The sequence below is a fragment of the Balaenoptera ricei genome, chromosome 3 (genome assembly GCF_028023285.1).
Source record: "Balaenoptera ricei isolate mBalRic1 chromosome 3, mBalRic1.hap2, whole genome shotgun sequence".
In the NCBI taxonomy this organism is placed as follows: domain Eukaryota; kingdom Metazoa; phylum Chordata; class Mammalia; order Artiodactyla; family Balaenopteridae; genus Balaenoptera; species Balaenoptera ricei.
Window position 1 is genome coordinate 117,339,182 of NC_082641.1, and position 141,684 is coordinate 117,480,865.

General features: G+C 48.9%; 2 protein-coding genes and 1 long non-coding RNA gene across 7 annotated transcripts; 2 read left to right on the top strand and 1 right to left on the bottom strand.

The window, feature by feature from the left end:
• The first annotated feature begins 1,596 nt into the window (after positions 1-1,596).
• Positions 1,597-60,273, top strand: UBE2D2 (ubiquitin conjugating enzyme E2 D2). Of its 2 annotated transcripts, XM_059917237.1 has the most exons (8): positions 1,757-2,076; positions 43,036-43,099; positions 49,284-49,315; positions 49,395-49,472; positions 49,557-49,662; positions 57,086-57,179; positions 57,408-57,471; positions 58,602-60,273. In XM_059917237.1, the coding sequence occupies exons 1-7, from the start codon at positions 2,053-2,055 to the stop codon at positions 57,469-57,471; spliced, it is 462 nt and encodes a 153-aa protein (XP_059773220.1). In that variant the 5' UTR covers positions 1,757-2,052; the 3' UTR covers positions 58,602-60,273. The 2 variants fall into 2 exon arrangements, with proteins under 2 accessions (XP_059773219.1, XP_059773220.1); XM_059917236.1 differs by lacking the exon at positions 57,408-57,471 and having other exon boundaries at positions 1,597-2,076.
• A 2,458-nt stretch (positions 60,274-62,731) lies between these two features.
• Positions 62,732-83,552, bottom strand: LOC132362551 (uncharacterized). 2 transcript variants are annotated; one of them, XR_009502399.1, is made up of 3 exons: positions 83,349-83,552; positions 81,145-81,412; positions 62,732-62,940 (listed from the first exon to the last, which is right to left on the bottom strand). It is a non-coding gene; the product is annotated as an uncharacterized LOC132362551 (long non-coding RNA). The 2 variants fall into 2 exon arrangements; XR_009502398.1 differs by lacking the exon at positions 83,349-83,552 and adding an exon at positions 81,562-82,004.
• CXXC5 (CXXC finger protein 5) lies at positions 80,544-114,501 on the top strand. Of its 3 annotated transcripts, none has more exons than XM_059917238.1 (3): positions 80,544-81,072; positions 110,918-111,996; positions 113,455-114,501. In XM_059917238.1, the coding sequence occupies exons 2-3, from the start codon at positions 111,079-111,081 to the stop codon at positions 113,497-113,499; spliced, it is 963 nt and encodes a 320-aa protein (XP_059773221.1). In that variant the 5' UTR covers positions 80,544-81,072; positions 110,918-111,078; the 3' UTR covers positions 113,500-114,501. The 3 variants fall into 3 exon arrangements, with proteins under 3 accessions (XP_059773221.1, XP_059773223.1, XP_059773222.1); XM_059917240.1 differs by having other exon boundaries at positions 80,544-80,803; XM_059917239.1 differs by lacking the exon at positions 80,544-81,072 and adding an exon at positions 81,147-81,240.
• The last annotated feature ends 27,183 nt before the right edge of the window (positions 114,502-141,684 follow it).

The window sequence follows — 141,684 nt, forward strand, 5'->3', positions numbered from 1 at the left end:
TTTTTGGCTATGTTGGGTCTTCGTTTGTGTGCGAGGGCTTTCTCTAGTTGTGGCGAGCGGGGGCCACTTTTCATCGCGGTGCGCGGGCCTCTCACTATCGCGGCCTCTCTTGTTGCGGAGCACAAGCTCCAGACGCGCGGGCTCAGTAGTTGTGGCTCACGGGCCTAGTTGCTCCGTGGCATGTGGGATCTTCCCAGACCAGGGCTCGAACCCGTGTCCCCTGCATTAGCAGGCAGATTCTCAACCACTGCGCCACCAGGGAAGCCCAGCTGAAGAAAAATTTTTAAAAATCTGACCAATGGGCATTTTTGTACCTCTCCCATCACAGTTCTCAGGAAGAAAAGATTTAGGACTTTGGACTCTTCCTCTTCACCTTCAACCTAAAACCTATGCATCTTGGGCGACTGGACACAGCTTTTCCCTCCTTTGACTCACTGGGTCCATGGTGGCCCTGCCCTATGGGTCCAGCCTCTACTCAGTAGATGAGGCAGTACAAGTTTTGCTGATGATCTATTGTGTGACTTTTGGCAAGATCCTTTTCCTTAGGGGCTCCAGTTTCTCCTCTGTTAATCGATGATCTTCAAGGTCCCTTCCAGACAGAGGAAAGAACAGATTTAGAATCAGAAAACCTTGGGGGAGACTTGAGAATGTGGGCATCACCTCCCAGGAAAATATTCCTTATTATTCTTCCGTGTTTCCAGTGTCTCCAGACAGGTAAAAAGCACCTCCCAGCCCAGGCCTTATAAAACCAGTGAGCCTTATATTTCACTGGTCCTGGTGCAGGGCTCAACACAGAGTAGTTGCTCACTGAACTAGCTTTTTGCCTCCATCTTCTAAAAACAACCCCAGAATAGGTTTTCTAAGCTTGCTTTTGATGGTGATTTGAACGCAAGGTTGGTTTTAATTACTGGAGCACACGTTTTGCAAGTTTTTTTTTTTTTTTCCCTGAGGTAACAGCTACAGTGCTTATTTGTAACAATTTACCAAGCAGAGCACTTCTCCTGACGTGCCAGTGGCTGAGACATTCAAACTGTCTCTCAGCTGGGGCCTTCGTCGGAAACACCATCTCAGGGCTGCCTGCGGCGTGCTTGTACAACCACATTCCCGCAGGTGCCCAGGCTGTTGCCACGCGGCTTCCAGAGAGGGATTTGACGAACCTCTCGACTTAAGGGAAGTCCCAGCTTTTCCACTGTGGAGCCGTGTGACCTTGGACAAGTCCCTTCCTCCTTCAGGAACATTGCAATGGACCTAAGTGCTCTTCTCGGGTCCGTCTATGCTCTGGGGATGGTTGAGTGATCTGAAAAACATTCGCTTTTAACTTTTATTGATCTCAGATGTCACGCGAATGAGGGACCACAGGTAAAGGACTCAAGGGTCGTAGCGAGGGAGCTTCTGCGACCCTCACCACAGGTCTCGCGAGATCTCCTCCTTGCGCTTCGCGGCGTCATCGTCTCGGCGGCCGTGGCGGCGACGGCGACAGCACGTAAGGTACTCACAGGGGCGGCCCGTATCCCTCCGCCGCCGGCGCGGCCCAGCCCTCCCTCCCCGGCCCGCCAATCCCCGCTCTCCCGACCTGCCCCTCGGCCTGGGCCCACCCCGCGCTCCGCCTGCCCCACCCCGGCGGCGCCGCCCGCCCGCGCGTCCATCGGTCCACCTGCAGCAAGCAGTCCCTCCGACCGTCCGACCCAGAGGCGCCGGCCGAGCCCGAGGCCTGGGCTCTTGCTCCCTGGCGGAGGGATCCGCGGCGGCTGAGGAGGCGGCGCTGAGCCTAGAAGGAAGAGGCAGCTACCGCGGTGGCGGCGGCGGCGGCGGCGGCTCGGGCGGCAGCGCATAAAGGGGCCGCCGCCGGGTGATGCGGTGACCCCTGCGGCAGGCTCAGGAGCCGAGTGGGCCACGGCCCCAAGTCCGTCCCGCCGGACCCGCGCTCCGGAACTCCCCATCTTCTCCGGCCGACCCGCGATCACCGAGGCGGCCTCGCGCCCCCTCGCCCCTTCCCCGTCCCTCCCCTGCCCCTGTTCCCGCCCCGGGGGCCGCCTCCACCCGCCTCCCACGATGGCTCTGAAGAGAATCCACAAGGTAAGCGGCCAGAGGTCGGCTGTGGCGGGTCGGGCTGCCGGGCGGGTCGGCTGAGCAGGCTGCGGCCTGCACTTCCCGCCGTCGCCTCCGCCGGGCTCGCAGCTTCTTTGGACCCGGCTGCCGGCGATGCCCCGGCCGGGCTGCCTTCACACCCCACTCCCAGTGATGGCGCCCACGGAGGCCCGGGCGCGCTGCCCGCGCTTAGGCCGGAGGTATGTTCGCCGGCTCAGCGTTCCTTCCCGGTCTCCTCTCTAGGCCTCGCGTGGTATGGAGTCCCAGGGCCTCTCCCCGGCCTGGGACTGCTGTGCCAGAGGGCCATTGTCCGGCCGTGCCGGGAGGGGGTGCTGGGACTGGGGCGTTGGGCGGCCGCATCGACGGAGGTCGAAAAGGCTCTATGCAAAGGCTCTATGAGAGCTCTATGCTCTCTGCCCATAAACCCCCTACCCCCACCTGCCTAGGCTCCCTCCACAGAACCGCTTGAGCTTGGGGCCCTTACCTCAGGCCGACTGAGGAAGCCTTTTTGTCCGATCCACAAATATTTCTGGAGTTCACTTGCCTCTTAGCGGCCGCACGCTTCGGTCCGCTTAACTCGTCCTGAAACTGTTAAGAGTAAGAAGTTCAGGAGGAAATAAACATGACTTTTATGAGGCAGGAGGGAAGTAGAGGGAGAAGCGCTTTATTCCTTGAGGTTGCCAAATGTAGTCAGAAACTGACACTTCAGTTTGCAAGAATGGATTTAATAGAAAAGCTGTTAAATTGTCAAGGGTAGAGGTAGAAACCTGAACATTGAAAACCACTGGAGAGAATTTCATAAAGTTTCCTTTTACATTCTCTTCGCAAAATGGATTTTAACGCTTAAATTAGGTGATATGTTCAGGGATATCCTTTTAATGTAGAAGGTATTTTGCTAGCTTTTTTCATTAGAAAGGATTTCTTTGCCCTTTAAGATGAAGGGTTATTTATTTGTAGTTGCCTCTACGGAGGTTTTTCTAATATTGCTTCTGGAGTATGGGTTTAGCTTAAAGTTTAGGGTTTTTTTCCTTCCCTCTAATATTGTAACCTCCTATTACCTCTCACTATCTTTTTTTTCTTCTTCTTCTCAGAAGTGGGGAAGCGGCACTGGTGATTTTTGTTTGGTGTTTCACTTGGCTACTTGGAGAGGCTGTATTAAACCTCTAGCCAGTAAGAAGTAGATCCTGGGATTATCCATCCTAAAGGATGGGATAGAGATGCAAGGGGAAGAGAACCAATTTTCACCTTGCCTTAAACTCAGTGAAAATGCAGGTTTGGTCAATTTAAACACCTCAGGTCAGCAGCTTGTCTTCGTTGCATTCTTGATCAAAGACCTTTAATGTGGAATTAATCCCAGTGGTTACTGTAAATTAGGTTAGATCCTCACCAACTTCTTTTGACTTTGATTTCTATCAAATGAAAAAGGGCAGACTTTAGACAGAGTAAGTCTACTAAAATGAAGCAGGTTATTTGTTAAAAGAAGCTTGAACTTTAAGCAAAGATCTCTTAACCATTTAAGGGGCAGGAGCACACTGAGGACAGGTCTTCCAAGTAAATAATACATATGCATTTTTAAGGCTTTAAGGAGTTATGAGATTTTAAAGACTAATTGAGAAGTTATCAATTTGAGGTTATACGTGTAGAAGATTGTGGCCTTAATTTTAAAACCTGAAGAAGAGTGAGTATAATGTGTTACCACTTACAGATCAAGAAATGTAGCCTTTAATCTCTACTCTGGTATGTATGTTATGGAGGTTTTTTCAGAGAAGGAAATAGCACTTAAAACATGCATTTTAATCTTCTAATATCCTTGCCTCCAATAATATGATTTCTTTTGAATACTACATGTTCTCTAGATTTTCTCTGAAAGATGCCCTTATTAAAATTTTAATAAGGAAAATCAAGTGTAGACAATGATAATTTGAACTTTTAAAACTCAGTATTAACCTTTTTTCACCTGATTTATAACCTAGAGCCATCCTCAAAGTATGGCTCAACTTCTGAGACTGCCAGGGATTAGAAATATAAAATTTATTTTTGGTGTACATACTAGTCATAGTCAATAAGATTGTGAAAACAAAATGGAGATTTTTTTTCCCCTAACTTTTTGTATGACACCAATTTTAAATTGAATGCAGACTTGGGTAAGACCAGTCCTATCTCACCCTCAGCCCTAGTAATGTATCTGCGATGGAATCCCCTAATTGGCTTACATAATTCATCTTGGTCTTGAACCTTCCCAGTTACTATTCTCTGAGAAGATAGTTCTGCTTAGATACCTCTCAACTTCAGATATCATGAACTACTGCATCTGGGTTCTAATAAAATTTTGTTAAGAACAAATACTTTTGACATGTGGCATCTTTAGGAATTCAGTATCTTGTGTTTCATTGACAGAGGGAAATAGTGTTCGGTGAATCTGACAGTCCTTTAAATGCCATGACGTTTTTGGAAAAAGCTTTTGATGGACTTTATTTTGATATATACTTTAAGGTCAACTGACCTATGCTTTAACAGAGTTTGCCAAAGAGGTTTCATTTTGAACATCCATTGTAGTTCTGTGCAGGGATTGGGACTCTTTGGGATTGTTCGTATCTACACCAAATGGCCCCAGCCTGCTACGTTTAGAGGTTTTCTGCTGACATTATCGGTCTTCAGCTTTGATTTTGATGCTTTGAGTGTCTGCCTCTAGCAGCACCACCCCCAGCCCTTTTCCAGTTGGCTGCGTCTCATCTGTTGTGGGCTGGGAAACCAGATCACTGAGCTTATTAAAATTATGTCTAAAATAAGATCCAGTAGGCTCTGAGTGAAGAGGGCTTCATGTGTTCTGTGAACTGTGTGGTCTGACTGATCAGAGACCTTTTTTTACTTGCTTCCTGTTTTTCTTCTTTACCTTTGTTATACAGATGCAGGAAGCTTTTTGTTGCTCTTAGCGTGCCATAATATTGAAATACAAGGTTAATTTCTTTATTTTGAGGAAGAGTAAAAGGCTGAATATCATGATTCTGTGAAGAATTGAAGACAGACCAAAGTTAAGATACTAAAAAGCTCTTAACAATGATAGTGCCTTGTTCATTTTAATGGTGTCGTGCTAGTTATAGATAACATTTGGAATACATAGCTTTAATGCCAGGACTATCACTTGATTTACTGTATTTCTGTGATTAAAGGTCTTAAGGCCCCTGAAAAGCCCAGTCAGTCAGTTAATTTTCCAATAAAATAAAGATTTCAAACTCTGATGGCTAGGCAGGTAACCAAAGTGAGCAAAGAGAATTGGAGGGAGCTAGAAATTGCATGTGCTATTAGAAGAGGGCAGCTGCTATTCAGCTCCCTCCAAATGTTGCTATTGCCAGGATCTGTGCCCAAAGTTGCCAGATTTTTTTTTTTTTAAGGGAGGCCACAAATCCAGATTTTTGGCAGCCAGTTCAAATTAAAAACAACAACAAAACGAAAAGACACCACCACACTTTTTTGTAGATTGGTAGGCACCAGTTTAATATATGAATTAAAAATAACCGAAGATTGAGGTTCAGCAAGTAACCAGGAGTGTAAGTATTAAATCATTTAAACCATACTTTATCTTTTTAAAAGTGTCAGAGTATTGTTTTATGTAAATGGGTACAATTAAGTATCAGTAGTTTTTTGTAAACTTCTAATTAACTTCTTTGGTGAAGTTTTGTATGGTTATAGTCATAGGAAAAGCCAATTGAGTAGATGCATTGATCCCATGGTAGAAGTTTACATCTTAACTCTTAACTTCATGGTGATCCTGTTTCATGTTATGAATCATCTTTCTGTAGACTACATACTTTCAAAATGTCTAAGATTGCCAGTTACCAAAGGGTGATTTTTAAGGATATGGGAAAGGAGTTGTAACATTGTAACAGTACTAATTTTAATTTAAGATTATTTTAAAATACTGTACTAGAAGTGTGATATCATACATTGCATTAATCTTATCAGAGGTAAGGATTCAGTGAATTCCAGTCAAAATGATGAAACAAATTAGCAAACAGTCTTGAGTATTTGGAACTTCAGTATAATAAATGGTTGACAGAAGATGACTGTTTGAATTAGTTTTATCTTGGAAAGCGGACATCCATTCTTTTATTTATTTATTTATTTATTTACTTACTTATTTACTTATTTGGCTGTGTTGGGTCTTCGTTGCTGTGCATGGGCTTTTCTCTAGTTGCGGCGAGTGGCGTCTGCTCTTCGTTGTGGTGTGTGGTGGCTTCTCTTGTTGCAGAGCACGGGCTCTAGGCGTGCGGGCTTCAGTAGTTGTGGTACATGGGCTTAGTTGCTCCACGACATGTGGGATCTTCCCAGACCAGGGGTCGAATCCGTGTCCCCTGCATTGGCAGGCGGATTCTCAACCACTGCGCCACCAGGGAAGCCCCAGACATACTGTCTTACTCCAAAAGATAAGCTTCTTGAAATCTCAGGGAAGATTTTTTTTTTTCCTTTAGAAAAGGATTCTTTGTTTCACAAAGGTTCATTGAATTGAGAAGCTTTCTTTGGCTCTTCTGGGTTGCTATTTAAATGTAATTTAAACAGCTGTCATTAACTTAATAAATCTAGGGTTTTTTTTTTTTAAAGTCTCCCAGTGTGTATTACTGTACTGCTGACTGACAAGGAGGAAGTTTTGACAAAGTCCAATTCTGGATATTTTAGTCCAGAGAGAGAGGGCTGCTAAAATATCCTAGGCAGTTCCCAGGATAGGAATACCTGACTCATGCCTGATGCTGCCAGCAACCTCTGCAGCCTCATCCCAGAAATGAAGGCGCACACTTGTTTTTTTCTGTAGAAATAAAAGTTTGGTGGTTAGGTTCCCAGACTAACCTTCAAAATCATGTTAAACTATGACATAGGAAATAAAGTACCATTTGTTCTTTTGTCTGCACAGTCAAGTGAGATTTTAAGTAATAGAACCATAAAATTTTAGCATTGCATCACCTCTCAGAGCTACTGTCTGAAAAGACCATGTGACTTAGTAGGGCTGGATAAAGAACCTAGGTTTTTTGACTGTGCCCAGTGTCTTTTCTGGCAGGCCCTATACTTGTACCTAGTTGTTAGGTATGTAAATCCAGAGGATGCAATCTTTTTCTTTTGTTTGAACAATTGGATATTTAAACTATGCCCTGGAACCAGAAGATCTTTTTCCTCAACATCTCTTCTTATTGTTGGAGAGGTGTCTATGAATTCCCTTAAAACTATGTAGATTTTTTGGGGGGAGGGGGCGGGTTTCAATGTTTTAATTCCAAAACGCAGAAAAATAAGAAACTATGCAAATTTTGGATGTTCTGTCCTCCATATATCTTTCATCACAGTCAAATGGGTTTTTTAATCTCTCCAAAAGACTAAGAATCACTGTCCCGTCTCCTTAAACATTCTGTTTTAATCTCAGTAGGTGACCCAATTACCTATTCTGTAGAGGAAATAGAAATCTGTGTGAATTCTTTCAAATTTCCTTTGAGGCCTTTAAAAAGAAAAAGAAAAACCAAACCCCACAGCTACCATCTTTAGAGTACCCACTCTGTATCAGAATGACTGAATCTTCTGAACAACCCTATGAAAATTCTGTTCTCCCCAGGTTAGAAGAGAAAATGGAGATTTGGAGAAGTAAACAAACTTGCCTATGATTATATGGCTATGATCGGAAAAGCCAGGATTCAAGCGCATTCGATCTTGACTACGGAGCCAGCCATTGCTCCAAGTATACCTTAGTCATTGCTCTTCTTCCCTTTTGTCTCTGAAGAAGCTATACTTTACCCATTGCAAGCTAACTTTTACTTTTCATCCTATTCTTTTTGCCAGGTCCTTGCTCTCTAGTAATTGTCCCTGCTCTCCTAGTTCTAATCTCTTCTCTGACTCTCCTAAGCATCCAAACTTATCTAAGACTTTCCTCATCCTAAAAAAAAAAACAAACAAAAAACAAAAAAACTTTTAAACTCCCCTTTCCCCTAGAGCTGATTCCTTTCCTTCCTCCTCTTTATCCCTTCCATCTCTGGCATTTCCAGTGCCAAAATTCTTGACAGAATAGTGTCTATTCACTGTTCTGGGACTGTTCAGTAAGGACACTGATGATTACTTAATTGCCAAATTCAATGGATACCTCAGTTTTGTAACACTTTGTGTGATTATTGCTCACATTATTACTCATTTCCCTTAACTTTTGATAAACTTTCTCCTCCTATCTCGTATCTAGTGTTCTAATAAAGTTAGTATTTCCTAATGTTATTAGAACACTTTTCAAACTAATATTTATGGATACAAACAAAAGTTCATGAACTAATGCATACTTGGATTAAAATTGACAGTACAAATGGCTGTCAATTAGGTAAGCTAATTAACATAATCAATATATAATATCACAAGCACAAAAATAGGTAAATTACTTAAAAACAAAATATATTAAGATGAAACATTATTCATTGTCATTTTGCTATAAAGTAACAAACACCTAAAGAATAGTATTTTAAGAAAATGAAAGGGATCCTCATCAGGTGCTGCATTAAATGTGTTACTCTTGGGAATTCCCTGGCAGTCCAGTGGTTAGGACTCCACACTTTACTGCTGAGGGCCTGGGTTTGATCTCTGTTTAGGGAACTAAGATCCCACAAGCCCTGCGGCATGGCCAAAAGAAAAAAACAATGTGTTGCTCTGTATTGTTTTCATTATAGTATAATGTGAAAATTTGTTTCAGGCAGGTGCACTGCAACAAAAGAAAGAATTAAAACTGCATGTTTTGCAATATTCATGCAATTAGGCTGCTACCAACATTATTAATTGTCTCATGGACAGACAGATCACCTAATTAAAAAAAAAAAGTATATGCTTTGCTCATGTTTATTTTAAAATAATCTGGTTTCTCGGGCTTAAGAATCAAAGGACTCTGCTTTTCATTTAAAACTTCCATATTCTAGCTATAAGTCCATGGGGAATGTAGAAATATTTAGTATTCAATAAGCTTTGATTAAATAACTTCTCAAATATATATTGAATTATGATAATAAACAGGATAGATCACTGAAGTCAGGTAATACCCATGGTTAAATGCTGTTTATGCATCGGAACACAGATATAATTTGCTTTGTGGTGTGCAAGTTTCTTGAGGCAAATTACTACTTTAAATTCGTGGAAATATGTAGTATTTCTTAAAGACGTATTAAAAGTAGATAAAATTTAGGACAAAAATATTGCCATCTTTATTCCTATAATACATGTTAGTGTCTCATGAGAAATATTAGTATCATTGAAACAGTTCTAATTGATCTTTCTCAGAATTATTTTCCTTTAGTCTTTTTGCTTTTCCTTATGCCTTCTCAACCCACCCCCTCCTCCTGAATTCTTTCTTCATCCTTGGAAATCCAACAGACCGCTTCTCTGTGAAACATGCCCCAGGCATGCAGGCAGTAGGGTTCTGCTGTAGAACTGTTTCTTAGTATGTAGACATGATTGATTATTACCCCCTCTAGACTGAGCTCTTCTGGGCAAAGTCCCTGTCTTACTCATTATATTCCCAGTACCTGATGCATAGTAGGCATTCAGTTTTTGCCAGCAACATTTAATGAATGTCAACAGCAAGTGGTATGGTGGAAAAAAATAGTAGGATTTTGGAGCAACATGCCTACTGAGTCATGTTCTAACCCTGTGGCCTTAGGCAAGTTACTTCACTGATTTTTTTTTGGCCTCAGCTTCCTTGCCTATAGAATGAGGATAGTGTCACATACCCTGCAAGCCTGTGGGGGATGAATAGAAAGAAAATATGGACCACATAAAAGATAGTTTGTTTTTTTTTTTTTTTTAATTTTTTTATTTTTATTTATTTATTTATGGCTGTGTTGGGTCTTCGTTTCTGTGCGAGGGCTTTCTCTAGCTGCGGCAAGCGGGGGCCACTCTTCATCGCGATGCGCGTGCCTCTCACTATTGCGGCCTCTCTTGTTGCGAAGCACAGGCTCAGACGCGCAGGCTCAGTAATTGTGGCTCACGGGCCTAGTTGCTCCGCGGCATGTGGGATCTTCCCAGACCAGGGCTCGAACCCGTGTCCCCTGCATTGGCAGGCAGATTCTCAACCACTGCACCACCAGGGAAGCCCTAAAAGATAGTTTTTAATATTAATTACCACTGGCTTAACTGCCCAGTAATGTTGACCCATGAAATTGGTAGAATCTTGAAATCTTAGGTGTCAGTGTTAAGTGTTTAGCATTTCACTTCATTGGTACCCCAACCAAAAAAGAAAAGGGAAAAAAATATACCCTGATGTTGTAAAGTGATGTTTTATATTTCTAAATGGAAAAAGGGACTGAGTTCCAAATATTTTCTTCAACAAAGTTCTAACTATTGTTATCTTAATACGTTTCCAATAAATGTGATATTTTTGTAAGCCTAGACGTGAAAACAATTCTCTTAGCATAATCTTGTAATAGAAGTATCTGCCGCTGTCCTTTGAGCATGTCCCTGCACCACTTGTAGAACATCAGTGCCTCTATAAGTGATAGCACTCCTTTGCCAACTCTTTAAGGGCGTATAGCAGATAAAACATTTGAAATCAAAGCTGAATTTTACAGAAGCTGCAGTGGTAACAGTTTAGAAATAGGTTTCTTAAAATAATAGTATGCTAATGGGAGTGAGTGATTTTCTTTAGATTAAATGTCCTCATTTATACCATCTGTATTAGTTTCGTAAGGCTGCTGTAATAAATTACAAAAAACTGAGTGGCTTAAAACAACAGAAATCTATTCTCTCACAGTTTTGGAGGCCAAATGTCCAAAATCAGCATACCTGCAGGGCACACTCCCTCTGGAAGCTCTGTGGGAGGATCCTTCCTTGCCTCTTCCAGCTTCTGGTGACTGTAAGCATTCCTTGGTTTGTGGCCGCATCACTTCAGTCTCTGCCTTCATCTTCACCCTACCTTCTCTGTGTGTGGTCTTCTCTTTTATCTCTTATAAGTACACTTGATCTTACACTTAGGGCCCACCCACGTAATCCAAGATAATCTTATCTCAAGATCCTTAATTTAATTATGTTTACAAAGACCCTTTTTCCAAATAAGGGAACATTTATAGGTCCAAGGAATTAAGATGTGCCACATACCATTTTAGGGACCATCCAATGCAGTATACCGTCTAATCCACAAATTCTAATAAAGTGACTGCTGTAATTACGTTTGGGCTTTTCTGATTTTGTTTTTATCTTTCTGAAATTTTGAAACAATCTCAAACCTACAGGGAAGTTGCAAATACAATACCTAGAACATCTTTTTCTTTAACCATTTCAGAATAAGGTGCCAACATGATGACTCATCAACCCCAAATACTTTAATGTGTATTTCTTACAAAATGGACATTCTGCTACATAATCACAGTATAACCATCAAAATTAGGAAATTTCCATTGAGATACTACTGCTATCTAATCGTCAGACCCCATTTAAGTTTTGCCAGTTGTTCCAATAATGTCCTTTATAGGAAAGAATCCAGTCCATAGTTACTTGTTGCATTTAGTTATCTATCTCTAGTTTTCTTTAATTCCTTAGTCTTTCCTTTGCTTCATGACCTCAGCACTTTTTTAAAATTAAAGTATAGTTGCTTTATGACCTTGACACTTTTAAAGATAAGGGTCCAGTTATTTTGCAGAATGTCTCTCAGTTTGTGTTTTTCTGATATTTCCTTGTGATTAGATTTAGGTCATGCATCTTTGGTAGGAATGTCACAGAAGCATTGCTGTGTCTCTCTCTACATCCTATCAAGTGGTACATGATTTTGGTTGGATTCTTTTCATTCCATCCTGTCAGGTGGTATACAATTTCAGTTTGACCCATTACTGAGAATTTTCACTTCCATCACTTGATTAAAGTGATGTCTACCAGGTTTCATACTGTAAAGTTACTCTTTTTCCTTTTATAATGAGTAAATAATTTGTCTGGAGATGCTTTGAATATATGTACTTCTTCTGTTTTTACTCGTTATCTATTGCTGCATAAGAAAATACCCTAAAACTTAGCTGCTTAGAACAATAAACATTTATTATCACATAGATTCTGAAGATTGGGAATCTAAGAATGTCTTAAAGCTGGGTGGTTCTGGCTCAGGGTCTTTTTTGAGGTTGCAGCCAAGCCGTTGCCGAGGGTTGCAGTACTCTGAAGGCTAGAGGATCTCCTTCCAAGCTCACTCCGTGGTTGTTGGCAGATCTCAGTTCCTTGTGGGTTGCTGGACTTACAGACTCATTTCCTCCCCACGTGGGTTTCTCCCACTCAGAGCTGCCTGAGTGTGCTTAAGACATAGCAGCTGGGTTCCCTCAGAGTGATCTAAGAGAGATAGAGCATCCAAGTGAAAGCCTGTAGTATCTTTTATAACCTAATCTCAGAATCGACAGGCGTACCATCACTTCTGCCATGTTCTGTTGGCCTCACAGATTACCCCTGGTACAGTGTGGGAGGGAAGACTGCACAAGGGTGTGAATACTAGGAGTTCAGGATCGTTGGGAGCCAACCTGGAGTCTGGGTGCCACACTGTTACTCAAAAATTTTAACTTACTCATTTTAAAGTTTATTTGTATGGACTCATGATTTCCTATTTTATTCATGTGGGTTATAATAATTTATTATCATTTACTTTAATCCTCAAATTGTCCCCAATTTGCTTTTTTCCCCATCATTTGAAAACTTCTTTAAGTTCTGGCACAAAAAGATGTTTCCTGCATTTTCTTCTACTTTCCCTGCTCTAGCTCTGTAATCATCTATTTTTCCAAGGATCCCTTGGTCTTTTTAGTGGTGAATGGTATTTAGAAACCAAGATCTGGATGCTAGGTATGCTCATTGCTTTTGGAATCTCACTGTTTCCAGACTTTCTCAGTGTAATCAGTGGATGTAGCTAGGGGAATATGTGTATGTATAGATTTACTTTTCTCTCTATATGTCAAAAACCATGAGTTCACACCGGTCCCTCTAATTCCAGTCCAGTACCAAAGGGTTCACCCCGTATTTTTTCCTTTCAATATTGGTATTCCTTTTCTTACAGTGAAAAACCTGGCTTCTGTTAATGTATTTACTCATTTGATCAATTCCCCTGTGTATAATCAACTTCCCATTGCTGTGGCCCACCTGCATAGATACAATTCTTTGTCCCCCTCTCTCCTAGGGGTGCCCTTCTTAACTCTGTCCTATCTTGGACATCCTGCACTGGGTCATGCCCATTCCCCTGTGGATAGCCTCACTATTTTTAAAAAACAAATTAAAATATAGGACTTGTTTGACATAAATATTTAGATTAAAAACTGTTTAAAATAATAATGCTAGTTGTTACTTAAAACACATATGGAAAAATCAATCTAGTGATTGTGACCACATAGCACTTTTCCCAGTTAGGGAATATGGCATTTTCTATAGCCCATTTTTGGAAAAAACTAAAACCATAATTTTAGTTTAGTGTTATTCTTATGAGACAATTTTGATAATTCTAGTAACCTGTATAAACTAGTCTCCATTCTTAGAAATAGTTGGAAAGAACCATAATTTAAAGCCCCGAAACTTAATCTTTTATTATGAAGTATTTTTATGTCTACAGAAAGTTTTAGATACTGATGTGACCAACACCTAGGTACTTACTATCCAGTTTAAGATTCAGACCTACCTAATTTAGCTTCAGTGTTAAAGTTTAGTCAGGAGCCATGGCTTCTCTTGGTAATTTATGAGCTTGGGATCTTTGCATATATTTAGAAATATTCATGTTTTGATAAGGGTACATTTTTATAAGTAATGGGGAATTACTTGTGAAATCTCCCCTACTTTACCTATTGCATCAAGGCAATACTATATCATCACTGAGTTTAGTAGTAGGCTAGATTCCTGTCCATTGAAAGGTTATTTATACTTTAAGCATTGTGTTTCACTTTTATTGACTAGAAATAATAAAATCCACTTTGAAGTAATTGAGCTTACCAGGAGTATATCATACATGCTTGTGAGCTCTTTTTAAAATTGTGGATTGCCATGATATTTATATCCATTTCAAGGTTGACTTGAAATCATTTCCCACATATTTAAAACACTGATTAAATTGGTTTAAAACAGAAATTTGAATTCCTTTCAAAGAGAAATAGTTATACCATTTATTTTTATCACTACAGGGCAAATCTCTAATGAATAAAAATTTGTTTAACTTACAGTGACAATCGCAAAACATGCTTATGCAGTGTTTTTTTTCAGTATATGTAAGTCTTATTTCAGTTCCTCTATTGTTGAACCTATAACTTGATATGAAAATTAAATTGTATGAGGTCACATGCAACATTAATACAAGGTTAAGAAGATTGTTCAGACTTTGAGGAACAACTTGAAGGTAACAATGTATTGTCATTTGGATCATGAACATGACTTGATCTAATCTGGGAGTGTGAGGTAGGACCACCAGTGTGGCACTCCTTTTACTTTTATAGTAAGTATTTTCATTGTCTTCTGGCTTCCAGTATTGCTGTTAAGTCCAAAACTATTCTGATTCCTGATCCTATATATGTGACCACCTTCCTTTCTGGAAGCTTATAGATTTTCTTTGTCCCCATTGTTGTGAAATTTCATGATGTTTGGTGGTGTAGGTCAGTTTTCACTTATTTTGCTCAACATTCAGTTGGTCTTTTTGAGTCTTTTTTTTTTAAATATTTATTTATTTATTTATTGGCTGCGTCGGGTCTTAGTTGCAGCACGCGGGATCTTTCATTGCGGCACACGGGTTCTTTGTTGCAGCGCGTGGGCTTCTCTCTAGTAGTGGCATGCAGGCTCATTAGTTGTGGCACGTGGGCTCTCTAGTTGCAGCACGCAGACTCCAGAGCGCGCAGGCTTTGTAGTTGCAGCACATGGGCTCTCTAGTTGTGGCGTGCCAGCTCCAGAGCGCGTCGGCTCTGTAGTTGTGGAACGTGGGCTCTCTAGTTGTGGCGTGCAGGCTCAGTAGTTGCGGTGCACAGGCTTAGTTGCCCCTCGGCATGTGGGATCTTAGTTCCCTGACCAGGAATTGAACTGGCGTCCCCTGCATTGCAAGACCGATTCTTAACCACTGGACCACCAGGGAAGTCCCTGAGTCTATCTATATGGATTTGCTTATTCTGGACATTTCATATAAATAGAATCATACAATATGTGACCTTTTGCTTCTTTCATTTAAGCATAGAGTTTTCAAGGTTTAGCCAAGTTGTATGTATCAGTAGTTAATTCCTTTTTATGGCTGAATAATATTCCATTGTATGAATTTACCACACTTTCTTTTTCCATTCATCAGTTGATGGACATTTGGGTTGTTTTCATTTTTTAACTATTAAGAATGATACTGCTATGAACATTTATTTTAAAATTTTTGTGTGAACATGTTTTCATTCCTCTTGGATATATACCCCAGAGTGGAATTGCTGGATCATATGGTAAATTTATTTTTAATATTTTTAATTGTTTCCTTCTAAGAATTTTATAGTTTTAACTCTTACATTTAGGTCTTTGATCTATTTTTTCCAATTTTTTAATTGTTGTGAGATACATATAAGATTTACCATTTTCACCATTTTTAAATATACAGTTCATTGGTATTAAGTATATTTGTATTGTTGTACAACCGTTACTACTCCATCTCCAGAACTCTTTGTTTTTCAAAACTGAAAGTCTGTACCCATTAGACAGTGACTCCTCATTTCTCCCTAGCCTTTAAGCACCCACCATTGTACTTTCTCTCTCTCTGATTTTGACTGGGTTCCTCATAGAAGTGGAATCATACAGTATTTCTCTTTTTGTGACTGATTTATTTCACTTAGCACAGTGTCCTCAGGGTTCATCTATGTTGTCAGAGTTTCCTTCCTTTTTGAAGGCTATTTACTATTCCATTGTATATATATACCGTATTTGCCTATCCATTCATCTGCTGTTGGACACTTGGGTTGTTTACACATTTTAGCTATTCTGAATAATTCTGCAGTCAGCATTGGTGTATCTTTTCAAGACCCTGATTTCAGTTATTTTGGGTATATACCTAGAAGTGGAATTGCTGGATCATATGGTAATTTTATTTATTTATTTATTTTTTATTTAATTAATTAATTAATTTATTGGCTGCGTTGGGTCTTTGTTGCTGCCTGTGGGCTTCTTCTCTCTAGTTGCCATGAGTGGGGGCTACTCTTCATTGCGGTGCACGGGCTTCTCATTGCGGTGGCTTCTCTTGTTGCAGAGCACCAGCTCTAGGCACGTGGGCTTCAGTAGTTTCAGCACGTGGGCTCAGTAGTTGTGGCACGTGGGCTCTAGAGTGCGCGGGCTTCAGTGGTTGTGGCTCGTGGGCTCTAGAACGCAGGCTCAGTAGTTGTGGCGCACGGGCTTAGCTGCTCTGCGGCATGTGGGATCTTCCCAGACCAGGGCTTGAATCCATGTCCCCTGCATTGGCAGGTGGATTCTTAACCGCTGCGCAACCAGGGAAGTCCCCGGTAGTTTTATTTTTAGTTTTTGAGCAGCTACCATATTGTTTTCCACAGTGGCTACACCATTTTACATTCCCCCTCCCCCACCACCGTGACGCATAAGGGTTCCAACTTCTCTACATCCTCACCAACATTTACTATTTTCTGTTTTTGTTTTTGGTTTGTTGGTTGGTTGGTTGGTTGGTTGTTTTAATAGTAACCATCCTGATGGAATGAGATAGTGGCCTTTGATCCATTTTTAAGTTAATTTTGTATATAGTGTAAGGTAGAAGTCTAAGTTCATCTTTTTCATGTGAGTATCCAGTTGTCCTCGCACCATTTGTTGAAAAGACTGTTCTTTCCCACACTGAATTGTTTTGGCAGCTGTGTCAAAAACCAGTTGGCCATAGATGTATGGGTTTATTTCTGGACTCTCAATTCTGTTCCATTGACCTATGTCTGTTCTTACGCCAGTACCATACTGTCTTGAATACTGTCGCTTTGTGTTGTTTTGAAATCAGAAAGTGTGAATCCTCCAACTTTGTTCTTTTCCAGGATTGTTTTGGTTTTTTGGATCCCTTGCATTCCCATATGAATTTTAGGTTCTGCTTGTTGTTTCTTTTTTTAAGAAAAAGGCATTTGGAATTTTGATGGAGATTTCGTGGGATCTGTAGATAAATTTGGGAAGTGTCTGTACTAGTTTTCCTATATTTTCTTTTCTTTTATCCACTTTTTGAAAGACTTTCTCATTCTCAGAATGTTTGCTTACTTGTTTGTTTTAAGGATTCTGCTCTTGTTTCATAGAAGTAGTAGCTTTTCTTAGCTTTAAGCATATCCATGATAGTTTTTCTTTTGTTTTGACTTTTTCTTCTTCCTTCATGGTCTTTGTCTTCTCCTGCTTCTTTTTTTCTTCACATTATTTTGGTCTTTATCTTTCATGTTGAAGATGAATCATGTTGAAGATGGCCAGTATCCTTCATTGTCAGTTGTTTATCCTTATTTTAGAGTAAAACACTGATTAAAGGGTCTGAGCATGTAGGGGTGAGGTTTGGCAACTCTGGGACTTAATTTATGGTTTGCTGGCAGGGCTGTTTCTCCAGATGAACCACTGGTGTCCGTGAATTGTATAGATCTTTATCTTGTGCTGGTCAGTTTTTCTCGAGAAGAATCTTTTAATCTCCTGCCTGGAAGGTACAGGCAAAGCTTCCAGTGTTCTCAGGACCGTTTGGAACAAAGTGTGTGTGTAAACATTCGCTTAACCTTCCTGATTTCCATACGTCATCCATGCCATTGACTGTGCTTAGTGTCCCTCAGTCCTGAGAACTTATGTTGTATCCTTTCTGGAGAACAGACCTCTGGTTTGCGTGGATGCGAAGGACATTCACTGGTGGAATCAAGGAAGTGATCTAGATATCACTTTTAGTTTTAAGTTTTAAAGTTTTATTTTTATTAGTTTTAAGATTTGTACCCATAAACAACATATAATACTGTTTTGGATGTTGTCAAAATTTACATAGACGTCTTAGAAATGTATACATTTTAAATAACATGCATTTTCAATGAATACAAATATGCCAACAATATATTTTAAAATTGATTCCCCCTATAATAGACATTTGTTTCCAAGTTTTTGCTACTACAGATACCAAAGCATCAATATCCCCATACAAATCTCTTGGTGCACATAGGTGAGAGTTTCTCTTAATAGTCAGTAGAATGGTTTGGTTATAGAGTCTGAGGCTTTTTATTTTTGTAAGGTAATGCCAAATTGTGTGGCAAAGTTTTTAGACACCCAACTATAGGATATGAGAGTTTTTAATTACCTTTTTTTCTTTAAAATTTTTCATTGTTATAAATATAACACACTATATAAAAGTACACAAAACAGATGTCTGATAAACTTCAGTGAAATTTTCAAACATATCCAGACATTGAGTATTCTATAACATATCACCATGTGACCCATCACCCATCATTTTGTGTTTATTCTTGATTACCTCTTCCACCCTTACTGGATTATTTTAAACCCAATCCCAAATGTCATATCATTTTATCTGTAAATAATTCAGAATGTATTACTGAGAGAGAATGCAGTGGTTCTCAATGGGGGTGGTTTTGCCCACCAGGTGATGTTTGGCCTTGTAAACATTGTTAATTGTCACAGCTGGGAGGCTACTGGCTGCTACTGGCATCTAATAGATAGAGGCCAGGGAGCTACTGAACATCCTACGATGCAAAGGACAGCCCCCCACAGCAAAGAATTATCCTGCCCCAAATGTCAGTCGTTTCCCAGATTGAGAAACCCTGAGATAAGGAAGTCTGAGGTACTTTCAATGGTTCTTCTGGAACACATGCTACTGTATTACACCAAAATTTATATTTCTAGGAATTGTAACTCTGAAAGAACAAGCACTTGAAAAGTCATAAAATGCAAAACCCCTGTGGATCTTACTATCTTTATGTAGCTGATAAAAGTATCAGACATTTACATATGTTTTATTTTTATTATTTTTAAAATTTTATTTTATTTATTTATTTTTGGCTGTGTTGGGTCTTTGTAGCTGTGCGTGGGCTTCCTCTAGTTGTGGTGAGTGGGGGCTACTCTTCGTTGCCATGCGCAGGCTTCTCATTGCAGTGGCCTCTCTTGTTGTGGAGCACGGGCTCTAGGCACATGGGCTTCAGTAGTTGTGGCACGTGGGCTCAGTAGTTGTGGCTCGCGGGCTCTAGAGCACAGACTCAGTAGTTGTGGCGCATGGGCTTCATTGCTCCGCGGCTTGTGGGATCTTTCTGGACCAGGGCTTGAACCCATGTCCCCTGCATTGGCAGGCGGATTCTTAACCACTGCGCCACCAGGGAAGTCCCTACGTGTTTTTTAAATAGTTCGTGATTTTCTCCTAGATCAATATGTAACGTTTAAAAATGGCTGCTCTCTTTAAATTTAGCTAAGATGGGTAGGTGATTATTTACCTTATTATTGAGGTTTTAGGTAAATATTTATACCTGCTAAGATTAAATATTATTTGGTGTTATAAAGGACCTTGGGCAAAATGCTGGGATGCCAAATCTGAAGGGATATGGATCACTTGAAATAAACTACTTTTATCATGACTTTACCCCTTGACAGTATTTTAAAATATTAAAAATATTTCTCTTGGGCCAGTAGCTTTCAGTAGCAGGGTAGTTTGGGGGGGAGGTTGTGTGTGTGTGTGTTTGTTTGTTTGTTTTAGTATTTAGCAAAATTAGAAATTTGGTATTGTTTTGCTGAGAAACTGGTATGGTGATAATTGTTGGAAGGATCTATTATTGAGCCTATTATCTTTAGAGACTACATAGGGGTATTTATCAGTCAGCTTTGCTGTATAACAAATGACTCCAAAACTTAAAACAACAGTGATTTATTATTTCTCAGGATTCTGGATTGACTTGGCGGTTGTGTTTCATGTGTTATCAGCCAGGGTTATCCCTGTGGCTGTGTTCAGCTGGCATCAGCGTTAGAAGATCCAAGAAGACCTCTCTCACATGTCTGGGGCCTTGTTGCTGACTATTGGCTGGAATGTGCTCCACTGCCCCCCAAATGGCCTTTCCAGCAAGATAGCCTGGACCTCCTATGTGGTGGCTTAGAGCTATGAAAGAGCAGGAAGAAAAGCTGTCAAGCCTCTTAAACACTAGACTTGTAACTGACATGGTGTCATGTTTATTTAATTTTTTTTGGTCAAGCAAGATCCAGGCCAGCTGGGATTCAAGGGGAAGGCAAGTAGACTACTTCTTGATAAGAGGAGTGGTATGTTCTTACAGGGAGGGGAGAAATTGTTGGCATCCATCTTTGGAGATTACTTACTGCAGGGGAAGTTGTAGTAAGTTTTGTCTTAGTACTAACATACTTCTTGGATAAGGTCACCTGTTAAAAATTTAATTCTGTAGTAGAATTTTGCTTCTTTGGATTCATTAAAAACAGTTCTAAATGGTTGGGTAATATTAAGTTAACATTTTTTCCAAATGTTAATTCAAAGAAATTTTTTATGAAGATTTGTTTGGCCAGTCAACAGGAGGAGGGAAGAAGGGAAGAGTGGAGGGTAAGGGAAAGGCTTGTTGGATGTGAAATCTAAAAATGTGATTGTTTTGAGGAGAAGTATAACCATTTACTTGGAGCTTTGCCTTTTCCCGTCAAAATAAACTTCATAAGCTGCTTTGTTTATTTTTTTCTTTTTTTCCCCCAAATTTATTGAGATATAATTGACACATAACATTGTGTAAGTTTGTTACACAGTGTGGATTTGACACTTACATATTGCAAAACGTTTACCACCATAGTGTCAGGTAACACCTCCATCATGTCCCATAATTATTTTATTTTATTTTATTTTTTATTTATTTTTTGGCTGCATCAGGTCTTAGTTGTGGCATGTGAGATCTTCATTGAGGCACGCAGGATCTTTCATTGTGGCGTGTGGGCTTCTCTCTAGTTATGGCGTGTGGGTGTTTTTTCTCTCTCTAGTTGTGGCACACAGGGTCCAGAGCGTGTGGGCTCTAATTTGCAGCACGCAGGCTCGCTAGTTGAGGCGCATGAGTTCAGTAGTTGTGGCAAGCCGGCTTAGTTGCCCCGTGGCATGTGGGATCTTAGTTCCTTGACCAGGGATCGAACCCGCATCCCCTGCATTGTAAGGCGGATTCTTTACCACTGGACCACCAGGGAAGTCCCTATGTCCCATAATTATTATTTCTTTTTTTGTGGTGGCAACATTTTAAGATCTCTCTTAGCAAGTTTTAAGTATATAATACAGTATTATTAACTATAATTACCATGTTGTACATTAGATCCCCAGAACTTCTTTGTCAAATAACTGGAAGTTCATACTCTTTGGCCAACATCTCGCCATTTCCACCATCTCCCCCCCACCCACAAGCTGCTTTGTTTAGCTTAGTGCTGGAGACTAAGGAAAAGGAATTAAAAAGATAGGATGTAAGTGTTCTAAAAATCCATATATGTCCTGGGCTTAAACTATTTCTTTCTCATAGCATTAAAATGTAATCACTAGGCTCTTTTTGAGTTTTTACTTGGTATTCTTTAAGTTTTTCCTATAATATAAGATTTAAAAGTATAAAGAGGGGCTTCCCTGGTGGCACAGTGGTTGAGAGTCTGCCTGCTAATGCAGGGGACACGGGTTCGAGCTCTGGTCTGGGAGGATCCCACATGCCGCGGAGCAACTAGGCCCGTGAGCCACAACTACTGAGCCTGCGCGTCTGGAGCCTGTGCTCCGCAACAAGAGAGGACACGATAGTGAGAGGCCCGCACACCGCGATGAAGAGTGGCCCCCGCTTGCCACAACTAGAGAAAGCCCTCGCACAGAAATGAAGGCCCAACACAGCCAAAAATAAATAAATAAATAAATAAATTTAAAAAAAAAAGAAAAGAAAACTTAAAAAAAAAAAAAAGTCTAAAGACCGCGGAGGTGGCTGCCTTCTTGGTTGCCTGTCTATTCTGGAAAGTGTTGGATAAAATTGAGTCATGGGAAGGAATAATTTTATATTACCAGCCTTGTTCTTCCCGAGACACATAACTCATGATCTTGATAACTAACACACATGAGGCCAACTAGGCTGGGGATTTTTTTTTTTACTTGATTCGTAATGTTTTCATGCTTTTTCTATTGCCATACCAAAGAACAGCTTCTGCCTGCCATCTCTTCTTTGTTAATCTCAAAAGTGCTCTCAGAATCCTCAGGTAGCACCACTGTAATGATTATATGGGTTAAACATTCCCTGTAGGTTCATTGGTCAGATCTGCCATATCAAAAACTGCTTACGAGAACTATGCTTTGTTCTTAATATCAGGAATATAAAATGTTTTTGAAACAGGTAACAGTACCAAACCTTTCTCCAGCCTGACTACAGACTTGAAATTTCTGTTTGGCCTTTCCCCAACCTTTGCTGCAGACAAAATGGAAATCCTTTTAGGCTGTGAACTTCATCATAGCAAAACAGAAACTGTTCATTTGTCTTATTGTCATGGTGCTGTAATATATTCCCCCAAGACAGTAGTAAATGTTTCTATTACTGTGTAGAAGATACTTGATTAAATGGCATCTCAAGTGATTTTAGTGTGGACAGAGAGCTCCTGTCTCTAGGCTTACCTAAAATGTAACTTTGAAAAGACATTTCTTCAGATGTACCTATTCACACTTTTGTTAATACTGTTTAGTGTCTTGTTTTGGAGGTTGGACTGTTCCAGGGAGATGCAAAAATCTGTTGGTGTTTGAATAGTTGTTCTAAGATGTAATCCCAGGCTTAAGAATTGGTTCTGTGTGTGTGGTTTTTTTTTTTAAACTTGAATTGTGTTTTCTATGCTTTGATTCATCACATGAGACAGTTTTGCAAGTATGTAGCAAGTCTTTTAGCATAATAAAATTTAACAGCTTGCTTGACGATTGGTCACCTGTCTTATAGAGATTGTCAGTATATAGGAAGACTGATTTAACTGTGGGTAGATTCATCATCTTGAGCTCCTTAGGTTAGTGTTGGAGAACTTGTGAAACAGAAACTGACTGTGCTTTAGAAGAGTGAAGAGTAAAGTCTGTGAGAAGTGTTATTTTTAAATTTCAAGGATTTACAGTTCTAGGTGAATAGTTTTTATATATTTCAAAACATCAGAGTATTAGAACTTAACCATATGCTACTTACTAAAAATAGTGCATGTGAGTTATTTGGGAGGGGGGGGAGCACATAGTTTACAGGGTATAATGAGAAAAGGGATGTCTTTTTTACCTCTTTTTAAGGTCTTCATTGTCCTGCCACTTTAAGTAGCCCAGAAGCACACCAAGATGATAATATCACCGTTTGTTTATATCCCCATTTTCTCAAGTTTGGGACTATGGTACATGGTGATTAGGCCTATAGAAGAGTTCTTTAGGTTTCTAGTTTGGTATGTAGTTGTTAACTGAGGTGGAATTGGCTGGTGTAGATCCTGGTTATTCAAATGCCAGGAAGGGAGCTCTTTTCTTAGCATTCCAGTATTTTCTTTGGAGCTTAGTGAGTGCTGGAATCTTTTGGCATAGATGCTCCACCATCTATCTATTAGCGCATAGACTCTTCCCATCTACCTGGCTATGTGCCACACTTGTTTTGGAAACAGTATTGAAGAGCACTGACCACTGCTTCAGTAACTAAAAGGAGAGGTAATTTCAGATCCTGACAGAGACCCTGCATGGAGTCTAACCTGTCCTGACAACTTAGCTACCAGTGATCATCAGTTCCAGAAGCAAGAAACAGCTATTTGCCTGTTTTGCTTTTGGTACCATGTGTACCATGCTAATATTTTTGTCCCCTTACTTTCTACAGAAGTAGTCTTCTGGAAGAATTGTGATTTTCCTATCTTAACTCTCATTTACTCAACTATCTTCTACTTTGGCCTGACTGCTGAAATTTTAAACTTGTTCCTTGTTAGGTATATGATCCCGTGGCTGCAATATCAGTATATTACTGCCTTTCCAAGTGCCTTACTTCATTGAATCTAAGACGCTGTTGGTTGAAAGACATACTACTAAGAAAGAAAAGGTATTGCCAGTTAAGCTGACATACCATTGATTGTAGTATGCAGTTTGATTTCAAGTATATTAAAAAAAAAATCTTACAATTAATGAAAGATGGTATTATCTTTCTCTACGTACTTAAAATTACTGTGTGTAATTGTAACAGTCTGTTCTTCGACAGATATTTACTGGGACTCCCCCTGGACCAGGGACTGTGCTGGAGGTCAGGTCCGTATCTGTCATTGGGTCGAGAGACGTTAATAATCACACATATAATATAAACCATCCTGAGTTGCGAAGGTAACTTGCACTTTTCCATCGTAGTATTTAACAGGAAATGGAATGGAAATAGGGGAGAAGGGCTTCTAGGAGACCTGTCTCTAAGCACAACATTTACGTGAAGACTAAAGGTGCATGGAGTTGGGGTGGGGCGTGCAGAGTATTCTGGGCAAACTGTTCCTAGAGTCTTGGACTAGTTAAATTAAAAATTTAACTTTTAAAAATTAAAAGCTAATTGATTAAGAAAAAAAGTTTTGAAATGAGTAAATGGTAGTTCATATAGGTAAAATGAGGTGTAGGAAAGGTTCTTGATCTTCAATAATGAACAAAGAATATTGTCTTTAATTATAACAGAACGTTTCCACCTAAGTGGTTGCTGCTGAAGTGCTCAAAAAAACGAACTCCTTGTTATCTGGTGTTATCCAGTCTCACTCAAAAACACCTATTCCATTCATGTTCAGTAATTAAATCTTAATATACTGTTTGTCACTATAGACTTTCTCTTTCCTGACACTATAGGTGATTAGGCTGAATTGGACTGGACTTCCCTTGCAAGTTGTTCATGTGCTTTTGTTTATCATCTCATTTGCAAGTGTTTGAGCACCAATTCTGCTTGATACGTACTGTGCCACGCATGCTAGGCATTCATTCATCCACCCATTTAGACATTAGAGTGTCTCTTGTGTTCCAGTCTAGGAAATGCAGTAAAGAATATGATATACCTTGTCTCTATAACTGAAGGGATTTAGAATTAAGCATTCAAGGGGTAGATGCAAGGGTACACAGAAGTTTGGTAGTTGTGGATAAAATATTGATTGCAAGATATTACTATACCATACCATATATGATACTAGATTTGTATAGTATAGTTAATAAACAAAAAGCTGCTTGGAGAAAGAAGGAAGTCCCTGGGGAATAAAAAAGATTTTCTTTTTTTTTTCCCCATCCTAAAACTGTGAGAACAGTAATCTTTTTTTTTTTTTTTTAACATCTTTATTGGAGTATAATTGCTTTACAATGGTGTGTTAGCAGTAATCTTTTTAATTGGAAGTGTTTAGTGTTGATTTTTTTTTTAATTTTATTTTATTTTTAATATACAGTTTTGCCATTTATCTAAGGAGTAAGATACCATTCTCTCCATTTTGTACGTAAACACCTTTTTTTTTTTAAAGCCTTTAAAATTTTTATTTATTTATTTATTTATTTATGGCTGTGTTGGGTCTTCGTTGCTGCCCGCGGGCCCCCTCCTGCTGCGACAAGCGAGGGCCACGCCTCATCGCAGCGCGCGGGCCTCCCACCGCCGCGGCCCCTCCCGCTGTGAAGCACAAGCTCCAGACGGGCAGGCTCAGTAGTTGTGGCCCACGGGCCCAGCCGCTGCGCGGCATGTGGGATCCCCCCAGACCAGGGCCCGAACCCGTGTCCCCCGCATCGGCAGGTGGACCCTCAACCACTGCGCCACCAGGGAAGCCCCTGTTGATGTGTTTTAAAACCATAACTGTGCTATTGTGAAGATAGATAGCAGTGAACTGGGGTCTAGCCTTTTTAAGACATTTTTTTTAATAGATCTTTATTGGAGTATAATTGCTTCACAATACTGTGTTATTTTCTGTTGCACAACAAAGCGAATCAGCCATATGGATACACATGTCCCCATATCCCCTCCCTCTTGAGCCTCCCTCCCATCCTCCCTATCCTACCCCTCTAGGTCATCGCAAAGCACCGAACTGATCTCCCTGTGCCATGCTGCTGCTTCCCACCAGCCAACATTTTATATTCGGTAGTGTATATATGTTGATGCTACTCTCACTTCGCCCCAGCTTTGCCCTCCCACCCCATGTCATCAAGTCCATTCTCTATGTCTGCCTCTTTATTCCTGCCATGCAACTAGGTTCATCAGTACCTTTTTTTTTTTTTTTTTTTTTTTTTAGATTCCATATATACATGCATTAGCATGCAGTATTTGTTTTTCTGTTTCTGACTTACTTCACTCTGTATGACAGACTCTAGGTCCATCCACCTCACTACAAATAACTCAATTTCGTTTCTTTTTATGGCTGAGTAATACTCCATTGTATATATGTGCCACATCTTCTTTATACATTCATCTGTCGATGGACACTTAGGTTGCTTCCATGTCCTGGCTATTGTAAATAGAGCTGCAGTGAACATTGTGGTACATGACTCTTTTTGAATTATGGTTTTCTCAGGGTGTATACCCAGCAGTGGGATTGCTGGGTCATATGGTAGTTCTATTTTTAGTTTTTTAAGGAACCTCCATACTGTTTTCCATAGTGGTTGTATCAATTTACATTCCCACCAACAGTGTAGGAGGGTTCCCATTTCACCACACCCTTTCCAGCATTTATTGTTTCTAGCTTTTTTGATAATGGCCATTCTGACCAGCATGAGGTGATACCTCATTGTAGTTTTGATTTGCATTTCTCTAATAATTAGTGATGTTGAGCATCTTTTCATGTGCCTCTTGGCCATCTGTATGTCTTCCATGGTGAAATGTCTATTTAGGTCTTCTGCCCATTTTTTAACTGGGTTGTTTGTTTTTTTGATATTGAGTTCCATGAGCTGTTTGTATATTTTGGAGATTAATCCTTTGTCTCTTTCATTTGCAAATATTTTCTCCCATTCTGAGGGTTGTCTTTTTGTCTTATTTATGGTTTCGTTTGTTGTGCAAAAGCTTTTAAGTTTAATTAAGTCCCGTTTATTTTTGTTTTTATTTGTTACTCTAGGAGATGGGTCAAAAAAGACCTTGCTGTGGTTTATGTCAAAGAGTGTTTTTCCTATGTTTTCCTCTAAAGGTTTTATAGTGTCTGGTCTTACATTTAAGCGTTTAATCCATTTGGAGTTTATTTTTGTATATGGTGTTAGGTAGTGTTCTAATTTCATTCTTTTACATGTAGCTGTCTAGTTTTCCCAACACCACTTATTGAAGAGGCTGTCTTTCTCCATTGTATGTTCTTGCCTCCTTTGTCGTAAATTAGGTGCCCATATGTGCGTGGGTTTATCTCTGGGCATTCTATCCTGTACCATTGATCTATATTTCTGTTTTTGTGCCAGTACCACACTGTAGCTGATTACTGTAGCTTTGTGGTATAGTTTGAAGTTGGGGAGCCTGATTCCTCCAACTCTGTTTTTCTTTCTCAGTATTGCTTTGGCTGTTCAGGGTCTTTTGTGTTTCCATACAAATTGTAAGATTTTGTTCTAATTCTGTGAAGAATGCCATTGGTAGTTTGCTAGGGATTGCACTGAATCCATAGGTTGCTTTAGGTAGTATAGTCATTTGCACAATATTGATTCTTCCATTCCAAGAACATGGTATATTTCTCCATCTGTTTATGTCATCTTTCATTTTTTTCATCAGTGTTTTATAGTTTTCTGAGTACAAGTCTTTTGAGGCAGGTTTATTCCTAGGTATTTTATTCTTTTTGTTGCAGTGGTAAATGGGAGTGTTTCCTTAATTTCTCTTTCTGATTTTTCGTTGTTGGTGTATAGGAATGCCAGAGATTTCTGTGCATTAATTTTGTATCCTGCAACCTTACCAAATTCATTGATTAGTTCTAGTAGTTTTCTGGTGGCATCTTTAGGATTTTCTATGTATAGTATCATGTCATCGGCATATAGTAACAGTTTTACTTCTTCTTTTCCAATTTGTATCCCTTTTATTTCTTTTTCTTCTCTGATTGCCATGGCTAGGACTTCCAAAACTGTGTTGAGTAAGAGTGGTGAGAGTGGACATCCTTGTCTTGTTCCTGATCCTAGTGGAAATGCTTTCAGTTTTTCACCATTGAGTATGATGCTCACTGTGGGTTTGTCATATATGGCCTTTATTATGTTAAGGTAGGTTCCTGCTATGCCCATTTTCTGGAGAGTTTTTATCATAAATGGGTTTTGAATTTTGTCAAAAGCTTTTTCTGCATCTATTGAGATGATCATATGATTTTTATTCTTCAATTTGTTAATATGGTGTATCACATTGATTGATTTGCATATACTGAAGAATCCTTGCATCCCTGGGATAAATCCCACTTGATCGTGGTGTATGATCCTTTTAATGTGTTGTTGGATTCTGTTTGCTAGTATTTTGTCGAGGATTTTTGCATCTATATTCATCAGTGATATTGGTCTATAATTTTCTTTTTTTGTGGTATCTTTGTCTGGTTTTGGTATCAGTGTGACGGTGGCTTCGTAGAATGAATTTGGGAGTGTTTCTCCCTCTGCAGTTTTTTGGAAGAGTTTGAGAAGAATAGGTGTTAAGCTCTTCTCTAAACGTTTGATAGAATTCGCCTGGGAAGCCATCTGGTCCTGGACTTTCATTTGTTGTAAGATTTTTAATTACGGTTTTAATTTCATTACTTGTGATAGGTCTGTTTATATTTCCTAATTCTTCCTGGTTCAGTCTTGGAAAATTGTACCTTTCCAAGAATTTGTCCATTTCTTTGTGGTTGTCCATTTTATTGGCATATAGTTGTTTGTAGTAGTCTCTTATAATCCTTTGTATTTCTGTAGTGTCAGTTGTGATTTCTCCTTTTTCATTTCTAATTTTATTGATTTGTATCCTCTCCCTTTTTTTCTTGATGAGTCTGGGTAAGGGTTTATCAATTTTGTTTATCTTCTCAAAGAACCAGCTTTTAGTTTTATTGATCTTTGCTATTAGTTTTATTGATCTTTGCTATTGTTTTCTTTGTTTCTATTTCATTTATTTCTGCTCTGATCTTGATTTCTTTCCTTCTACTGACTTTGGGTTTTCTTTGTTCTTCTTTCTCTAGTTGTTTTAAGTGTAGGGTTAGATTGTTTATTTGAGATTTTTCTTGTTTCTTTTTTTATTTTATTTTAATTTTATTTATTTATTTTTGGCTGTGTTGGGTCTTCGTTTCTCTGTGAGGGCTTTCTCTAGTTGCGGCAAGCAGGGGCCACTCTTCATCGCGGTGCACGGGCCTCTCACTATTGCGGCCTCTCTTGTTGCGGAGCACAGGCTCCAGACGCGCAGGCTCAGTAGTTATGGCTCACGGGCCTAGTTGCTCTGTGGCATGTGGGATCTTCCCAGACCAGGGCTCGAACCCGTGTCCCCTGCATTGGCAGGCAGATTCTCAACCACTGCGCCACCAGGGAAGCCTGAGATTTTTCTTGTTTCTTGAGGTGAGATTGAATTGCTATAAACTTCCCTCTTAAACTGCTTTTGCTGTGTCCCATAGGTTTTGGGTCATCATGTTTTTGTTGTCATTTGTTTCTATGTATTTTTTTATTTCTTCTTTGATTTCTTCAGTAATCTTTTGGTTATTTTGTAGCACACTGTTTAACCTCCATGTATTTGTGTTTTTTACAGTTTTTTTCCTGTAATTGATTTCCAATCTCATAGCGTTGTGGTCAGAAAAGATGCTTGATATGATTTCAATTTTCTTAAAGTTTCTGAGGCTTGATTTGTGACCCAAAATGTGATCTATCTTGGAGAATGTTGCATGTGCACTTGAGAAGAAAGTGTATTCTTCCACTTTTGGGTGGAATGTTCTATAAATATCTATTAGATCTATCTGGTCTATTGTATCATTTAAAGCTTGTGTTTCCTTATTTATTTTCTGTTTGGATGATCTGTCCATTGGTGTAAGTGGGGTGTTACAGTCCCCTACTATTATTGTGTTACTGTCGATTTTTCCTTTCATGGTTGTTAGCGTTTGCCTCATGTATTGCGGTGCTCCTATGTTGGGTGCATAAACATTTATAATTGTTATATCTTCTTCTTGCATTGATCCTTTGATCGTTATGTAGTGTCCCTCCCTATCCCTTGTAGCAGTCTTTATTTTAAAGTCTATTTTATTTGATACGAGTATTGCTACTCCAGCTTTCTTTTGATTTCCATTTGCGTGGAATATCTTTTTCCATCCCTTCACTTTCAGTCTGTATGTGTCCCTAGGTCTGAAGTGGGTCTCTGTAGACAGCATATATATGGGTGTTTTTTTTGTATCCTTTCAGCCAGTCTGTGTCTTTTCGTTGGGGCATTTAATCCATTTACATTCAAGGTGATTATTGATATGTATGTTCCTATTACCATTTTCTAATTGTTTTGGGTTTGTTTTTGTGGGTCTTTTTCTTCTCTTTTGTTTCCCGCTTAGAGAAATTTCTTTAGCATTTGTTGTAAAGCTGGTTTGGTGATGCTGAATTCTCTTAGCTTTTGTTTGTCTGAAAAGCTTTTGACTTCTCCATCAAATCTGCATGAGATCCTTGTTGGGTAGAGTAATCTTGGTTGTAGATTTTTCTGTTTCATCACTTTAAGTATATCCTGCCACTCCCTTCTGGCCTGCAGAGTTTCCACTGAAAAATCAGCTGATAACCTTATGGGGATTCCTTTGTATGTTATTTTTTTGTTTTTCCCTTGCTGCTTTTAATATTTTTTCTTTGAATTTAATTTTTGTTAGTTTGATTAATATGTGTCTTGGTGTGGTTTTCCTGTATGGGACTCTCAGTGCTTCCTGGACTTGGGTGACTATTTCCTTTCCCATGTTAGGGAAGTTTTCCACTTTAATCTCTTCAAATATCTTCTCAGACCCTTTCATTTTCTCTTCTTCTTCTGGGACCCCTATAATTGGAATGTTGGTGCGTTTAATGTTGTCCCAGAGGTCTCTTAGATTGTCTTCAATTCTTCTCATTCTTTTTTTTTAATTTTGCTCCTTGGAAGTTATTTCCACCATTTTGTCTTCCAGCTCACTTATTCGTTTTTCTGCCTCAGTTATTCTGTTATTGATTCCTTCTAGTGTGTTTTTCATTTGTTATTGTGTTGTTCATCTCTGTTTGTTTGTTCTTTAGTTCTTCTAGATCTTTGTTAAACATTTCTTGTATTTTCTCAATCTGTGCTTCCATTCTATTTCTGAGATTCTGGATCATCTTTACTATCATTACTCTGAATTCTTTTTCAGGTAGATTTCCTATTTTCTTTTCATTTATTTGGTCTTGAAGGTTTTTGCCTTGCTCTTTCATCTGTGACATATTTTTTTTGCCGTCTCTTTTTTTTTTTTTTAATGAGTGGGATTGTGTTCCTGTTTTACTGGTTGTTTGACCTGAGGCTTCCAGCACTGGAGTTTGTAGGCTATTGGGTAGGGCTGGGTCTTGGTGCTGAGATGAGGAACTCTGTGAGACCTCACTCCAGTGAATATTCCCTGGGGTCTGAGGTTCTCTGTTAGTCCAGTGGTTCGGACTCGGAGCTCCCACCACAGGAGCTTTCCCCCGAACCCAGGGTCGCGAATCAAGATCCCACAAGGCAGGTGGGGTGGCAAAAAAAGAGAGAGAGAGAGAGAGACACTTCCCTAGTGGTGCAGTGGTTAAGAATCCACTTGCCAAAGCAGGGGACATGGGTTTGAGCCCCGGTCTGGGAAGATCCCACATGCCGTGGAGCCACAAAGCCCATGCACCACAGCTACTGAGCCTGCGCTCTAGAGCCCATGAGCCACAAATAGTGAAACCCGCGGGCCTAGAGCCCATGCTCTGCAACAAGAGAAGCCACGACAATGAGAAGCCCGCGCACCACAACGAAGAGCAGCCCCCGCTCCCGCAGCTAGAGAAAGCCTGCATGCAGCAACAAAGACCCAATGCAGCCAAAAATAAATTTAAAAAAGAGAAAGAGATAGAAAAATAACAAAGTAAAAAATAAAATTAGACTAGGAAACTAACAGATATGTTAGAAAGAATGTGAAAATAAAAATATAGATGAATCAACAACCGGAAGTTACATCAGTACCACAATAGTAAGAAAGAGGAGGAAGGAAAGGAAAAAAAAGCGGGGGGGGGGGGCCTTAGCTGTGGAGAGTGGGGCTTAAGCAAGGGCAAGGTTTGTGTGGTGGGCGGGGCCAATGCTCAGGACCCACAGGGCTGGAAAAGGTGCTGGGGGCTGTGGGGGATGGGGCTTAGGCTCAAGGAACAGAAGGGGCCCAGGCCTGCCCCCCAGCCCAGTCTCAGAGGGCAGGGGACCTCACCTGGGAGCTAGCAGGCTTCCTGGGCTCGAGAGGGCAGGGCAAACGCCTTCCTCTCCTCTTCTGCTTCTCCAGTCTGGGGGTCTGGGAGGGCCCCTCCCACCTGCCTCCACTGATCTCCCCAGCCTCCCTCCTATGCCCCCAAGGACCCACGTGGCCTGGAGGGCAGGGGATCGGCCTGGGAGCTCAGCAGGCTCCCCTGGCCCGAGTGGGTGGGGCAATTGCCCTCCGTTCCTCTCCCGCTCCTCCTGGATGGCCCCTCCCGCCTGCCACTCCTGATCTCCCCGGCCTCCTTCCTATGCCCCCAGGACCCACGTGGCCTAGGTGGGGCTTTAGATAGGGAAGGAAGCAGCTTGGGAGCTCAGTAGGCTCCCCTGCCCGAGTGGGCCAGGTAATCGCCCTCTGCTCCTCTCCTGCTCTTCCCAGAGAGTCCCTCCCACCTGCCTCTCCTGATCTCCCTGGCCTCAGGGGCGCTGATCTTGTCTGACCTCCACTTCTCCTCCCCGCTGGGTCCCCCTAGTCCTACCCGTTCACTTCAGGGTTCCTCCCATCTCCTTGGGGGTCAGAGTTCCCCACCAGCGGCCAGTAGATGCCCTAGTTGTGGGGAGACGCTAACTGCACATCTTCCCACACTGCCATCTTGACTTCTTCCTTGACAATTTTTAACTTCAGGTTCATAATTAGGTTGATTATATCCATTGTCAGAATTTCATATTGGTTTCTGCTTTGTGAAACTTTAAATGTGCCAAAACAAATATGAATCCCTTATAACTCAGCTGTAATTTATTTTATAGAAATATCAGGGAATTCGCTGGCGGTACAGTGGTTAGGACGCAGTGCTTTCACTGCCAGGCTGGGGTTCATCCCCTGGTCGGGGAACTAAGATCCCGCAAGCGTGCCCGGCCAAAAAAAAGAAAGAAAGAAAGAAATACCATATAAGTCTCAACTCACAGCTTCTTTCCTATAGCTGAGTTTTCCCACTTGCAGAATAGTGATAGACCTCATTATACTCTGACTTCCTGACTCCAGCCTTCTTTTCTCCCCTACCCCTGCCCCTTTCCCTTTATTCAAGTGTAGCCCTGGTTGCGTAATTAAAGTCAATAATGAGTCTAAAGAAAGAATTTTCTTTAAAATTTTGTAATTCTTTTAATTCCTTGTTTTACCTTAGGGTAATCAGGATCTCCTTTGTTACATAGAATTTTAGATCATATTGACTTTATATGTATAAGTACAATAAGGTTACCTTGCTTAGCTTTCCTTTCTAGGTTGTGATATGAGTAGTATAAGCTTTCAGTATTTGAACATTTTGTAGTGCAACAGATAGGATTATATAAATGACAAATATTGCTAATATCTTTATGTAGCATATCATTTCCCTTTTAAAAGATATGTTCTTTGTGAGAAAAGTGCTTTTCCCCCTTTTTATCTAGAAAAAATGTTTTAAGCCAGAGACACATCAGCTATCTATTTGATCACTACGAAGCTATCAAGCTGTCGATATTGTCACACAAATAGCACTTGTAAGGATTTCCTGGAACTTGGCAAAAGTAACTTAAAAAAACAACAGAAAAAACCCTTCTCCAGAAATTAATAGAATCATGTAATCGCCTTAGAAAGGGCATTTATGTTGTATTAACCATATCTGAAAAGCTACTCATAATGAGCTTTCTCTTGCTATAAGCATTCTCTTAAAACATTTTGAACAGGGCTTCCCTGGTGGCGCAGTGGTTGAGAACCTCCTGCTAATGCAGGGGACACGGGTTCAAGCCCTGGTCTGGGAAAGATCCCACATGCCGTAGAGCAACTAGGCCCGTGAGCCATAACTACTGAGCCTGCGCGTCTGGAGCCTGTGCTCTGCAACAAGAGAGGCCGCGATAGTGAAGAGGCCCGCGCACCGCGATGAAGAGTGGCCCCCACTTGCTGCAACTAGAGAAAGCCCTCGCACAGAAACGAAGACCCAACACTGCCAAAAAATAAATAAATAAATATAAATAAATAAATAAATAAAAGATTACTATTAAAAAAAACATTTTGAACAGAACATTATGAATGTATTTAAAACCACTGAACTATATGCTTTAAAATGGGTAAGATGGTAAATTTTATGTTTGTGTATTTTACCACACACAAAAAAAAACCACACTGAAGTAATTTATAATCCAGATGTGAGAGACAAGGTGTAGATAACTTTAGGACAGTATTAGCCGTGTTGTGTAGATTCCTCTATGTCATGCTTAAAATTCTTTTATTCTACAACAATAATATTTCTTTGGGATAAAAAGTGTTCTTGATTCCTTCAAACTTATGTCGGACTTTCCCACGGGCGTTAGGCATTTTGTGAGAATAAAATCTTGGGCAGGGAACGGGGCATTGGAAGAATGGGCCAAGGAAGGAAGCAAAGCCTGCTTCTGTGTCCAAACAATAGTGTTTTCTTTATGCAGGACTTCTTTAGAACCTTGAATATTCTTATAAGTATGTGGATTATAACATTTCCCAAACTTATTTGACCCCTAAATCTATAACCAAACCATGCTATTTTAGTTTAACTTCCTTGTTTTATAGATGTGAAAGTTCTGATCTGGAGAAGTTGAATGACTTGCTTAAAGTTACCTAAGAGCAGAATAATGAGAAAACGTCAAAGGAGATATATATATATATATATATATATATTCTAAACATAAATACAAGTTTTCTTTTTGTTGTTGTTTTGTTTTGTTTAATATTTATTTATTTATTTGGCTGCACCGGATCTTAATTGCAGCACGTGGGATCTTTAGTTGTGGAGTGTGAACTCTTAATGCGGCACATGGGATCTATTTCCCTGACCGGGAATAGGACCCAGGCCGCCCCCCCCACCCTGCATTGGGAGCATGGAGTCTTAGCCACTGGACTACCAGGGAAGTCCCATCAAAGGATATTAAGACTTGGAAAAACTGAATTCTGCCTGTTGCCCCTGCTAATGTCAGCAAGAACATAAACAGGTTGTAGAATAACCATTATAATCCTTATGGAAACTTATTTTCATTAACATAATTACACATGAAATGGTTAGTTTCCAATATTTATAGAAAGGTTGTCAAATGGTGGTGAATGAAGGTTTAGATGGAAGATAGTGTCTATCACGTTCATTTCTATGTTCTTGGATGTTGGCAGATGAATTGGCCTCCTGGTTAAGCATGTTCTAGGGATAATTTTCCCTTCTCTAGGCAATGATCAGGTTTGCCTGTGTGTATGGATTGAGGAAATAATTTTTTAAAACCCATACATAATAAAAGGCATCGGTGCATGGTTAAAAAGGGGGAGGGGTACTTGTTATTTAAGTCAAAGAAGTGTTTAGCTTGAAAAACTCATGTGTATACAAGAATGTGTGTACAAATATTTACCAAAACATTGTAATAGTGAAAAATAGGAAACAAATGTCCATCACCTAAAGAAAGGAAACATTATGGTTTAGACACCCACTAGCAAAATGAGCAGCAGTAAAAAGGAATAAACTATAAACTAGATCCTCATGGAAAAATATCTTACTATGTTGAGGGAAAAGCAAAGTATAGAAGAATACATGCCATGTAACACGTTTTAAATAAAAGTTTAAAAACATGATAACAAAGCTACGTTGTTTATGGACACATTGAAAAGTATAGAAGTATGCAAGAGAATGGTAAACACTAAATTCAGGGTAATCATTACTTTGGAGAGGAAGACAAAGGGGACTTCTTAAAGATCCAGAGTTGATACAACAATGTTTAGATTGGGCAAAGCTGGGTCATAGGTTTGTGCTGGGTATTTTCTATACTTTTAGTTGACTTGAATTTTTTAAAAAGAGTACAGACTTTAATCTCAAATAAGGTTACCACTTCTGCTTATACTGAGTTCAGGGAAAGATTGGTATTAATACATGTTTCCATCAGTTTGTCTGTCTTTAAAATAGAAGGTAACATTATTAAGAGGGAAATAGAAAATATTAGAGTGCCAGATTCTATAATTTGATATTTTCAGAAATTAATTATAATGATTTTCTTTCAAACTCATCTAGGATAACTGAGTTACTACTAATATTTCCTAAGTTTTAAAATTTTGTAATTTTAAATACTCGAGCAGTTAATTTTTAAATACTAGCTTCAAGTATTATGCTGGACACATAAGTTAACTTTTCTGTTGCAACCCTGGTAAGATAGGAGTGCGGCAGGGAGAATGCAGTACTATCGTAATGACAGACTGCTTCCCTTCAGTGTGTCTTGAAAACGTGGAACACACCTTATCTTTCTAAGTCTCACCCCCCCCCCCTTTTTTTAATTAATTAATTTTTGAATTTTTGGCTGTGTTGGGTCTTCGTTGCTGTGTGCCGGCTTTCTCTAGTTGCAGTGAGCGGGGGCTACTCTTCGTTGCGGTGCGCGGGCTTCTCATTGTTGTGGCTTCTCTTGTTGTGGAGCACGGGCTCTAGGCGCGCAGGCTTCAGTAGTTGTGGCACGCGTCTCACCCCTTTCTTGATTTCTTCATTTTGTGCTATCATGTTGTCCTTCACCTTCCCTTCACTTTCAGTTTTGCTGGTAGTGAGTTTTCTAGCGTTGTCTTCTGTCTCTGATGCTTAATTTGTCAAACATAAAGGCAGTCAGGATTTAGTGTACATCATAATTTCCTGGGGGACTTGTTAAAATGCACATTGTTAGGCTACACTGCAGAGTTTCTGATTCAGTAGTTCTGGTTGGAGCCTGAGAATTTGCATTTCTAATAAGTTTTCTTGTGATAATGGTGCTGCTGTGCCAGGACCTCATTTTTGAGAACTACTGCTTATCTAGCTGTTCTTTCTTTGCAGTTCATTCATCTTAAAGGAGGTTCAGCTTGATTTCCTGGGCAACATAGTTTCTCAGACATTCTAACTTGTACATTTCTAGTATTTTTAGATTCAGACTAAAAAGGCATGATATGGTAGAACATGTACAGTAGAACACCATGTCCTTACTCTAATTACTAATTACATGTTTTCCTTGGGTTGGATACTTTGTATCTTTTTTAAAAAATAAAATTGGGGATTGGTCTAGATGATCTCTTCTGGTGTTGAATCATAATTTCTGCTTAAATCTTCTCATATCCTGATTATCACCACCAAAGATCCTTGATTTGTACAGCAAAATTTAGAACTATTAAAAATTGACTTTGAAGCCAATTTTCTGTGAAAGTAACTATAACCTCTCATTTTCCCATCTTGTTTCTCTCACCATATGCCATAGGGTAAAGACCAAAATGGTGAAACAAATCTGTATTCCATGCAATCTGTATTTTGCTTCATAATTGTTAAGACTGGGGAAAGAGGTTTTTTTAAAAATAGCTAATAATAGCATTAATTTTTACCAACTAATGACCTATTTGAGTACTTAAGGATACAGTGAAAGGAAACTCTACATATCCCTTGCAGGACCCCCTCCCCACAGAGCTAGGAAGTTTCCTTTCTTTTTGCTATAGTGCTATGATACAGAAATATCTGAGGCTCAGAGGCTTTAGTGTTCTGTTTTCTTTAATAGTGGTCCCTTTTAAAGAAGGGGTAATCCTTTGGAAAGTAGGTATTCTTAAGGAGTCATATAAGGCATTATAATCATTCCTGTGTATCTCTTCATTGGATTTCATATTCCTGAGCCAAAAAAGGTAGTAGTAGGAAATATATTTAAAAGTTTGGCTAGAGAATGGACTTGAGGATACGGGGAGGGGGAAGGGTAAGCTGGGACAAAATGAGACAGTGGCATGGACATACATACACTACCAAACGTAAAATAGATAGCTAGTGGGAAGCAGCCGCATAGCACAGGGAGATCAGCTCGGTGCTTTGTGACCACCTAGAGGGGTGGGAAAGGGAGGGTGGGAAGGAGGGAGATGCAAGAGGGAAGAGATATGGGGACATATGTGTATGTATAACTGATTCACTTTGTTATAAAGCAGAAACTAACACACCATTGTAAAGCAATTATACTCCAATAAAGATGTTTTTAAAAAAGTTAAAAAAAATAATAAATAAAATATAAAAGTTTGGGGACTTCCCTAGTGGTCCAGTGGTTAAGACTCCACACTTCCACTGCAGGGGGCATGGGTTCATTTGATCTCTGGTCAGGGAACTAATATCCCGCATGCCGTGGGGCACGGCCAAAAAAAAAAAGTTTGTAGTGAATTAAACCTTACTTGAAAATAATTAAATTAGTTGGTATAAGGTTTTGGGGCTGTTTGAAGTAAGATAAGAAACACTTGGGAAAGTTGCAGAGAATCAAAATTGTTTATAACCCTTAATCTTTAAAAATAACAGTTCTGCTGTATACCTATAAACAAGGGGAGTGTACACTGTCAAAGAAAAAAATTTTAATTGAGAACTATTTAGTAATATCCAGTTTATTCCCAAAATAAGACCTTTATTTTAATTTTTTTTAGATTTCAAAGAAAGATTATAAAATCTTTTTAGAAATTTAGGATTCTGTCAAAGTTCCCTCCCTGTTTTTTTCTAAATTTAATTATATATACTTTATTTCTCTATTGTTCTTTCTATAGAAAAGTTTTTCAATAAACGGGAAAATTCCTTGGTTTTGGGTTTTGTCTTAGCCCTACTCTCAATCCCAGTAATGTATAATTTGCTATATGATATACAAGACAAATCTGAATACTATTTCTTTTGGAATAAGTCAAGGAAATTAATGTATAGGTATAAAGGCATAAGATAAAGCCAGCTGTTAAACAAAAAATAGCGTGATGTGTTAGGGTATTTCTTTCTGCCCAAGTGATCTGTCTAGATCAGTGCCTTTATTTAATTTCAGGATTCATCTTTGTTTTGTTTTTGGCCACGCCGCTCGGCTTGCAGGATCTCAGTTCCTTGGGCCACGGCAGTGAAAGTCTGGAATCCTAATCACTAGGCCACCAGGGAACTCCCTTCAGTTTTCATCTTAATGCAGGCACATCAAATTTTGTAGCTTCTGTGTTTATTCAGTCTAACTGGCTTTTCACTATTTTGAAATGAGATGGTCACAGCTTTTAATAGCTATTTTATTTTAATCCAAATTTATAGTCAGAACTGGTAAGTTATTTTATTTATTTTTATAGATTTATTTAATTTTTTAATTTTTTGGCTGCATTGGTTCTTCCGTTGCTGTGCGCGGGCTTTCTCTGGTTGCAGCGAGTGGGGGCTACTCTGTTGCGGTGCGAGGGCTTCTCATTGCAGTGCCTTCTCTTGTGGAGGAGCACAGACTCCAGGCACACAGTCTTCAGTAGTTGTGATGCACAGGCTTAGTTGCTCCGCAGCATGTGGGATCTTCCCGGACCAGGGCTCGAACCTGTATCCCCTGCATTGGAAGGTGGATTCTTAACCACTGCGCCACCAGGGAAGCCCTTGGTAATTTATTTTTCAAATAGGCAATAAATACACTTGTTAAAAGGTATAAAAGGAATACATATAGTTCCTATTCTCACCCCCAAAACAGGCTTTCCTTCTGAAGGCAAATACTGTGAACTAATTTCTTATGTATTCTTCAGAGATATTTTATGCATATACAAAGATGAATGGATATACACTTTTTTAGTAAACAACTTTGATATATATTATATACAATAAAATTTGACAATTTTAAGTATACAGTTTGAGTTTTAATAAATATATACACAGGGCTTCCCTGGTGGCGCAGTGGTTGAGAGTCTGCCTGCCAATGCAGGGGACACGGGTTCGAGCCCTGGTCTGGGAAGATCCCACATGCCGCGGAGCAGCTAGGCCCGTGAGCCACAATTACTGAGCCTGCGCGTCTGGAGCCTGTGCTCCGCAACAAGAGAGGCCGCGATAGTGAGAGGCCCGCGCACCGCGATGAAGAGTGGCCCCCACTTGCCGCAACTAGAGAAAGCCCTCGCACAGAAACGAAGACCCAACACAGCCATAAATAAATAAATAAATAAATAAATAAACCCAAAGTTTAAAAAAAAAAAAAAGACAGAACTTTAAAAAAAAAAAAATATATATATATATATATATACACACACACAGTTTTGTGGTCCCTATGAAAATCATGATATAGAGTATTTCCATAACCCCCCAAATTTTCCTCATGTCCCTTTGCAGTTCAGTCCCCTCCAGCTCTCTCTAGCCCCTGAAACTATTGGTCTGCTTTCTGTCACTATAAATTTACCTTTTCTAGAATGCATATCAATCGAATCATACAGAATATAGTCTTTTTATGTCTGACTGATTTCACTTAACATTATGCCTTTGAGATTCATCCATATGAGTGCCTTGAACCAAGGAAGTGTTGAATGAGTATGTTAATTGTTTATTAGCTTAAGTTTGGGTTAAGGTTTTTTTAATTAATTATATCATACTGGCTCATGAAGTGGACTGATGGATTTTTAATGGCTCAAATTTTTTTCCTTTCAGTTTTGTTGAGATGTAATTGACATACTATATAAGTTTAAGATGTTCAGCATAATGATTTGACTTACATATATCATGAAATGATCACCATGGTAAGTTTAGTGAATATCCATCATCTCACAGATACAAAATAAAAGGTAAAGAAAAAAATTTTTTTCCTTGTAATGAGAACTCTTAGGACTTATTCTCTTAAGAACTTTCATGTATAACATACAGCAGTGTTGGGACTTCCCTGGTGGTCCAGTGGTAAAGAATCTGCCTTCCAATGCAGGGGATGCTGGTTCGATCCCTGGTTGGGGAACTAAGATCCCACATGCCGAGGGACAACTAAGCCTGTGTGCTGCAACTGCTGAGCCCACATGTTCTGGAACCCATGCGCCACGACTAGAGAGAGAAAAAACCTGCATGTTACAACTAGAGAGAAGCCCACGCACCACAACGAAGAGCCCGAGCGCTGCAACTAAGACCCGACGCAGCCAAAAATATAAGATAAATAAAATATTTTTTTTTAAATACAGCAGTGTTAATTATATTTATCATGATGTACATTTACATACCTAGTACTTATTTATCTTATAACTGGAAATTTGTACCTTTTGACTAACTCACCACCTCCCCTCACCTCTGATAAACAAATCTTATCTCTTTTTCTATGAGTTTGTTTGTTTGTTTTTGAAGTATAGTTGACCCACAACACTATGTTAGTTTCTGGTGCACAACATAGTGATTTGATATTTCTGTACATTACAAAGTGATCACCATCTGGTGAATCTTATATTCAGCTTAGATAAATGTTAGTCAGAAGTAGATTAACTTTTTATTTCAAATCAAGCAAGCATTCTTAGTTACAGTGACTTTTATTACAAACATTTGGGAATAGGAACTGTACAGTAGGTTTTTTGTTTGTTTTCCTCCTTGAGATGGGCAAGGAATCTCTGTTGTAGAGAAATACAAAATCACCAAATTGAGATACGAAAGAAAGTAAATATTGTTAAATCTTTATTTCAACACCAGCCCTTTAAAAAACAAAACAGAACTTTATTTCTATACTTTATGCTTTGTCCTCCGAGCTTACAGGTAGGATAAAACAGGATAACTGATGTACCCAAATGGCTGGCTGAATAAGTTAACTCAGAAGAAGGGACTTACAGAAATATCTATGTGTTGCAAGTTAAAAAGTTTACTTATGTAACTCATTAATAAGATTTGAGATAGTTTTTATTGTACTTTTAATAGATTTTACTGTTTTTACTGTTCTAGTTTTAACATATAATTAAAACTAGTCCTCCCTCAGAGCTTGTTTTTATCTCAAATACCAAGTCAAGGGGAAAGGGAATATAGTATGATTTCCTGCTTTGTGGTTTTTCAGGCATCCCCACCCAGTAACAAATCTCAAGTTTGTGGGTTCTTATGTTAAAATAGCTAAGAAGCTGGCATCTGGTTGTGGAGCATTACTACAAGTAGTTCCATCTCTGATTACAAAACTTTATGATGGGTTATATTCAGCCAGCCTTTGTAATATATACTTTTTTAAGTTTTTCTACTATCTTTGAAACCTTGGTAGTGGATATGAGCTGAAAAAATATCAGCATCTTGTCAGATGGTTACGTGTAATTTGGAACATTTATGACTTAAAGAGTTTGTCTCATGTATAACCTAATGGTTTTGAGGTACAAAAACCAGCCTATGGGGACTTCCCCTGGTGGCGCAGTGGGTAAGACTCCGCCTGCCAATGCAGGGGACACGGGTTCCATCCCTGGTCCGGGAAGATCCCACATGCCGTGGAGCAACTAAGCCTGTGCGCCACAAGTACTGAGCCTGCGCTCCAGAGCCTGCGTGCCACAACTATTGAAGCCTGCATGCCTAGAGCCCATGCTCCGCAGCAAGAGAAGCCACCGCAGTGAGAAGCCCACGCACTGCAACGAAGAGTAGCCCCCACTCGCCGCAACTAGAGAAAGCCCGCGCACAGCAACGAAGACCCACGACAGCCAAAAAAATAAAATCTTTTTAAAAAAAAAAAGCCGTTGATCTTTTTTGAAAACTATTAAGTTTTTACTTAAAAACAGTTTTTGTGGTTCTTTAGTACGATACATGTTTACCTTCCTTATATTTAATACCTACTAAACTCCAAACAAAGCAAAAATGATTATTTTATAAACATATATTTGCATTCAAGAATCCCAAATAATGAAATCCCAAAGATTTCATTAATCTACCCTTCTCTGACTTTAGAAGGAGTGCTCCTAAAAGAGCTTTACTGGTGGGACAGAGAATGTTGGTAACAGTGACAATTTTATTAATGGATAAAAGTTATATTTATGTTGAATACATTTCTTTTTTCTCTCCTTCTTAAGGAATTGAACGACCTGGCGCGGGACCCCCCAGCACAGTGTTCAGCAGGTCCCGTTGGAGATGATAGTAAGTATGTAAAAGGAATGATAGAGTGAAACATAAAACAGCATAACAATCTGCCTCTGGGGAACTCTGGGACTGATAAATACACATCTCTTAAGGTTATTTTGTGTGAAGAGATAATTATGCAGTAGGGAAGAGGCAGTATTTACCTTTACTTGCCCATGAAAGGTGCAGTTTTATGTGTATCCCATCATCTTCTGTACTGTTTATTGCATTTTGAACCTCTTCTGCCAGACATTGTCTGTGTAGTTGTCCTGGCTCCTCCTTATCTGTCCTTTGTCCCTTCTGGGTATTTACTTGAGTCAAAATATTTGAGCTTTTACCTACAGCAAGCTACTGTTCTTTCAGTAAGATAATACTAAAGATGATGGGGGGGTAATGTGTGTGTATATGTATATGTGTATGTATGTATGTGGGTCTGTGTCTGTCTTTCTATTGACCCATATTCATGAAGACAGCTACAATTTATTTTTAATGTCCAGTTTATCTCCTTAATCCTGTCTAAAATAATCTATACTTATCATCCATGTTGGATAATAATTTTGCTTTTGTTCCACTTGGTCTCAACACAGCTTTTTCCCCTTATACCATCTTTCATCCTTTTTAAAATGGAGGATATTTGAAGAGGCTGTGCCTTGTAACACAAAACTAATTCACACACACAAAATGCAACATTTAGCAAATAGGGGGAAAAATGGAATATACTTGGAGTATACTTGGAAACATTTGTGTAAGAGAAGTATATAGATTAAGACAAAAAAATAAATGAGGTTATATTAGCTTGTGTGTAAATTAATTTTTTCCTTGTTTTTCTTAGATTGCTGTTTTGGTCTCCTAAATCCTTAAGAACCAAAGCAAAGCCCTTGTACAAGGACTGCTTTATAGATAAAACAGATGTTATAAATTATAAGACTAAGTACTTGTGATGAAAAATCCCATTTATGGTATGTTTAGACCTGTCCAGTATGAGTAACTATAGTATTTGATACCAAACAGGACAGGACAAGTACTTAAACACACATTATCTCATTTACGCCTCACAATTCTTTTAGGTCATTGGGATAGAAATTGTAAACTATTTTAGAGAAGAATCTGGTGAGAGGCTTGTGGAGGTTCCGGAAGTGGACTCATTCTCAGGTTTTCTGATTCTACTTTTGTCACTCCACGGTTATCATATAATCCATCTGCATCAGTGTGGTCATTCAATTGAAAGAGTGTTTTTATTTCAGGTAAATTCCTCAAAGTTGAGAGTGGCTGATTTTTAATTAAAAGCATTAGAAGTCTGGGGATTAGATTTCATTTTTGAAGTTCTGTGATGTGCTAAAGTAATTTGCCTTTGCTTCTACCATAGTTAGTACTATTACATTCCTTTCTCGGATTGAAAAAAATGGTTACCCTGGAGAGTTAAACTCCCCCGAAGCATAAGCAATAAAAGAAAAAGATAAATTAGACTTCCTCAAAATTTAAAAATTAGGTGCAACAAATGATACTATTAAGAAAGTGAAAAGACACACAGAATGGGAGAAAAATTTTGTAGGTCATATATATCTAATAAGGCATATTTATCCAAAATATTAAAAAAAAAGTCTTTATATCTCAGCAATATAAAGATAGATAACCCAATTTTAAAATGAACAGAGGATCTGAATAGCTGTTTCTCCAAATAAGATATACAAATGGCCAATAAACACATGGAAAGATGTTCAGCATCATTAATCATCAGGGAAATACATGTCAGAACCATAATGAGATGTCACTTTACACCCACTAGGATGGCTAGAATCAAAAAGTCAAATAATAACAAATGTTGATGAGGATGTGGAGAAATTTGAACCTTCATACATTGCTGGTAGAATGCAAAATGGTATAGCCAGCTTGGAAGACAGCCTGTCAGTTCCTCAAAAAGTTAAACATAGAGTTACCATATAACCCAGTGAGTTCATTCCTAGGTATGTGTCCAAGAGAAATGAAAACGTATTTCTGTACAAAAACTCATACATGATTGTTCATAGAAGCTTTATTTATAATAGCCAAAAAGGGAAAACAACCCAAATGTCCACCAGCTGATGAAGGGGTAAATAAAATGTGGTGTATCCATACAATGGAATATTATTTGACGATTAACAGGAAAGAAATGATATATACTACAACATGGATGAGCATTACAAACATTATGCTGGGGCTTCCCTGGTGGCACAGTGCTTGAGAATCTGCCTGCCAATGCAGGGGACACGGATTCGAGCCCTGGTCTGGGAAGATCCCACATGCCGTGGAGCAACTAGGCCCGTGAGCCACAACTACTGAGCCTGCACGTCTGGAGCTTGTGCTCCACAAGAAGAGAGCCTGCCACAGTGAGAGGCCCGCGCACCGTGATGAAGAGTGGCCCCCGCTCGCTGCAACTAGAGAAAGCCCTTGCAAAGAAACAAAGACCCAACACAGCCAAAAAAATAAATAAAATAAATAAATAAACATTTAAAAAAAACCCATTATGCTGAAAAGACCTATACTCTGAAAACTATAAGTTGCTTGTGAAAGAAATTGAAGACGACATAGACAGATATTGTTAAAATGGCCATACTGCCCAAGGCAATCTACAGATTCAGTGCTATCCCTATCAAATTACCAATGGCATTTTTCACAGAACTAGAACAAAAAATTTTTAAATTTGTATGGAAACACAGAAGACCTTGAATAACCAAAACAATCTTGAGAAAGAAGACTGGAGCTAGAGGAATCATGCTTCCTGACTTCAGAATGTACTACAAAGCTACAGTAATCAAAGGGGTATGGTGCGGAAAACAAGCATATAGATCAGTGGAACAGGATAGAAAGCCCAGAAATAAATCTACGCACTTACGGTCAATTAATCTACAACAAAAGAATCAAGAATATTCAATGGAGAAGAAGATAGTCTCTTCAGTAAGTGGTCCTGGGAAAACTGGACAGCTACATGTAAAAGAATGAAATCAGAACATTTTCTCACACCATATACAAAAATAAACTCAAAATAAACACCTAAGTGTAAGACCAGATACTCTAAAACTCCTAGAGGAAAACATAAGGAGAATACTTTTTGACATAAATTGCAGCAGTATTTTTTTGGCTCCATCTCCTAGAGTAATGGAAATAAAAACAATAAACAAATGGGACATAATTAAACTTAAAAGCGTTTGCACAGCAAAGGAAACTGTAAACAAAAAAAGACAACCTATGGAATAGGAGAAAATATTTGCAAACAATGCAACCAACAATGAATTAATTTCCAAAATATACAAACAGCTCATACAGCTTAATAAAAGCTTTTTGATAAAAAACAAACAACCCAATCAAATAATGGGCAGAAGACCTTAAATAGACATTTCTCCGAAGAAGACATACAGGTGGCCAATAGGCACATGAAAAGATGCTCAATATTGCTAGTTATTAGAGAAAAGCAGATCAGAACTACAATGAGGTATCACCTCACACTAGTCAGAATGGCCATCGTCAAAAAATCTACAAACAGTAAACGCTGGAGGTGTAGAGAAAAGGGAACCCTCCTACTCTGTTGGTGGGAATGTAATTGGTGCAGCCATTATGGAGAACAGTATGGAGGTTCCTTAAAAAACTAAAAGTAGAGTTACCATATGATCCAGCAATCCCACTCCTGGGCATTTATCTGGAGAGAACTAATTGGAAAAGATATATGCACCCCAGTGTTCATAGTAGCACTGTTTACAATAGCCAAGACATGGAAACAAATGTGCTCCAGAGGGAGACCTAAGTCAATGATTCCAGTAGGTATTCTTATATTTAACCAGTGTGGCAGAATACTCAATTAAGATTTAAATAGTAGGTCTTCAAATGCTTTTGTTAATTAAATTAATGTGTTTTTATTTTGTTTTTCTCTGCCTTTTGTTGGTATTGTAGATTCTAGATCATTTTAACAAGAGACATAATTATCGTTGATCTCAGTTGCTTCATTAGCAATTTCCTTATTCCTTTCCCCTCTCACTCTTAAAGACAGCCCTGTGTATGTGCTTTTGCTCATTTTTCTGGTGACAGTATTTGACCCTTTATTTATAAAGATGAAAACAAATAAGTTAATAAAGGTTAGCATTTGAGTGTTAATGGGTTTTTATTTAGAACTAATGGTTTATATAAGTTTAGTTCTGTTGGGGAATGTTAAACAAACATGATTTACTAGCTAAATGGATATGAATTACATATGAAATAGCCTGTTGATGCTGCTTATAAGAGTTCTCAGTAATATAAGATTCTTGCTTAAATATACTAGAATATTTTCAGTTTTCCGGAGTGCCAGATATGAAAGAGATTGCATTATTACTTGAAAATATTGATCTTTTCACATCTTCTTCTAGGAGGGGTATCCTTTATGTAATTGTAAATGTTCTAGTTGCCAGCTTGTCTTGTCAGAATTTCTGCTCCAAGCCTTTTGGGTTTTTATGTTGTCTAATTTTTAGTCGATTTTAATCATAAAGCATAAAATGGGCTTTGTTTTCTGTAGAGGAAGAATAGGAAATCACCAAAAATAAATATTTTACCTTGAGCCAAGAGTTTGTTCTCGTTTAAATTTTCCTAATAACTTCTTAAGTCTGGCAGTATTTTTAGCAAGAGAAAGATTGATCTTGAAAAGACTCAGAAGAAAAAGTTAGGACTTAGGTAGTTTAAAAAAAATTTAACTAAATTTTTTAGCATGTCTCGATATTTGTATATTTTATCATCTAAGTGCTTTAGTCCTCTCTTTTTATTCCTTATCTGAGTCTTACAACCTTTAACAAGAATGCAGGTATAGATATATCTTCCCATTTACAGCCACAAATTTTAAAAATAGAAGGATTAAATGGAAGAATAAGATCTGCTTTAAAACAATTCCCTTGACCTGTAGCTTGGTCATTTTTAATAGTGTTTTCAGCTTTGTCATTGGGATCATTTACTCCAATTATCAGTCTGTTTTGTTTACTCGAATTGTATATTTATGATTAAAAACAGAATGAGACTTGTTTCTTTAAACAGGACCTTAGGGCTCTTTTAATAGGACCTTTGTTAAAGATATTGGGACTAATCTTAGTGACTCAAAGTGACTTTCTCCTTAGCTGCTTAATCCATAAAAAATTGGTTGGCAGAAGTTATGAGGAATTTTTCTCAGTACTAATGATAGGTAACCTAAAAAGGAGAGCCTCAGCAGTACCTATCCTTTTTTTTAAATTCCTAATAAACAGGCTGCTCTTTGTAGATTCAGGCCCCAGTGAGGGGCAGGCCAACCATAGGGTCAGTTCTCATGCAGGTGGTCAGAAGGAATTTAAGGATTTGGCCTGATATCCCAGTGGATTTTCGTGCGGTTTTTTAGTCTTCACATTTCCTCTTTGTGTCGAGGGTTAGGTGGTTTGGGTTGCTCATGTATAATCCCAGTGACAGCTTCCCTTAGTTTGCTCAAATCCTAGTGTGAATGTTAAGTGCTAAGTAGCTTGCTTAGAAGTGAAAACTGGCTTTTTGATCTTTGTGTTGTCCTTAGTGGCATCACCTTGGAAATGGAACAAGCACCATTTTTTGCAGTTTGAAGAGAAAATTTCCTTATTAAACAAGTATATAATTTATTGGGATTTTCCCGAGTTTGTAATCAAGCTTGGGGCTTTCAGCTGATGTTTTCTTTATTTACTGAGGTACCAGCAATTCTAAAGACCTACATGTGAGAACTCTTGGAAATTTTTTTCTCGCTGGAAAAAAACCAGCATTTCCTAATTTGAGTATTGTCTACTTTAAGTTTACTGTTCTGCTCTATGCCAGTATTATAAAAGGAGTATATTATATATATTTGTGTTGGGGAAATGATACAACACATGAAAGAATTGAATATTGTGGTTCTTTTTTACCCTTTGAGGTAAGGAAATGCCTGTTTAAAAGAGAAATCTTGGACCTTGTCAAGAATTTTGTCTCCCTGACATGAATTTTCAAGATGTTTTAGCCCAAATACTTCTTTGTTGAGCACCTTATCAGTGTTCTATACCATGCTAGTCATTTTTGTTTTCTCTGTTCAGACTCCAACTTAATTTAGATTCCTCATCCTGCTCAGGACTCATCATATTGCTAATAAATGAACTGAGATTACATGGGGAATGATATGTTATTATGGTGTAGGTATACTGTGGATATTGCTTCATGGTGATTTTTTGTTGTTCTTTTTCAGTGTTCCATTGGCAAGCTACAATAATGGGGCCAGTAAGTATTCAGATTAATTTCAGAATAAATAGTTTATGTAATTCACTCATTTTAATCCACCTTTTCTTGTTATCAACAGAATGACAGTCCCTATCAGGGTGGAGTATTTTTCTTGACAATTCATTTCCCAACAGATTACCCCTTCAAACCACCTAAGGTAATTGGGATATGGCAGTTGTTTTGTATCTACTTTCGACAATACTATTGAAACAGTTTACAAAAAATTCTCCTTTTTTGATAGGTTGCGTTTACAACAAGAATTTATCATCCAAATATTAACAGTAATGGCAGCATTTGTCTTGATATTCTACGGTCACAGTGGTCTCCAGCACTAACTATTTCAAAAGGTAATAGAATGAGTATTTGATATCAATATAAAAAGCCTACTGTGTTTTTTGTCTTTTTAAGATTACTTATTCTTGGAAAGATTGCTCAGATTCCTTTTTTAAGAGGAGGTAGCAATCCCCCTTATTCTTAAAAAGACCTTTAGACCCACTGGAGAGAGCTGGATTTTCAAGCATAGGTATTCCTTGGTGTCGTGACTGCTCTCTGTCCGTTGCTCTTGCTATTCAAGCATAGGTTGGAATATGGCTACTTGGTATGAATTTTTTTTAGAGCATAGTAAAAGTAGAAGACAAACAGTGTCTCTTCCAACCTTGAGATCCATGAATGGAAAGGATAGATATTGTTCCAGAATAAGAAAAAAAGAGCCATTGTAGAGGAATGCTTGTATACTATAAGCATAGACAGTAGTTTCTTGAAGAGCAAAGTATAGGTGAATTCATATTCACATTCTTTAAGGTTTTACCAGCTCTTTTTTTTTTTTAATTTTATTTATTGTATTTTTTGCTGTGTTGGGTCTTTGTTGCTGCACGTGCGCTTTTCTCTGGTTGTGGCGAGCGGGGGCTACTCTTCATTGCGGTGCGCGGGCTTCTCATTGCGGTGGCTTCCCTTGTTGCAGAGCATGGGGTCTAGGTGCGCGGGCTTCAGTAGTTGTGGCAGGCGGGCTCAGTAGTTGTGGCGCACGGGCTTAGTTGCTCCGCGGCATGTGGGATCTTCCCGGACCAGGGCACGAACCTGTGTCCCCTGCATTGGCAGGCGGATTCTTAATCACTGCGCCGCCAGGGAAGCCCCTACCAGCTCTTATCTTTAGGTTTCTGTCAGGAACAGAATCACCCTCTAAGATAATCAATTTAATAAAAATTTTTATTTGAGCATCTTAATCTTTGGTATATTGTGTGTGTGTGTGTGTGTGTGTGTGTGTGTGTGAAAATGTGTAGAGAAAGTTAGTTACCAACTTTGTGATGGAAGATCCAGTAGTTCTTTCTTTCTTTATTTACTTACTTACTTATTTACTTATTTGGCTGCGTTGGGTCTTCGTTGCTGCATGCGGGCTTTGTCTAGTTGTAGTGAGCAGGGGCTACTCTTCCTTTCAGTGCACTGGCCTCTCGTTGTGGCGGCTTCTCTTGTTGCGGATCACAGGCTTTAGGTGCGCGGGCTTCAGTAGCTGTGGCACACAGGCTCAGTAGTTGTGGCTTGCGTGCTCTAGAGCGCAGGCTCAGTAGTTGTGGCACACGAGCTTAGTTGCTCCACAGCATGTGGGATCTTCCCGGACCAGAGATCGAACCCGTGTCCCCGGCATTAGCAGGCGGATTCTTAACCACTGCACCACCAGGGAAGTCACAGGGTCCTTAGTTGTGGTACTCGAACTCTTAGTGGTGGCATGCATGTGGAATCTAGTTCCCAGACCAGGGAGCGAACCCGGGCCCCCTGCATTGGGAGCGCAGAGTCTTAACCACTGTGCCATCAGGGAAGTCCCCCTCCAATAGTTCTTTAAAATAAGACCTAGTTATATGAATAGGTTGGGGATTTTTTTATATCCCTGAACTGAATATTATCTTATTTGTTGATTTAAGATTGTTCAACCCCTCAACATCATACCCAAATGAAATCACAAGTGGATTAAATGTTGTCAAAATACAGATACGAGAAATAGGCTGCAAGTATGATAATGGGCCAATATGTTTAACAGATATGAAGAACATATATAAATCAGTAAGGAAAAACCTAGATCCCGGTGGACAGAAAGGAACAGAATAATCAAGGAAATAAAAATTAAAATAAGTTCCCATTTTTCACCTTTTTAATTAACAAAGATCTTTACAAAAGAAAACTAAATGTTGGTGAACTACATTGAAATGAGTGCTTATATATACTACAGATAGAAGTATAGATTTGTATAGTCCAGTCTGCCAGTATGTATTAAGAAATAAGAGATTTCATCATTAATACCCTTTGACCCAGTAACTCTAGGTTCATTCATTTGTACTAAAAAAATAAGCCCAACTGTTAAAAAAAGTTCTCTGTGCAAGTGCATTTGCAACAGTGTTATTTCTGAAAAATAGAAATTACATATAGACTCAACAGTAGAGGAGAAAATATATTGGTTCTGGCAAATGCATTCAAAAGAGTATTGATCCTTGAAAATATTGTGGGAAATACAATGTTTGAAAAAAGCAGAAAAGAGATAAAGTGTTACACACTGTAACTTGTGTTGTACAGAAAGTATATTAAATAGCTAGAAAGAAATAGTTTGGGTATTTGGGGATGAAATTTGGTACATGAAAATATTTTTCTTTTCTGTCTACTTAAATTTTATCATTTCTTTAATGCATACATTTAGACAAGAGGCAACATAGTTTCATGGTAAAAAACATAGATTCTGGATGCAACTGCCTGTATTAGGATCTCAGCTCTACCTCTTATTGGATGAGACTTGAGACAGATTGGCTTCTGTATTCCACAGAGTTTTCATCTTTAGAATAGGGATGATAAAAACTATTTCACTGTTATTATGAAGATTAAAAAAGCAAAAATGCATAGTTAACTGGTTCCTTGTAAGCACCCATATAACTGGGATAAAGGCACTATTGTAAAAAGTATTGGAGGGGACTTCCCTGGTGGCGCAGTGGTTACGAATCTGCCTGCCAATGCAGGGGACACAGGTTTGATCCCTGGTCGGGGAAGATCCCACATGCCGCGGAGCAACTAAGCCCGTGCGCCACAGCTACTGAGCCCACGTGCCTCAACTACTGAAGCCCAAGTGCCTAGAATCCGTGCTCCGCAACAAGAGAAGCCACCTCGATGAGAAGCCTGCACACTGCAATGAAGAGTAGCCCCCGCTTGCCGCAACTAGAGAAAGCCCGCGCACCGCAACGAAGACCCAACGCAGCCAAAATAAATAAATTTATTTTTTTTAAAAAAAAGCAAAAAATGCATAGTTGACTGGTACCTTGTAAGCACCTAAGGATAAAGGCACTATTGTAAAAAGTATTGGAGGGGACTTCCCTGGTGGCACAGTGGTTAAGAATCTGCCTGCCAATGCAGGGGACACGGTTTCGATCCCTGGTCCGGGAAGATCCAACATGCCATGGAGCAACTAAGCCCGTGCACCACAACTACTGAGCCTGCACTCTAGAGCCCACACGCCGCAACTACTGAAGCCCATGCGCCTAGAGCCTGTACTCCACCACAAGAGAAGCCACCGCAATGAGAAGCCCGTGCACCACAATGAAGAATAGCCCCCCACTTGCCGCAACTAGAGAAGGCCCACATGCAGCAACGAAGACCCAACGCAACCCAGAAAAAGAAAAAAAAAAAAGTACTAGATAGGACTTCCCTGGTGGCGCGGTGGTTAAGAATCCGCCTGCCAATGCAAGGGACTTGGTTTGAGCCCTGGTCCAGGAAGATCCCACATGCTGCGGAGCAGCTAAGCCTGTGCGCCACAACTACTGAGGCTGCAGCCTAGAGCCCGTGCTCCACAACAAGAGAAGCCACCGCAGTGAGAAGCCCGCACACCGCAACGAAGCATGGCCCCCGCTCGCCGCAACTAGAGAAAGCTCACGCGCAGCAACAAAGACCCAGTGCAGCCAAAAATAAAGTAAATAATTAATTTAAAAAAAATTATTGGATATTTGTCATGTTATAATTACGGTAAGACTTGCGTACTCTTTTTTTTTTAATTTTATTTATTTATTTATTTTTGGCTGTGTTGGGTCTTCGTTTCTGTGCAAGGGCTTTCTCTAGTTGTGGCAAGCGGGGGCCACTCTTCATCGCGGTGCGCGGGCCTCTCATTATCGTGGCCTCTCTTGTGGCGGAGCACAGGCTCCAGTCGCGCAGGCTCAGTAGTTGTGGCTCAGGGGCCTAGTTGCTCCACGGCATGTGGGATCTTCCCAGACCAGGGCTCGAACCCGTGTCCCCTGCATTGGCAGGCAGATTCTCAACCACTGCGCCACCAGGGAAGCCCCTTGCGTACTCTTAAAAGTTAATTTTTTGAAGGAAACAGAAACTCTGGGGCATTAAATTAAGATTTCTGGGGTCCTAGGCAAAAATACAAACAAAAAATCAGAGGACCACATTTTTCAAAATTGTGACTGAAATAGTTTTCCAGATAAGTGGCCCCTTTTCTTTTTGTAGGCCTCCTTGCAATTCAAGGGCTGCTTGTGAAAGTGTTCATATGCCTATTGTTCTTGTGATTTCCTGGCCTGGTTGCTCTTCTTTTACCAAGTAGCTGTAGAGATGGAAATCTAGATATAAATGGGGCCAAGAGAGGTGGGACTGTGTGTGTGTGTGTGTGTGTGTCTGTGTGTCTGGGAGGAGGCCGGGGGGGGGGCGGTCTAGATACCTGAAATTGTTACCATAGCTTTTGTTTTTTTTCTTTCCCTTCTGTGCCTGGTGTTGATTTTTGCAGTTGTAATAAATCTTAAGGGATGTTAGTTTATTTGACTTGATATGTTCTATCTAGATAGCTATCTTTTAAAATAACTGCAGTGCCAGTTTGTTGAATTTGGTTATATCAACATACCTAGGTTTAGTGTTTTAAAGAAGGCCTGAATCCTATGTGTGATATAATTATCCCTTTAACATAGTCCGTTTTTTTCTCTTTTTTTAAATTAATTAATTAATTTTTGGCTGCATTGGGTCTTCGTTGCTGCACGCGGGCTTTTCTCTAGTTGCGGCAAGTGGGGGCTACTCTTCATTGCGGTGCGCGGGCTTCTCATTGAGGTGGCTTCTCTTGTTGCTGAGCACGGGCTCTAGGCACGCGGGCTTCAGTAGTTGCGGCACGCAGGCTCAGTAGTTGTGGCGCACGGGCTTAGTTGCTCCGCGGCATGTGGGGTCTTCCCAGACCAGGGCTCGAACCCATGTCCCCTGCATTGGCAGGCAGATTCTTAACCACTGTACCACCAGGGAAGTCCCCATAGTCTGTTTTTGAGGGCAGTAATCTTGACCCGAAATGCCCTCCACTTTGAGTATATAGGTAAGGGACCTAAATATACAGAAAACTTAAAGGAAGCAGATTAAGTGCATCATAAAGCCACTTGATTATATGTTTTTAGAATTGGAACTGACTGTGGGTTATGACACTAATGAAAATGGGTATGTACTGATGAGGAATATATATATTGGTGAAAATTTAGTTACTTCAGTGAAGAGTCTCTACACGCTGTAGAAATAGAAGTTATTCTCTTTATAGAGAAAGAAGGTGTAGTATATTATAAGCCAAAATCAATTTTCTACAAATTAAAGGATCTAAGTAGTGTACTAAGAACCCTTTCACCAGGTCCAGATAACCACCATCCTACCTTCCTTTCCTGGAAAGAAAGAAAAGTTACTTACTTAAACCTTATCTTTTTAAAATGATACAAATGAACTTATTTATAAAACAGCAACAGGGGCTTCCCTGGTGGTGCAGTGGTTGGGAATCTGCCTGCCAATGCAGGGGACACGGGTTCGAGCCCTGGTCTGGGAAGATCCCACATGCCATGGAGCAGCTGGGCCCATGTGCCACAGCTGCTGAGCCTGCGCGTCTGGAGCCTGTGCTCCGCAACAAGAGAGGCCACGATAGTGAGAGGCCCGCGCACCGCGATGAAGTGTGGCCCCCGCTTGCCGCAACTGGAGAAAGCCCTCGCACAGAAACGAAGACCCAACACAGCCATAAATAAATAAATACATAAATATAAAAAAAAATTAAAAAAAAAAAACAGCAACAGACTCACAGACATAGAAGACAAATTTATGGTTGACAAAGGGGAAATGGGGCGGGGAGGAATAAATTAGGAGTTTGGAACTAATAGTTACACACTACTATATATAAAATAGGTAAACAAGGACCTACTGTATAGCACAGGAAACTATATTCAGTATCTTGTAATAACCTATAATGCACAAGAATCTGAAAAAGAGTATATATGTATATGTATATGTATAACTGAATCACTTTGCTGTATACCTGAAACTTAACACAACATTGCAAATCATCTATATTTCAATTTTTTTAAAAATTTGTCTTTTTAAAGTTGCCTTATTGAAATAGTTGGAAGAGTAAATAAAGGGAATTTATAACAAATACTAATTTGGTCGTTATATCTAATTTTAGGTGAAGAATCAATTGTATTCTTGACAGCTTGATAGGCCAGATAAGTTTCTTCTTCTATAGTCAGTAATTTCATGAACATTCAAAGATCTATAACTCCCTGTTGTCATTTCCAGGAAATACATGAAATCTTTCCTAATTGCTGTTAGAATGTTCTGTGCTTGAAGAGGGCATCAGGTGATACACCTGACAATGGGAAAAGAAGATATTTTGGGAATGCCATCTGCCATTTGTGGGCAGCAGGAATGAAGAGTCAGAAAACATCTTGCCTGATGTTTTTTGTTTTCCATATACTCTTAAGGCAAGGAAATAGCTTTTTTTGTTAACAACTGAATGATAAAGGGCGTGTAAACTTTCTCATCTCTCAGAAGCCCTTGATCTCCATAGAACAGATTTGATAGGAAAAGGAATATTCCTTTTCCTGATGAATTTGATGTTTGGGGAGTAACGTGGACTCTGAATCATTGTCTCTTGCTACAGAACATTAGAGAGAAATAAGGTAGCTGAGTTCTGGTAGCATCAGAATAGAAGGATTGGAATTTATTTCAGTATGTCAGAGACCACTGGATTTAATGTAATTAGTGGCCTTAGCCTCCTCTTTGCTTTCAATAAGGAATACATAAGTTAATGAATTTGAACAGAGGAAGTTGTACTGTTGAGATCTGTCTGCTGCATTCCAGGTTGTCACTGAGGAAATGGCTTAGATGAGATTCTAAATCATTACTGAAAATAATTTGAGACTTTAGTTTGAGATATGTTGTATCCTCTATAATATGTGTGGCCAGCCCCGTTTGGGAGCAAGTACTGGTCTTTATGTTCTTAGACTAAATCGTTTTCAACTAAAAATGAAACAAATCCATTGCATCTGAATATATAGTACCTGCCATGGAGAAAGCAGTGATTGTTGGATTTCATAGTTGTCACTTCTTACTAAGAGCATTCAGTAGTGTGGTTGTCTTTGGAATTTTGAAAGCCATTTATCCCTGAACATGGGCTTCTAAAAATTGAACTTCATAAGCTGGGAAAAGTGTTATTGGTCTAGGATTTGGAAGATCTGGATTCTAATTCCACTCTAATTTTACTCACTAACCAGGGACATGAGGCAAGCAAGACACTTCACCAGCCTGGGCCAGCTTCCTCAGGGGTTCAAGCATAGAGAAATCTTCTTAGAATCTTTGTTGATTACTGTTACTGTAAACTTAGGTAGAGCTTACAAAGCTGTTAGGCACTACAATATAAATAGGGTCTTAGAATTTTCTCTTGTGTTGGCATCTCATGTTTCTTTCAACCTTTTTGCTTTTTTTCCTCTACTAATTTGTATGTTTTTTTCATTCTAGTACTTTTGTCCATCTGTTCTCTGTTGTGTGATCCCAATCCAGATGATCCTTTAGTGCCTGAGATTGCTCGGATCTACAAAACAGATAGAGAAAAGTAAGTATGGTCTCCAGGCAGCAGAGTATCTGTGGTAGGGTGGAGATGTTTTTGTCTTAAGGGCTGAGTATGGGTCAGATACTTAAAATGAAGTCCTAATATACTCACCTGGGGACAGGAAAGAGGAGTATTTGCATCGAGTATCATTATAAGTAAATGATTTTATATCTGATTGTTTCATGACTCCTACTGCCTAGAAAAACTTTTCTATAGTATATTTTCCAACAGCTTTAGGTCTTCTGCTTGGCTTTTGACGTGTAAAGATTTTGCATCAAGAGCCCATTTGTCTTAGGTAGGTATTTATAAATTAATGGGAAAGAGAATTGATTTTCTACCATTTGGAATAGTGTAAAAAAGAAAGTGAATAAATGTTACAAGACATGAAAGCCTCAAATTTCCTTTAAAACAAAACTTGTAGAATTTACATATTTTAGAATTGTATTGTGAATTATTGAAGACTGGTCAGGATATCAAAAGAGATAGTAACTGAAAGTGTTGTAATCTTTTTTTGTCTGTTTGTTTTGTGTATTATTCAATAAGATTATGAAGGAAATAGATGGGAGGTAGTGGATAATTTTCTAAAGTTAAAATATAAAAGATTAAACGATTAATTGAATTATTGGTTAGGGAGGCATATAGATAGGATATTTTAAATGGAGCTGCATTGAGAGTGGGGAATTCTAACAGCAATTGGTTCTTAGTTTAGTTTTTTTCTGTATTTAGGTCTGAATAGTATCTATAACTGTATTCTTGGCTGCATTCAGAATAAAATTAGATCATGCTTTTTTCAATTTGGGAATTTACTTAGAAATACATTTTTTGATTAGAGAACCATTTTGTCCAATATTTAGAATTATGGGCATTTTTCCCAAGTCATTGTGGCGGTAATGGTCAGCAGAACTTTTTTAATCAAAGAATTAAAGATCCTTTTGCCCTGCTTATTTTACTACTAGAATGTTCTTCTGGAGCAATAAACCCATTCATTTTAGCAACCAAATTGTTAAAATAAGTCCTGCCAGAACTGGCTGTTTTATTGATGCAGGGGAAAGTATTATGCCAATTTAATCATTATTATATGATTTCAAGAACCATATAATGTAGAATTATATTGTTCCAAGAACTCCAAATAAGTCAAACAGGGGTTGAAGATTGTCTGTTAGAAATATGTCAATCAAGTATAGACTGCGGGTATGCCAGCAAGTGCTAAAATTCAATTAGAATCCTGTATTAGTAGCATTTATAGGATATTTCCCACTATCATTGAATAAATGCTTATTAGAAATTTGGGGTAGGAAGATGGCTTAGCTTGAATATACTATAAGTTATTCCCTTCAAGTTACTGGATAGGATAATGAATGAACTCTGTTGCTTTCTAACTGACTCCTCACCTATGTTAAGCTAAGCTTCTCTTTGTGTGTACAGGTACAACAGAATAGCTCGGGAATGGACTCAGAAGTATGCGATGTAATTAAAGAAATTATTGGATAACCTCTACAAATAAAGATAGGGGAACTCTGAAAGAGAAAGTCCTTTTGATTTCCATTTGACTGCTTTCTATGAGCCCACGCCTCATCTTCCCCTGTGCACATGTTTACCTGATACAGCAGTGCTGCGTGTTGTACATACTTGGAACAACAAACTAGAAATACTGTACTTCTGTACCAACATTGCCTCCTAGCAGAGAAGTGTGTGTGTGACAAGCCAGTTCTCCAGGCATAACCTAGGTGTGAGACTAAAAGCTTTCCTTATTGACTTAAATTTGGATAACGGCAGAGTGAGGGGTGGTGGGTATGGTGTGTGCTTGGATGGGGAAGAAAAGCTCCACTGACCTGTAGGAGATTGTTTTTTAAGTGAAATCCCATTAAACTCAAAACAGTTATGAAAAGCAAGGCGAAGAACATGAAGCTGTTTCTGTATTCATTTTATTCCGAAGGACTTAACGTCTTAGGTGAAAGTTATGACCAATCAGGTTAAACTCTACCTACATCCTGTATTTTAAGGTCTAAGTTTAACTGGTCAACATTTAAATGGATTGGAGCTATTAGTAAAGTGTGATGGGCTTTGTTTCCAATTCTTTTACATCTCCCCACCCGTCAACCTTCGTCCTTCAGCCCCTCTTTCTCTCTTCCATATTCTTTGGTTTGTATGTGGTTTCTCAGTTAATACATAGCTAATAGCTCTTATTTTTCTTATGTTTTTAACTGCTTAGGTCTATCTGGATGTAAGGGTGAAAATTCATTCGATGGAAATACTTGTGTATATTTAAAGACCCAATTGCTCCTCTGGAGCCTGTACGTTCAAGAATGATTAATCTGTGTAATAAACTGATTACTACAGTCATTACATATAATTTTGTGTGAATAGGCTTTCTGATTTTAAGAATTTTGTCTAGCTGAGATTAGTGGTGGATTTTTTCCCACCCCTGAAATGTTTTCATTTATACTGGTTGCATTTCAAAATCATGAAACAATTCAGTTTACATAGTAAAAAGGATATCTTGAAAGTAATTTTACTGAACAAGATAAACGCATAAGCTTAAAAGAATTTTCATGAAACTTATATGTGCAGTATTCCAGGAACACGACTGTTAAACTAAATAAGAAATTTGCTTTATTATTGAAACTAAGCTGCATTTCACCGAAACCTTGTGACATTCCTTTGGTACATAGGACATAAAACAAAGGCATTGCTATTTGGTAAGTTAAGCTTCTGTGATTGTGATTGTAAAAACAACATTGACCAAACCTGGGAAACATGAGCACAATCTTGTATTGGAGAGTCTACATAATTACTTTGCACTAACATTGCAGGATGTTCATCCAATTTTAAATTGTACTGTATGTGGCTTTTTGGTCTTCCCTTGACGCTGGTAAAATGTAGTTTGAAACTTGTAAACAGCTGTATTTGCCAGAAACATCGTTCCTGTGAACTAGGCAAGTTACTTTTTTTCCCCCTACTTCTCCTAATCTAATTGTAAACCAGACCAGCCTGAAAGCAATGGCTGATGCTCTCTAGCTGTCAGGTTCTTTCAAATGCATCTTTACACTCTTGCACAAAAATTGAGGAATAAATGTCCACTGCTTTTGGTTTTAAACTTGTTTAACTTGTCTTATCTCTCAGTGTCACTATTCCATCTCACAACTAAGGTGTGATACCTGAAACCTTTAAAGTGCTGCATTTTAGCTGCTGGCTACTTATTATTAGCATTTCTAGCATCCTTGACCTTGCAAAGAAGTTTGACTATTAATAGTTGTGGGTAAAGGAGTTAGAATTGAGCTCTAACCTAAAATTACCCTCATTCTCAGTATCATGGGTAAGTAGGAATTCAGTTTTTGACTGTTGACCATGGGTTAGTTGCACAGATCCTGAAAGCCCCATTCTTCGTCATCTTAGACAGCAGCCAGCTTATTACCATTTATTAGGTCATAATGTAGATATTTTCACAAGAGTACTTTAAAGTGCTGAAGTAAAAGTCATCCTGGTGTTCATGAAACATTTGGCTTTTGAATGCAGTTTGGTCTTGCTCATTTGAGTTTGGAACGTATTTGGTCCAGTCTGGTTACATATGCCTTGGCCAGAATGAAGGCTCAGTGAGGGAGACCACCTTCCCCACTCACAAAAAAAGTGTGTAACTCAGGATGGGTCTCATCTGGGATCACATTGCTTTTTACAGAAGTGTCTCTAGTTTTATCACATGTGAAAGCTTGTTTGCAGTAGATTTGATTATCTTGGTGAGGCCAGCGGTTACAAAGGAATGTCAAGTGTATGGGTTCCCGTTGCTTCTTTTTTGTTTTTGTTTTTGTTTAATTAATTAATTAATTTATTTATTTATTTATGGCTGTGTTGGGTCTTCGTTTCTGTGTGAGGGCTTTCTCTAGTGGCAGGCGGGGGCCACTCTTCATCGTGGTGCGCGGGCTTCTCACTATCACGGCCTCTCTTGTTGCGGAGCAGAGGCTCCAGACACGCAGACTCAGTAATTGTGGCTCACGGGCCCAGCTGTTCTGCGGCATGTGGGATCTTCCCAGACCAGGGCTCGAACCCGTGTCCCCTGCATTGGCAGGCAGATTCTCAACCACTGCGCCACCAGGGAAGTCCTTCTTTTTTGTTTTTAATTGAAGTATAGTTGGTTTACAGTGTTGTGTTAGTTTCAGGTGTACAGCAAAGTGATTCAGTTACATATATATATATATATATATGTATATGTGTGTGTGTGTGTGTGTGTGTGTGTGTATAGATTCTTTTCCCTTATAGGTTATTACAAAATATTGAGTATAGTTCCCCATGCTATACAGTAGGTCCTTGTTGGTTATCTATTTTATATATAGTAGTGGGTATATGTTAATTGCTTTGCTTTTTTTTTTTTTTAGTTTATTTATTTTATTTATTTATTTTTGGCTGTGTTGGGTCTTTGTTGCTGCGCGCGGGCTTTCTCTAGTTGTGGCGAGCAGGGGCTACTCTTCATTGAGGTGCGCAGGCTTCTCATGGCAGTAGCTTCTCTTGTTGCGGAGCACGGGCTCTAGGCACGCACAGGCTCTAGGCACGCGCGGGCTTCAGTAGTTGTGGCTTGCGGGCTCTAGAGTGCAGGCTCAGTAGTTGTGGCGCACGGGCTTAGTTACTCCGCGGCATGTGGGATCTTCCCAGACCAGGGCTCGAACCTGTGTCCCCTGCATTGGCAGGCAGATTCTTAACCACCCCGCCACCAGGGAAGCCCCTGCTTTGCTTCTTAACAACATGGAGTGCTTGATCAAGTTATAGTTGAAACAGTCTCTTTTGGTAAAGCTACATGATTTTGGATACTTGCATGCTCTGTTACTGGCCAGTGGTCAAAGGTAGCGTTGTCCTGCTAGTTTCTACACTTTGGGTAATATAAAGATTTGGAAAGAGGACTCTTGGGGTGGGGAGCAGCAGGGAGGTCTATAGAGAGAAGGATGTTGTGGTCAGAGAGAGGGGCCCATGTTCTCTGCACTGACCTAGCAATTGAGGCATTCCTTTTCTACTTCCAACAGCTACAGTATTCCACTTTTCCAGTCATTCCTCTTTGCCTCAACAAGTAATTTGGAGCCCTAGGTAGGTTGTCAGGAGAAATGAATTATTTCTAAACTACAGTTGGAATGCCTGTAAACCGCCCCTTGTCTGCAATTAGAGTGAAACTGTGGCTTTTGTCTCAGTCTGCTGTACCATACCCATTAACACCCAGTGGCTAGGTTTTAATAGAAGAACTTTCTTCAGTTCCTAGATCTTCTGAATTATGAGCACATCTTTCCTTCCTTCCTACTCAGGAATAGCATCTTTATTACACCTGCAGAAAATTGTCACTCATGTTAGGAACCCATCTTCATTTCATTCCCTTTGTGAAACAGCCTTTATTTCACGTGATGGGTTATTCTGGTGATTGTGATGGTAGAGAAAGCAGATTTTTTTTTTCCCATTTAAGCAAAGCACAAATGCTGACTCAACGTAATATCATGTAAAACTTTTTCTCTTATGTTTATAACTCAACAGATTGGTAAATCCAGAGGAACTGTTATAATCACTATATGAGACATACTGTATTAGTATTTCAAAAGTTTATTCCAACCCATTTCTTCTTTTATATTCTAAAACATCTTCATTATGTTTGATGAGATAGATCCACAAGAAGATGGAGGTACCCAAGGCCAGTCCAGCTTTCAGCCAGTCAGGTTTGTCATCTGGTAGCTCCCAAATGTAGAACTTGGAGCGTGCTAAAAAGCCATTCAGGATCCTGGCCGGGGCCAGCAGCCTGGAGAGGGTGGAGAAAGCAGACTTTTAATATGAGAATAGCTATGAAGGTAGCAAACTATCAGAATATACATTCATATCCATCCAGGAAGAGAAAATAGACTTCCTTTGGGACACTCCTGGAGCCTGTTTCCTGTTTCATCATTCCTTTGTTGTGCATGCGCGTAGATGAAAAGTGGCTCTGAGTTCTCTGTACCAAACAAAAGCCTTCCTTAAAAGCCTTTTCCTAACTTTAGCCCCAGCTGGTATAAGTGGTTGGTATTCAGGCACCTCTGAATATTTCCAGGGATATTCAGAGGTACCTGAATACAATTCCTGGGATGGGCTTAGAAATAATGAAAACCAGCCATGGGATCACTTTCTCAGGGTGATCCCGAAACACATACATTCCCCCATTGTTGCCATATTTTACCCTAGTCAATATAAGTGGCAAAGCTCAAAGCTTGGGACTGACTGTAAAGCCTTTCAGGCCTTTGGTCTCAGTGGCTGAATGTGTGACACAGTCACCAGCCAGCTTTGCCCTTTCTCAGTGCCTGCTCCTGGGCTGATTGAAGAAGAGGCAGAGTTAGACATTTTTGTGACAATTGATTACTTTTCATCTTTGAATTTTTTGTGGAGCTGCACCTTAACTGGAGGCAAACTGTAGCCTGCCTCTTATCGGATGAAGAACTATATGAATGTCTTAGCACCAGGATAGCACTTAATAGTTTTCAGTTGAGTGGGGGTTTTGTTTGCTTTTAACCTCCTGTGTGAGTTGTTATTAATAGAATGGCCTTTTCCAGGGCTGGGGTTCCTGATAACCCTACAGTGTATACACTGAAAGCAAATGGTTGATCACTTTTGGAAAGGCCAAGAAGAAGTTACTGAGTGCCCAGGCCTCTGGTGACTGATGTCCAGAGAAGAGCAGCACCAGCCTCAGTCAGTGTGCCATGTTCCTTTTCAGACTTCTCCTAAGGATATGAGGGGCGACAGCAGCCATTTTCCCAGGAACCTCGCTCCTTGCCCTGAGCCACTTGTTCTCCTGTTTGAATTTCTTCCTAAGTACTTAAAAAATCTTGACTCTTAAAGGGTACACTCCCCTACCCTAAATTGTAGGGCCTCTAGAGAACGAGAGTGAGTAGGGAGGGTTTGGCCAGCTTTCTCACCTTTGAAGTTTTCCATAGGAAGTGAGTAGCTTTGAAAGCTCTAAAACTGCTACTTAGGTTTTCTGACTTGGAGGTTTCTAGAAACAGTACACAAATACAACCTGACATTTGGGCTCCAGAGCCAGCTCAGGGGTGAGAAATGTTCCATGCTTGAGGTAGTTGGCAAATCTAGGCTACCTACCTGACAGGGGCATCTGGAGCTTCCCCCAGCTAATTAAGGGGCAATACTGGTAGGTCCTTCTGGGCAGTCTCCCCCCACCTCCATTCCACATCTCTGCCGTCTTTGAAAGGTGTGGCTGGTTGCAGGGTGTTGCAGTAGAAGTTGAGGGGAGCTGGCCTTGTTTCAGAGGAGCCCAGGACTTCCAGTCACCTGCTGCAGTGTAACAGAAGGAACCAGGGGAACAAAGGCTTTCTCAGACCTGCCAGAGAAGTTGAGCTTTTTCAAAGGATGGTTCCAGATCATCTAAGCCTGGCCCTCCTTTGGGGGGGACAAAGAGAAGGCATAAGACAAGGGGTAAAGGGGAGGTTCTGGTGCATTGCAACAGGTTATGGGGCAGGCACTGTTTCCATGAGTGTGGGGTTTTAACCTCTAAGCTGGAGAGAAAGGACACTTGAAGTTTTGGATGTAAATTTTGGGAAGAGGGGCAGAATTCCTTTGTGATTTCTCCTCTGACACACTGTCCCTGGGTTCCTCCCTGCTAATCCTGCCCCCTGCTGCCTTCTGACTTAAGTAACAGTTGGGTAGGCTTAAGTTTCTGTGCCCACAGATGGAGGAGGTGACTGAAGTGCATTTGCTTGGGTAGGGAGCGAGCTGGTATCTGAGTGGATGCTAGTGCCTGAGTTGCCAGCAGAGGGCAGTGGTGACCTATAGCTGTAACAACCATGAGGTAGGTGGTCAGTAAATCGGCTTGGACAGAACCTGGGAGGGGCTTTGGTTGGGGTGGGGAGGCCTGTTTGGGTTTGGCTTTGTTTACTGTTTATCCAGAACTGGATGGTCCAGTGTCTAGCTCATTATGCTCCATCATAGCCTTAATCACAATGAGGGAACAGATTAGTATTCTAGCCCAAGGCCTGCCAGAAGTGTCAAGCCACCAGCTCCCCATTCCCCTCACCATTGGTATAGTAGCCATGTGCCTGTGTGTGGACAGGTTCGTAGGGACCAGGCCAGGGCCTTTGCCCACCTAGCGGCAGGTTGCATGGTGACAAAGGCCTATTTGTTGCTTCATGTGAACAAGGGGATCTCATATTTCTGGCACTTCTCTGTCTGGTGCCCCCTGTTACCTTTCCCCAAAGGCAGGCAATCTCTGCGACTCTAGCCAACTAGCCCTGTCTCCTTTGCCTGCCTACCTACTCTGGGCAACCAGGACGTGACGTTTCATACCTGAGCGGTGGAGGGCTGGGGACCCGAGGAACAGAGCTGGGGGCTGGTGATAGGGCCTGGGAGATGTTCTTCCCTTGCCCTTTTAAATCTTATCTTGTGTGTTGGGGCCCCAGACTCCCCAGTCTTCCAGCCCAACAGCTGTGAGCCTCCAGGGCCACTACCCGGAAGCCAGCTGCCTCTTCTTGGGGAATTCTTTGAAATTCCAGGCTCGGCCATCTGGGTATGCAAATATCTCCAGATTTGCTGAGCCCGGCCAAGTGGCTGCACCCCAGGCAGAGCTGTGAGAATTAACTGCCACTACCCCCAGATGGGGAAAACTGCTAGGGGCTGTTGGTGCATGGAACCTGCGCTTTCACCTGCTGAGAGACTCTTTAAGAGTGGGAGAGAGAGGAGTCCTGGGGGCTCCCCAGGTCCTGCTCTAGTTACTAACTGTATAAGGGATTTTGCATATAAGGTGTATACTCACTGTATAAGGGTGAGTTGGGAGACCCTTGGGGGCCCTTCCTGGAGTGTGAATCTCTGAGCATAAGAAAGTCCCTGGAATATGGAGGGAAGCCTTGGGTCTAGCATGGCTAGAAGGGTGGGGGCTATCTTGAGGGAAAGCTCCTGGCTTCCTACCATGCCAGATCCAGGCAGTAGAGCTGGCTTAGGCAGCCCAGAGTAGGCCCAGCAGTCTGGCCCCCAGAATGCCTTGCTTTCTCCCAGGCCTCCCCCTGGGGCTGGTTATCTGGCTGTAGCAGGAGGAATGTGTGCTTTGAGTGGGGAAGGGTGGGGGGGCAGGGTCAGGGCGGAAACCTGGGAATGTGGACTCCCTGCCTGTCCCTGTCCCTGTTGGAGGGAGGGAGCCACGGAGAATGTGGCTGACAGGCCCCAGGCGTGGGAGAGTGTAGGCCTGCTTGTATGTGTGAGTATGTGCGGGAGGGGGCTGCCCATGTGTGTAGGAACGTGTGAGAGAATTGTGAGCATGGACATTCCTTAGTGTTTATGTATATGGGTGTGAGCCTAAACTGTGTAGCCTTTGAGGAACAGAAGTCGAATCTGTATTTGAATCACAGGCCCATGACTTTTCAGTTGTATATTCTTGAGCAACTAATTTCTCTCTCCTTTGCTTGGTTTTCTCATCTGGAAAATGGGCACTTGGCCCAGGCTGGCCCATAGGCAATGCTTGGTGGAAAATGGCCTTATCAAATTAAAGGGTTGCGGCTGTGGGTGCTTATGGATTCAGGGAAGTAAGCGTGGGTAGTTGGACATTTTTGCTGGACTCTTACACAAGCCAGCTGATTTTGAGCAGGACCAGCTCCTGGGACACCCAGGGACTTGGGGCAGGCTGTCTGGGCCCCTTTGGGGCCTATGCCTTTCATACCCACTTAGCAAGGCCTGCAAGAATGTGCCTAAAAACAGAATGGGTAGGCATTTAGATGGACATGCCTGGCCAGCCTGTGTGCCCCTACACAGGGTTTGTGTCCCTCTGTTTCTCTTGGGGGACAAAAGGAGAGCTCAGCTACCCTTTCTGGTGAATAAAAGCCTGGAAGGGGATGCTGGGAAGAGCTGCCTCCAGCCATCTGGGAGTGGAGATGCTGTGGAAGGAGGCCAGACCTCCCCCAGCTGTTTCCCTGCCCTACCTGAAGGATGAGAGTAAGGGATGAGACATGGGTGATTGTAGCACTGCCCACAGCCCAGAATCCTTGCTTTCCCCCATTCTAGGGCACAGGCCACCAAGTGGTTCTACGCTCTCTTAAAGAGTGCCTCTGTGTGCCTGTGTGTGCGTGCATGAAGTCTTGAAGGGGGGCAGCCATTGGAATCTTGGATCAACAGGCAGGATTTGGGATCCAGGCACAGAGGCTGGGGAATTAGGCAGTGTTACACAGCCAGGCAAAATTAGGGAATGTTTGAAGTCTTTCCGGGTGGAACCTTTAGGGGGAGCTCCCTGGCTGCAAGGGATTCCTGGAAGCCCCTGGGAGGTCCCAGGCCTTAACTGGAGGAAGTGAGGGCTAGAGCCCAGCTGGCCCTACAACTGTAAGCACAGGAGTGGCCTGTAAGGGTGTGTTGAAGGAATGAGGGATCTTGGCCTTGTTCCTACACACATGTACCACTGGGAAATGATGGTGGTGAGGGGTGGGGTGGATTTCTGAGATCAGGGGCCAGCCCTCTTTCCTTCTTTAGATTTGGAATAGGGAGCGCTCTGGAACTGATGCCTCGGATTCTGTACAAAAAATGGCGGAATGGAGAGAGAGACTGATTAGGGATGGTCCTTAAGGAGCTTGCGTGGGAGGTTCTGGACCTTGTTTTAACTGAGAGATCAGATCACTGCTGGGTGGGCGGTGCTTTGTGTTCTACAGCGTTGTGAGAGTGGCAGGAAATGGGGCCAGTAGCAATGTACTAGTTGAGTTGCACCTGATGAGAGATTGGGGGTGGTTTCCCCACAGAAGTCCCACAGTGTGTATGGCCAGTGTGGCAGTGTACTAGGGGAATTGATATATGTGGCCACTGTGTGAGTGAGTGCAGCAGTGTGAGTGGTTTGTGACACTTGAATTGTGTTTCCCAGGTGTGTGTAATGGCTGAACTAATTTTGTTGTTGGGATGAATCAGGTTCCTGGAGAGGAATGGACCTATCTGGAGAGAGTGATGCTATTAAGTAGTTACAATCATTATATTGATATGACTTAACTAGTATACAGACATTAAAGATGATCCCACTACCCTCTGTGTTTTGAGTGCTTACCATGTGCTTGGCCCTGTGCTAAGTGCCTAACCTGCAGTAGCTCATTTGGTTCTGTCAGAACCCTGAGAGTTAATGCTGGTTTGCCTGTGCCACAATGTTTATTATGCCATGTTATATTCTCGTTGGCAGATGTGATACAGCCGCATCTCTGTCTTACTTGCTGAAGTGCAACTTGTGGCAGTGTGGGGTCCTGTTGTATACTTGGGCTCTCTGTCCTGTTTTGTGTTGCCAATATGGGGCTCCACTGTGTTGTTCCATAGTTTAAGACCCAATTTGACAATGTTTTTTGAGGTGATGGTGATGGTGTATAATTTGGCTGTGTGACTTTTTTGCTTTGTTGTGCATCCAGAGTATGTAACTCCCTTCTGTCCTGTAGTTGAGACCAGCTAGTAGAATGTATGACACATTTTGTGTCTTGGTGATGTGGGTGTCTAGTGTAGGGTCATCGGTTGTGGTGGTGTGAACTGGTTGTGTGATAGCGTGACTGGCTGTATTGTTATGTGTCTGTGACCCTATTGTGTGTGTCCGGGGGAACCATTTGTTTGACCCCTTGACCTCCTGTCCTAACTTGTGTCAGAGACTGTTGTAGTGTGCTGTAACTCCGTGAGGTGAGTGGGGGCAGTGGCCCATAGTGGCCCATTCCTGTACACATTGTGTGTCCGTGTGAGCCCATGTGCCGCTGTGCCCCTTTTCGGGTCTGTGTGTTGTCTGACCTCAGCCGCGTATGCCCCCACCCCTGCCAGCACCGCTGCCCCTCCCCCGCGCCGCCCGCCCCGCTGCCGCGCAGCGATCGATCGCCATTGATTGTCCCTGACGAGCTGCTCCACTTTCCAGCCAATGTCAGGAGGGGGGATCTCCGCCGCCCTGGCGGTGTCATTTCCACACACTCCCTGGGCTGCCGCCAGCGCGGGCGCCACTAAGAGCCGGCCTGGATCGCCCAGAGCGCGGACCGGACCGCCCACGCCGCGCCAGGACGCCCGACGGAGAGGCCAGACCCCCACCTGCCCGGCCTGCGGCCCTGCACCCAGACCTTCCTCCCTGGGTGGGTGGATGCTGTCGCTCCACCAGTTTGAGCTGGCCCCGAGGAGGGTGGGGGCACAGTCGGTGCGCCAGTGCACTCGGGTGGGGGCGTGGGGGGCCGTTTCCGGCGGGCGGAGGCGCCTGCGGGCCAGCTTTGCCGTGGCCCAAACAGATGCTAATGATTTTCCGGGAGGCGCCGGTTATCTCTGGCCCCAGCCAGCCAGTGCTCGGGCTTGGGCCGGGCATAGACACCTCCCCACCCTCCCCCTCACCCCTATGAGCCTCGCCAAATGACCACCTGGCCCCGAGTGGACAGTGGGGGTCGCAGGCTCCCTGGGGTGCCCCCAGAACTCTGGCTGCAAGGGAATGTTTGCTCCTGTCCACCCAAGATGCTGCTTCCTCCTCCTCTGAACCCTTCCCAAAGCACCCCCCCTCCCATCTGAACAGGGGAAACTGAGGCTTAGAAAAGCCCAACCCAAGGTCATGCTGACCCACCACCTGCTGGGCTGAGTGGATCACACTCTCTCAAGGCCACCCTGTCGGGGACTCAGCCTTCCTGGTCCCTCTTTGCCCAGGGGCCAGAGCCAGTTTCCAGGCTCCCCGGTGGAAGTGCTGACGTGGCTTTGGGCAGCTGTCTGGGGCCGGGAAGCGGGGCAGATGTCACAGAGCCCAGGGGAGGAGGCGGCTCCATGGGGAGGGCGGGCAGGGCCTCTTGCCTGGCGAGACACGCCTCCTCCCCCTAGGCCTGGCGGTGTCTGGGACTGGGGCATAGCTGCTGCCCAGGCTGACCCGCCTCCAATTCTAGCCCCAGCTCCTCTGTGTGCCTGCTGACAAGTGCTGTAACCTCTCTGGTTCTCTTCCTCCCCTGTGGAGGAATATAACAGCACCTGCTTTGGATGAGTGTGAGCCTCAGATGAAAGCAGAGGTGTGCAAAGCCCCCAACCCAGTGCTGGACATACTGTTCCTGCTCAACATGTTAGCAATTATTATTATTGTCTTTGCAAGTGGGAATTTGGTGTGTCCAGGAGCAAAACTGAGTCCTGAGAGTGCCAGCTGGCTTCAGAGGTCATTCCAGCCAGCCTCCTGCCTTGGTGCCCCTGGCCCTCTGCATTTCTCATGCCTGTCTAGCTTTGTTTCCTCTCATTGAAGTGTCAGCTCCCCTCAGCTCTGCCTGCTGCCAAGCTGCCCCCACCCCCTCTTATCGTTGTAGTTCCCTCCTATCTGGCCGCCACATTGGGTCCCTCGAGCAGCACAGCCCCCTGGGAACAGCAATCGATGGGGCGGAACAGCCTCCCTGACAGATGGACCCATGGAGGCTGGGCTGCTTCAGCAGAGCTCCCTAGGAAACCAGAGACAAGAGCCGAGCCACCATGGCTGCCTCCTAAATAGAAATGGGAGGAGGCAGAGAGATGAGGAGGAGGCCAGAGCTTCCAGCCAGCCCCATGCTGGGCCAACCCTCTGGGGATGGGTCTGGTGGGGCAGGGCAACCCCTATACTTTTCCACAGGCCCAGATCCTCTTGAGGGGAGGGCTCTGTAGAGCTCGCTTGGTAGGTAGGATGTGTCTGAATTCCCATCATGGGCAGGTGAAGTTTTGCCGTCCCCATCCCCCCATGGGCACTTTTTCTAATAAGCCCAGAGGCTGGTGGGTGGGTGGGCAGGCAGGGGGCTTACCACATTCCTCAGGCTATAAGGGGCCTTTGAAGCCAGAATGGCAGGAGGACCTTCTCTGCCTGTTGAGGGTGGGAAATGATGAGCCTCGGCCCCTGTGAGTGTGTGTGGAGAATACCTCCTGTCTCCTACCAGGCTCCCAGATTAGTCAGGGACTTCTTCCCAGGGTTTCTCAACCTCAGCACTATTGACATTTTGGGCCATTTAATTCTTTGTCCTGTGCATTGTAAGATGCGTAGCAGCAGTTGTGACAACGAAAAATGTCTCCAGATATTGCCCAGTGCCCCCTGGGAGGCAAAATCAGCTCTAGTTGAGAATCACTGGTCTAACCTCAGGACCAGCCCCCTGGGTTGGAAGGGGTGGCTGACCCCATGGGGATGCCACATATCCTCTTCAGTAGTGGAAAGGGAGGTTTCCAAAAAGGCTCTGTCCCCAGCTGTCTCAGGCCCAGGAGGGTGGGAGACACTCTCCCCCCTCCCCATGGCCCCTGCTAGGTTGGAGGGAACCATGCTTGCCTGAGATGGCAGAGCATTTGGCGTCACTGCTCAGCTGCACCAGGCTTGGTGCCAACACCTTACTGCTGAGACTACAGAGCATGGGGGCGGGGGAGCGGGGGCGTTCATGGGGGTACTCAGGCTGCCTGTGCGACCTTCTGTCCAGCCAGCTTGAGATGAGGGGAGCCAACGTGGATGATCAGCCTCCTGCCTTCCCTTGGTGCCCTGGCAATGTCTCTGCTGCCTCCCTCTAGACCAGTGTTGGGTTGGGAGTAGGTCTGGCAGGACTGAGAGCCAGTGGGGGCTACTGCCTGGAGCAGGAGGATTGTGGACACAAGTCCAGCGGGCCCAGCCAGCTGACAGCTGGGCCACCTGAATGCCGAGCTCTCCCCTCGAGGAAGGGGAGGAAAGAAGACACTGTGGGTTGGCTAAATGCTACCTGAGTCCCCCCCAACCCACAAGCCCTTGAGCCTGAGGACTGGGGAGGGAGCTCCCTCTGGAGTCATCTCCCTCTTCCTGCTCAAGCAGGCAGGCAGGCATTGAGGTAAGGGAAAGTTTTCTAGAGCATAGTGTCACTGCTGGGAAGTCCCTACTTATGTCTAACCTACTTCCTTTCTTCCTGTAGCATCTGCCCTATCCTGGGCTGTGTGGTTCTCTGGCCAGGGTGTGCCCTTATTCCTGGGGAAGAGAACCCCATGGGGGAATTTTCAGTCAAAATAAAGGTCAACGGGTCCTTGTGTGGGTAGAGGGATGAGGGTGCCTAACTGGGCTCAGCTAGGGGATGGAGAAGAGCACTGGTGCCAGTTGACAGACCAGGGCCTACAGAGAGCAGGGTTTCCCCAAGACACACTGAACCCAGCACCAGCCTAGGGGGTCCTAGGGTGGGTAGGAGGAAGTGGCTGGGAGGTGGGCAGTGGCTTTGTAACCAGAGATGGGCCAAGCGGTATGAGGCAGCAGCTTGGAGCTGGAGTTTAAAATAGCGCCTCGGCCTGGCCAGGATCGGGTTCGGGTCACCCACAAGGCAGTGTGGCCACGACCATCCGGCTCGGGTTTCTTGCCACCCTTGATGATTTAATGGAGGAGGGGGCTACCCAGGCAGATAAGATAAGACCCCCTAAGAAAGGGGGTCCAGGCACTGCCACTTACAGTCCCCTGAGCAGGCTCTTGCCTGTTTCCTTTCTCCTCCACACCCACCCCCACGGGACAGGTTGCCCCAGCTGCATCCTGATGCCCTCCCTCCTCTTCAGTAAATATTTGGCACCAACTGAGGACCAGGTACTTGACAGAGCATGGAGATGAGTAAGGCCTTGACCTTGTCTAAAGCCCAGGAGTTTTGGTCCCCAGGAGCACACAGAAGGGGGAAGGTGATAAGTATTCAGCAGAGACCCTCCACTGATGTCCTAGCCTCAATCCTGAAAGTCCTAGGCATTGGGAAAGGAAGAGGCAGAAAGACCCCCACAGGCTGCAAGAGAGGAGGGTTAGACCTCAAATAAGCCTTCCAGTGAAGAAATGGATTATGGCTACAATGGAGAGGGGAGAATGTCTTCTCAAAAGCTAGTGATCATCCTTGAAAATTCCCCGGGGTGGTCCACTCCCCCAGTGTTCCCTGGCCTGCCCCTCCCCCAAGGCAAAGCCCTCAGACATAGATCTGAGAGCACGTTCTGGTCCTTCTCTGTCCAAGTAGAGTGATCACTTCCTCAGGCTGACCCAAGCAATAGGGCAAGGGGCCAGGGGATATGGGGGTGGGGGTTCCCCTCTTTAGTTTTTTGAGGGAAGTAGCTCTAGCTCTGCCACATCCCATTTTGCTGTTAGAAAGTGGGGAAAAGCTACTTCAATCAATAAAAAGTTCTAACCATAATCCCTTCTGCTCCACTCTCCCTTGCCAGAGAGTCTCTGGGCCCCTAGGGGCAGTAACAACCTCTGGGCAGTGGCCCTTGAGGCCTGGCAGGTAGGGTTTCTCCCCACTTTGCCCTCCTTCCCCAGCCATGAGTCCGAGGAGGTGACCCAGCAGGCCAAGTCAGCTCAGGGCCAGATCTCTCTCTAACTGGAGCAATGGCCATCTCTCCTGACAGAGCCCACATATATCTAAAAAAGCGTCTTGTATATCTTAATGATTTCTCAACAGCCCCTGATTGAAGCATGCTCAATTTAGCTGTGCCGTAAGTAACTTTTTATATTTCCTCGGGGAATCATTTCATTTATGAATCTTTTCTGAATCTGCAATCTCGATTAAAAGTTGATTTTTTTTTTTTTTTTTTTTTTGGTCTCTGTCTCCTCGGCTTCTGAGACGCCTCCCTAGCGAAAAGGGTGGTAGCACCATCAGTCCTCCCGCCTTAGCCTGTCTGGGTCAGGAGAGTTCTTCCCGAGGTGTGGGGGGAGCAGCAGCCAAGCCTCCCCTGTGGTAGCACCTGGGGCTACGTGACCTGAGGGGGAGCCGCCCTGGAGGAGGGGCTTACAGAGAGGTTGGGGGCATTGCCAGTCTCCTGCCCACATACCCTCCCCTACCTGCCTCATATCAGCCCCGCTACAACCAGTGTTACACTGGGGGGATTGTCCTGCCCATTCTGGCTTTAGGGTGTCTCCTCACCTGTAGTTTAAGAATTTAAGAAGGAGGGCTTCCCTGGTGGCGCAGTGGTTGGGGGTCTGCCTGCCGGTGCAGGGGACGCGGGTTCGAGCCCTGGTCTGGGAAGATCCCACATGCCGCGGAGCGGCTGGGCCCGTGGGCCACAGTTACTGAGCCTGCGCGTCTGGAGCCTGTGCTCCGCAACAAGAGAGGCCGCGATGGTGAGAGGCCCGTGCGCCGCGATGAGGAGTGGTCCCCGCTTGCCGCGGCTGGAGAGGGCCCTCGCACGGAGGCGAAGACCCAACACAGTCATAAATAAATAAATAAATAAATAAATAAATGAATGAATGAATGAACGAACGAACATGAATTTCTTTAAAAAAAAAAAAAAAGAATTTAAGAAGGAGACAGAGAATGCTTCAAGGGTTCAGCTTGAGAGCACACAACGGGTTCAAATCCTGGCCCTGCTCCTGTACAGCTGCCATAGCCTAGGTAAGTCACCTCTCCTCTCAGAGCCTCAGTTTCCTTATTTGCAAAATGAGAATGTGATTGTTAAACAGATTACCAAGGAGGTAAAGGGTTTAGCACAATATCTTCAGAAAGGCAGCCTTTATTATTTCCCTTGGGGGACCCCAACACCAGGAAGCAGGGTTGGAACAATGCTGAGGGTCCTATCCCAATTCTGAACAGTATCTAATTCTTTTCCTCAACCCATTCATTATCTAGTCCTGGTGATACCCCTTGAGGTGAAGTGGGTGGGACTGGCATAGTTATCTCCCTGAGGATAAGGGTCTGGTGGGGTTGGGACTTGCCCAGGGGCTGCCCCAGGAGGCCCACCCAGAGCTCCTGACTCTCTCCTAAGAGGCAAAGGTCAGGGCTACAGTAGGAAGGCTGGAGGGCAAACTAGGGTGAGAAGCTCTGAACTCAGAGAGAAGGGCTTTCCCCATAGACACCGTCCCCATCTGCCCCCCCCCCACTCCCTCCAGATAGTCGGGGGAGGGATTTGTCCAGGTGCTGCGACCTCTGGCTCTGACCTCTAACCTCTGACTCTGGCCTCCGGGGGGCTGGTGGGCTCTCTAAGCGTCAGAGTCACAACTGGGGGTGGGGCTGAGGGGACCCGGCAGCAGAGGCTGCTCTGGGAGTTAACGATTTACGAGGGGCCCCTTCCTGAGGCCTCCCTCCTCACAGCCCCAGCAAGGCAAGCAACCCGTGACTGCCCAGGTGGCTAGACACAGAACCAGTCCCGCCAGTTCAAAGAGCAGTTCAGCCTGGGCCTACCCCCAGGCAACTGCCTGAGTACCCCATTCTCTGGAAGAGGAAGGCAAAGTAGGGGTTGGTAGGTAGGGTCTGGTCTGAGGAGGGAGGCTGGGTCCTGTTTTCCAAAGTCTCAGTGTGAGGGGCATTTAAGACCCTGCTTTGCCTTCTGGAGTCACATCTGTGAGGGGAGGCCTAGCCCCACCTCTCCACCTCCAGCAACTTTTTTCCATATCACCCCACCCTAGCCTGCAGGTCTTGGGTAGAGCACTTTCTGGCCAGGCTTCTGGATGCCCAGGGCACACCACCACCGGCCCCCCCTCTTTGGGCCTGGTCTGTGGCCTCCAGGTTTGGGATGCTGTGTCCTCCCCTCCCCCAAGGCCCCTTTCTGTTACCTTGCGGCCCCTCCCTCTTCTTGACCCTGAGGCCATGGAGCCACAGCTTTGGCCTCTGGGAGCACACAGTCCCACTTCCTGTTGGAGAGACAGTTGAACCATGATTGTGCCTAGTGAAGTCAAGAGTTACTGTCAGGGGACTTCCTGGTGGCGCAGTGGTTAAGAATTCGCCTGCCAATGCAGGGGACATGGGTTTGATACCAGGTCCTGGAAGATCCCACATGCCGCGGAGCAACTAAGCCCGTGCCTCACAACTACTGAGCCTGCGTGCCTAGAGCCCGTGCTCTGCAACAAGATAAGCCACTGCAATGAGAAGCCCGCGCACCGCAACCAAGAGTAGCCCCTGCTCCCTGCAACAGAAAGCCCAAAGCCTGAGTGCAGCAACGAAGACCCAACACAGCCAGGGAGGGAGGGAGGGAGAGAGGGAGGGAGGGAGGAAGGAAGGAAGGAAGGAAGATCTTAAGAAAAAAAGAGTTACTGTCAGGGGCATGACGGATGCCCCCCAACTGTCCCTACTCCCCTTCCCTTACCACATAAGGGCTGAGTTCCCTGGGCCTGGCAGAGCATGGGGCTACTGCTGGTTGTCTGGCACATGTGTAGCTGTGCCTGGGTGCAAGCGGAAATACAAAGTGTGATTGTATGTGTTGGCCTGGTCTCTGCTCCCTCCCAGCCTCACCCCAGAGTCATTTTATTCTGGGACTGGAGTCCCCCTTCTGCCCGCCTCCCTTCCCCACTGTTTATACAGCTCAGGGCCAGGCTGGGCCACCAAACTGACTTCTTAGGGATGGCTGGACCTTGGCCTCCTAAGAAACAGATCTAGCTTTTCTGAAATTTCCTTCTAGTTTCACGGTTCTCTTGTCCCTTCAGAGGTCATGGGGGCAGGGGTGGGGCCGAAGGGCCAGTGGTCAGTATGTGAGGGCTGAGACCCCAGAGGCGTGGGCCCATGTCTAGGCAGTCAAGCTTCTCTCTTCCCCTGCCCATGTTTGCACCCCCAGCTCTGCTCTGGAATTTTGGCCAAGGTCACAGTCCAGTGTGACCCCACTGAGCATTATCCTGCACCCTGCCCTGAGGCAGGGCTCCAAATGCCCTGGCTCTCATTTTCTGTGATACAGATGCGGGAACTGGGGCCTCAGGAGAGGCGTAGGCCAAGCTCTGGGTTGGCCGTCTTTATTGGAGACTAACTCCCACACTCCTCTCCATGCAGCCATTCCCAGTCACTGGATGTTTAATCAATGATTGACATTAGCTGATAGATGGTAGTCATGGAAAAGGTAGATCCCCACACAAGGCATGGGTTTAAATCTTGGTTTTGCTACTTTGTAACATTAAGCAGTTGTCTTGAGTCCCGGGATTAAATAAGCATATGCACAGAAAGCAATTAGTGTGGTGCGATACACATAGTAAGTGCTCAGAAAACTGTTGGCTACAATCCTTACTACTGGTACCTACTTAGTGCCAGGCTTCAGGCCCAAAGCAGGTAGGAGACTCTCCCTTACCCTCAACAAATTTTTGTGGATGGTAGTAGTGAGGGGACAGGGAGACCATGAGCAAATAAAAGCTATTTCTGTGCAGTGTGGTCACTGTGGCCACAAGAGGGGACAGATGAGGGCCCCCAAAGCCAGGCCGCAGAGTACAATTGTTCAGTGCATGCACTGCAAAAAAGGCACCTGGCCAAGGGGTCTAGGAAGACTGGAAGACAGTTTATGACCTGCTTGCCAAATGGGGGTACCTATATCTGCCAAAAAGTGGTAGCTTTTTCTAATTTGCACAAAGGCTAGTGCTGGCTCTGTAGATATAAGCCAAACTGAGGCGGGGAGTAGAAGTCAAAGAAGGTTCCCAGTGGAGTGATACATGCTCTTGGGCTTCAGTGAGGACTTCAGGAGGTGAGCTTGATTAAGGCCCTTCTGGGCAGAGGGAACAGTGCATGCAAAGCCACAGATACTTGAAGGGAAGTTTTGGGGTGTCTGAGGGAACCACCAGTGTTGAGTGGTGTTGGTCAGCAGGGCTCAGGAATTGCAGGGAAGAATAGGACCAGTTAGGGAAGCCAGGCCAAGTTGGGGAAGGGGCTTGAGCTGAGCCCTATGGGCTCTGAGGAGTCACTACAGGATGAGGAACAGGTGAACCCCAGGCAGATCTGTATGTGAGAAGCCTCACGAGGATAGCAAATCTCTGAGGTTAGGAAAACAACTTTGGTGCCAGTCTCATGTCAGTTTCCTCATCTGAAAAATGGGGACAATACTACTACTGGGGCTGATGTAAAGATTAAATGAGATGTTACCTTAACTATTTAGCTTAATGCCCTGCTCAGGGTAAGGGCTTTGTAAATGCTAGCTATGGATATTATAACCAGGACCAGGAGAGCAGGATCCAGGGTATTGGACTGACACATTCCTACCCAGAAGACAGGGCAGGTGGGTGCAGGGCCCTTCTCTCCCCGACAGGTACTGGAGACTTATGGAATTTGCTTCCTGACTCTTAAGCTGATTGATTGAATAGCAATATGAAACTCCAATACTCCTTTTTGGAGGGATTGTGAACCAGGATCCCTTTACTTCTTCTTGTGGAAGGGGCCTGGGGTGGGGATAGTCTCTCCCAAGGCCAGAGACCTCCCGCCCAGTCCTTCCTGGGTGTCTCCCCCTTGTCTTACTTGTTATGGTAGAGAGTTCTATGTGGATGGTTTGCACATGGCATTTCCTGTTCATGTTGCATTTTCCATGTGGACAGTTCTGCCACTCTCCTCTCTGGTTCCTACCTGGGGTGGATAAGTGAGGATCTGGGTCTCCCTCCACTTCTTAATTTCCAGGAGAAGGGGAAGACTCCAAGATCTACTATCTAGACTAGGCCAGGCATATGCCAACACCCCTTCCCTGAGAAAGTCACCACTGATATCACCTGACTCATCTCCATTGCAGCCTGCAGCCCCTTGGGCTTTGCCCTCCTGTGATGGGGAGGGGACAGAGGTCTTGGGGAAAAAAGTGGATAATTAATAGTAATTCCCTAAGGTGGAGCTACTATCCCCCCCCCCCCACCATGGATTTCAGCATGAAGCTTTTTTCAGGTATGCAGGGCCTGATTCTGCACTCACCCTAGGCTTCAGAAGCCTTGAGGACTGAGTTTCATTTCTTGGGTCCTAATCCTCTGAGGCCTGCTGCTGACTCCTGGGCAACAGGTCCCACCTCACAGTTTGGGCCTCAGCTTCCCCAGAAAAGGTAGATAGTGGTGGGCTAAGTGTTTGCAGATCCTTGAGCATCTAGGCCTGGGACCCTGCTTCCTTTCGCCTTGTGTGGTCAGTGCCTAACACCGTACCGTACCTGACACTCAGGGTGGGGCCCAGAATGTCTATCTTTAAGCAGTTTAGGGGTGATAATCTGGAGGTGTTCGTTTGTCTTAAAACTGTGTTCTCAGAGCAAGTACCTTGCTTTACTCACATGGTACATTTGGTGTGGCTTTGAGGAAGCTTGCTGGACAGGAGAGGAGAGGCTAAAGGCCTCCCCTAGGGAGCCATTCGTTGACACACAGTTAAAGGAGGACACTTCTCAGCTTTTGTGGAAGGGAGGGGGTGTCCAAGAGAGGGTCATTCCCTGTGGCCTGGAAGGTCAGGGCAGGTAGAGAGACAACACATTCCAGATGAACTCTGCCCTCTGACACCTCCCTCACACCCCTATCTGCTGGCAGGGTCAAAGTCCCAAAGCCAAATTTAGAAGGCTTGGAGGGTGGGCACCAGCGGCTGCTCCCATGAGACCCAGGCCCCAGGCCCTCCAACACCGAGGCAGGTGGCACAGAGGAGGAAACAGCGAGGTGGGAGCTAGTTTTGCTTCTTCCACTGAGACTGCTCCAGTGACTGGAGGCACCGGGTCGCAGCAGTTAACTCCCTATTATCTGGGTCCCAATCATTCTCAGGCTGAGAACGATTAACCCTAGGCAGACTTCGCAAACCGTCCTGCCCCTTTCCTGTTAGGGTCTCTGGTCTGGGGGCTGTGTTTTCTCTGTCTTGTGGAGGCAGCACAAATCCACCCCCACGAATTCCACAGAATTGAAGAAACTTTCCACTTTGGGATTATACGAGTGAGCCTGGGGCTCGCTCTGTGGGTCCCTGAAGTGGCGAGAAGACGACATCTGCAGCTTTAGGATTAGCCCAAGCTGGGCAGATGGAGCGGGCACTGAATGACGGCGAGGATACGCGGGCCCAAATATGTACCCGCTGGGCTTTTGTTCTCTCTTTCAACCAGTGTCTATTGAGCGTTTCTCTGTGCTAGGCACTGTTTCGGGCTCAGAGTTCACAGGCCACGGTCTCAGGGCACCACAATGTAGTCGCTTTGGCTCCAGGACTCAGGGTTTCGGTTGGGGCCAGCGTAGGTAACAAAATATCCGTTGTCGGATCAGTTTCCTCATCTGTGTAATGGGGACAGGAACCTTCACCCCCTTTCTCCCGGGTAACTAGAGCCCACCGAGTACGGGAACGCGCTCTGGGAAGGGTGCAATCTTGGAACACGCGTCTAGCTCCAACAGTGCTCGGCTATGAGTTCTCGGCCCTACGCGCACCTGAGCTGAGGGGCGCGGCCAAACCCTTCCTGCTTGTCCTTGTAGCTTCGCCTCCGGCTGGAGAGAGGGGGCAGAGGGATGTTGGATTTCCCCATAAGGTGCGTCTCCAAGCCCATGCACTCCTCACAGAACGGGAGAGGTCCTCTTATTTTTTGTAAAGTTACAGAAAAAGAGGTGAAGACGGGGCGCGCTGGGGAGCTCAGCCTGGGCCGACCTCGTCAGAGCGCGGGGAGCTTGAGGCGCAGTGGCTGCGGCTCCGGCCTCAGAGCCTGCGGCGTCCAAGTGGCCAGAGCTGCGTCGGGAGGGAGGCGGAGGGAGGAGGGAGGGGAGCCGAGGTGGGGGGGGGGGGGGAGGAAGGAGGAGGGAGCTTTGAGTCCGGTCCGGGTTTTGCCGGCAGCCCCCGGGCAGCGTTCAGAGCTCCTGCCCGGGCGGGCGCGCGGCGGCGGCGGCGGCAGAGGCGGCGGAGCCTGAGCGGGGATGTAGAGGCGGCAGCAGAGGCGGCGGCGGCGGCGAGAGCAGGCGCCCGAGCCGAGAGAGAAGAGCGGCCGAACCTTGTTCCCCGAAGCCGGGCCCCGCGTCCCTGCCCTGCCCAGCCCAGCGCCTAGCCATGCGCGTTGCCTGCTGAGTCCGGGCGCCTCACGCTGCGCCCTCCGCCAGCCGCTCAGCGCTACGCTTGGGGGTGATTAGTTGCTTTTTGTTGTTTTTTAATTTGGGCCGCGGGGAGGGGGAGGAGGGGCAGGTGCTGCAGGCTCCCCCCCCTCCCCGCCTCCGACCAGCCGCGGCGGCGTGACTCCGGCTCCGGACCCGGGCACGGCGGGCGGCGCGGCTGGAGCGGAGCGCACCGCGGCGGCGGTGCCCAGAGCGGAGCGCAGCTCCCCGCCCCTCCCCTCCCCCTCGGCCTCGCGGCGGCGGCGGCGGCGGTGGCGGCTTGGACGACTCTGAGAGCCGGTAGGTGTCGGGCCACGGCCCTCCCCCGACCCCCCCCCCCCGGAGGCCGGCCCCCTCCCCTTCCCCGCCTACCTCCCTCTTCTCCCCCGGGGCCCGGTGCGCGGCCGGGGCCGGAGTTCGCTGCAAGTCTGCGGAAAGTTTGGCGGCGCGGGCTCCCCCGAAGTTCAGGTGCGGAGAGCCAGGGACGGGAAAAGAGGGGTCCGTGTTTGGGTGTGGCGGGGGGCGCCCGTAGTCTGAGCCTCGGAGCCCCGGACGCTGGGAGCCCTAGCTCCGGTGATCGCTCGATGGCCTCTTCTATACTCAAGCCTCCCCAAGCCGCAGTCAGCTCGGTCGCAGATCACTGAGTTCAGACAAAAAGAGGGGTTTTAGGGTCGGGAACGGCGGCTTGGGCGCCATGGATTGGGGTCGGGGCTCTCCCTGAGGGGTACGGACCCCTCCCCAAGTACTCGCGCTTGAGGGCACAGGGGCGGCGGGAGCCCGTGTCCTCACCTCTCGGTGTTGGGCGGGCGCTCCGCCTGCGGGGGCGGCTGATTGGAGATCTCCGGCGCGCACTCCCCCCAACAGACCCCATTCGCAGCCCTGTGTTTTGGGGGCATTACTGCTCTAATGCCCAGGACGACGCGTGGCTGAGTCTCCCCCTCCACTTGGAGGGGGCGGTGGCCACTTCTACATTTCCCCTGCGGCTCCTCGCCCCCGCTGTCCGCGGGGTGCCTGGCGGGCTGACCAAGTTTGACCTTTTTTTTTTTTTTTTCCGTCAAAGTATCACCCCCGACCACCACTGCTCCCCGCGGCCTCTTTCTCCCTTCCTCCCTAGCCTTAGGGAGTCTTTCAGGATGTCTCCTGAGCCCCGCGTGGCCAAGCAGCATGCAAAGCCAGGGAGGGAGAATGGGGGTGTTCCTCTAGCTGCGGAGCTGTGGGAGGCGGGTGTCCCAGGCGCCTGCTTCGCTGCTCTGGCCCCAAATTTACCCGTGAAGTTTGGCCCCGAGCCCCCTCCTCTCTTCTTCCCCAGAGCGAGGGGCCGAACCGCCGCGAGAAGAATGTGTTAATTTTCTTGCTGGGGGAAGTTGTCCTCGCCCGTAATGGGCTGCTTTCCGGCGGGGAGTGCGGGGTGCGCCTGGCTTTGTTTATTTGTAGGATCAACAGAAAGTGAGTGACCCCAGTTTTTAAATGGGGGGCCGCCTCCGGGACCTGTCAGAAGAGCTGAAGCGCCCAATGAGGGAGCAAGATCGCTTTTTGGTCTCCCACCGCCCCCCCCTTCAGGAATCGGAAGGGGTGCGCGGAGTTGGGCTGGTGCCACGGGCTGCAAGGAGGAACCTTGCAGATTTGGGGGGTTCTGTAGCGACTCATCCGGGAAGACTTGCTCCCTCCTCTTGTCTCCTGCGACGGGGGTCTGAAGGGTTGGCAGCCGCGCCCTACTTTGCCCCCTGGACCCTGGGTGGTCTGAGAGTCGCGTCTTCGGATAGAAGGGGCTGAAGGGGGGGTTCTGGCGAGCCAGCCTCTTGACCTCCGCCTTTGCCTGCGCCGCGGGCGCTGTTCGGAGTCCTAGGTTTTGTGGTGGGCCCGGCCCCCCCCCCGCCTCTCCGCGTTTGCGCAGGAAGCGCTGGGGAGGGGGCGTGTACGTTGGTTCGGCCCTCGCCCCCGCCGGAGCCGCCCCAGGGCGGCCGGCAAACAGAGTCCCTTTCAAGTTTTCCGCTGAGGCCGCCTGGCGGGGGCTGCGTGCGCGGTCGCTGCGGACTTGTTTGGAGCGCTATTTGAACGCCCGGCGCCACCTCAGCTGCCCTGGCCCGCGGGGGCGGGAGGCGGGGGGGGCCGGGGGATGGCTGTCCATGTAACTGAGAGCATTTAAATTAGATGTTTTTAGGGGGCGTGCTGGCCTAAGCTTGCCCTGAACCCCCTCCCGAAAGACCCTCGTACCGTAGGTGCCAACCGTCTTAGGAAACCCGGGAACTGAGACCCGAAGCCTCCTCCCAAACCCCTTTTTGAGAGCGATGCGGGGAGACTGAGGCCAGCGCTACCTACTACTGCGTAGTGTTGATTTAGCAGTTTCTCTGGATGAGACTCAAGCAAGAGCTTGGGGGGGGGGGAGTGGGTAGTGGCCCGCTCTGCAGCTGTCACCCCCTTCCCAGAACGGAAATTGTCCTCTCTCCTTGGGGAGGAGGGAGAGGGGGTGATTTTTGCCCTGGGAAGGGGTGGGAACAGCTGAGGGAGGTTGGCCTCTTGAGTTTTCAGTCAGCCCTGGGGGTCTCGGTAGAAGCCCACCGCCCCCACATACCCACCTCCAATCCTGGCAGGACCTGGGGCTCTCCCAGGGAAGCAGGAGCTAGCCTTGCACCTCCCTCTCCCATGCCACCTCCCTTTCCAAGGTGGGGGCAGAGGTTCCTCTGCAGAAGACAGACCCTTGGCTGACTGGCTGTCCGTTGGCGCCTTATTTATGTGTGTATTTGGGCCCGGCTGTTTTCCCGGCTCAGCAGGTGACCCTGGCCAGGGCCTCCTATCTCTCCCCCGACAGAGCCTGTTGACTTACCCGTGGGCCAGCGGCCTCGTCTTTATCACGTGAGGCCTGGAATGTCCACCCGGCAGGGCTAGGCTGGGTGGGGGAAGGGAAGGGGAGGGGAGGATTCTGCATCCAGGGCCCAGGCCAGCTCAAACCTGTGTTCTATAGGTTCCTACTGTGGCCCCTAACTCTTGCTGCCTCTTTCCAGCTTCTTGCCTACCTTCTACCCATTTGGCAGATGTGAAGCTGAGGCTTATGGGAGTGTGGGGGGCAGGGTTGCATCTGGATAAAGGATCAAGTCTCTGGGAATTAAATACCCCAACTTCTTTAGGACCTCATCTAGTTATTCATGGGAGAGTGGAATGGAGATGGGGGTCTCTCTGGGAGGGAGGGGTGTAGGCTGGGCTGAGGTCAGCTGACTTTCCAGGGTGCAGGATAGGGTGGAGGAATGGTGGGATACTGATGAGCCAGACCCAGGCCTACTTTCTTAGAGCCTCTGGTGGGGTGATCATGAAGCCAGAACTAGCTCCCCAAGGACGGTGTTCTGAAGCATGCCTTAACTGACCAAGGATGGGGTGAGGCTCACTTATTATTACTGTTGTTATTATTATTGCCCACTCTTTATATATAATTTACTTATTCATTCATTGGTCTAGTGTGTATTTATTGAGCACCTACTGTGTGTCAAGCCCCACCCTTCTGGGAGTGCAGAAGTGAATCACTGACTCTGCCCCTGCTCTGGAGGCAGGCCCAGGGTAGAAACTCCGCCCTCTTTCCCTACCCCCTGGGGCCCTGAATGGGGCTTTCCCATTTTTTTCCTGGGGCTCTACCTCTCTTACCCCCCACCACCTGGTCCCATCCTAGCCTGTGTGTGTGGTTGTATGGGTGTGCGTGTGTGTGTGTGTGAAGTGCCCTTGATTAAGTGTATTAATAGTTAAACTCTCGCTCATAGCTGGAACTCACCAGACCACAAAAAGCCTCCCCAGTTACTCACGCGCTACTGCCCAACAAGAATATCCCACTCAAGTTTTTTTTACTTTCTCTTACTTCCCCCTTTATTCCCCCCAACTCTGAGCCCACCTCCCAGGCTGCGGGCAATAAGAAAGGACTGCCCCCTCAAAGACCCAGGAATCTCCAACCATTCCACCTGCCCCCTAAAGTCAAAGGCAGTGTCAGCTGCTGGATGAGGCTGTGTGGGTCTAGTCTGTTGGTATGAGATGTGGGAATCTGGGTGGTTTGTGTGCTAATGACTCAAGACGTGTTTATCTGTGACTCTGTGTGTTGAATGTGTGTCTGTCTATCTTGGGGTGTGGGAGTCTGAGCATATGTGTATTTGTGAATCAGGACATGTGTCTGTGGATCTAGGAGTTTGTGTATGCATTGCATATATACCTGTGTGTTTGTGAACCTGAGAGCCTATATCTGAAAGTTGGATTTGTCCCTGTAAATCTAGGAATGTGTATATTGTGAGTTCTGTGTGCTTAGAATTTTGGAGAGGGTGTGTTCATGATTTGTGTATATCTGTGTGTTTTATATATGCTTGTAAATATCGGAGTGTCTCACTCCCTGAGTGGTGTATCTGAATTGAGAAAGTGTGTGTGACTCTGGGAGTGGCATATCTGAGCTGTGCTGACAATAGTCTATGTCTGTCTTTGGTGGCTGGTGTCTATGTTCCTTTTTCTTTCTGAGTCTCTCCCTCCCTGATTGAGGCCCTGAGTGTGTGAGTGTGTGTAATGTTGAACCTCTCCCACCCAGTCTTTCCCCTCCCCTGCCCTCCCTGGCAGTAACTGGGCAGCCTCCCCATCTGCCTGCCTGCTGGGAGTTTTGGAAGCCATGGAGGGAGACAGGCTGGGGCCGGGGTGACAGCACGTATCCACGGCGATGGCAGCCTGTGATTATGGGAATAAAAGGATTTTAAGGTCATGGGTTTATTTTTCTGTTTTGTGTTTTTCCCCCCTTTGCTGGAGCCATTGGCAGCAAAGGGCCATTGCTGTGTGTCTGCAGGTTGGGAGTCTGTCCCCCTGCAAGTGAACATGGATCTGCAGGGCTTTCCTGGGAGCATGAACACATGTGTGTACATGCATGAGTGGAGCCTGTGAGAGCGTGTGTTCCTATCTTCCTGCTCCCCATGGGAGAGTCCACAGGACTGTTCCCTGGGGGAGAATTCTCAGGAAAACTTCTTGTTTCTGGGTGTTTCATGGAGCTGGAACCCTGTAGTCCTGTGTGTGCTGAAGAGCTGTCTGGCCTCAATCTTTGCCCACCTGTCTCCCCCTCCCCGCCCACTCCCCCCATAGGGTGTCTCTGGCCAGAGACTGGCTAGGCCCAGTCACCTGGGCCAGGCCACATCTCGGGGTGTCAGTGCCCCTGGCCCTGCTCCAGCCCCTGTAATTGCATTCTGCCGCCTAATCCCCCGCCAGCTCAATTAGATCGCAAATTCTTCTTCATTTCCTGCCTCTGATGCTGGCCTCCCTCTGGGCTCACAGGGCCTGGGAGGGAGGGAGGGGATCTTGCCCCCTCTTCTGCCAGCACTGAGGGCTCTGGAGGTGGGGGTGATTAGTTCCTGGCACACTGGCCCTGGGGTGCTGGTTGCAGCCCTGGGGACCAACAGGACAGGGCTTTTTGGACCAGCCTCAGTATCCCCATGCTGGGGGAAGGGGCTTGTGTAATCTGGTACATGAGCTCTGGGTAGACCAGGCAGATCACTCTGGCCAGGCCCGTAGGCAGTGCCCTCACTCTGGGTCCCCACAGGCTCTGCCCATCTCCTGCTCCCAGAGCAGTTGCTGACGACCCCTGGCATAGCAGTTGTGACCTTGTTTTTGACCTTTTCTTGTTGGCTGTTCCAGGCACCAATAGGATCACTGAGCTCCCCCCTACTGGGTCCTCCTAACCCCCTGCCTTGACCTTGCCTGGGCAAGTGTATTTGACCACTGGCTCTGGAGTCAGAGCTGGCTCCAAATCCTGGCCATGTCACTGCCTAGCTGGATATATGACCTTTGGTCCGTATGTGTTCTTTCTATGAGCCTCAGTTTCCTTATCCCTGAAATGGGATAATAAGAGTGCCTGCTTCACAAGGCTATTTTCAGATTAACACAGGGATGGCTGTGCAGTGCCCAGCACCAGTGGCTAACCCACAGTCAGCATTCAATAAAAGTTGGCTGTTCTGGTGATGAGGACTTCATATCCCCCAGTGAAAAGGAAAAAAGAACACGTGGGTCATGGTTAGCATTTCTGTCTCCATTCTGCTAACTACCAGGTGTATGACCTTGGGTACATCACTTTGCCTCTCTGGATTTCTCTTCCCCATCTGTAAAATGGGACCGATAATGGGTCTGACCTCACAGGATTATCTGCATGCAGTTGCTTGGCCCCAGCTGCCCCTGCAGGTTTTCAAAGTATTACTTGTCCTCTTATTTCTTTCCTCACACCAAGCCTGGGTGGGGTGCAGCTGGTGAAGGCACAGGCTCAGGGACAAGGGGACTGGCCAAGGTCATGAGGCTGATAATGGGACCTGGGTGGGTAGGAGGGCTAGGGTATGACCTGCTGGCTTGCTTGCCCGTTTACTCGCTGGCTCAGCTGAGCTGTGAGGCATGGCCTTCCCTCCCGCTTGTCTCTGTGGAAAGTGGTGGCTTGGCTGATTTTTTTTCTGTAAAGGGGAAGCTGGATGTCTACCCCCTTCTTCCCCAGGAGGCGCCTGTGGCAGCGGCTATGCTGACAGGCCTCCTGGCCCTCTTACTAGGGTGGATGGCAGCTCTGGAAGGCCGGCTGCGTGCAGATCAGCCAGAGGGAAGAGGGAACCGCAAAGGTCCCCTGCCATCACTAATCCCTACGGTCCCTCCCACCCTCAGCCTGTCCTCCGTCTGGATGGAAAGACAGAAAGCAGCCACAGCAGGAGGAGAGCTGGGGGAGACTGGCTCTGCTCAGGAGGTGATGGAGGGCGACAGGCACGGGTTTGGGAGGGGGTCTGCTTCAGGGTCCCTCTATCTCCCTGGCTAGTCTCCTTATTTCTATGACCTCTGTCACTCATTGGCCTAGGGTCTTTAATATTTCATGGCCTTTGGAGCCGGCCCCCTGCCCCAGCGCACAGGCCCCCTTTGTCTGCCTGCTGCCCACCCCCCGCCTGGGGCATCCGTGTCGCTGAATTGCTGAATTACTGACCCCAAGGCTGCCTCTGCCTTCACCCAACCAGCCCTGACACCATCCCTGTCCCTCCTGACCTGCCTCCCCTGCACCTCTGCCTGTCACGCCCTCCATCTCTCCTGCGCATTCTCTCCCCTCCTCTCCCGTCTCTGACTATCTCCCTGCCCTTTCCCTCCATTTTCCTCTTTTGTTGGCCTCCTCCTTCCCAGCAGAACAGAAACCGCAGCAACTGGTGCGCCTGTCTGCCCCCCCTCCTGGGTCCACCCCTTCCTGCCCCCTCCCCCCAGCTGTGCTGGCCATGAGAGCTGGTTTTATTTATTTTTCTGTTTGTTTGGGAAGAGGGCAGTGGCAGTTCTGGGCCCTGGCTGCTGCGCTCTGCCTAGAGCAGCGGGCAGGCGGGCTGTACTGGCCTCCCAGGAATGTGGCCGGGACGCCCCGCGCTATATTTACTTCCCTCCAGCTGCTGGCCCCAGCAGGGCAGAGCCAGGCCTGCCCGGTGGCCCCGGGGGAGCCCTGTATCCACCCTCCCCTGTCCAGCAGACCCCACATGGCCCTTGGGCCCACTGTTCTCTCTCTTCCCCATGACCTCCCTTGACCTCCTTGGACTTGCCCCGTCTGCCAGCAGTAACCCTCACGTGCCGTGCCAGGACAGGCATGAAGTGCAGGCGCTGGGGCCTGATTCGTGTGGGACAGCACCTGGCAGCCTCCACACCTCCACCTAGGGGCCTAGCCTAGGCCTGTAATCTGGTGGTCAGAACTATGCAAAGCATCTTCCCGGGCCTCTCCCTACCGGGCCTGGTCCTTGCTTTTGCCATGATCCCCTCGGCTCTGCTATGATCACTGCCAGGGGCTGGGTAGGGTAGGGTGGGGGGCCTGAGCCGGCGTCAGCAGCTGCGTTCTGTTCACTGCTACCCCGCTTCCCACGTAACCTGCTGGACCTCCCAGGTTTCCCATGTAGACGCATTCATATGCATAACTAAGTTCTTGCACATACGTGTGCAGCACACATGAACACATGATGGAGTGTACCTTCCTTGGAGGCAGGGCCATGCCTCTTGTCATTGAGTCTCTCATTCATCAGATGCTTATGGGATTTACTGAGCCCGCTCCTTGCCAGCCTTGCAATGGGATGTGGCAGTGATTCCTTCCTGTACCCCCAGTGCCTGGCACCAGCTAAGTGTTTGAAGAGCTTTAGCTGCTGCTCTAATCAACTGCTGTCCCCCAATTATTACTGTAATGATCATAATAGGTCGTAACAATGGTGATGACAATGGCTAACCCATCCTAAGCCCTTCCTGTGGGCAGGCACTGTGTGAACAGCTTTCTAGCCTTCACTTCCTTGAATCCTCACAGTAGGCCAGTGATTTGGGTGCTGTTAGCATTCCCATATACAAATGAGGAAACTGAGGCTGGAGAGTTTATGACTTGCCTCAGGACTTGCCGCTGACGAGTGGGATTGGGTCCTGGCTGAGCCCTTGACTGGCTATAAACACCAAGAGGACAGCCAGGGTTGGTCTCTGTGTGGTGGTCCACACTGCCTGGCACACAGCAGGCACTCCGTAAATGCCTACTGAATACAGGCCGTGCTCTCTTTCCTTCTTGAGGCCCCCAGACTCCTGGCAAGGGGCCTGGCATCTGGTGGGAAGATGGGCTGATTGGCTAGTTGGGTGAATGAAAGAATGAATTAATGAATGACCAGGTGATTGGCTGTGGAATTGAGTGTTCTCAAGGGACACCAGAATGGGAGATGTGCTTATGCTGGTGATCAGAATGGTCTGTGGAAACCCACTGGCCCTGTAGAGGATTCTGGAAAGTGAGCTTGGGGGGCAGGGCTGAGAGATGCAGCCAGAGACCCGTAGGCTGCTGAGGCTGAGCCCTTGGGGTAGGTCATGTCTTCTCCCTGGACCTCAGTTATTCCATCCATCAAATGGGCTTGGGAACCTTGCCCTGGCTGGCTGCCAGCTGGCCTGGGAGCCTGAGAGGTGAAGGGACTGTGGTGGGAAGGAGGAAGCAGTGGGTGGTGAAGACAGGAAGATGAAGCGTGGAGCTTGGCTTGGAACCTGAGAAGCAGGGAGACCAGCCCTGACCGGACGCCCGTCCTCCCTCTGAGCTACAGGGTGAGGGTGCAGGCTCACAAACCCCTACCCACCCACTTTTGCTCTGGCAAGGGCTGGGCTTCCTGACAGCTGCAGCGTCAGTGGCTGTGTGTGCCACGAGGTGGTGGCCTGTCCTCCAGGACTAGACCAGCTGTATCCCCAGGCTTATGACCCCCACGCCCGCCCCACAGCCTCACGTCCATTTCCTGTTGACCCTGATGGGAGAGCCCAGCCCCTCTCCTGCCTGACCCACCTCCCCCAAAGCTAGATAGGAAATTGGTTAGCTGGGCGCATAGCAGCAGGTAGGAGCGGGCTTGGCCCCCTTTCTTCCAGGCAGCGTCCGTTCTTGGTGGCCTAGAATTTTAAGTCACAGGAGTCTAAAATCATAGAATACTTGGAGCTGAGGGATTCTTGTCAGGATTCTTGTCGTGTTGGGATTCCAGAATCACAGAACCACGGGCTTTACTGCTGGAAGGATGCATGAATGGTCATGTTTCAATCTTGTTTGATGCTAGGAACATTGAGGATCTGAGGGGAGGGGCTTCCCTGTGGTGCCCTCAAGTGACATGAGTACATACCTTAGACAGAAACCCAGTTCTGCCTCTGGTCTACCCCTCTTTGTAGATGAAGCCGGCTCGGGGAGTGGGCTGTGTGGGCCCAGTCAGGCAGCACGGGGATGCGGCTGGCCTGCAGGCGCAGGAGGGGTCCTCACGGCAGTGCCTGCCCGCCCGCTGCCCACGCTTCCCCAAGGCACCAGTGTGAGGAGGAAATGCAGGCTGTTGCTTCCAGCGACAGCCGGCAGGGCCGGGCGGCTTCCCAGCTCCCCCTCTGATTCACGGCTGCCTGCAGCTCCCCCCTCCCCTGGGGGCCTCAGCAGCCCCATCTGTGCAATGGGGAGAGGAGACTTTACCCCACAGTCTAGCGTCACAAGGACAATACGGTTGGGATTCTTTTTAAGACCACCCTTACGCTGTGGGAGAGTTGGGTGAGGAGTACTGAATAGCCAGCTGGGCATTTGGACCCAGAGCACTGAGAAGTTCTGCTTGGAGTCGTCCTAATGCCTCCAGTAGCCTGGGAGGCTGAATGGGTTCCTGGGGCAGAAAGTGTGGCAGGTGGGAAATGATAGAGAAGGGCCCTGCAGACAGAGTCTCCTTCAGGAAGAACCCTGGATGGGAGACCTAGCTCACTGGGCTCTCTCCTGGCCTCGGTATACCCATCTGCAAAATGGAGCGTGTCATTCCATGAGGTCATTCATTCATTGTCTGCTCTGTGCCTGGATATGTGCTGGGTACTGGGGATGCTGAGGCAAGTAGTGGGGAGAGGAGGGGTGTCCTTGGCTGCGGGGTGGGCGTATGATTTGGCTAAAGGGGTGACTCTGGGAGAAGGAATGAGTGTGGTGCCGGTGGGGGGAGATAAGGGGCTGGCCAGCGAGGCACAATGTCCAGCGGAAAATCCCAGCTGTTCTCAGGAAGTGTTTCCTCCACTGGTCCCCGGGGAGGGAGGCGAGGCAAGCAGGAAGGAGGATAGTTGGGGCAAACAAGGCCCCCAGCCAGTCGGATGGAGACGTCCCAGGCCTGGCAGCTGGGCAGGTGTGCCCCTCACACTGCAGGAGGGCTGGAACACAGCCCCCCCCCCACGCTCTGGGGCTGGGCCTGTGGTGGCGGGCCGGGCTGCGAGGAGGGGCCGGGCCATAGTCCAGATTTCAAAGCCTTCCCCGGGGGCCTCACGGTGCCCTCCGCCCTGTCCTGAGCTGCCACCGCAGGAGCGGCAGATGCTGTTTCATCGGCTGAGGCGAGTGGGAGGCCTCCGGAAGGTCCTCCTGGGAGGTTCCGGGGGGCAGCGGGGGCGTCAGCAGCTGCCGCCCAGCCAGGGTTGGCTCATGGTGGCCTCCCAAGTCCCTCAGTTCCCCCAGGCCTGGGGGCCGGGGCTGGTGCTTCGGAATTGAGACCGGTTCCTCCCGCCTTCACTCCCCCTACTGCCCACCAAGCTTCTTGGCTCTGGCCCCCCTCCCATTCCTGGCTGCGTCTGCAGAGCCCCCGGGGGAAGGCAGGGGAGGAGGCGCAGCGGGCTCAGAACAGCGGGTGCCCGTGCAGCCAAGTATTTGCGCGAGCTGTCAGAGACAGACAGGCATGTGGGGAATTTGGTGCGTGTGGGGCTGGGGGAAGCAGCCGGGTGGGCAGGCAGGCAGGAGGAGGGAAGCTGGGGCTGCCTCCCCCGCCTGTTGAACCCTGCAGAGACCACCATTCTCCCCAGCCCGGGCCAGAAGGTGCATCCGGCACCTTCTTCCTGCCTGTATCAGTAGAGTGGGAGGAGTGGGACCGGGACCCCGGCTGATGACGGTGCTGACACGGGGAAGGGGTGCCCTGTTGAGGGCCGGAGCCTGGGAGAGGCTGTCTGGTGGAGTGTGGAGCCAGGCAGGAGTCCGGGTTGTGCCCAACTGTGGCCTGCAGGAAATAGCAGCTGTCATGCTCCTGCGTCTCCCCCCACCCAAAGCCCGGCACGACTTGTTTCCTGGCCAGGGTCCGGCAGAGGCAGGTCGGAGGAGCCTGGTATTGCCCAGCCTGGGCAAGGAATAGGCAGGGTGAAGGGGGCCACGTTTATAAGCCTAAAGGTGCTTGGGGTGCTGGGGAGGGCTCCCCCAGGCTTTCTTTTGCTGAAGCGGGCTGGAGTCATTTTGAAGGAGGGGACCTCAGCCCCTGCCTCCCTGGACAAAGACCCCAATTTAGTCACCTTTGTCTTCTCTCCGATAGTTCCTGTTAGGCAGGTCAGGGCCTAGAGCTGAGTAATACTTGATGTTTCCTAGCTGAGAGCCCAGAGAGGGACATACACTGGCCCAGGGTCACACAGTGGGCTCCCTGGCCTTCCCCCTACCCTCGTGAGGGTGGGGTCATTGGGAAGAGGTGAACATTGGGGGTTGCTAGGGTGGGGGGCTATATTTAGTCAGTCCTGCAGAGCCAGGGGGCCCCTGGGAGCAGCTGTTGGTGGGGGGGCAGACAGAGGCCTAGAGCTGCATTTAGTCTGGACAGAAATATCCTCCCCCCACCCACCCACCCACCGGCTGGGCGGCCAGGCTGCGGGCTTGTCCCCTGAGGGGCAGCTTGCCTGGGCCTGGCGGCCGGCAGGACAGCAAGATGACCCGATAGGCTTTTCCCAGCTCAGGTTTCGATGAAACAGGAACCGGAGCCGTAGCCTGGGCTGTGGGGGCCAGGGCTGCCTCCCCCCCGCGCTTCTCCCCTTCTCCCCATGATGCAGCCTCCCCTTCTCGGAGGCCTGGGGAAGCAGCAGGTTATTTATCAAGCTGGCCTCCCTGCCGCGTCTGCCTGAGCCTCCCCCCAACCCCCTCCCTTGCGCTGGCGGCATGAGCCCAGCAGAGCAGGGTGAGCTAGGCGGGCTGGCGGCGGGATGAGCTCAGGAGACGTGAGTCACCCCGTCCCCAGCAGCCCCACGAGGCCCTGCGGCCTGGCAGGCAGCGCGTACTCACGCACGCCCCGCGCGGCACCCCTGGGGGTGCACGCTTGGGACAGACGGTCACTCAGCGCACGTCGTTTCACACGACCCAGCACACACGGCTGACCCCCACGGGCACGGCCCAGTCACATTCACTGTGCACACTCCAGAAGCACGCTCTCTGTCACACTCACGGCCCCAGCCTCTGGCGCACCCGCACACTGGCATGCGCAGAGGCGAATGGATAAACAGAGTCACACGTGGGCGTGCTGGGCCCCTGGGAAACGGCTCCATTAAGGCAATTGTATGTCTGCTCCATCCTGTCACGGCCTCAGGCCATCGTCCTCCGGCCACAGCTCACCCAGATGGTGCGGAGAGTTGGGCCAGGGCCGCTGACCGCACCAAGCCTGGCACACACACGCGCACTCGCAGCGTGGTTGAGGCTCCATTCACTCAAAGGCCCCTGTGTCGGCTCACACAAAAGAGGCCCAGCCCTCGGCCATGTAGAGTCAGCTGAATTCTACAAGGTGGGCACGGGAAGGGAGGCGTTTTCCCACCCCGCAGGCTGGCTCTCTGGGGGAGGAGGCCCAAGTCTCCGGCGTGGAAGTGTTAAACCCACTTGCCCTCCAGTATGGGGATCTCTGGTCCAGGCAGAGCCGGTTGGGGGTCGATGGGGGAGGGATGCAGAGGAGCTAGGAAGAGGAAAGGCTGGAGAAGGAAAGCCGTGGAGAATCGATTTTCCTGGGAGCGCCAAGTGGCCAGCTGCTCCCCCCACTCAGGGAGCTGGGTCCTTGGGAGATTGGGGGTGCCAGAGACCGGGGAGGAACGAGACTCCCTTGATCTAGGGGGCTGCGCCTCAGGAGTCTGTCCGCTCACACTCCCTGCTCACCCTGGCACCCGCTTTCCTCTGTCCTCTTGGTTCCCAAGCTCCTCCTCATCCCCTCCTGCCCTGCGGCCAGCACCCTGAGACTTAGAATTCGGACTTAGCCCCTGGTTCTTAGTCCCTGGCCTGCAAAATGGATACAGATCTGACCTGAGTACAAGGAAGGGCTGGGCTGCTGCGTTAGAGGGATGCCCTCAGGGAGTCTCTATGTTTCTGCTGCCTGTTGGGGCTGGTGCCTGCCTTCCCTGGAGTGAGCAGGACTGGGGGCATACCCATTTTTCATACACTGAAAAGTACATCATTTTTCAGATGAGAGAATTGAGTCTGATGGGGATGGCTTCATGGTCATGAAGGGCTTTGGACACAGTCACCTAACACTCAGACTGCAGATCATTCTGGGCCCACAGGATTGAGACAGCCTAGCAGAGGTCAAGGGGCAGGTCGGGCCCATGTTGGCTCCCATCTCCTGGCCACATAGGTCTCCCCCATAAAGGCCTGGTCAGTGGTCGAGGAGAAGAGAGGGGCCTAGGCATGCTGAAGAAAACAAACAACAGTGGCCAGTAAGGAGGACTGGATGTCTCCTGAGCCATTGACTCTGGAGTTGGGCAGGCCTGGGCTCCACACCTGGCTTGGTTACTTGGAGCTTGATTACTGCCTGCTGTGTAAATCATGGCCCAGTGTGCCAACCTCTCTGACCTCACTTTTGCCACCTATAAAATGGGTATGACCCTTATCTCTGTGTCTTAAAACTGCAAGAGCTGAAGTAGGTGGTGGGGTGTGGTTCTCACCATGTCACAGTTGGATCTCCAGGTGAGTCCAGCCCTCCCCTCCACCTGTCTGCTCCACCAAAGCTGGCATTTTTCTGGGAGTAGTACCCCACAGCAAGGACTCCTTAATTAGAATGTCTTGGATTTACCCTTCTCTAGGACTGTTCTTAGATGACAATGCTGGGGTGTGGGAGTGGAGAGGCTGGGCTTGGGGCCACAGAGAAGGGGAGGGTTGGGAATAGATTGGACCCAGGGCAGAGGAACCTGGGGTCCTTGGGTGGACATTTCTGGGGGCTTCACAGTATTGGTGGAAACAGAGAGCCAACCATGGTTCCAAGACTTTTTCTGTCCCCTAACCCCCAACAGGTAGCAAGGCCACAAGTTAGACTCAAGCAGGGACTTCCAGGTGGCAAATGTGGCCTTTGCAGGGCGGTGAGGGGCTTAGTATACACCTGTGGAAGGGCTGTTGGGACTGTGGGAGCTTGAAGAAGTGCTGACATAGAGCAGGCAGGGCTGGGGGGCCAGGGAGGTAGAAGGAAAGGTTGGCAGGAAGTAGAGGTGGGTTATTCCTGTGGCCAGAAAAGGACAGCTGAGTGCTGCCCTCTTTGTAGCCTTCAGACCCCTACCGTGTGCTCACCTCCCCGTGTTCCTGCAGGTAAGAGGACAGGGCAGGGAATGTTCTGTTTCAGGCTGGGGAAACTGAGGCATAAGGGATTGGCTCAGACTCAAAGGCAAACAGTGGCAGAACTGGGGCTGCAACCTGGATTACCCAGCACTCCTGGCTTGAGCTGTCCTTGACACTCACTCCCGTGTTGGCTGATGATGACAGTAAAAATAACAACACAGCTCTCACTTATTGAGCGCCTGTGCATGCTGGCCCTGCACTGAGAACCTCACATACATCCTCTCTAAGACCCTGGTGGGGGTGGGGCTGTCATGGTGGGCATTTCACAGATCAGGGAATGGGCTCAGCAAGATCAAGCCCCTTGTCTGAGGTCACCTAGCTGGAGGCTGCAGAGTGGGAGAGGAACCCTGACTCCAAACCCGACTTGGACCCTTTCATGGCCTGAACCTGTGCCTCTGGGGGACACCTACCCATCTCCCATAATCCACATGATGAGTAATGTTCTTAGTTGGGCCATCCCCTTCCCCACCTATGCCCCGCCCCATGACTCTCCTAGGGCCCTCTGTTATCTTGGACCCAAGAACCTTGGGACTGCTGACCCCTTAAGCCTGGGGAGGGTGAGCCCTGTTGCCCTTGTCTGCTGCAGACATGATTCACTGGGAGTAGGGTAGGAGTCAGGGCATGCCCCAGGGAGCAGATTGATGCTCCTTAGAGTTGCAGGGATCTCCTTGCAGACAAGTTCTGGGAAGGTCAATTGCTAGTCTTGTGAGAGCTGCTTAGGGGCCTGGTCAGCGTCACACACCTCTCCCATCCCCACCCCCCACCTTCCTGGGGACTCTTTTCCTCTCTCTGGAGAGCCCTGCAGGGAGTAGTTAAGAAAGTGCCCTTGAGCTGGAGCTATCTTCCTCTTCTGTACACAGGGGCCACAGTGACACCCCCCACCGCCCCAATCAGTGTGTGCTGGTTAGCTAAAGAGAGCACCAGGCACAGCGTGGCCCTGGGTCAGGACTCACTAAAGGTCACTGAGTCGGGTTTATATTGCTGGAAGTTGGTGCTGGCCTTAAACGGAGGGGCAGAAAGTCCGGGTTTGGGGCCCTGTACTGTGTGGCAAGTTACTTCCCCTTTCTGGTCTCAGTTTCTGCATCCGTAAAATGACTGAGAGTCTGCCCTGCACATTCTCTGAGATGGAGGTAAGTCACAGTCAAGACAGACGCACTCACAGGCCCTGCAACTGCAACTGGTCACCAGGTCACCTAAGCCCTAGGCTTAGGGCTCCTGCAGACCTCATGTCAGCATGGGATCCAGGGGGAGCAAGGTGGGCTCTAGAGATGGGCCAACTTGGATTTTAGTCTCACCATCAGCAACTTGGGTGACTTTAACTCAGCTCTGAGCCTCAGTGTTCTCATCTGTGAAATGGGAAGACCATGGTGCCTACCTCTTTGGCTGCTGGGAGAATAAAACAAGATGGTGTGGACAGAGCACCTGGCACAGACTCGATCCCTGGTGACCTACCACACCCACCAGCTGTCCTCTTGGTTGCTGCACCACCACCGCCCCACCCCCCACCCCCCGTCTTGGTCTCAGGGCTTCTGGGAAGGAGACAGTGCCAGTCTGCTGGCTCAGCCGGCTTGGCCACTGACCTTCAGAGCACCCAGGCTGTCAAGGCCACCTGACTGCCTGTCGGGCGGGTGGGGGGAGAGCCAGCCAGCTCCTCGCCTGACGCTACCCGCCCCAGCTCCCACTCTCCTCTCCTCTCTGCACGTGTGTGTGAGCTAATTAATCTCAACCCCTTTGGGAAATTAGAACGCTGCAGTCGCGGCCTCCTCAGCCTTGCAGTGCCGGTGCTGCTACTGGGCCCTGCCAAGACCCACTGTAGTTTGGGGGCACCGGGTGGGGGGTGGGGGCAGCAGGATGAGCTGGGAAGGCATGGGTGTCCCTGAGCCCTCCACCTCCTGGCTGGGGGGCTCTGGCTTCTCGGCCCCCTCCCCTCTCACTCAGCATCCATAAGGAGGCCAGACAATCACCCTGCCAGGATGAAACCCAACCCCCAGTGCCTCTCTGACCTCTTCCTGGGGCTAGGATGGTCACCCCCTAGTATGGTCATGTTCCATCTCATTGCGGGGTCTTCTTGCCTGCCCAGCTCAGGCTGATGGAGACAGATGTAATTATGGAATTTTGCTTGGGAAATTAATTTGAAGAAGTTAATTAATTGGTGGTTCCGGAGGTGGCAGGCTGCACGCCCACCTGGTCCTACTGACGTCAGTGCTGACCCACCTGAGACGTACAACTTCCTGGGCAGGCTGGGGAGGGAGACCCCGGTGACCTGGCTGGGCAGACCAGTGTCCTGGCCCAGAGGGGACACCTGGGAAGGGTGTGTCACCTGGACTGGCTAAGCTGAACTCTGAACTCTGAACTCAGCCCCTTGTTTGTGTGTTCACCAGGCCATTGTCAAGCTTCTACTATACACTGACCACAGTGTCTCAAGTGCCCCCAGCCAACATAGACTACTGAGCGTTTTGTCCAGTTCTTCCGAATCCCTTTTCTCAAGGGAAACCTCTAAACCTATTCCCAAAGTCTTTTCCATAGAGCTCAAGGGACATTATTGGGCCCATTGTACAGATGAAGCAACTGAGGCTCAGAGGGTGTGACAAGGCATTCAGCTATATTCTCCAGCAGGATGGAGTAGTGGGTGTATAAAAGTTAGGCTTCTTCGCAAGGGATGAACACTTCCACAGGCAGCCCCCTCCCAAGTGTGTGTGATAGGAGCCTTAAAGTTGACTGTACCCCAAAGAGAGGGCCAGAGAACATGGCCAACCCCTTCCTCCCTGGCATCATTGTGCCGCCTCCTTCCCCTTCCTCAGACATTTGTGTTACCCTGTATGTGCATATGGGGACTTCTCCCACCACCCCACCCTCAGGATGACCCAGCTGGGCTGAGGCAGGAGGCCCCATACCCTAGGGCTCCCTGGGTTATGTAGGGAACCCTACTGCCTCCTGGGTCCCCTGCAGGGCCCCAGACCACAACAGCCTGACCAGGTTCTAGTGTCTGGAGGAGTGTGGACTCGGTACACAGTACCTCAGTACCTAGTCTTTGTCTAGACTGAGGATAGGTTGGGGCTGGGGCAAGAGGTGGCCAGACCTGGGACAGGTCAGGGATATGACCTGTAGGAGGCCAGCAAGGTGAGGCACATGGGCTTTTAAGAGGTTTGGGTCTGGGTTCCCCTAAGCTGTGTGGCCTTGAGTAAGTCCCTTAGCTTCTCAGAGCCTCATTTTCTTCATCTGGGAAACAAGTGTGAACATATATGCCACGCAGAGGGCTGTGGTGAGGCACAGGGAGGTATAACCACTTGAAGCGTCCGACTTTGGCACCAGACTATTTCACTGCCTGGTGAGGCCGGATGGGTGGGAGAGCAGGGAGCCAATGGAACTGTGCAGGTGCCAGAGCCTGAGAAGGCCAAGATTTTGGAGGGGAATCTGGTGCATGTGGTTGGGACTGGAGCTGGAGGACACACGAGGAGGTGATACTTGTGAAGCACCCAAGAGCCAACAGCTAGTGGCCCAGAGCCCTGGGGCCTCTAGGGGGAGTCCATACAGCATCTACTCTTGGATTTGTTTAGTGCATTTCCTTACCTCCAGGATGTCCCCAGGGACCAAGTGGGCCCTGCAGTTAATTGTGTAGGCCTCACCTCTCATAGTTGTTCAGAATAAAAGTGACTGTCATGGGCAGGCTGAGCTAGGCATTTTGCATCCCATAGCCCTCTGATGTAGTCTGTAGTTCTGGGTTTCTTCAAGGTCTGACCTCTAGCCTAAGGTTTAAATGGACCACACCCATTCCCTGAGCATCCTGTGTGGGCTGGGTATGGGCTTAAAGGGGAGAAACTTCCTCTGCCCACCTTACCTCCAAGAAGCTCCCAGCAGGCGACTGGCTAAGTGCTCGGAGTTCTCTGCACAGACTCTTATTAAACCCTTCTCTGTGTGTGTCCATCCATGTTCCCCTAGACTGGGAGCTTCCTGAGGGTGGGGTCCATGACATCTCTCTAATCCCATGCCCAGCACAGAGTTAGCACTGGGTGGGGGTCATAGGGCTCCTGCTTGCCTATTTGACAGCTGGGCCAATTGACGCCCTGTGAGGACATTGCTCAGCCTTGTGAGGGGCAGAGCTAACCTGGCCCAGATGGGTGTGGGGTCTTCTGCAGGCTTCCTTGGGACCTGCAACTCCTAACTCACCTGGCAGGCAGTGTTCCCAGTGTCCAGCCTTGAGCCCCAGGCTCCTGAGACCTTGGGGAGCGAGGAGTTCTGGCATCAGAGGGTCAGAGGAGAGACCTTAATCTCTCCAAGCCTCAGTTTCTTTATCTGTAAAATGGGGATACTGGTACCTCTTCCTGGTAGTGCTTGGGAGGTGTAGGGTGGGTGGTTAAAAGAGATGTTCTTAGCTTCATGTCTGAAACTTTGTGAGAACTCCTTCTTAAGTGTTCACCATCTTTATTGTTACTATTGACACTGTTATTTTGTTATCATTACATTATTATTCACCCTCCCAGGGCCCCAGCAGCTGCGGTGGCTCTGGGCCTGGATGCAGAGCTCTGGTCTACAGAGAAGTTGCAGTTCCTAATTAGTCAGTGCCCCAAGGAGAGGGCCTGGGTTTTTATTTTTGCTGGAGGATCCCACCTGCCCAAGGCTTCCCCAGGCCCTGTCATCAACTGGGCTAAGGCTGCAGCCCCCTCTCCAGCCTCAGGTAGGGGGCCTGGCTCCCAGCGAAAGCCTCCCCAAATTTCCCCTGCCACTCTCTCTGCCTCCCAGACCTCCAGGGCCATGAATCATTTATGAGGCAAAAATGAAACCAATTAAGAACAAACTTTGAAAGCCTCTAATTGCTGCGCCTGGTGGCACCGAGGAATGAGGGAAGCCAGGCCTGTTCCGTGCGGAATCTCCTCCGCCCGGGCCTTCCCAGGCCGCCTGTCCCACCGCGTCCCAGGGCGCCGCGGCCTCCCTGCTCCCCGCCGCCTCCTGGCCGCGGACGTGCCTGCGCGGCTCCGGCTTCTGCGTCTGCTGCCCCGGCGCCCGCCCGGGTCCCTGGCCGACTAATTAGGGCCGGCTCCCCTCCCCGCGCCACCCGCCGCCCGCTCCAGGCCGGAGGTGATGGCTGCTGTTCCTGCCGTCCTGGGGCCTGTGCCCCAGACCTGGCTGCCTTGCCCGTGGCGGGAGCCAGCCCTGCTGGCCTAGCTTAACCCAGACAAGCCCAGGGCACCCTGTCTCTGAACTGGGAGGCTGGGGGTCCCGGCGTGGGTAAGCGCTGGGAGGGGCTGGGTCACCTGGCTTGAACAGTCCCGTTCAGTCTCGGGGAGAGATCTGCTCCTCCCAGCGGGAGTGGAAGGGGCTGGGGGATGACTGATGAGATAGGGAAGCTGGAGGGATACAGGGGAAGGGATGGGGATGGGGATGGGGATGGGGTTGAGTTCCTGAGCTGTTGCGTTGGTGAAGCGGGACCGACACTTCCTCTCAGCGTTGCCACAAACACAATAAGCGTATACAGATTCCTTAGCCTCCATTTCCCCATTTGTCCACTATCAGGACAGGCCAGTTTTCTCTTGGATTTGTAATTTGAGGAGCTGGGCTTTACATGTCCCCCGCCCGCCCTCTTGGGGGCTGCTGACGGGGTGGAGGTGGGGGTCTGGAGTATGGACCCAGCAGGGCCTGCCTCACTGCCAGGAGCCTTGGGCACTGGTGACCAGCCTGCTCGCTGTGCTGAGGGCCAGGCAGGCCCTGGGCACTCAACGCACGTTGTTTGCTGAAACCGAATTTCTGTGCTTGTGTTTTTCCATAATTATATTAGCAGGTGGGATTTTTCCTCGGGGAAGCGGTGGGAGGGGGAGCGCCATGGCAGTGTCCCCACCCGCTCTGAGCGCGAGCTCACACTCGGCTCTGCCCGCCCGCCTGCCGTAATGATTTTTTAATTATGCAGCCAGTGCTCAGAATTGTTAATCCGCCTCCAGCCCAGCATCCCCTCCAGCAGCTCATACCCCAGCCCCTCACTGGTGTCCCCAGAGTGGTGGTGTCCAAGCCCGAGCCCATCACTGTGCCCGGGAGCACCACCATGGTGTGAGAAAGGGGAGGCCCAGGAAGGCCACAGGGCCACCTCTCCTCCATCTGCAAGTGACAGAACCTGGTGGTGCGGGGCGCCTGTGGCTTTCTTCGCACCCCGCCACCCCTGGCCCCAGCATGGCTCGCTCCCACCAGCATAGCTGTGGCTCTGGAAGGGGGCAGGGGAGTGATCAGTGACCCCAAGGACACGTGCACCCAAGTACAAGCTTCATCTCTGTCACACCCGCACTCACACTTGGCTTCTCTTGCACACACACCCTCAGCCTCATAGCTACACAAGCACAGTAGCATGCTCTGTGTGTCTCTCACACACATAGCCGCACCTGAGGGCCAGGGTGCCCTCAGGAGACCCCGGTTGCCGCCTCCGTGCCCTGCAGCGGCCCTGCCCCCACTCTCTTGCCTCCATACCCCCACCACCCCCCTGCCTGACTGGGTTGCACCCTGAGGTCTCCCTGCTCCCACCTGGTGGGGTGGCTGCCTGTGGCTGGGGCCTGCCTGAACCTCCGTCGGCCCAGCCTGGGGGAGGTGGCGGGTTGGGGGGACTGTTCGGCAGCACTGTGGCGGCGCCTCCTCTCCAGGCGCCCAGCTGTGGCATCTGTCAAGGTCAGATAGCGACTCCGGAACCAGCCAGCTCGGCCCCATGGCCCCTCTCGCCTCATTATTTTTGTGTTCCGGGGCTGCAGCGCCCCCTCCCTCCCTCCTCCTCAGCCTCCCTCCTCTTGCCTGCCTCCCCCACGCCTCTGCAGGGAGGGCCTGCGGTCTGGGGGCTTTTGTTTTCCAGTTTTTTCCACGCTCAGGCCAGGCAGATGCTGGCCAGAGCCATCAGGTCTTGAACGGCAGACAAGGCAGGTGCCTCCCTCGGGGCTGGGACAGGTTCTTGGCCATTGGAACCCTGGGTTGGTTTCTCAGGGGGACAAACTGAACCTGGGCGGAGCCCAGCCTCCACCACAGCCCAGGCGTACCTGTGGGCAACTTCCTGTTTCCACAGGGGCCCCAGCACCTGGCGTCAGTTCCTGTCTGCACCATCCCCACGCCAGGTGGGCCCCAGACTCACATCCCAGAACCCTTCAGAGGCCCTGAGACAACTCACAGTGAGCGCATGCACGCCTGCACGCGCGCGCACACCCTCACAGGCCAGAAGAACCCACAAACATCCAGCCACCACGTAAACCACTCTACTTGGACACACGCACACTCGGTCATACGCATACATCCACAGATGCAGATAGCCACATTCCACTCGTACACACAGGGGAGTCACACAGAGACCTCCACCTCCACTGGTATCTAAGCCCCATGTGTTCATCAGTGCTCAAACCCACAGAGTGACAGCTGAGACTGTACACACACACACCCACACTCTCGTGCATGCAGCGTGCACAGGTTTCTGACACACCTCCCAGGTGGACACACACAGATATACTTGTCCCTAGTGCGGCTTTCACCATACACACTCCAATCCTTGGGGCCTGGTGTTCCTTGAGCAGTTACAACACCCAAGGAGCTTTTGTCCCCTGAGATGCTGAAGTGAGCTTGAGGCTTCCCCTCTGATGCACCCTGTGTGTCCAGGGAGCCCCTGAAAAGTAGGAAATGGTGGTTGACAGATGGGCCACCCTACCCACCTGGCCGGCCTCCATGGATGTCCACCACCTTGGGCACAAGAGCACTGAGATGGAGTGGAATGGGAGGGTTCTGTGTGGGTCAGGATGGGCTTGATGGCGCTGGCTGGGAGGTCAGGCTCAGGGGAGTCTCTCAGGCTCTGTCTCTGGGTCCCTCTGCCCACCTCCAGCCCCTGATTAGGGTGTGTAAGTGTTGGGGGAGTGAGATGTGGACAGACTTCAGGCCCACCGGGGTCTCTGGGGTAGCCCTGGCCGTCACTCACTTCCTCCTCCAGCTGAGGACTGCTGTGACCGCCCCTGAGAGGGGGAGGTAGCTGGAGGTTTAGCAGTGGTGGGGGGCCCCCACCCCCCAGGAAACTCAAAACCCTGGGCCAGCCGCGGGTGGCGGGTTGGGGCCGGCACAAAGAGGGCCTCTGTGCAGGCCGGCTGGGCTGCCCGCAGGATTCTGGGGGAGGAGCAGGAGCCGGTTTCCGTCCCATTCTGCTTCCTGCGGAGGCCGCCGGAATGCCCGGAGCTCTGGCCCAGCCTGGCCCGTCCGGCCCACCCGCAGCCCCTTCCCCTGTCTTCCTGGGCCCTAAGGTACAGCTGCAGACTTCTCTGCAACAGCATCCTGACGTGTTTTGCCCAGAGCCTGAGAACCACCCCCCAGGACCCTTGAGAAACCTAGAGGGTTCCCCTAGGCTGAGAGCTGAACTGGACCTCACCCTCCAGCCAAAACGTGCCTCGGAGCCCTTGGCCAGTGTTGGAGAGCCAGGCCCTGGAGTCATAGAGACCTGGTTTCAAATCCTGACTCTGCCGTTTATTGACCTTGTGACCTTAGGCAGGTGAGCCTCATCTGTAAATGGGGCTAATACTAGTTAGCAAGTTACAGAGAGAATTCAGTGAGAAAATGCATGTGAAATGCTTAGCACAATACGTGGCAGAGAGTGAGTGCTCATCATTAGGGTCTGCTATTATTGTGTCCTCTGGGAAGATAGGAAAGGGAGGGGTCTGAATGCTCACCCCAATAAGCCTCACATCATCTGGGGCTTGGTCCCAACCCTGTGGCCTGCTCAAAACCCTTCTCTCCAGGCCTCAGTTTCCCCATCTGAAAATCACATCAAGAGCCAGTTCTGGCCTCTCTGATGGGGGCGGGTGGGGGGTGTTCACTATCCGGAGTCTTTTTTTCTGTATCTCTCCACCTCCTTCCGCATGGGGCCCTCTGGGCTCATGGCTCCTGCAGTTTGGGGTGAGGAGCAAGAACCATTCTTCTCCATTTTACAGATGGAAACTGAGGCTCAGTGTGGGGCAGGGTGTCAAAGTCAACAGGAAGGGACAGGATGGAGCCACAGACCTGGGCCTGCAGACTCAGTCCCCTGGCCAGTCCTATGGATATGTGCCCTGTCCCCACCAATTCCTTGGCCCACATATCTCTGAGCTGGCTTTCCCTGGCTTGTCCTGTGGTGAGGCCCACCGGGAGGGAGGTCCTAAGTAAGTGTGTGGGCTCTGATCCCAGGCTAGTGTCAGCTCAGACATCTCCACTTTAGGAAACCTTAGTCTAAGACCCAGGAGCTCCCAAACAGGGAGGCCATCATTTTCTCCAGGTCACAGTTGCTTATCAAACTGCCCGTTCTAAATGGGGCAATCATAGTACTTCCTTCAGAAAGTGGGTATGAGGGTTCGATGAGACAAGCTATGTCCATTGTCTGGCACATAGGAAGGTCTCCATACATGTTAGCTGTTATCCTCGTGGTGCCATGTTACAGATGGGGAAACTGGCTCAGAGGCCATATGCCACGGTCACACAGCAAGGAGGGCCCTCCGGGTCCTTTGACTCTTCCAGAGAAGGAACCTGGCCCAAAGGAGGTACCTGTTGAGGCAGGCCTTGTCTTTATCAGAGGTGTCCCAGGACCCCTGTCTTGTTCCCCAGAGCCCCAGGTCAGGGAATACCTCCTGCCCGGGACCTCAGTGTTTTTTGTCCATGAAATGGGTTTATCCCCTCCTCCAGCTCCTTTTGGGAGCTCTGTAAGGGCGAACAGAGCCCCCTATACTCCTGGGTTTTCTCAGCAGCATGTTTCAGTTCTCAGGCAAGGGGGTTGAGCCTGCCTTGAGAAGAGGGGCATAAAAGGCCAGGGGGTATGGAGTCAGGGAAATAGGATTGCAGCCCTCACCCCCATTCTGTCCTTGGCAGTTGGTCTTGGGGTGTTAGTCTTAGGGAGGCCCTAGTGGTATTGAGGGCGTGTCCCACCCCAGGCCATCTGCTGGGTGCTAACAGTGGTCAATGTGTCCTTGTATGTGTGTGTCCATCCGTAGCTGGATATGTGCCCTGTGCTCTCCAGTGGGGCCTGCATTTCTCCTGGCCTCCAAGACCAGTGTCCCTATGTGTGTCTCCCTGGGCCTGAGTAGGGCTTTTTTTTCCCTCTGGAAACTCCCCAGGCTGAATCATGGAAATCAGAGATGGAAACCCCCCCCACACACACACACCCAATTGCTCAGCTCAGTTCAACCACCGTAGCCTGTGGTCTGCCCTCCCCGCCACCACTGGCCTGCCCACCATCAGTCAGTCTGTCCATCTTGCCTCCGTTGGAGACCAAGGACACCACCAGCCCATCAGGGTGGCTGGAGGGGCGTGAAGGGGTGTAGCAGGGATGTCAGGAGTGGGCACGGAAGTGTGGGGAAGGGTGCGATGAGCCAGGGTGTGTGAGTCTGCAACCCGGGCCTACATAGACGATGGCGGGCTCTGCTGGGCCAGTGCCTGGCGTCCTGAAGGCCCTGATGAAATGCCACCTCTTCCAGGAAGCCTTCCTTCAGCAGGCAGGACAGCTAGGAGGCTATTCCAGCCAGCAGAGGAGTAGGGGAGGGATGGTGCCTTGTGCAAACTCTGCTGTTGGTATTGGTGATAGTTGCACAACTCTGTAAATTTACTAAAAACCATTGAATTTTATAGTAAGTAAAAATTGTACCTCAGCAAATCTGTTAAAAAAAATCCTGCCCTTGACCTCAAGCCCCACCCCGTTGGGACACTGCCAACCTCATAGCCACACCTCACACCCACTTCCCCATTTCTTAGGAACGCTTTCAGGTTCATGTCTCCTTTGGTAACCTCTCCGTATCCTTAACTCACAGGCTAAGCAGCCCCTTCCTCCAGAAAGGTCCCCTTGCCCCACTCAGTCCCCTTCCCGCTCTCTCTTTTCACATCAGTTCATGTGACCATCAGCCCAGCCCCTGCATACCCCTCCAGAGCTGTGCGTCTGTATCCTGCACTGTCCCCCCAGGAGCACAGAGCATGGGGCCGCTATCGGGTAGGTAGTGCAGGCTGTGTGCAACTGAACATCTAGAACATCTCACTGTGGCCACCTGTGTGCATGTCTCCATGCAGACAGCACTATCCCACCCCACAGTGCCTGCCTGTCCTGCCTCCCTCCCCCATTGCTGTGTGGCCTGAAGGGCTCAGGACAGAGCCCTGCTGGGGATGAATCCTGGCTCCCCTGGCACTGAGGGTGGAGTGAGAGCTCTGCCACCACCTCTGGTGACCTCATTGCCAGCTGGCATTATGATGTCACTGGCCCAGCATTCCGGGTTCCTGCTTGGGTATCTCCAAGCCCCGCAAGTGGGGACACTCCCCTGGGGTCTGTGACAGCTCATCCCCCCGACCATGTAAAGGTGACGGGCATGGTAACAACCTGTGGGGGTGGGGACAGCCTCGGGGTAGCTGGGTCACCTTTCCCTGGCAGAACAAAGGCAGTCACAGAGCAGGGTGACTAACACTTTGGCTCTGGGTTCAAGTTCTAGCCCTACTGGGCACCGGCTGTTTGACCTTGGCCTGACAGCTTGAACCTCCGTGAGCCTCAGTTTCCTCATCTCTGAAATTGGTTAATAGTTCCTTTTTCCCTGAGTACTGGGGAGGAGTCAAGGAGGGAGAGAAGACAGGTAAAGCATAAGAGTACAGGGCCTGGGACACAGTAGGTGCTCAATAAATGCTAGCGGATAGGGTCGGTTAGTTAAGGGAGCCTGAGAGTCGCTTGGTGAGAGCTGGTTAGGGAGGGACGGTGTCCCGTGTCTTTTGGGGCTGACCAGGGTCTGGGGGTAGAGGCAGAGGTGGCTCCACTGTCAGGAGAGGGGCCCCAGCTTTGACTGTCCCTCACTTCCCAGCTCAGCCAAGTGAGCTCCAGCCCATAGGAGGTAGGGCCCACAGCCTGGCCCTGAGACCAGGAACCCACTGACCCCCAGCCCTCCTTCCTTTCTCCTCCCAGGCTTTGGGCCAGAGTGGGCTGGGGCTCGAGACAAGCTGGGTCTCATCTGGCCTCCCCCGACCTCTGCCTCTGCCTGCCTCTCCTGTAGGCATGTCCACCTGCCTTCTCTTGGTCCCCAGGTCCTTGCATCTGGGACTGTCTCCTCAGGGCTCTGTTTCCATGTCTCTCAGATCCTCTAGTCTCTGAGCCCAGTTGCCTCAGTCTGTGTTCCCTATGATGCTCTGTCCTCTAACCTTGACCCTTTGCCCTGTCCTCTCTCAGTCCCTTTCTCTGACCCCACCCCTCGAGTCCTCTTGTCTCGTGATCCTCTGTCCCCACCACCTGTCTCTATTCTTCTGGCCCCATGTCCCCCTCTGCCCCCCAGCTCTCTATGCCTGGGTTCCCCCCCTCACCCCCGCCCCCTGGGCTCTGTCCCCGCCCGTCAGCCCCTGGTCCCAGCTCCCGGCCGGCCCGGCTCCTTCATGGACAAAGGGGTCCTTTGTGGGCTGACCGCGGCTGGCGGGGCGGCGGGGCGCTGGCTCCGCATTACTGATGAAACGGAGCCCTTTGTTGTCCCTCCTCAGGCGCAGTATTTCTTTTTGGGGGCTGGATGCGTTCCTGGCAGGGCCGATGATGGATGCGCCCGCCGCCGCCCGCCTGCCCGCCAGCTTTCCCTCCCGCTCATTCCCGCTCCGCTTCAACGCAGCCCCAGCTCCTCCCCTGCCGCCTGGGCACTGCCAGGCCCTTCCTGGCCTGGGAGGGGGTTGCTGTGTGCCCTGCAGTAGAGGCTGGGGCCTGGGAGAAGGTCTTCTCTTATGTCCTCCCCTTCCATGAGTAGGGCACGTGAGCCCTGTGGTCAGTGGTCCACTGGGACAAGGGCATCAGCTTTTCCCAGGATCTGAAGGAGATGAGCCAGGTACAGGGACAGATCTGGAACAGGCTTGGTTGGGGACCAGGCTTTGGGGACTAGACGTTGGTATCTGTCCACTCTGGGGTTTGAGTTGCCCTGTGTGCCTGTCCCCCTCGTGTACCCCCCCACCTTCACTTTCTGAGGCTGACAAACCAGTGTTCTGCCTGCAGCACCTGTTCAATGACATATCACGCCCTCTGGGCCCAAAGTCAGCATGTCCCAGGACCTGGGGTTGGGGGGAGTGGGGCGTGGCTGGGGGGAGTTGTCCCTGAGGAAGGACAGAAAAATGAAAGATCAGAGAGATTCGAAGAGGAGGCCAGAGATGAACAGAACATGAGACTAGGTCCCCACCGAGAGAGACTCGGGATGGAGACAGAAGCAGAGAGACTTAGCCAGAGTGCCAGCCCTGAAAGCAGGCCCGGCTGTGTCTGTGTCAGAGGGAGCTGACTTCTAATTGACCTGCCCGCCCCACACGCAGAGCCAGATCCTGGAGCTGGGAGGAGGGAGGGAGTAGAGCAAGAGCAGCGTTAATGCAGCTATCGATTTCTGCCACCAGCCAGCAGGCCGCAGAGGCCGGGGACACACAGAGGGGCTAGGGCGCAGACGGCTTCCCTCCCCACATCTCCAGCCCGTGGGCGTCTGCCTTCTTCTGTCTTCTCCCCTCAGCCTGTGTCTGGGGCTCCTGGGGCTGTGGTCCAGGGCAGAGCAGCTGAGCTCGGATGGGCAAGGGCTAGGTGACTTGGCATGACAGTCTCTGGCCCTGATCTCACTGGCCCTCGTCCCCAACACCTAGCCAGGGTCACTGATGCCTGGAGGGGTACTGATCTCTGAGGACAGGGGCCCAACAGCCAGCCTGGGCTTGGCCCTTAGGAGGTAGAACGGAGCACAGCAATCCTGGGGTATGTGTGACCCCCTTCCTCTTACTACGATCTGACTTCTGTGACACCCCCAGCCCAGTCTGGACACTCTGCCTGACCCTCCTGGGTTTGTCCTGGTGGAATCTGCCAGCTGGCCCAGCTCTTCCTCACCACCCATCCACCTTCACTAGGAAGGAGCTTAGGTGGGCCAGTGCCTGCTGGGGAGAGGCAGGGAGTGGCTGGCTGGCTGCTGATGCCTGCCGTTCACCTAACCCTGGAGACAGAGCTTTTCCCTCGCCTGCACTCACTCCTCCTCGTGGCCACTCCTTAGCAGTCCTGGGCCAGGGACCCTGCCTGCTCGGGGCCTCGATTTCCCCTTCTGTAAGTGTACAGGGTTGGACTAGATGACCTCCCGGGCCAGGCTGAGTCCTGTGACTGGGGGATGGTGGGGTTGCCTGGGGACAAAGATGCAGTGTGTGCCGCCCCTAAGCCCAGGGCCGGACAGGCCCAGCCAGATGTGCGCCTCCCCCTTGAGTCGCCAGCTGCTCGGGGCTGGGCCCCGTCCTCCCACCCCTCTCCTGGGGGTTGCTGGGCCGTGGCAGGCAGACGCTAGAGAGCCAGCGCTGATGAGGAAACTACCACTCGGCTCCATCTGGAACAGTTCCTTCTAGAGCTCCTGGCCAAGGAGCCTGGCTGCTCACATGCCTTAGTCTTGGGGCCTGAGCAGAACAGGCTCTGTCCTGGGAAGGGGCACCTCAGACACGTGGGCGTGGCTGAAGAACAGGCTCCATTCCCTAGAGGGTTGCACCTACTCTCGGTCCCAGCTTGCAGCAGCCAGAGGTCCCTCGGGCCCACAGTCCTCTCTGCTCTCACTGGGACCTCCATCCAGACCCATCTGGGAGCCAGGCCGGCACATAGCAGTGAGGCCTGAGTAGAGACAAGAGTGGGTCCCGAGGTTAGAGAGAGAGAGAGGGAAGTGTGTGCTGATGTGTGCACAAGCCCCCCACCCCACCCCACCGCCCTGCCTTGCGGGAGAAGGCTTGTCCTCTGGCACAGTGCTGCCTGCCTTCTAGCAGGAGGGTACGTGCTCCTTGAAATAAGGGTTCTGTGCTCTATTTGGCAAACTCTGTTAAACAAAGTCAGTTTCCTTTACCTGCAGAACTTGCCAGGGCCTTGAGATAATTAATGTGTATTAGCAATCTCTAATGAGCATCCATGGGCAGCTTCCCATTCTTTTTGGTCTGCATCTCCAAGCTGTTCAGAGACTGTGCCCACCTCTCTTCTCCATAGTAGCGTCAGTGAAAGATGAGGAAGCAGAGGGTAACCTCTGAGGTTAATAAAGTTCTCCCGCTCTCTCCTACCCCCAGCACAGGAAGGACTGCCTGCCTCCATCGGGTCTTCCCAGACCCTGGCAGGGCAGAGGGAGACCCAGCTGAGCCTCCACCGTGCCACTTGGTGGCTGTGTATCCATGGGCTAGTCAGTTCTTCTCCCAAACCTTGTCTTCCTCACCTATGAAATAGGATGTTACTAGCCACTACTTGTGGGTTTCTTGTGAGTCTTAACTGAGATAGTACAAATTAGAAATTCCTAACTGTGGCTGGCACTGAATGAATGCCTAGCCAGGCTGTGGTGGTTACAGTGGCGATACAGCTGGTGTTGGAGGAGGCCCTGACCCTGTATCCTCTTGTCCCGACAGAGTGAAGACACTTCCACGTGGACGCCTGACCATGTGCCTGCGCTGAGCAGCAGAGCCCACCAGGCATCTCTGTCGTGGGCGGCAGGACCCCGGTGCTCATCTGTGGACTCCCCGCAGTTGGCAGGTTCCCCCACCAGCGGGGTCTGGGCCTTGGCCCCACCATGTCGAGCCTCGGCAGTGGCCCCCAGGACACCGGCGGTAGCAGCAGCGGCAGCAACGCCAATGGCAGCAGTGGCAGCGGCCCAAAGGCGGGAGTGGCAGACAAGAGTGCAGCGGTGGCGGCTGCCGCGCCAGCCTCGGTGGCGGATGACGCACCACCCCCTGAGCGCCGGAACAAGAGCGGCATCATCAGCGAACCCCTCAACAAGAGCCTGCGCCGCTCCCGCCCTCTCTCCCACTACTCCTCCTTTGGGGGCAGCGGTGGCAGTGGCGGTGGCAGCATGATGGGCGGGGAGTCTGCCGAAAAGGCTGCCGCGGCCGCAGCCGCTGCCTCCCTGTTGGCCAATGGGCACGACCTGGCGGCGGCCATGGCTGTGGACAAAAGCAACCCTACCTCAAAGCACAAAAGTGGTGCTGTGGCCAGCCTGCTGAGCAAGGCAGAGCGGGCCACGGAGCTGGCAGCCGAGGGACAGCTGACGCTGCAGCAGTTCGCGCAGTCCACGGAGATGCTGAAGCGCGTGGTGCAGGAGCACCTACCGCTGATGAGCGAGGCGGGCGCTGGCCTGCCCGACATGGAGGCCGTGGCGGGCGCCGAAGCCCTCAACGGCCAGTCCGACTTCCCCTACCTGGGCGCCTTTCCCATCAACCCGGGCCTCTTCATCATGACCCCGGCGGGCGTGTTCCTGGCTGAGAGCGCGCTGCACATGGCCGGCCTGGCCGAGTACCCCATGCAGGGAGAGCTGGCCTCCGCCATCAGCTCGGGCAAGAAGAAAAGGAAACGCTGCGGCATGTGTGCGCCCTGCCGGCGGCGCATCAACTGCGAGCAGTGCAGCAGTTGTAGGAACCGAAAGACTGGCCATCAGATTTGCAAATTCAGAAAATGTGAGGAACTCAAAAAGAAGCCTTCCGCTGCTCTGGAGGTAACGGCGCCTTAGAGGGAGGTGTGTGGGCTCTTGGGTCTGTCTGGCAGTCCAAACCCACCCCCACCCCCATCCCCACCTTTCCTGCCTGGGCAAGTGTCTGGGGGATGCCCGGCCTGTCCCTGGGCTCTGGGGTCCTAGGCCAGGCTCCGAGACACCAGTTCACTGCCCCAAGAGTCAGAGCCACATCCCGAGATGCCCTTAGGTTGTAGTCTGCAACCTAGGCAAGCATGTAATTCCAGTCAGGGACCTAGCAGAATCCCGCCAGGCCCCGGGATTCTGAACCCCTCCTGGAGTTCTGGGTCAGGTATTGAGATTCCCACACAGGTCTTAAGTCTCTGACTTTCAAACGTGTCCTAAAGCTTCCAGTCTGTGACCTAAGATTCTGGGACTCTCCCCTGCTCCATATGAGGGGTTCTGTCCTGTAGACCCTCTGGCTTTGAGGGATAAGTCCTTCATTTGCCCCTTCAGAGCCCAGCCTTTCCCCCAAGGCCACCCAAGGATAGAGCAGCTCCAGTGCTGACTGCTGTGCTCTGAGGCCTGGAAGACCCTAGCGCTAGGTACCTAGCTGACCGATTTGGGGTGCCTGGAGGCCCCAAGTTGAGTCTGGCTGCATAGTTGATGGCCAGGGTTCCTATGGGCCTGGGGTTAGAGGGTGGCTTGAGCCTGGGATGTGGGTAAAGCCTGTCTGCTATGGGATTGGCTTTGAGAAGGCAGAAGGGTTCCCATGCTGCTTTCTCTCCACCCCCATGGCAGGGCCTGTCCCCATGCCCCCAGCCATGAGAGCCGAGCTGTGGTGCCAGGCCTGGGTACAAAAGCATCTTTTCAGCCTGCTGTCCCTGCCCTGTCCCTGCCCCTCCACGAGTGGGCTTGACGCAAATGTCCAGAATGGTTGGAAAACAATAATGGCATCCCAGCAATGGCTATCCCCCCCAACTCACCCCAGCCCCAAACCTCATATCTGTTCTCCTGCCCAGAAAACACACCTGTATGCACACGAAGGCACCCGCTCGCCTCTCATGTAGAGACAGACAGATACACACACACACACACACACACACACACACACTGTAGCATAGCTCAAGGCACACATCCTTGTATGCGTCCAGTGCACACGCATACACACTCATTCGACAGAAACGTGAACACAACTCCCAGATGCATCATGGCCACCTGCCGCTTGTAGCCTTTGGACCAGGGAAAGGGGTCTTGCTGTCTGGAAGGAGGGTTCCTGGGCACAGTGGCTCAGGAGGCCTCACGGTGCTCCAGGCTCTCCGGTGGCCCAGCGGGTCAGGCTTCTCTGGCCTGGCCAGGATGGCAGGAACTCCAAGGGGTGGCTGCTTTTACTCCATGCCCATTCCTCTGCCATGAGGCCATCCACGGGGGAACGTCTTTGCACCAGGCCCAGCCGGACCCTGACTGAACTCTCTCCTTGTTTTTGTCTCCCGCCCCCGCCAGAAGGTGATGCTTCCGACGGGAGCCGCCTTCCGGTGGTTTCAGTGACGGCGGCGGGAACCCAAAGCTGCCCTCTCCGTGCAATGTCACTGCTCGTGTGGTCTCCGGCAAGGGATTCGGGCGAAGACAAACGGATGCACCCGTCTTTAGAACCAAAAATATTCTCTCACAGATTTCATTCCTGTTTTTATATATATATTTTTTGTTGTCGTTTTAACATCTCCACGTCCCTAGTATAAAAAGAAAAAGAAAAGAAAAAAATTTAACTGCTTTTTCGGAAGAAAAACAACAACAACAAAAAGAGGTAAAGATGAATCTGTAAAGTACCGAGACTTCCTGGGCAAAGAATGGACAATCAGTTTCCTTCCTGTGTCGATGTCGATGTTGTCTGTGCAGGAGATGCAGTTTTTGTGTAGAGAATGTAAATTTTCTGTAACCTTTTGAAATCTAGTTACTAATAAGCACTACTGTAATTTAGCACAGTTTAACTCCACCCTCATTTAAACTTCCTTTGATTCTTTCCAACCATGAAATAGTGCATAGTTTGCCTGGAGAATCCACTCACGTTTATAAAGAGAATGTTGATGGCGCCGTGTCGAAGCCCCTCTGTATCCATCCACGCGTGCGGAGCTGCCGCAAGGAGCTCACAGAGCGGGAGGGAGCAGCTCACCCACCCCCCGGGCCCAGGCCAGCCTCGCTGTACCCGCGGTCCCCAGAATGGGACCCCCCCAACCCTAACAGTGATGATTTTGCAAAAACGAAAGTTCTGTTCGTTTATCCATTGAAATCTGGGAAGCTCATGTCTCTATTTCCGATCCTGGCTACTTCCCTTAGAGAAAATAAGCCCTTTTTTTCTGGCCTCACTGATGGCAACAGAAGAAAGGGCCTCTTTGCGTGGCCCCCTGCTGGTGGGGGTGGGTGCCCAGGGGTCCCCGGTGGCCTGGGCCCCCTTGCCCATGGCCAGCTTCCTGCTGATGAACATGCTGTTTGTATTGTTTTAGGAAACCAGGCTGTTTTGTGAATAAAACGAATGCATGTTTGTGTCACGAAGCACCACTGGCTTCTTGCTCTCCGGTTTTGGGGCCTGGCTTGGGGGCTGTTGCTGGACAGGGGTTGTCTGGGACTACCTTGGGAAGGAGGAAGGATGGCCCAGGGACATTTAGAGTAGGGATCTCCTGGGAAGTGAGGCCGTCTGGATCCAGAAGGGGGGCAAGTAGGAGCAGCCCTGGCTGACGAGATGGAAATGCTCTTCATCTGGAAGTGGCCGGTACTGGAGCACCTCACCTGCCTGATTGTACCCCCTACCTCAGGATCTGGACCTCCAGGGACCTTCACTTACCTGGGGCCACCTTCTCTGTTCACCTGAAGTCATCAGGTCCGATCAGTGCAAAGGAGCCAGCAGTACTGGCTGGGGGTGGGGACTGAGCTACCTGTTCAGGTTCTTATTTGTTCTTCCTTGCAGGGATCTAGTAAGGTGAATTCCCAGGGATCAGTTTTAGCCCAGGTTCATGGGGACCTGGCTGTGCCTGGCACACACACACACAGTCACCCCCACGTGCCCCCCTTCAGGCCTGGACGTGTCCCTGGCTTTGGCTCTTGGCATCCACCCCCCACACACACCCCCTGCCCCCACCAAAAGGTTGTTGGTACAAGGTCGTCTGGGACCTCCAAGACCACATGTCTGGGGAAGTCACCACACAGCCGCGTGGTCTAGGCCAGGGCAACCTGAACAGGAAGGGGTGGCAGCTGCACGCCCCAGCCCTGGACATCACAGAGGCTGGACGTATGCAGGATGCGGCCTCTCATCCACTTGACCAGGAGGCGTTCTCCCCACCCAGCTGCTCTGAGCCTGGCTGAGATGAAGCTCGACTTGAGGAAGGACTTCCTGACCATGTTGGGGCCTGGCTTCAGGTGGGTGAGGGCTTTCGGGATGACGAAGGGGCAACTTCTAAAGCTGAGTAGGCGGTCAGGTGGGGGAAATGTCTCTGCCATTGTTCCTGGGAGGAAAGAAAGCAGCCATGTTGGGTGAGGGTTCTGATCCCAACCCCTTCCCAGGTGTCACAAGCTCCCTTCGAGCACCAGGAGCTCAGCAGCCTGGCCTGGCACAGCAGGGGCAGGCGGGGGTGGTGGGAGGCAGCTTTCAACTTCATCTCTGCCTGGGAAAAATTCCCTTTCATGTGGCTGCCTGTGATCTCTCCGGGCGGCTCTGCCGAAGGGGGGGGCGGTCCAGCGGGGAGTAGGGGGAGGTGTTGCAGCCTGGGGCACCCTCGCCCACGCCAGCACAAGGCAAACTCCAGAACCTCTTAGGGGCGGGGAGGGTCTTCCTTGGAGGAGTGGGGGTGGGAAGCCTGGCCAGCAGGGGGCACCTGGGCAGGAGGCCCCTGCCTGCCCCCGCCTGGCTGCTGGCAGCACACAGGCCGCAGATGGCCTGGGCCAGCCCTCATTGGCATGCCTACAGGTGTGGGGTGGACGGCTCCGGTGCCAGCCCCGAGGGGGGGATGCTGTGACTCAGTCAGCCTGTACCCTTCAGTGTGCCAACCCACAGCCTGGCCATGGCTCCTGGGCTCACCCCCCAACACAGAGAAGCCCTGAGCTTGAGGCCCCTCACCTCTTCCAGTTTGGGCCTCTTGTGCTGTGCTTTGTGGAAAGGGTAGGCCAGCCCCTCTGTCTGGAGGAGGCCCAGGTAGGAGTGGGGATAACTGTGAGGTTGAACCATGATGAGACCTCAGTTACCTCATCTGGGAAATGGGGACAGTGATATTCTCTCCTCTATAAAGTTGCCTGATGATGAAATGAGATCACTCTAGGGAAGGGCCTGGCTCATTGTAAGCACTCAGTCAATGGCAGCTGGCGCTGCTATTTTAAAACTATTATTCACCAAAATCTCACCAAGATATCTCCCACCTTCCGCCCAGGGTGTGCATCCTCCCTGAAGCCCCAGCCACCCCGTCTCTCCACAGAGTGGCCTAGCTGCTGCCCTAGCCCTGGGCTGGGCCCTGCTCTGGCATGTCTGTCTCTTACTGCTTCTTTCTTCTTCTTCTTTTTTTTTTTTTTTAATTAATTAATTTATTTTTGGCTGCACTGCGCAGCTTGTGGGGATCTTAGTTCCCCAACCAGGGATCGATCCAAGGGCCCAGCAGTGAAAGGGCTGAGTCCTAACCACTGGAGCGCCAGGGAATTCCCTGTCTCTGCCTATTTCTATCTGTCGCTCTGTCTTGACCGTCCCTGCTGGTCTCCGACTCTCTCTTCTGTGTTTCGTCACCTTTCCGTGTATCTCAGTTTCTGTGTGCCTCTTGTGTCTCTACATCACTATCTCCCTGTATCTCTCACCTCTGTGTCTTTCTGTTTCGGGCTCACCCCTGCTGCTCTCCCGTCTGACAGAGAAGTACTTAGAGGCGGGCTCCCCTGTGGAGCTGAATGTCCAATTCCCCTCCCTGGGGGTGCCCTCAGCTCCCCTATGCTACAGTTCGGAGCCTGACCTCCTGGTGACCTGGGAGTCTTCACCTCAAGCACCCCACACCCCAGCTTGGGTGGCAGTGGGTGGTTGGAGAGGCTGGGAGTGAGTGCACCTGGGGCTGTGGAGCTGGAGACAAACCCAGCGTCCATGTAGCTTTGTGTGCCTCTGTGTGTGTGTGTGTGTGTGTGTGAGAGAGAGAGAGAGAGAGATGCTTCAAGGCCCTGACAACCACGTGAGGCCTTGTGCAGCAGCGTGGCTATGTGTGACACTGACTGTGACATTTTGAAAATGGGTCGGTGGCAGTGTGTGGTAGACTGATGTGAGACCTTGTGTAGCCATGGGTTATGTGATGTCAGCAGCCCCACACTTTGGGGTGTTCTGTGACATTGCATGTATAATCCTGTGACATTGTTCAATCCTGTAACAGACCCAGTATGATACGAGGTTGTACAGCTGAATGTGTGACACTGGATGTGTAACACTGATGCTGTATGGCATGCATGACCCTGTGACAAGACACTGGTGGTCCTCTGTGGTTTGTGATGTTGTGTCTGTGTGACCATCGTGGGTGTGGCCCTGGGACTGATATCAGGGGTTCTACGTGAGTGTGTGATGCTGGCTTGTGATCATGCTGTGACCTTGTGACACTGCCTGGGTGTGTGCTTATGACATTGTGTGTCACTGTGCACCTGTGATCCCCTCAGTGATGCTGACATTATGCACCGTGGTCTTTGTCTACAGCATTTCCTGGGTCTCTGCCCCGACAGCCATGCAACTCTGGGGACAGAATGAGGGCCCTGGCAGCCCCTCTTACCCCCAGCCTGGCCCTGAGGCCCAGTCTGGGTGGGGGAGCTGGCATGGGGGCAGCAGGCACGGTTCCCACGGCCACCACGGCCTCTCTCCCAGCCCCACCACCGCCGGCTTCAGCTCCGCAGAATATCCTGGCAACCCCAGCTTCTTTGTTCTCTGTGGCCGCCAAAGGCCTCTCCCCACCCCGGCCTGCCCAGCGCCTGCCAGGCGCCCCCTCCCCCCCAAAGCAGCAGGGTTTGGCCTGACCTAGTCCCTTGCTGCCCTTATCCTCCACTCGAACTGGGGCCCCTGTTTCATGCCCTGACCCTGACTCAGCACACCAGACTGGGCCTCTGACCCTCTGCTATGAGCTTACTGTCATCGTGTTGTGCAGGAAGAAGGAAGCAGGACAGCTCCTGTAGTGTACTGGGTGATTGTGGGCCAGGTACTAGGCTCTCTGTATTGGTACTTCTCCTTGGCCCAAGGCTAGTTGGAGGCTGTCTTCAGTCTGGGATGGTTTCAATTTGTTGAATAAATTTGCTTCTTTGATTCCAGGAAGTCATCAGTTTAGGGATTATTATCTATTTTACAGATGAGAAACTGAAGCCCAGAGAGAGTAGGGGACATGCCAAGTCACAGAGCAAGATGGTAAGGGGAACTGATTAGAACTCGGGCTCCTGGCTGTCAGACCCCTGCACCAGGCTGCTTTGGGAGGACCAGTTGCCTCCATGGACAGGAAAGAGGGCAGAGCCTGGGAGTCTGAGTCTAGACACGTTAGTGCTCCCCTCTTCTTGGTCACCATGTGTCAAAGCCACGTTCTGCATGTGTGTGTGTGTGTGTGTGTGTGTGTGTGTGTGTGCCCTTGTGGATGACCTTGGCCAAATGCCCTTGCCTCTGTTCCCAGGAAAAAAGGACAACGTAACCAGGGACCGTAGGGTGGGGCACTTGGCATGGTGCTTTGCAGAGCAACAAGGTCACCTCACAGTGCCAAAACCCACGGCACCTCCAATAAGGACATGGGGCTGCTGGCCCAGGGGGCAGAGTCTGGCTTGGGGCCCCAGCCTCTATTCCCAGATTCAGCCCAGCTCTGTGCTGTCACAAAGAAGGAGGTGGTGATGGCCACATGGCTCTGCTGCATTCAAGGCCGCTTAGGCTTGACCTGATTGCAGCGCCAGCTCCCACTCCCTCCCAGGTACTGGAGATGGATGGATGGAGGTCACTGTGCACCCGGCCCTGGCTCCCCACTGCCCACCCGCGACCCTGTGCTGACAGGCACTGCTGACGACAGCCAAGGTGGGGGAAGGACAGGCAGCCACCAGCATGTTAACAATACAGACCTTGGCCTAGGCACCCTGCAGGCAGGTAATTGGCACAGAGAGGCCCAGCTGCCCCCCAAGCTCACACAGCCCCGCAGGGAGTCCTGTCCCGAGAGGTCCACATTTCTCCTGAGGGCCCCTTGAGGGCTCTTCCTGCCACACCGAGTGGAGAATGGCTGGGGAAGATAGAGGGGGTATGGGAGGGTCCCCCGAGGCCGCCGACCCGGCTGCCAGAGTGGACACTTTCATCTCTCTTCGCCTGTCGACCTGCCATCCCTCAGCGGCATTAAATTCCCCTCCTGCCAGAGAACAAGGGCTGCCTCAGATTCCAGGCAGCAGGGCGTGAAGATGGGGTGGGCCCAGGGGAGGAGAGCCAGGTCCTCCAGGGCTTCAGGCCTGGGCTGGGGGTAGGGCTTGGGCTGGGGGCTCTGGTGGCCAGCTACCCCAGCTGCTGTCCAGATGCAGGTCTGTTTCCTGCAGCCTTCTCCCTCCTGACTGATACCTTCCTCCCCTTTCAGGTGCTACCTCCTCAGGAGCTTTCTTAACCCCTGCAGGACAGGTCTAGTGTCCCCGTGCCACCCCCATCACTGCTGATCACTCTGGCTGACATCGCCTGACTTCAGGGCTGCGCTCTGCAGCTCAGTGAGGACAGCACTGGCACCAGAAAACCTCTGTGGGCTGAATAAACACATTATCTCCTCTTTCTGGGCAATTTTTTCCTCTCGTGTGTTTCCAACTCTAATTGGAGTGCTGTCCACAGGTGAGGGTAAACTTACTAGAAAGAGCCCCCTTTCCCCAGCCCCCTGGAAGCTGCATATTCTGCATCTCTGCCCTTGGTTAGAGGTGCTGATGATATCACCGCCCCACAAGTGGTAGAGCTTGTTGCCTGTGTGCCAGGCATTGGGCTAGTCCATTGCGCTTACTAGCTCACTTAATCCTCACCACAACCCCGTGAGGAGGGCGATGATCAGTGATCCCATTTTCCAGATCAGAAAGTTGAGGTCCAGAGAGGTAGAGGTAGAGAAACATATATAAGGTCACAAAGCCAAGTTCCTCTGGTTTCAGAAGCTGGCCCTTAAACACCTGGTCATGCTTCAGGCTCTGGCTGGAAGAAACCAAACCCCCCACCCCACATGCTGCCTGTGATCCTGCCCAGATGCAGGATTAGGGTCAAGCATTACTTACTTAAACTTTTCTGCACTTTTTGACTACTGTTTTTCTTTACTTTTATTTTTGCAGTAAATACATATTGCTTTTCAAATCAGAAAACCCAGGAAAGTTCTTTAACCAAATGTTCTTAAGCCCAAGAAGGTTTGGAAACAAAGAGCATAGTGTGGAGTGAGGGTGGGGGATGAGAAGGTAGCCCAGGATCACTGCCCCCTCCCCTGAAATGACAGGATTTGGGTATTTGGGGGGCCCAAAGTGGGTGCAGCCTGAATCTACAAAGGCCTCCGCCCCTCCACCTCCCTGGTACCTCCCTGGCATCTTCCCACCACCCTCCCAGCTGCTCACCCAGCTCTGAGGCCAGCCCAGGAAGGGGCACCACCTGTGGCTGAGTTGGCTCTGCCCCAGTGGGATCCACAGGCAGCTGCTGGGGTCCGGGGGGAGTGGCTGCGAGGGTGAGGGCAAGGGCAGTGCCCGCCGCTGTTGATAAGGCGACGGAGCCCTCAGGAGTCAGGACGCAGCGAAGCCATGGAAACGAGTCCGAGGTGTGAGGCTGGCTCAGCCGCTTCCCCCAGGTGGCCGCCTCCCAGGCCTGGCGGGGGCCCAGCAAGGCGGGTCCACCCACTCCCTGACCTGGGGGCCAGGCTTGGGTGGGCAGCTGGGTAGGCTTGATGTCACCCCAGCCAACTTTCCCCAGGGCCTGGCTGGGGTCAAGCCTTGGGCCTGAGCTGGGAGGGCTGGGGACAGGGGCGAGGGTGCTTCAAACCCCCCTGACCCCTTCAGTCCCTCCTACCTTCTACCGCTCCCCTCCTTTCCTATAAATATGTGTGCATTATTTACCTTAAGCATTTTGATAAATCATAATAGGAGAGACATCTGCTGTCAAAACTGCAAACTGCATTTGGGGTGCAGCTGGCGGCTGAGGGCTAGAGGCTGGGGGGTGCAAGGGCTCTGATGGCCTGAGAGGGGATAATATAGACGCCCCCCACCTCTCAACTAGGGCTGGGCCTTGAGGGGGACCCAGGCCCCATCATTTGGAGCCCCTCCTCACCAGCTGCTGACCACAAAACCTTCCCAAGGAGTCTATGCACTGCCCCCCAGTCCTTGCCTGCCTCCCTCTGCTTCAGAATTAATGCAGCCGTGACAGCGGCTGAGAAGTCCCCTGAGCAGCGGAGATTAACTCCCGGGGCAGCGCGGGCGGGGTTGACCATGGGCGGCTGAGGAGCGGGGGGGGGCTGACGCACAGGCCTCACAAGATTAATCGCCCTGCAGCCAGCCTCATCACGAGGGTGCCCGGTGCTCTAACCCCCACCCCCAGGAGGGGCGTTGGGTCCTGTGTCAGGAGCCTGCTCTGCCTCCTGCAGCCCCCATGGCTCCGATGAGTGGGAGGATTTTGGAAGCCAAGGCTGAGTTCCTTTCTCATTTTCTCTTCCCTTCCTGGTGGCCTTCGGGGACCCTGAGGACCAAGCAGCAATCCTGGGGCCTCTTTCCCTCCCCTGTTCCCAGTGTGGCTCAGCCACCCAGGGAGGGATAGGTTCTGACCCTTGCCTGTCTACCTACCACCTGCCAGCCCCACAGACCCCACTGGCCTGCTAGTCCCCCAAAACAGAGCTGGGGCGGTGGGGGCTGGAAGAGGGGTGCAGTGGATTTATGGGCTCGAGGCCGGATGCTCCTGCTGTCCAGCCAGCCCCTCTAACCATCTCGGTGGGTCTGTGGAGACAGCGGAGGGAGGGGATCCCGGGCAGAAACAGAGTTGGATTGCTGATTGATAAAGCACTGGGGCCAGGGACCTGGGTTTTGGCCTTTCTCAGCCAGTTGTTCTTTAGGGGTTGCAGCTAGTGGGACTGAGGTTAGATATGGGAGTAAAGTTCCCTAGGCAGGCAGGACCTAAGGGAGGCTGAGCTGTGGTTGGAGTCTACCTTGATTCTGTAAGTCTGGCTGGAGAACTCTCTTCTGTGCACCCACTGCCCCCGGTGTACCCATCACAGCCGTGCTGGCATCAGACGGGGTGAACTCTCCGTTCACTTGCTGGTCTCCCCAGCTAGAAAGTGAGCTCCAAGGGGGAGGGGCTTGTCTACTGGCACATGTTAGGTACTCAATAATGTTGGATAAATGGATGAATTGGAGGTAGAGGACATGGGGTGGCCCTCTGTATATAAGGAGCTGGAGAAAGAAACTTGGATCTGAGCTCGAGGATCCCAACTGCAGGGTCACAGGCCGGTGACTGCCAAGAGGGGGCCCCAAGAGAAAAGGGGACTTGCAGCTGGGTGCCAGGGTGACACTCACAGGCTGCATGACCTTCTACTAGAAGCTTTCCTCTCTGGGCTTTGCTTCTCAGAGGTACTATGAGGGTGGAATGAGAAGTCCTGTGTGAAAGGTCCTTGTCAACTCTCAAGCCTTGTACCCCTTGGTGAACAAGAGATCTATGTGGATGGGAAGAGCCAAGAAGCCTTCTTGGAGGAGGTGTGAGTAGAGCTGAGCCTTGAAGGACCGTGCTGCTTACCTAGGAGACTTAGAGATTGGAGCAGTGAGGACACCATACTGGAGGGAGCCCAGGAGACTGTGGTGTCAACCTCAAGCTCCAGGATGAGTGAATGTATTTTGTCTTGGGCACAGTGGGAGCCAATGATGGTTCTGGAAACTGGGCAGCCTTTGGCGGGACTTAAGTCTGGAGTGAAGCCTTCAGTCAACTGGGGTTTGTGGGCCAAATTCCCAACTCCACTCTGGGCCCCTGGGGCTGGGCTGGGGAGTCAGCAGGAGACCATGATCATGCTCCCTTCCATGTCCCCTTCCAAGCGAAACAAAACATACCCTTTATTAGGAAGGAGGTGGCTAGCCTTGGCCAGAAGTGACCTATCAGTTCTGGGGCCTTGACCACTCATTACAGGGTGGGGAACCCAAGTTACAGAATGGCCAGGCTGGAGAGCTTCAGGACCTGTTCACCTCCTGGAGATGGGGATAAGGGGACATCTGGGTCCCACCTCTTATCCCCTAAGACCTTAGCCTAGAGGCAGCAGAGTCCTGGGCTAAGAGGCAAGAGACTAGGATTTGCATCCAAGCTGTAACCTGGTAGCTGGCTTTGTGATCACATGACCAAAGGTATAGCCAGCCCTTCCTGTCTAGCCTTCCCAATCTAGAGTGCAAAGGAGTCCCTTCCAGCATCAGTCAGCCAAAGTTCTAGGCCTTCCCTAGGGGTTCAGACCTCAAGAAGGAGCTGTAATTTGGGGGTCCTTCACTCCAGCCCCTTCCCCCACCTCTGTGCTGGGCTTCCTCCCTTCTCCTGCTCCGACACCCACACCCTCCTCACCCCTGACCCTGTGGCCAGCAGCCTCTGCTGCTGTCATCCGTTGTCATGGGAACCTCACAGTTCTGACCTGGCCGCACAGGCAAGAGCTTGCCCAGAGCTCCTAGCAGGGGAAGCCGAGGGTAGCAGGGGGTGAGATGGGGGTGCCTATTTCTGCCAGCTTGGCTGAGTGCTGATGCACCCCACAGGAAGGGGGCACTGGAAAAATCACCCAGATGGGGGTGGGCTGGGGTGCAGGGTTCCAGGACCTGACTGCTCCCAGTCCCTGGGGTCTGTGCCCTTTCCCAGGCTGGCCCCCCTACCCAAACCCAGCTCCAGTCTGGCGGTGGTAGGGAGGGGTGGCCAGGACCTTCCCATTTCCCTCACTGCCGATGGCTGCTCAGAGCCCTGAGCTCAGCTCATTCTCGAGGCTAAAAATACCAGGGAGGCGGCAGCTCCCCTGACACCCTGTCCGCCGCACCCCTCCACCAGCAACACACACACACACACACACACACACACACACACACACACACGCCCAGCCTGGACCAGGCACCAAGGTGCAGCTTAACTCACTATGATCCTTGGAGTTTCCTAAAGTCCCACCCCTGTGTGAGACTCAAATCTGGGTTCCACTTCCCAACTTGCTGTGTGATCTTGGGGTAGACCTTTGGCTTCTCTGGGCCTTGCTTTCCCTTTTCATGTAATGAAGGAGCTATAAGAGGAGAGACTTGGGAATGGAGTAGATGGTCAAGCCCTGGCTGCCCTAACTCATTTAATTACCATGGAGGTCCTGGCAGCACCCCCAACTGCGCACTGGGTCATAATCTCCGTTTTCTGGATGAGCACACTGAGGCTGGAAGGTAAGTGTGGCTCAAGGGTGCTAATCAGGGCTTTGGGTTCCAGGGTGGCCCCCTCTTGTCCTGCAGTGGTAAGGGGAGCTTCTGGGACCCCAGGCATTTGTTGAAAAATAGGTCTGCACCTGTATAGTAGGGGAGGGGTTAGCTCCCTCAAATCTCAGAGGAATTCCTGGTTCTGTGAGCATGACTGGGACTGAGGAGGAGTCCACACTGCTCTCCACCCAGGGTCTGGCTAAGGCTTGAGGCGAAGGTCCATGCTCCCCACCCAAGGTGTGGCTGAAGTTCAGGTGAGGGTCCATGCTACCCGTTTGCCCAAGGCCTGTCCAAGACATGGGCTCACTGTCCCCCCTGCTCACCCACTTAGGCCAGTCCAAGGATGGAGTGAGCATCCACGCTGCCTGTCTGCAGTCCTGGCTGAGCCAAGTCGAGGGTCCACACTGCCCACAACGAGCTGAAGTCAAAGTGAGTATCCATGGGACTTCCCTGGTGGCGCAGTGGTTAAGAATCCACCTGCCAATGCAAGGGACCATGGGTTTGAGCCCTGCTCTGGGAAGATCCCACATGGCTGCGGAGCAACTAAGCCTGTGCGCCACAACTACTGAGCATGCGCTCTAGAGCCCTCGAGCCACAACTACTGAGCCCATGTGCCACAACTACTGAAGCCCAGGCACCTAGAGCCCGTGCTCCGCAACAAGAGAAGCCACCACAATGAGAAGCCCGAGCACCGCAATTAAGGGTAGCCCCCGCTTGCCACAACTAGAGAAAGCCTGCGCGCAGCAACGAAGACCCAACACAGCCTAAATAAATAAATAAATAAATAAATAAATAAATAAATAAATAAATAAAAAAGTGAGTATCCACCTTGCCCTTTTGCCCTGGGCCTATGTCTTCTTTCCACCAGCCTTGGACTCAGGTTTCATTTTGAGTTTCATACTCTCTCTTCTCTCCTGGAAACCAAAATTTTTGCTCATCCACTGTGCTTTAGAGGAGGCCCAGTTTCATATGGAGCAAAGGGGAAAAGAAAGATGGGTGCCCCTGCTATTTCCAGGACCCTCCGTGGAAGTCACAGCCATTGGGCACTGAGAGGTCTGGAAAACCATCCCCAGATCTCAGGGACCCCTGGGGGTCCACTGCTGTGAGACCTATGTCATTGAGTCCCACTCCTCCCCACTCATCCTGTCACCCAATTCCACTGACATCCTGAGAACCACAGGGCACACTTCACCATGGATCTAAGGTCTCAAAGGTTGGAGCTGGTGTCTGTAGGACCAGGGCATGGATTTTCTGAGTGGGCCACCCAATCCTGCAGTGCAGAGAGTAGGCTTCAAGTCATAGACCCTAAGTTTGCAATGCTGGCTCTTCCTGTGTGACCTGGGGTAGGAAACCTCATCTTCCTGGGTTTGTCCATCTGTAGAACAGGTGTTTAATAGCACCAGTCTGCAAGGGTTGGTGCAAGGGTTAGATGAGATATTCCCATAAAGTGCCTGGCAGAGTAAGCACTCAATAATCATTTTTTCTGGAGGCTGGAAGGGAAGGGGCACGCTCTGAAAGGCTTCTGGGACATCCGTTTATTAATTATTCCAGTGTCAAGAACTATGTTGGTTGCTGGGTCATAGGACCTAAGGCCCTAGCTGGGGTCCCTGACTCTGAACTAGGGGCCTCCAAAAGGGAAGCGTTGCCCATTAGTTTTGTGAACATATTTTTAGCCCATAAATAGATGCTCTTAGGTAAAACATTATAAACTGCATCACGTTGGTGGGGAAAATTAAATGTAAATTAGATAATTAAAAATGAAGCTGATGGGACTTCCCTGGTGGCGCCGTGGTTAAGTATCCGCCTGCCAATGCAGGGGACACGGGTTTGAGCCCTGGTCCGGGAAGATCCCACATGCTGTGAAGCAACTAAGGCCAAGAGCCACAACTACTAAGCCTGTGCTCTAGAGCCCGTGTGCCACAACTACTGAGCCCATGCACTGCAACTACTGAAGCCAGTGCACCTAGAGCCTGTGCTCTGCAACAAGAGAAGCTACTGCTTGCCACAACTAGAGAAAGCCCGCGTGCAGCAACGAAGACCCAACGCAGCCAAAAAAAAAAAAACTTAAAAAAAAAATTAATTAATTAAAAAGAAATGAAGCTGATGCCTGCTGCTTGGTGCTATTACTTCTTATTAAAAGTTATGAGAGGTGGACCTGGGGGAGGTGGGAGGCTGGTTATCGGGTTCCAACGGGGGTGGGTGCTGCAAGGGATTACCTACTGGAGCTCAGTTTGGTGTTCAGAAGAGTCGGACCTAGGGGATGCTCCTGCATGGGCTCTCGAGAGCTCTGAGGGTGCTGGAACCAGAGCCCTGGGTGTGGGATTCCTGAGTCAGTGCCTTCCCCTCACCAAACCTCAATGTTTCCTTATTTGTAAAAGAAGAATAACAGGACCTACCCTCAGGACTGAGGCAGGGGTGATGTGAGATAATTTCTAGAAAGTACCTAGCCTAGGTCTGGCACATAGTAGGTGTTCATTAAATAACTGTGATTACTAGTAATGTCGTAACTACCATCATCGTTATTGGGTCCCTCCCAGCGGCAGACCCTGAGCTGAGGACATTACAGACAAAAGCTTCTGCACAGGCCACCCCTGCTAGCAAGCAGGATGGGTATTATTATCCTTATTGTATTAGATGGAGGAAAGCAAGGCTCAGACAAGAGGAATAAGGGGTCCAGGGTCACATATCCTATGAGGTAGGTGGTACTGTTTACTATTCCAAGGTCACAGAGGGGAAGCTGGAGGAACACCACTCCCCTCTCAGTGCTCTGCTTCCCAAACTTAACAGGTTACATTGACTCCTTTCTTTTTTCTGCACCTGCTGTGTGCTTCAGGCTCTGTGATGGGTGTAGAGGCCCAGAGGTGAGTCATTCTGGAGCGAGGGAGACAGCCTGAGGGGCTAAGTCCCCAAAAATTGTTTAACCAGAGCAAGACTCTAGAGAATAGACAGGCCTGAGGAGGGGGTCTGAGGTCTCCCCAGGAGGTGCGATCTGGTTCAGTGTTATGAGATTGGTAGAGACTGGAGCACACGCTAGGCAGGTAGCGGGACCAGTTGGAGGAAAGGCAGGGAGGCTGGAAAGCCCGCGGCCAGGCCTGCGGTGGGCTGTGGAGGGCTGTGGAGGGTGCGCGATGAGGGGGTGGGAACACGAACACGGAGCGGGTGAGTCACCATTTCTGGGCCAGGCAGGCGGCGGCTGCAGAGCGGGGGGCGCATTCCTGGCTGGCAGGGCGGCCGGCACTAATGTCTTTCCCACATGGCCCCGAATTCCCGGCTCGGCACGATCACACGGGCAAGACGCTCCAGCGGCCACCCCCGCCCCAGCTGCCTCCTTCCCACGGAGAGGGGAAGAGGGGGAGGGAGTGTGGTGGAGGCACGCGGAACGGCCCCTCCCGGGGCGGGGTGGGGGTCTTAGGCATGGCTTCCCGGAGGCCCGCGCCCACGGCGCCCAGTGCACCTTGACGGAGTAACGCAGCAGTGTTAAAGAGCAAGGTCCAGCCTGTGAAGCGGAGGAAGGAAGGAAGGAGGCCCTAAAGGGCCATGGGTCCTTGGCCGCGTCCCTCTGCTTCTCCGGCCCCATTCATCCACCCCCGCCCTGTGTAAGGCCCTGGCAGAGGGGGAGCTTTGTTTTTTTTGTTTTGTTTTTGTTTTTGTTTTTTGGAGCGCCTGGGCCGGATTGGCGGCAGGATCGTCGCAACTTCTGTGGCCTCAGATCCAGAGCCATCTGCCCCCTCCCCTCCTTCCTGCTCCTTCCTGACCCTTGGGCCCTGGTTGGGGTGGGGCTTGGGCAGGGGACTGGGGCTGGGGTTCCTGGAAGAGGCCACACCCAGTCCCCCATTCCGTGGGGTGGAGGACAGGCCCAGCTCAGACTAAGGTGACTATGAGCCACTGCTCTCCCACGCAGCCCCTGTCGCTGGGCCAGACCCCTGGGGGGAAACTGAGGCTGCGAGGGCGGCCCACCCGGAGCTCCCTGTCTGCTGGGGGAAGCTGGCGGTTGTCCCTCCCAGCTGGGCTCAGAGGCGCTAATGAGAGTTAAATGTGGGGCGTGAGTCACTTCAGAGGGGGGGGCTGGAACCACCTCCAGATGTGGATCCTGGGTGGAATGGAGGTTTGTACAGACAGCTCAGCCTTTCCCCCAGTCCTCTGTGCTTCATCCCCTACCCCTTGGCAAGGTGGCGATGGATTTCTGCCCTAGCAGATCAGGCCCTGTCACCTGGGCCAACCTCCCCCAAATGGCTGGCTGCCTCAAGGGGAGGGGGGCTATGGAATCACAGGAGGATTCCAAATCCCAGGATGGGGCTCAGGTCCTCAGGACTTGTGGATAGACCAACACCTGGGGTTGTCTAGTGGTTATGAGTCCTGGGGTATGGTGATGTGTTTTGGGATAGGGGGTGGGCAAAGGGCCCAGGCCACCGGGAAGGATTCCCTCACCCCGTACAGCCCATCTGGTCTCATTCAGACCACCAGGCTCTGACCACACAGGGTGCCTGTCCCCCCACTCCCAGCCCTGACCTCAGGCCAGCACAGGGACTTCAGTCTGCAGTATTCATGGCAAGGCAGACTGTGTGTGTGTGTGTGTGTGTGTGTGTGTGTGTGTGCGCGCGCGTGTGCGCCCCTATGACCGGGTCTGTTTGTGTCACTGTGTGTATTTGTGACTGAATGTGCAATTGTGTATATTTATGTGTGATTGGCTGTCTGTGTGGGTCTCAGTGTTGCAGGGAACTTGGGAGGGAAAGGTGGGTTCCTACATGTCTATATCTGTGTGTCCCATCTATGTCTTCATGGATCTTTCTGTGTGACTGTGTCTGTGTCAGCCTAGCCCCATCCACAGGTTCCCTGGCTCCTCCTTGAACACCCTATCGCCACCACCAGGAGCCACAGGGTTAGGGAAGTAGATCTGGAAGGGGGCTCTGGGGGGAATGCAGTGCCCACTGTTCCCAGAATGTAATGGCCTGGTTGGGTGGGCGGCACCAGGGGGTGGGCAGGGGCGTGGGTAGCCACGGAGAGAGAGAAAGGGGGACAGGGGAGGGCCCCTGCTCAGCAGTCCCCTCCCTGCTCCCTCCGCTCCCAGCCCAGCGCCTCCTGGCAAGAGCTTATTTGCATGGTATTTACATTTCATTTGCATCGCGTTCAATTAAAAACCTGACCAGCTCCCGCCTGCCTGGCGCTGCCTGCCCAGCCTGGTGAAATCGTTGGTTGGGCATTGCCTGCCGCCTTCCCTCCTCCACCCCCCCACCCTAACACACAGGGATTGACTGATGTGGGAGGGGTCCTCTCCTCAGTGAGATCATCCAAGTCACCCACCCTAGGAGTGAGAGGGCTGGAAGTACAAATGGAGAAACTGAGGTCCAGAAAGAGTTGCCAGTGGCTCTAGGCTAAGGGCCAGTCTTGGACAGAGCTAGACTATTAGTAGTAACAGCTGCCCCTTTATGGAAGAGTCTCTGTGCGAGGAGTGGTGGCAGCACCTGGATGCAATATCTCATTTGAACTTAGCTACCTCTTGAGGGTAGGCCTTGCATTATCCCCATTTTACAGATGAGAAAACCAAGACTGGAGAGCGCAAGCTCAAAGTCACTCAGCTGACCCAGAATTCAAATCTCTGTCAGAATGACTTCCAAGTCCATGCTCCAAACACCAAGCATGACTGCCAAAAGTACAGTGCTTCCCCCACTCCTCCTGGTGAAAGGAGCTCATTACCTCCAGAGTCATTAGCTCTAGGATGAGCTATTACAGCTATCACTCTAACCTGGGGGGCTGGCCCAGCTGTTGCCTGTTCTCTTCCTTCCTAACTCTGACAGTCATGCCCATCCCTTGCTACAGGGTGGAACACTCTCTCCCTAGAAGTCCTTCCTGGAACTTGGCCATAGCCTTTCCTGTTGCAAGGCTGCTCTTCTTGGCAGTCAGAGCTGGTGACTTTGTAAAAGGCAATTGAAGACCCTGATAATGAAACAAACTCTAGGGGAAACAGCCGGACTAAGGGTGAAGGATGGGTGGAGAGATCAGGCAGGCCCATGGAGACATCCAAGCCATCGGAACAAGCTTGGGCAGGGGGAACCCTCAAGGCCCCTCCAGTCCTACATCAAGAGGCTTCCTGGAGCCCACTCTCACCTGGCCAGAGCTGGGCTGGTAGATGTCATCTATACAGGTAGGAACTCTTGGAACTGGGGAGAGTGGAGGTCCTCAGGCTGCCCATGGAGGAGTCATCCAGGACCCAGAATCTAGCCCTGGAAATGGGGAGCCCTGGTGTTGACTGGCCCCAGGTGCCTCCCCACTCCAGGGACCACCTTTATCCTCCCCCCACCACCCTTAGGGCTCTAGAGGGACTCCACCCACCCCTGGTGCTGGAGGACCTGGCCAATCAGCAGACTCCTCTTCCCTGACCACAGTGATTAGTTCAGGGATGAGCCTGGCCAATCAGGTTGAATCCCAGGGCTTTGGTTAGAATTATGGGGTGGCGGTTGTCTAATATGTTGTGGGAATTTGAGGCTGCTACCACTTGGGGACAGCTATCCGTGAATGAAGCTCAGAAAGGGAAACTGATCCTTGCTCTTGAAGCCACATGCTCTTCTACTCGAGCCTCAGAATGAACCAATAGGTTCTAATTTTGCTTCAGCCAGTGTGTGTTGGGTTTCTGTCACTTGCAACCTGAAGCCCTGACCAGTTAATGCCTGCCTTGCCCAGTTCTGCCTTCAAGATTTTGCCTGTCCAATGCTCTGCCTGGAATACCTTCCTCTTGTCCTTTTCTGACTAGTCATACCTGTGTTAGAGGTCCAGCTCACCTTTTCTCCTCTAGGAAATTCACTTCCATTCTGCACCCATGTCTCCTGGCTCCACTCCCCTGGGAATGTTACCTGGAACTTCTGACCCCCAGCCTGGCACTCAGCATCTATGCCCAGAACTGCTGTGTTAATTCCCTTTTCCAGGGCTTGTGTCTCATTGCCCCATAGTGGATTGTAAATTCCTAAGTGGTAAGAGCTGTCTTTTCCTAGGGAGAGGAGTGATATTCTCCAGTGGTTAGACACTAGCTTTGGCATCAGGCAGCCTCAGTTCAAATTTTAGGCCATCTGTGTGACCCAGTCCCTCCACCTCTGAGCCTTAGTTTCTTGTTCTTTAAAATGGGGATGTTGTGAGGATTGAATGAGTCTGCATGAAAAAAATGTACAGTCAGTCCATAAATGTTTACTGGGCACCCACTCTGTGCCCAGAACTGAGGGTTCAGCTGTGAAGCCCCACAGGCATGGCAAGGTCCCTGCCCTCAGAGCAGCTGAGGCTGGCGGTTGGGGCAGTGGCCCCAGCTGGAGCAGCCAATCAGCATAGTGGGGCGGTCCTCCACAGCCTGCTAGCGCTCTTCTCTGAGAGCAGGGGCCCCCTCTAGCCCCCCTTCCTTCCAAGGCACTGGGGACTCTTGGTGGGGGTAGGCTTGGTCATCCCCTCCCCCTTCCTCTCCCCTCCCTGTCGTCGTCGTCCCTTAGAGCCGGTGCCGCTCAGAGTTAATCTCCTCGCCCGTCAGGGGGTGACAGGAGGTGTCTGTCATTCGGAGCCGAGGCCGTCAGCCTCGCTGGCTAATTGGGGCGCAGGCGCTGGGAGCACGGGAAATGGCCGGAGGGAAGGAGCGGGAATGAGGGGAGGGAGGCTGCCCTCACCTCCTTCCCACCAGGCTTGGGGCTGATCCACAGGGCTCCTTAGGGGAGGGTGAAGGCCAATCAAAGGAGGAAGCGGCTGTGGGATGGGGACTCTGTGACCTTGGGCATATTGCTATTCCTCTCTGGGCTTTATATTATTATTATTATTCATAATGACAACAGCCAGCCTTTATTGAGCAATTACTGTGTAAATCACTTCCTAGCACATGCCTGCTGAAAACCTCCAGTGATTTTCTAAGGCCCTTGGAATTCAAGCCAGACTCCTTCCAAGGTCCTCGAGGGCCCCCAGTACCCACACCTCTGCCCTACCTGCTCCCCTTGCTCTCACCACACCAGCCTCCCCATAGGGCAAGCTCTTCCTGCCTCAGGGCCTTTGCACTTGCTGTTTCTGCTCCTTGGAACACCCTTCCCCTGCCTTTTAGCATGACTGACTCCTCATTATTCAGGTCTCAGCTCAAATGACACCTCAGAGATAAAGTCCTTGACCACCTTATCGAAAACCACCCACTGCTACCTGCTGCGGTGCTGTTATGTCACCCTATTACATTATCCTATTTATACTTTCACAGCATTTGTCACAATGTGAAATACATATTTGTGGTTTATATTCATTCTCCCTCTCTAGAATGGAAACCCCTGAGAACTGGGGACCTCGTCTCTGTGATTTACTGCTGAAACCCCAGTATCTAAAACAATGCCTGACACATGGAAGGCACTCAAATAGAGAATGATTAAATAAATGAAATTCAGGTATTCTGTTAGGGACTTCACCCAACTTAATTCTTACAAGAATCTTTGAAAGTTGGTATTATCTCTATTTGAGATGAGGAAACTGAGGCTCAAGGAGATTGTGTGACTAAGTTATGATAGCTGGGATTACACCCAGGACTGTGTGACATCAGAAGTGTAAGGGATGTGGGGATGAACGTGAAGGTCTCAGCAGAGCATAGGCCAGTGACAGGGGCACGCACAAGAAGAGGCCAGGGGTTGGGAGAGGCCACACCAGGTGGAAGCTTCCTCTGGGAGCACCCTATGGAGCCTCTCCTGGGTATGGGGGCTGACTCCGTTTGGGCTGCTGTAACAAAAATCCCATAGGCTGGGTGGCTTAAACCACAAACATCTATTTCTCACAGTTCTGGAGACTGGGAAGTCCAAGATCAAGGCACTGGCAAATTCAGTGTCCAGTGAAGACCGGCTTCCTAGTTCATAGACACCATCTTCTCCCTGTGTCATCACATGGTGGACAGGGCAAGGGATCTCTCTGGGCTCCCTTTCATAAGGGCACAAATCCCATTGACGAAGGCTCCACCCTCAGGACTTAATCACCTCCCAAAGCCCCCACCTCCTTATACTATCATATTGGGGGTTAGGATTTCAACATATGAATTTTGGGGGGACACAAACATTCAGTCTATCACAGAGGCAGAACCCAACATACTGTGCAGGGAGGTGGGTGCATGGAATTGATGCTGCACTGGGGGCCTTCACACAGGCCTGGCACTTTGCATACCCCAGGGCAGGGCTAAGATGTGAGCTATAAGCCAGGGTGGCAACCTCTTCCTCCAGTGTGCATCCACCTTTCATGCCCTCTCCTGCCTGTCAAGGTGCTGGCTACCCAGCCTGGCATTTTAGGCCTGACACTATCCAGCCCTTGTCTGCCTCCCTCTTCTCCTCTCCCCTTGCTGTACCTGACACCCTGAAGTGGTCCCTGCCCACAGTGCCTTCAGTCACATGTCTTATCATTTTCTCTACCCAACCTTTGAAGACCAGCCCCTGCCCTGACCCAGAATTCCCCCAGGAAGGGATGGAGGGGAGGGTGGGGGGTGAGGGTAGACAGGAATCTTCCCATCTCTGTCCCTATAATGTTGGAAATAGATAAGGTTAGGTGGACCCTAAGTGAGTACTACCCAAAACCCTCACCCCCTGTTCTGGGTCAGCAGGTTGGAGGGGCTTGGGGGGGAATGCCAAGAGGAGGAATAGGGTACCAGGACCAGACCTTTGTGTATTTTGATGTTATGTGAACAGCATGCAAAGCAGATGCAAATATTATGCAAACTAGAACTTTTCTTTTTCTAGTCAACAGCACGGACAGGCTCTGAAATGGGATATAGGGGCCCGAGAACCCAAGGGGAGGTGTGGAGGTGAGGGCAGGCATCAACACTACTTTGTCAAGAGGAAGCTACATCCAAGCAGTACTTGAGTATCTATTGTACACCTAGCACCAGGCTGGGCTCCTGAGAGTTTAGATAAAGACTCAGGAATAGGGAAGTTGAGTGAAGTAAGGGCAAGATCCATCACCACAGGGATTTGGCTGAAGGCCTTTCAGAGACATCCTTGCATTTAATAGAATATGAGACCAGATAGTAGAATGTTTAAATTCTCCTGTTCTGGCCTCAGCCAGACCTGGGTTTTATTCTCAGTTCCACCACTTAATTGCCATGTGATCTTGGGAAAGGCACTTCACCTCTGGAAGTTTCTGTTTATTTGCTCATAAATTAAGGATTGTAATAGAATGGACCTCATTGGGTGGTTGTAAGGACTCAATGACATGTATGTACCAGGGCATGGTGACCGGCCCTGGGTAAAGGCTCCACAGATGGGAGTTGTGACTGTAGTAACTGCTGCCCCAAAGGGGCCCCTCCAGCCTCTCTGGCCCTGCTCTAAGCTCCTAGAGCACAACATTCCCTAACTAACCACAATGGACTCTTCCAAGCATCTGCCTGAGGGCAGGGCCTGGGTGTGCATTTCTCTGTCCCCACCTCAGCCTTGCCTGGAGGGTCACTCAACCGATTGAATGAATGATAACTGAATGCTCTCAACTCCTCTGGCAGGCACGGAGGGCAGGCCCCTATGGAGACCACTGAGGGGCTCAGAGGGTTACCCCAGGATGGTGAGCTGGGGTCCTGGATGAGGAGTGATCCCAGCAGTCAGTTTAGTGAACAAGGACTGGGTTAGTCCCTTCCCTATGATCCCCACCCAACTCCCCTCCAAACAAAGGTGTGGGGCAGGGGGGAGAGGAGGAAGAGTTTCTACCCTCAGCAAATGAAAACAAGGCCAGAGGTGGGGTAGGAAGGCCAGGGGATGGTCCTGATACAAAGAGGCAGGTGGTGGCGATGGGGGCAGGGGCGGGGGGGTGGGGTAGTAACCACAATGCCCATAATAATAGCCCAAATTTATTGAGCACCTACTCTTTACCAGGCTCTGTGATAAACACTTTTCAGATGTCATATTCAAACCTTACAATGGCAATCTCCTTTTCCTTTTAAAATACTTGACAATATTGATAGAGATGCCTGTCCAAGGTCACTCAGCTGGAAAATATCTGTACTGGCATTTGAACCCTGGCATTCCTGCTCCACAACTTTACCCTTCACCTCTAAGCAGCCCCTCCATGCTCCCAAAGGCTGACCTAGGTTCAAGTCCTGCCTCTCTCACCAAGCTTCTGTTGCTTCACCTCACCTCCACATCCACTTCATCAGCCCAAATATATCACTACTGCAGAAAGCCCCCCCCCTCTCCTCTCCACCCCCATCCTCTCCCCTCCTCCCTGGTCTCTCTCTTGTACCTTTGCCTTTCTCTGATCTATATAATAGCCAGAGGGATCTTTAAAAATTTAAGTCAGACCATGTCACTCCCAGTTTAGAACCCACCAAAGGCTCCCACTGCACTTTTCATAAACCCTGACCCCTCACCTGGTCTGCAAAGCCCTGTTCTATCTGCTTCCTCTTTGGGCCTAAGGTCATGTCCACAGTGGCATGCTCCACACCCTCTCCTTTGCTTGACTGGTTCCTCCTGGTCTTTCAGGCTTCAGTTCAGATGTTACCACCTCAGAGAGGCCCTCCCTGACTACCATAGCTAACATGGTCCCCTCCCTGAAATCGGTCTCACATGACCTATTTTAATATCTTCATGGCTCTTCAGACTCTCTGAAATGATCTTGTTCACCTATTTGTTTACTTGATTATGGTCTGTCTCCCTGAATTAGAATGTAAGCTCTATGGGGCTGATGTCCCCATAGTCTGAACAGCGCCTGGTACTTAGTAGGCACTTGATAAACATCTGAAAGAATGTTGTGGTTGGTGTGACCTGAATCAAGAAGTCCAGTCCGTCTCTACCTCAGTTTCCTTTCTCTGTTGGGCTCTGTCTCCTTCTCTCAGCCTCCCAGGGAGTGCTCTGGATGAGATCAGCGATGGCAAAAGACTCCCTCCAGGGGAGGGAGGGCACGATGCCCGCCTGGAGATGAGGTCAGCGTGGCAGGCACCTCTCCGCTGTGCAGGAGGCAAGGCGAGTTGCAAAGATCGTTTTGACTAGACCACTGCCCCGGAATGAGATCCTAGACGGGCAGGGGAGCGTGCGCAACCCCTTCCTCCGGTGGCAAGCTCCTCCCGGCGGGGCCTCCAGTTCCCCCCTCCCCGGGGAGGCAGGTGGAGCTGCGTCCTCATCTTTGTTCCCATCTGGAGCGCGTTTGGCGCGGCGTGGCGGGGGCGGGGCTGCGCCCCCGCGGTGCCCGGAGAGGCTGGCCCGCCCGCTTATCTGATCTGCGGCTAATTGAAACTCCCTGCTCGCGAAGGTCAGCTCGGTCCCCTGACAGCTGCCGAGCCGAGCCGGGCCGGATGGAAAACCCGGGCTGTGCAGGGCCCGGCGGGGCGCGTGGGGGAGGGGTTGTGGGGGGCTGCCTCTGCGGCAAAGTAGACAAAGGCTGCCCCTCCCTCCTAGTGCGCGCTGCTGGGGGTCGGCAGAGGTAGCGGCCTTCGCCCTCACCCAGCAGGGCGCTCCGGCCGGGGTCACGTGGCCTAAGGCTAAGAGGGGGGGGTGTGGGGGGAGCCCTTAATCCCTACGCGCCCGCCCACCCCGCTCCCACGCCGGGGCCCTGTCTGGGGTCTCTGGGAGAGTCACCCCCAACTTCCTGCCCCTACTCCGCCTCCACGCCCCGGCTCTGAGACTTCCTGCCTCCCCGGCTCCGGGCTGCTCAGGCTGTGGGAAGCTGGCGGGGCCGGGGCGGCCGGGTCCCCTCCCCCTGCGCGCTCGACGGGGCGCTGGGGGTCAGGGAGGAAGTGTGCGCGGTGGGGGGCACGGCCTGGCCCCGGGGCGGCCATCCGGTGGGGCAGGTGCGGCCTCAGCCCTGGGAGGGAGGACAGGCAGGCCCGTTGCTAATGGTGCTGGGGCAGGAGGGGGGTGGGGCGCACACCGCGGGGAGTCCCGTTTCCAGGGTTCCGGGTGCGGATGTGGCTAGCTCAGGAGGTCCCGCCCGTCGCGCCCGAGGCAGGCCCAGGCCCAGCAAAGCCGGCACGTGTCCCCTCAACCTCCTGCCTGAGTCTAGGCTGAGGTGCTGGGAAGCTCTCAAGGTGCAACTCTCAGCCTTCAGGCTGACCGCGCCCTTGAGCAATGCCTTTTGGGCCTTGGCTTTCCCAGTCCGTAAAAAATAACCCCAATGACAGCTACCATTTTTCAGAACCACGTGCCAAACATAGTGTTAAACGTTTTACGTACTTTGTCTCAAGCCACACGACAATTCCATTTTGCTGATGAGCAAGCCGAGACGCAGAGAGGGTTGTGACTTGCCCGAAGTCACATAGCTAGTAAGATACCCAGGCGGGACTCCAGGGTTCTTAACTATGGGTGGTCTTGCTTTAGCAGAGAGCTCTGGAGTTGTGCGCCTATATAGGTCGATCCTTCAGGGCATTCACTAGTGCAGTGAGCCCCTTGGCGGCGTCTCGCCGCACGTGTTCTCGTCTTGGAGCTGGGCACGTGTATCTTGGAGCATTCCCGCGTGCCAGAGCCCGGGGACAGAGGTATAGCCTAGCGCACTGGTGCCCAGGTTCGCCCTTCCAGGTTGGGACCCGGCAGTCATATGGCTTGAGCCGCGGGCGGAGTGGAGCGGGGGCGGGGAACTCGGAGTAGAGTCCACGCGGGCCGCGGCGCCTGGGAGGCAGCAATCCCGGCGCCTGCAGCCGGCGAGGCGCGGGGTGACGCGCGGGGGCCCAGCTACCGTGACCTCCTCCGCGGTTTCCATGGAGACGGTGCACTATAAATAAAAAAAAAAAAAGGAGAGAGAGGAGGAATTTCAAACCCGTTTTCTACCGCGCTAGGCGGGAGCGGGGGGGTGGGGGGGGGAGGAAAGCTCTCTTTGAATCGAGTTTCCCATTTCACCTTCCCAGGCGGTGGGAGTGCTTCCCCCGCAGCCCAGCCGGGAAATAGCCGCCCCTCACGCCGCGTGGCGCCCCCGGAGGAAGCTAATTAGCGCAGCCCGGGGAGCTGGGGACTGGGGACCCGGCCCCGGGGGACCGGGGCCCGCCTCTTGAGGGGGGAGCGCCTACAAATTGCCGCTCCCCCCCATCTCTCCAGGCGCGCACGCAGCCCGGCGCGGGCCGGGGCACAGGGCGCAGGCGGGAGGTCGCATCTGCAGCTTTGGCGCAATGAATCAGGCGCGGCCGCCGCCGCCGCCGCTGCGGAGCGCGTCTGGCATCCGGAGTCTCCCGGGATCGAAAATAATTTGGGCAAAGCGGTGGGAGGTGTGTGTGCGCGCGCGCTCCGAGGGGAGGGCGGGGGAGCCGGCGGGGCGGGGTGCGCGGGGCGGGGGGAGGTGCCATCCGACAGCCCCGCTGTGGTGAGAACAGAGTTGACACTTCTTTCCTTTCCACTTACTGCGGCAAGTACCGCGAGGAAGCTTAACCCTCTCACTGCTTGGACGATTAGAGATGCCGCGAGCGCCCTCCTGAGGGCGCGCCAGTGTTGGGGGGCCAGGTGTGTAGGCTCCTTTGAGACTGGTCATTGCGGCCCGCTGGGTTCAGCTCTCTGGCTCCTCAGACTGGCGCTCCCACCTGAGCATTCCTTAAGGCACCCTCCTCGGGGCTTCTCTCCATCCCTCCTTTTACCTTCTCCAGATCTGGCTAGTGTCAGCGTTATGGCCTCAGTTTCCCCACCTGTGCAAGAGGGTGAGCGTTCTGCAGCAGCTTCCTTGTTTGTCTGGTGACCCTAGTTTTGTGACCTTTTGGCTGGAGCACTAGGCAGAGGCAGGAGTGGGTGGTTAGGGCGGTGGATGCAGGAGTTGAAACCCCCCCCTCCTTCATCTCCCGCCCCGCACTCTGGGCGCCCTTCAACAAAATGGCCGAGTTCCTGTTTTTGCCTCTGACGGCAGAAATGTCACCGCCGCTGCATTAAGCACGCTTGGTGGGAACTCGGTTTGGATCCAGAAGCTGGTGCTCAGCTCTGCCAAGCTGCCTGCCGCAGGGGGGTGGGGATGAGCTGGCTGGCCAGTAGGCCTGGCTGGGGTCAGCCTTTGTCTGTGCGGTTCCCACCTTAACTGCCTGCCTCTCCAGCACCCCCAGGCTCCCCCTCCCTCAGCTATGCTGGTTGTTCCCACCCCACTCAAGTTTTTTACGGGGGCATCTATTCAGACCCTTGTGCCTGTCTGGCTCAAGGATGGCAAGGAGAGATGATTAGGGGGCAGAATCCACCTCTTCCTTCTCCCCACCCCCATGACGGGTAGCACCTCTAGAATTTACTAATCTTCTCCCCATTAGATGAGGAGTTGCCCTTTGGATGAGAAAGGAATGGTAGCCAGACCTCAGAGCATCCCCAGCCCCTGAAGTTCCCCTAGCAGGGCTTGAGTTGGGGGAGCTTTCCACTTTCCCCTACCTTCCTTCCTGCCAAGGGATCCCACCACCCCAGGAGTTCTCAAACCTTGGTGCACTGCAGACCATTTGGCCCTGTGAGCTTGCAGATGTGGGGAAGGAAGGGGGTGCGGTATCTGGAGAGTCTGATTCAGTGGGTCTAGGGTGGTCCTGTCATCTGCATGCTTCACAAGACCCTAGGGGTCGACGCCCTGGCTCCCACCCAGGAGTCAGAACTGGGAGTTCCACAGAGCTCGGTGGTCATGGCAATTAGCACCCGCACTGCACAGACTGGGAGATGGAGAGAGGAGAAGGGACTGTCTAGGGTCACTCTCTAAGGTAGGGGTTTTGTGGTTAAGAGTGTGGGCTCTCTTGGCTCTGCTACGAATCAGCTGCATGCTGAGCTAAACCATGCCTTGGCATAGGGCAGGCGAGCTAAACTATACCTTGCTTTCCTCAATTGTAAAATGGGGTAACACTGACAGTCCCTAACCTCACTGAAACAATGTGTGGCCTCAATGGGACAGTGTGTGGAAAGTGAGAGTGCAGGTCCAGGTACTTAGTGCGTGATAAATGTGAACCTTTATTATTGCTGTTATCACTATTAGAACCAGAACTGGAACTCAGGTCTGGGGTTCAGACACTAGTTTTGGGGGCAGAGAGTCTGCCCCAGCTGTTGTTGGTTCCCCAAGTTTGGTCCTTCAGGGCCTCACCAAGTCTTGGGCAGGGAAGAGTGGGTATGGGGTAGGAGTCAGTCCCCTGGGGGTGGTCTCATCTGTGGGTCTCCCCACCACAGGCCCTGGCGCTTTGGCCCTTTTTCAACCTTGGGAAATATCGCCCTTCTCACAGCTCCAACAGTTCCAGATGCCCATTGGGCACTGGCCTGGTTAGTGTTTGAGGGCTATCCCCGCCCTAGACCCATGTCCACCCATGCTTCTTTGTCAAGCATCAGATCTTGTGATGGTGGGAAAGAGGCCAGGTAACTTAGCACCTCTTCCCTGCCAGGGGATGGTGGTGGGACAGGCGGTATTGACCTTGGGCATTCTGGGGGCAGAAATAGGATTGGAATAGGATACCCAAATTGGAGAGATCTTTGAGGATGGGGGAGCCCACCTCCCTCTTTGGAAAGGCAGGTTGGAGCTGAATGAGGACATACGACCAACATGTGCCTGGAATACATGGCTGATGTCTGTTTCATTCCGTGGCTTTGGGACTACTGGTTTCAGAAGTGTCACTCAGGGATTGTGGTTAGTATGCTGAAAGGACTTCCTGAAAACCAGGGCTAAGCACGGGGGAGGCTTCTGGGGTGGTCCCTTGGCACAAGAGCATTCAAGTCTGACGTGGGGTAGGGGTGTGTGTCTACTTGAGGCTGGCTGGCAGATGGCTGAGAGGAACTCTCAGAGCTCCTTCTTGGCCTGTAGGCATTAGAGGGCATCAGCTTTGGGCCCTACTGTTCTCACACACACTTGTCTACACATCTACCCTTGCTCAGCCACACTCATCCGGACTCACACTGACCCATATGTTCTCATGCTCCCACATGTACATTCATGTACCCATGAACATTTGTGTACACACATGCTAAAACACATGTGCAACACACATATGTACACTTCTGCATGAATTCACACTAGTATGTGCTTGTGCTCCCAGATGCACCTGCATGTGCACACAATATCCTGATGCACTCACGCACACATTAACACCTGTGTACACACATATGTACACATTAACACTCGTGTACGCACACCTGGGCAAACCCCTAAGCATTTGCTCTCCCATCACCTAATTTGTGTGTATGTGGATTTTCTGTTTTCCCTGAGGATAAGTCTATCTTTGGTCATTGCCAAGTACCCGGAGAACAGAGATTTGTTCGACTTCAGGGCCCACATGCCTGGTATTTGGAAGGTGTACAATACAGTATTATGTGGAATAGATGAGTAAATGTGTAAGCGTATACAGGAATGTATGAGTGAGCAATAACTATAATAGTAAAGCAACTACCATTTATTGAGTACATGCTGAGTGTCTAATCCGGTGCTAAGTGCTGTCTTTAGAAGTAGCATCTCATCTAAGCC

Excerpts from the sequence above, each read along its gene's own strand:
- CXXC5 (XM_059917238.1), top strand. The coding sequence starts at position 111,079 with ATGTCGAGCCTCGGCAGTGGCCCCCAGGACACCGGCGGTAGCAGCAGC. Across the intron at positions 111,997-113,454 it reads AGCCTTCCGCTGCTCTGGAG|AAGGTGATGCTTCCGACGGG; the intron begins GTAACGGCGCCT and ends CGCCCCCGCCAG.
- UBE2D2 (XM_059917237.1), top strand. The coding sequence starts at position 2,053 with ATGGCTCTGAAGAGAATCCACAAG. Across the intron at positions 2,077-43,035 it reads CTCTGAAGAGAATCCACAAG|GAATTGAACGACCTGGCGCG; the intron begins GTAAGCGGCCAG and ends CTCCTTCTTAAG. Across the intron at positions 49,316-49,394 it reads AAGCTACAATAATGGGGCCA|AATGACAGTCCCTATCAGGG; the intron begins GTAAGTATTCAG and ends TGTTATCAACAG.